Source organism: Papaver somniferum, chromosome 5, assembly GCF_003573695.1.
Source record: "Papaver somniferum cultivar HN1 chromosome 5, ASM357369v1, whole genome shotgun sequence".
NCBI classification, from domain to species: domain Eukaryota; kingdom Viridiplantae; phylum Streptophyta; class Magnoliopsida; order Ranunculales; family Papaveraceae; genus Papaver; species Papaver somniferum.
In genome coordinates, this window is record NC_039362.1 from 173,110,771 (window position 1) to 173,254,949 (window position 144,179).

The 144,179-nt window shown below is 37.0% G+C and overlaps 1 protein-coding gene and 5 long non-coding RNA genes across 6 annotated transcripts; 4 read left to right on the top strand and 2 right to left on the bottom strand.

Moving 5' to 3' along the window:
* Nucleotides 1-29,578: 29,578 nt before the first annotated feature.
* On the top strand, nt 29,579-30,426 carry LOC113283689. The gene is made up of 2 exons (XR_003327580.1): nt 29,579-29,907; nt 30,000-30,426. It is a non-coding gene; the product is annotated as an uncharacterized LOC113283689 (long non-coding RNA).
* Nucleotides 30,427-54,631: 24,205 nt separating this feature from the next.
* Nucleotides 54,632-55,231, bottom strand: LOC113278155. The gene is made up of 2 exons (XR_003325327.1): nt 55,073-55,231; nt 54,632-54,988 (listed from the first exon to the last, which is right to left on the bottom strand). It is a non-coding gene; the product is annotated as an uncharacterized LOC113278155 (long non-coding RNA).
* Nucleotides 55,232-56,849: 1,618 nt separating this feature from the next.
* Nucleotides 56,850-57,493, top strand: LOC113278156. The gene is made up of 2 exons (XR_003325328.1): nt 56,850-57,034; nt 57,126-57,493. It is a non-coding gene; the product is annotated as an uncharacterized LOC113278156 (long non-coding RNA).
* Nucleotides 57,494-68,615: 11,122 nt separating this feature from the next.
* On the top strand, nt 68,616-69,558 carry LOC113278157. Its single transcript, XR_003325329.1, has 2 exons — nt 68,616-69,048; nt 69,179-69,558. It is a non-coding gene; the product is annotated as an uncharacterized LOC113278157 (long non-coding RNA).
* A 9,565-nt stretch (nt 69,559-79,123) lies between these two features.
* LOC113278158 lies at nt 79,124-79,919 on the top strand. Its single transcript, XR_003325330.1, has 2 exons — nt 79,124-79,297; nt 79,392-79,919. It is a non-coding gene; the product is annotated as an uncharacterized LOC113278158 (long non-coding RNA).
* A 1,510-nt stretch (nt 79,920-81,429) lies between these two features.
* Nucleotides 81,430-83,784, bottom strand: LOC113280089 (pentatricopeptide repeat-containing protein At1g12300, mitochondrial-like). The gene is made up of 3 exons (XM_026528738.1): nt 83,278-83,784; nt 82,111-82,530; nt 81,430-82,000 (listed from the first exon to the last, which is right to left on the bottom strand). Exons 1-3 carry the CDS (start codon nt 83,782-83,784, stop codon nt 81,530-81,532), a joined length of 1,398 nt encoding a protein of 465 aa, XP_026384523.1. The 3' UTR covers nt 81,430-81,529.
* Nucleotides 83,785-144,179: the final 60,395 nt, after the last annotated feature.

The window sequence follows — 144,179 nt, forward strand, 5'->3', positions numbered from 1 at the left end:
GTCAACTAATTGTATACCGATCAGGGATGATGCTCGAAGAGATTCTGAAAGTAGGTAATAAGTGCGCCCAGTGCTTCGCACCATGCCGAACGATAGATGTGCGTGAATGCGCAAATGGTTGGACCATGGACCCATGTCGCTGCTTAATTTGCCGGACATAAATTGTTGGAACACTTGCTGAAAATACCCTGCAAAACAATCATAAACTAAACAAATACAAAATTGTTATGGCTGAGTCACGACCAGGTCGCTCTTTTTAAGACGTTTCGCGGCTCTGCCCAAAATTGTGCAAGCAGTTCTTCCATGTCGCGTCGTCCCCAGGATAAAACAGCCAATTAAATTCTCTTTCACAATCGCTCTTGCACTTGAGAGTATGTGATACTTGTACATTTCTATTCTTGCTCATAATCAAATTTGTAGAAAACAAGTGATAATCATACACTAGTTTTCTTTCTCTCAAAATTCTTTTTCTTTTAAACTCAAAAACATATAGAGAAACTCTCCTTTCTGTTTTCCTACCAAAAATTGATTTTTGTACTCAAGAATTTCAATAATTAATGACAAGAATAGAAAACGGTCAATGGATTAATGACAAAATAAATTTCTTTATTAAATACAATTATGATTATTAAAATAATTTTAATAAGAATGGTAAATAAAAATAAATTTTGTTTTAAAGAATATATTTCCAACATAAATCCTTTCGACTGTTACATACAGAGACCTTTGTAACCGTTGTGTGTGGATGTTATTGCTTTTCTCCTCTTATAATTAATTTGATGTAGCTTACTAGATATACCGTATCTTTATGTACCCATGTTTCAATTCTCTTCCATAAATTTGAAGCGGCTTGCGTGTTGTGCTGTTCTAAGTTGTCTAAGATAATATATTACTTAATTTTCCGTGTCACGATAGTACAGTGGTAAAGTTACTAAATAACGATTTGAGTGACATGATTTCGAAACTCGTCATCATCAAATTCTTTACCGATAAAAAAAATGAGTTCGAAAGCCCCCGGAACCAAATTCTTTATCGGTAATAAATAAATAAATAAATAAATAAATAAGAAAACGGATTTACCAATAAAAAAAACAAACGGATAAAATTTCATAGAATTTTAATTTTAGTGGTGAAGCTAATGACAAATTAATTTGGAGATTCAGGAAGTGTTAACTTTCTAGAAAGTGTTAATGGATCAACATGGAGAATATTCAGGATTTAGCGAATCCATCTTTCCATGAAAGATTTTTTGGTCCAATAAGAGTGTTGCCCCTAAAACAAAAATGTTTCTCTAGAGAGCTATTCGTAATGGACTTGGGGAAATGCATAGAATTTACAGGTATGTAGATGAAGTATCCGTAGATTGCAGATTGTGTAAACAGGCTTCTGAAAGTGTTGATCCCAAGCAGTCTGTTCTGCCTCTTCTCGTAGTCTAAGAGGCCAAGACAGACTCTATCTTAAATCCGGTTGAGCAATGGTTCAAATATCAAGAAAATGGATACACTTTTTCTTTGGATGCAACCATTTGATGAGGCATATGGAAATACACAAATTCTTTGGTTTTTGAAGGTAAACAGCTAAATTTCCAAGGAATCCTCAAGATGGTCTTTTTTTTGGTTTAATCTTTTCTACATTTCCAACTTGCAGAGTGAGATTGATACTGAACCCAACTCCAATATCCGGACTGCAGAGCCGCATTCTCAAATTCCAAGTTGGTTACCTCCGCCTCCTTAGTGCACTAAAACCAATGTAGATGCAGCTATAAGAAATGGGCTGTATGCTTGTGATGCGTTTGCTAGAGTTAGTAATGGGACCTATTGTGGTGCTAGCACCAAACTAGGAAATTCATCTTTTCCGGTGGTTGTTAAAGCTGATGGCTTCCTTCTTGCAACTGTGGTTGCTCTATGGTTGGGTCTCACGAATATCATCATTGAAGGTAACTGCCAAATGATAGTGAATATTCACCTGGTTACAACGAGCTCATCCCCATGAAGGATATGGAAGATTATCAGCGACATTAAGGCAAAGTACAGAAGTAGATCTCAAGTGGTTCTCAACTTTGTTCCCAAGCCGTCTAACTCCACTGCTAACAGCCTGGATGCCTTTGCTATTACTAACAAAGTCCAACATAAGTGGATGGAATCTCAATTTCATGTGTGTATTTTTTCTCTTTTTGGTGCTATAACAAGCTAGTGTTGTTTTTTTTCATTTCTGTTTACCAAAAACCAAAAAGAAAATAACTAAAAACTAAAATAAACGATCATAGAGAGCTTACAACATAAGTAGTGCTCTCTAAATAAGCTCTCCTAATTGAATACAAAATCCTCAAACTTGATATTTCTTAATGAAATAACACTTATGGACCAACTGAGTAACAGTGCTTTAATGTGTATAATACGAGATTGATTATGTCATGGCATACTCTGACAATCAAACTTGTTTCTGTTGGACGCTAGCTGAATTCTAGGACACGGTTTTGAGTGAGAGTCCAAAAATTGTGGAACTCCAAAACCGTGTGAGAAAGCAAGGTCGGTGGCCTTTGTGTTTATCTCAACACAGTCGGTCATGAATTCCTAACTTGTAGGAATTGTTTTGTAGTCGGCCAACAAACCGTGTATGCAATACCTAGCTAACTACTATAAATAGGGGTCCTTGGTAGTGCTTGTTATTTATTCTTATAAGAGTTCTTCTAAAGGGTGAAAGTTAGGGTTTTCGGTCTCTTTGTGAGCTTCTTGGTTTCAGTAAAGGGTGAGAGCTGTTTTGAGAAGGTAAGAATTCTCTTTGTAATCACCTTTACGGTTAATTGAATAAATCGGGTTCTTGTCCGTGATTTTTACCCAGTTTGGGGTTTTTCACGTAAATTCTTGTCTTGTGTGATTGTTTATCGTTATCGTTGTTCTCTTGGTAGTTTATTTTCTTCTTCGTTTAATCCAAAAAATCAAAATGCTCTGGTGAAAATCCCAACAGTTTCACATTAAGCTCGAAGTTGTTTTCGAGATATTCAAACTCAAAAAGGTAGAACTTATTTATGAGTTTTCGGAATCTGGCATATTTTTCCGATCCCGACCCTTCATTATCATTAAGGTTCGTATATATATCTTATTGAAATCAATGTTTTGAATTCTTTTAAATTCTAGCGTACTATATATGTAGCGAAGTTAGCTAACGTTACTTGATTATAATCATTCATTCATCCATCCCTAAATCATCTACAAAGGGTACGTAAACAGTATCGAAAAAGAAGAAGCAAAATCATTCTTTTAATCATGGCCAAAACCAATATGTTTCTTGGCTTATTTTTATTTGTATTGATTGCCATGCCAACCTCTTCTTCGAGCAGTAAGTCTACTTTCGTGTAAATAGTTCTAAAACCTCTAAATATTTGTTCTTCATAATGATATACAATCTCGTGATTCGTATACGTATTTATCAAACTAATCCAATTTTAACCAGGGATGATATTCGAGGAGGTTCAGGAAGTGGTTAATAAGTTCCCAGGATTACTTAAGGCTTAGTTTTTTTTTTTTTTTTGATCGATAAAAAAAGAATTTTATTGATCAGAGAAGGGGTATAAGAGGCTTGAACCGTCTAGGGGAAAAGAAAAAAGAGAGAAAAGGAAAAAAAACTTAACACGGCAAGTCAAAAACCAAAAACCCCTAAAACAAATCTAAGGTGGAAAATATACAGTAACCCAATTCTCAACAACTGAGTTAAACGAAATATCTTCAAACTCCTTAAAATCCAAATCTCATTCAAACAGACTGTACTTAACCATGTGAATAACATGTGTCTTATTGTGAGCTTTGTTTGTGAAAGCTCTTGCATTTCTTTCCTTCCAGGTACACCAAAGAATTGCTGCTGCTAGGAGATTCCAAAGTAACTTCTGTTGAACGGTATTAAATTCATTTGCCAAGCTAAAAGAGCTGCTGGCACAGTAGAAGGCATTGTGAAATGAACATTCAATTTTCCCATGAAGTGCTGCCAAATTCCAGCTACAAACTCACACTGTAAAAATAGATGTGAAGCTGTTTCATCATTATTGCAGAAAAGGCAAGTTGAATCAGTTATAATACCTTTGCGAATAAGAGAGTCTCTAGTAGGAAATCTGAATTGACTTAAACACCAGATAAAGAAGGCCACTTTTGGAGGATACTTTTGCTGCCAAAGAAACTGAAAAATATTTTCAATTGGTTGTTCAACTGTTGCCAAAAGCTTGTCATAATAAGATTTAACAGTAAATTTATTTTTTGTTGTTAGAGCCCACTGAAAGATGTCTCCACAGTTTGGATTTAGACTGAAATTTTTCAGACTTTCATTAATAATATCAAATTCAACATTTTCTTCAACTGATAATCTTCTAGGGAGTTTTAAATTCTCAAAAAGGTCAGTCATAGTACCTGAACAAATACTAGCCACATATTGGGATTTGGACCTTGCAACAGCATATAGATGCGGAAAAACATTGCAGAGAGCATCATCCATCAGCCACTTATCTTCCCAGAATCTTGTTTTATGACCATTGTTAACTTTGAATTTAAAATTTTCTAAGAAAAATTCTTTTCTCTGCATAATACCCCTCCAAACAGAGACACCATAAGTACCTTTTGGCTGCTTAGAAATCCAATCCAAACCATCAGTACCATACTTTTCTGCAACTATTTTCCTCCAAAGAGCTTCAGATTCATTTGCAAATCTCCACAACCATTTAACTAAAAGAGCATTATTCATAATTCTCAATTTTTTGACTCCCAAACCTCCATTTTTCCTCCTTCTACAAACTGCATCCCATTTAACCAAGTGTATCTTCATGTGACCTTTGTTATCATTCTACAAAAAATCCTTCATTATCCTTTCCAGTTTGAGCTCCACATACTTTGGCATATCAAACAAAGACACAAAATAAACAGGCAGACTGGAAAGAACACTATTAATAAGAGCAATCTTACCAGCTCTTGTAAGATAAGGTCTTTTCCACCCTGCAAGCTTTGCATTGAACCTGTCAATTATCCTGTCCCATTTGTGAATGTCTTTATACTTATCACCAAGAGGAATGCCGAAATATATGGTAGGAGAGACAAAATTGTAACAGCCTAGTAAAGAAGTAAACTCATTCATGTCACCATTATAACCCCCAACAAACAAATGACTCTTTGCAAAGTTGATTCTTAATCCAGTAAGTAATTCAAAACACATCAAGAGAATTCTTAGAAACTGAACCTGATCCACAGAAGCATCCAAAAAAATTAAGGTGTTATCAGCAAACTGCAGATGACTAACCTTTGTACCTGTATTTGACACTTGAAAACCATTTATAAAACCATCTTCTTGAGCCTTCTTCATCATTGCAGTAAGTGCTTCTCCAACAATTAAAAATAAGAATGGTGACAAAGGGTCACCTTGCCTGATTCCTTTTTTTGTTTTGAAGTACCCCTCAGAAGAACCATTAATAAGCACCAAAAACCTAACATGCTCAACACAACATTGTATCCATCTTCTCCACTTCAGTCCATATCCCATCTTCTGTAAAGCTTTAACAATGAAATTCCAATTAACATGGTCAAATGCCTTTTCAAAATCAATTTTACAAAGCAAACCAGGAACTCCACTCTTAAGCCTTGAGTCAATAAGCTCATTTACAATAAGAACCCCATCCAAAATTTGTCTTTGTTTGATGAAAGCAGACTGTTGCTGACAAATAACATGATGAAGAGACAGTTTGAATCTTTCTGCCAGAACTTTAAATAAAATTTTATAAACACCATTAACAAGACTTATAGGCCTTAGATCCTTTATTTCTTCAATAACATTTTTCTTTGGAATCAGAGCAATAAAAGTGTTTTTCAACCTCCAATCCAAGAAACCTTTCTCCTGCAACTCCTTAAAAACACACAAAACATCAGTTCTTATTATGCTCCAAGTCTTCTGATAAAATTCAACTGGATACCCATCAGGTCCAGGGGCCTTGTTTTTCCCTAGACTCTTAATAGCATTTAAAATTTCCTCTTCCCCAATATCCCTCTCCAGCCAAGTACTCAGATCAGAAGGAATAGAGTTAAAAAATAAATCATCCATTTCAGGTCTTGAATAAGATTGATCTTGAAAAATATTCTTGAAGTAATCAACAATTCCACCTTTGATTTCAGCTTGATCCATTGTCATCTAACCATTCACTTTAATCTTTGATATATGATTTCTCCTCCTCCTATCTGAAGCAATTTTATGAAAATATTTTGTGTTTTTATCCATACCTTTCATAGTCTCAACCTTTGCCCTGCTTCTCCATTTTTCAGCTTCAAGAATGACTAAGTTACAATAGTCTTGTCTTGCCTTTAATCTTTGATTCCATTGAGCTTCTGTTAAGCCATTATTTGCATCTTCTTCTGCATCCAGTTGCGTGAAGGGCTCCTCCAAATCTTCTAACCGCCTGTCCACCTGACCAAATTCTTCCTTACTCCAAATTTTTAGTTTTTCCTTAAGAGACTGTAACTTCTTACAAAGAATGAAACCTGCACTACCATCAAAAGTGAAAGAGTCCCACCAAGTTTGCATTAAAGTTAAAAACATAGGATGAGTTAACTAATATACCTCAAATCGAAAAAGGTCCAGGTCCACCAACAACACCTTCACAAAGCAAAGCAAGTGGGCAGTGATCTGCCATCAACAGGAATCGATAGCTTCAAAAATTCTCTGAACCTATTAGTAGATCGAAAAATATTAACTTTTTGATCATCCTTTCCATGATTCCAAAACCAATCCCCATAAAAACGTTTCTTTGATTCTTTCTTCATAATCGAGAAAAGCCAATCAGCTCTAGCTTTTGTAAGGAAAAAACTAGAATCATTTTTTGAATTCCTTGTAATCTCCTTCACAGTAACACCTCTTCTTCTTTTGTTCCCCTCATTCGTTAAAACAAATGATTTATACTCACAATCAACAATAACAATAACAGGTTTGAAGTTTCTAGATCTGGATACATTGGTCCAATCAGAATCAAAATAAGTATCTGATGACCCTGAAGAATAACCTCGAACAACCTCCACCCATGACTTCTTTCGCAACTTCTCCAATCCACTGCCTTGTCTAACCCTGAACTCTTGATCACTGCTCTTCTGCTCTGCCTCGATCCGCTGCTCCTAGCTTCCACTGTCCCTATTCACTAAAACCCCATTACTAAGAACAATCCCTGAATCAATCCTAAGTTTTCTAATCTGATTAGCATGTGAAGTTTCAGAAAAAACTCCATTAGCATAACTCGAACTTTTTCACACCATTTTTATCGGACACTCTCTCTCTGGCTAATCAATTAAAAGTTTTCGGTGGCTTCTTGCTTAGTTTGGTATTGCTGCGGCTTTTGTAAAAGCACTTTTCTGTTGTGCGTGGCTGTACTGTGCTGTGAGCAAAAAGCAGTTAGACGTTTGGTAAAAGATTAATTAAAGTTAAAGCTGATTAAAAAAGCTATCAAACTGTGTTTGGTAAAATATCAAATTCAACCATTGTTGTTGTAGCAAATGACAAAAACAGGCTTATCTCTGAAAATTGTTTTACTTAATTTTATTAGCTTAAAAATAATTCATTTTTTTATTATTAAATTATAAATATAAATAATATTAAATTTACTAATGGTCACTAATATTATGATTGTTAAAAAAAATTTAGTTTACTTAACCACTTTTTAATATATATATAATTTTCAAACAAAAAATCAAAATCAAAGTTAAATTAATTAATTAATTAATTAAATTTTATTTTTAATAGTGACAAATTAAAGAAATTGTTATATAAAATAATTTGAAAATAAAAAATAATAATTTTTAAAGAATAAAAGACAAGAAATAAAAAATTGATTGTATATAAACTTATGGGCAAGTTTTGTCATTTATAAAATAAACTAGGGATAAAAAATATAAATCAAGCATTAACTTTGGGTGGGACCACAGCTTATGCTTTTGTAACTTTTAAAGCTCCTCCTCCCCTGCTTTTAAAAGTTAAGGAATTTGGCAAGTGCTTTTGATAAAAAGCACTTTAGTTTTTTTTTACCAAACACTAATTTCAGAAATTATTGATATATATAAATTTTGAAAATGCTTTTGGAAAAATAAAAGCATTACCAAACTCAGCCTAAGTCACGCCAACTTTTACCGGAACGGTTTCTTGGGGACTACTCAAAAATGGTGGGGGACTACTCTCCATTTTTTTGGGTGGATATTAGAAGTAATAATGAGTCACCCCTTATCTAACTTTTCTTCTAATACCAAACTTGCCCTTGATAATTAAATTAGTGTAACGATTAGTGAGTTAATTAATGATTAGTAAGATTAAATTAATAATTTGATTTTTTTCAAAAAAAAATTATAGAGAGGGAGAAGAAGAAGATGAAGATGAGGGTTTTGGAAGAAAAAAATTTAGATCTTTTTCTTTAAGAGGCACAACAAGATTATGATGTTTTGGGTACTCACGGATACTTCAAATTTAGTTAATGGTGCTTGAATTGGCCAAAACATTCCTAAAAATGAACAATTTACAAATTGATTTCGGTTTGGTTAACAAAGTTCGGTTACAACATTTGAAGAACAGGTAGCCGAACTCAGCTTCAATGGAGTTTTTTCTTTCAGAGAAAACTTCGGTTAGGAGAAAAAAATTGCGACGTAACCGAACTAAAAGTTCGGCTGGGAAAATAAAATGAAAAAATTTGCAACGTAACCGAACTCAATATATAGGTTTTCAGGGAAAAGTTCGGTTAGGAGAAAAAAATTGCGACGTAACCGAACTAAAAGAGTTCGGTTAGGGAAAAAAAATTTCGACGTAACCAAACTTTTCTATGAAAGAAAAAACCTCCATTAAAGTTGAGTTCGGCTAGTTCGACAAAGTTTTTCAGATAATTCCCAGCCGAACTTTTATCTGCAACTTCCATTTTCAACTCATTTTGAGGATAATTTCTCATTTTTCAAAGGGAAACGAATGAAAAATAATGGGTTTGTTATAATTTTGATTTTGATTTTGTTTTGTTAATGATTTAAATTAAGCTATATAAAGAGGTGACGCTGGTGGTGATTTGAGGTGGTCGGTGGTGGTCGGTGGTGGTAAGTGGTGGTTGGTGGTGGTGAGCGCTGGTGGTGATGGGTAGAGGTGGTTATATATATATAGGTGGTGGTGGTGTTGGAAGGAGGTGATTATATATATAGGTGAAGGGTATGTTAGTCATTTCCACACTTTAGGACACCCCTTATAAGTATAGGATAGACATTCCTATCACAAAGTAGTCCCCCACCATTTTTGAGTAGTCCCCAAAAAAATGGTTCTTTTACCGTGCCCTTGCGAACCTGAATGCCCAATTGGTACTCGGCCCAGGAGGCTGCACTGTTGTGGCTGCCCAGTATATCCTATCATGTTTAATCACCTGTCGGACTCTGACCGTACTGCATTTCCTACATATATATATATATAAATAAGTTATTTTGACGTATGTGTACCTTTGTAATTGTTGTGTTGTTTTTTTTTTCTTGAACGAAGGGGATGTATTCCATTAAACGAAAGCCCTAGAGAGCCGTTACAATACCGATTGGAAATCCATATTATTGGAAATCCCAGAACAAATCATAAGGAGGGACAACTAGCATCCATATTGCAGACAACTAAAGAATCCAAATCGAGACATAAGAAACCGACTCTCTGATAACATATTCCACTGAAAGTAGTGGAGGCAACACAGACAGTTTACAAACAGAAAAACAAAGTAGTAAGCCAACGGAAACAAACGCCACCGAGATCAAACACAAATGAAAACAGTGACCCACTCAACGAACAGCTGCCAAAACGCTGACCGGAAAACTAGTCGTCATCTATACACAGCAGCACCAGAAACTCTAGCTCCCTGCCATCAGCCAACAAAACAGGAACTCCAGAAGCTATCATCACCACCATCAGAAGCTAACACTTCCACCGGAAGTAATCAATAGTATCACCACCAGTAGTCATCACCTCCAACAGTAGCTGAAGTCACCAAACAACCAAGGAGTAAAACAACAACCCCACAAACATATTCCGCCACCACCATCAAAACATGAAGAATCGAGATATTAACCCCAAAAAATCACCATCTATAAGACCTAAACTATAGATTTAAAATAGATCTAAAAAGAGGTGCACCACCAAACGATTATTCATGGAAAAGGCAAAACAACAGTAAAATAAAACCTATTTATAACTAATTACAATAATTATAGATGAATCTTACTCAATTTGATCCATAAAGAACCAAATCAAGCAAGATTCAAAGAGAATAGATGAAAATTATTTGGTCGGTGAAGATAAGGAAAGAGGAAAGAGAAAGAGAGGATAAGAGAGAATTTGATATTGTTGTAATTGTTGTGTGTGGATGGTATTGTATTGTGATTATTTTTTTTTTCTCTTCTCGACTTGATGTAGTTTACTTGTATAACCATGTTTGTAATTATCTTCCACTAGAGTGTTTGCACGTGCATACGCACGTGTTAGACCAATGGTAAAATGTGATCCAGTAAGTGGGAACAAGTTAATTAAGTCGCAGTATAATGTACAGAATAGAACCATCAAAATTTTATTTCCCCTGATCTTTTGAAGAAAATTAATGATTTTTGATTCGAAAGTAATTTTGATTGAATTTTACTGTGAAAATCAAAATCTAGGGTTATCGTCGTTGCCTTCTTCTTTTCTACTTCTTGTTGCACTGTTTTCTTAGATTGATATATGGTTAAATTGATTGAAGCTTTAAATTAAAGAGGAAAATTGAGTAATTTAGAGGAATGGGAGTAGTAGATATGAAATTATTTTAGGGATTGCTCTGAATTTCATTTAAACATTTGTTGGAACCTGAATCTTTATCATGTATGGTAGAATCCGTTTCCATCATATTCAATATCGTTGGTTTCAAAAGAACAGAACTGGTTAATTTCAAGAGTTTTTTTTTCTTTTTTTCTTTTTGTGATGTCGATACAATTATACCCTCAGTGATTTATATGGATATTATTCAAATGTACACATATTTGAGCATGGGCATATTTGGAAATCACAATTTGCAGCTTCACCTTGCTAAAGTAAGGGTAGTTGGCTTTATATAATAGAATAAATTAGAAGTCCGCACGTGCTATGCACGTGCATAACGGTATGTTCTAATATAAAGGCACCTGAATTGGATCCTTCCTAATTTCTAATGTTGTCTGTAATTACTAATATACCCTCATTTTTATTTATAGAGCATTTATTTTTTAAGTAAGATATGGGGATAAAATAGTCATACAAAAATTGCAGCTTCAAAAACACCGTAGCAAGGAGAGTTTGCTTTATATATAGTAATAGATAAATTTGAAGTGGTCTAAGGCGTTGTGTTAATTGGTAATGTTAAATTGTGTTTGATAACATGTTTCTATATGTATATTGCAAGTTTTCCATAAGGCCATCATTTACCTAGTTCCGATTGAATTGAAGACGATCGGATAAAATTTCTTGTTTGACAATTTCCCTTAGGGGGTTAATGGAAAGAGAGATTTCACGAAAGATTAAGAAATGTGGAGTAGATTTGGATCCAGAATTCCGCGGCGGCAGATTTGGAAGAATTGTAAGAAGCTTTTGGGTTCAAGGTATTGGGAAGGGCTTTTCCTTGTTTTTTAAAGAACCATTTTTTAGAGACTATGTTTTTTTTTTCTTTTGGGATGGGAGGAACATGATATAATTAGGCCATCAAGGGGTGTCGGTTCAGGGTTTCTAGTGTAGCACAGATAAGGGTAACAGGGATATGTTTAAGTTTCGTCAGAAACTTAATTAAATCTGATTCAAGGATCAAGATTTAAGAGATAAAAGTTTATAATCAAATCAAAATGATAATAATAATATTGATAATCAGATGTGTCTTGTAAACAAGAGAGTCTCAGCCTTTATATAGACTTACAAGAACTGATTAAAGGAAAGAGTTTGACGTAAACTAGAAAAGGAAATACTTGCGAAGCAAACTAACTTAAACTGACGTTAGGGATCAACAATCATAGTTGATCCAAAAGCATGAGGTCAACTGTTACAGTTGATACAGAAGAAAAGGATCAACAATCATTGTTGATATAGAGAAAGATGTACTACATCAGTCCCCCCCTTCTTGAAAGAAACTCTCCCTCGAGTTAAAGTATAGAAAGAACTTCATTCTCTCCATGGAATTTGAATATTTCTTGCACATTGAAGATATTATAGATGTTCCAAGTCGATGGAAGATCAATAGCATAAGCATTGTCACTGATTTTCTTCAAAATCTTGAATGGTCCATATTTCTTCATCTTGGTCTTGTTATAAGTACCAGTAGGAAATCTTTCTTTTCTGAGATGAATCATAACCAATTCTCCTTCACCAAAAGTTTTAAGTTTTCTATGATGATTGGCATCGTCCTTGTACTTGTTGTTAGAATCTGCAAGCTTTGACTGTACCTCTTGATGTATGAGTGAAGCTTTCTCAACAAAGTTATCTTCCTTAGCATTTGATTTACGCAGCTTGGGAAGTACCACCAAATCTAAAATATGATTAGGCACCTTAGAATAAACAATCTGAAAAGCTGTCTTACCTGTAGATCGATTAACTGAAGTGTTATAAGAAAATTCCATATGTGGAAGGAGATTATCCCATTGCTTCTCTTTTCCTCCAATAACCTTGGCTCTAATCAGATTTCCTAAAGATCGATTGACCACTTCAGTTTGTCCATCTGTTTGAGGGTGAGCAGTTGTACTATATTGAAATTTAGTACCCAAACGCATCCATAAATACTTCCAAAAGTAGCTCAAAAATTTAGTGCCTCGATCAGAAGTAATTATTTTGGGAATTCCATGCAAACGTACTACTTCTTTGAAAAATAAATAAGCAACATTGGATGCATCAGTTGTTTTCTTGCATGCTATGAAGTGAGCCATATTTGAGTAACGATCAACAACTACCATAATAGAATCATTCCCCCTCACAGTACGTGGTAAACCAAGCACGAAATCCATGCTAATATCCACCCAAGGAGCTTCAGAAATTGGTAGAGGAGTATACAATCCAGTGTTTTGAATATTACCTTTAGACTGTTGACAAACCATGCATTTTTGTACGTACTTTTGAACTTCTATTTTAATAGAAGGCCAAAAATAACGTTCTTCAACCAAAGATATTGTTTTATCACGTCCAAAATGTCCACCAAGGCCACTTCCATGTAATTCTTGGATGAGATGAAGACGTAGAGAACATTGTGGAATACATAAACGATTTCCTTTAAAGAGAAACCCTTCTTGAATGAGAAAATCATCAACACTTCCTGTTGAAGAACCACACTTGTCCCAAAGTTGCTTAAATTCTTTGTCTTCACTATATAAATCTTTTAAGAAATCAAAGGCTAAACTCTCATGTTTAAGAGTAACCAGAAGATGAGTCTCCTACTCAAAGCATCAGCAACTTGATTAAGTTTCCCACTTTGATGTTTAATGGAAAAAGTATATTGGTTAGTAGTAGATAACCATCTATCATGCATCCTATTGACCTTTGCTGAAGTTTTCAAAAACTTGAGAGCTTGATTATCAGTATTGACAACAAATTCACTGTGAATAAGATAAGGATGCCAATTCTTAAGAGCTTGAACAAGAGAAATTAATTCCAACTCATAAGTAGACAACTTCTTCCTTGTATCTGAATTCTTTTCACTATAGTATGCAACTGGATGTCCTTCCTGAGATAACACAACACCAATGCCAACAACAGAAGCATCACAATGAATCTCAAAAGATTTATCAAAATTTGGCATGACAAGAACAGGTGCACTGGACAATTTTTCCTTAAGAAGATTAAAGCTCTTATCTGCTTCTTCAGTCCACTCAAAAGTATCACACTTCAAACAATCTGTCAAACCAGCTGCAATGGTACTAAAGTTTCTCACAAATCTTTTATAGCAAGAAGCTAACCCATGAAAACTTCTTACTTCACGTATAGATGTTGGAGTAGGTGATGTGGTTTATAGATAGTGGTAAAAGTGGTTCGATTCTCAGACTTGCGAAGGATAAAATATAGACTTAATTTCTAAAACTAAAATAGAAAACAAATTAAAAATTGTCACAAACTCAACCAAAGATGGTATCAATATTAAAAGAACACTGAGGCTAGGATTCCACTATTTTCCAAGTTCAAAGTGATTTAATCCCAATAATTATATTTATGCAATTTTCTCGTTCAAGTTGATTGTAACTATTGCAACAAGTAGATTCTCAAAATAACAAGTGTAAATCCGAAGCATAGAACATAAAAAAACCTAGGTCCAAGTATGCTCTATCAAAAGAAATAACAATTGCTTAACAAAAATCATTCAAACAATTTTTAACCAAGGCAAATAATCATAAAATAATTGCAAATAAATAAATAAAATAGGATATACCACTTCTTGTTGGAAAAATAGCTTCCTCTATCGCCTCAGCAATGGGGTTTAGCTCCTCATATTAATCACTTGCTCAAAATATTTGTTTATGGTTCAAAAGTTGATTAAAATATGAAAAACTATAACACTGATTACTTGCAACGATGTATTGGTGTTGCAAAACAAAGGACTGACTGTTACAAAGAAGTCACTGTAGCAGCGTTACGAATTTGTGATGCTGTTCTTATTTGCAACGCTTGTTCTTCTTCAGCAGCAGCAGAAACACGGGTTTTCCTGCAACTTGATCTTCTCAGCTCTGTAGTGTTACAATATTCTCTGCGACTGCTCCAATGACTTCGTAACCTTCCCTGGAACTCGAACACACCTTTATACTGCTCAGAAACCTAAAAATAGCGATTAATTCTCTCTTTTTCTTTTCGTGCAAGCCACGACAATAATCTTCTATGCCGATTTCCTTAAGCGTTTCTAAGACTTCCAAATCATCCGAAACTATTCCTTAGATAGAATATCACCTTAGGAAACAATCTCACGCCTTTAGTCTCCCTGAAATTCCTAAAATAATTCCACAAAGTTTCCGTGTTCACTTCAACCTATGTTTCCTTTTTTCGGATTATCTAGCCCAATTTGATCGATTCCAGCGCACATACCAAGCCTGTTATGCTCAATCACGTCCAGCCCAACAAATTTCAGCGATTGAATCTATCTAAAACACCTTCGAAATCAATCCCCAACTCTAGTTCGTCCGCAACATTTTTTCCCGCCAATTTCTGAGTTTAAAAACGATGAAGATGACCGCCCCCTATCCTGTGCTGGTCTCCCTTTAGCAGCTGCCTGGGAAATGGATGCCCCTTAGTAATTGGTTACCCCTTATCCATTTGAGGGGTCCTAATAGCAAGTGTCCTCCGGGGGTGCCCCGCTCAACTTTTCGAGCAGATTTTTCCAAAAATGTTTATTGGCCAAAAATACCTACACACACATAAAACACCATAATAAGTACAAAAATGAGCACTATCAATATATAGAATCGAGATAAATTAGACACAAAAATGTGTCTATCAGTAGGCCAATCCACAATTGCCTTAACTTTAGAATCATCCACAGAAATACCAGTATCCGACACAACATATCCCAAGAAAGTGACCTTGTTTGTAAAGAAAGTGCACTTCTTTAGATTCACATACAAAACATTGTCCTGCAGTGCCTGAAAGACTTGAGATAAATGTGAAATATGCTCTTCTTCATTGTTGCTAAAAATAAGTATGTCATCAAAATATACAATGACAAACTTTCCAAGAAAAGGTTGCATAACTTGATTCATGAGGCGCATAAAAGTACTAGGAGCATTAGATAATCCAAAAGGCATGACTAACCACTCATATAAACCTTCTTTTGTTTTGAAAGTTGTTTTCCATTCATCACCTTCTCGAATACGTATTTGATGATACCAACTACGTAAATCAAGATTTGTAAACACTTTAGCATCTGAAAGCATATCTATCATGTCATCAATTCTTGGTATGGGAAACCTATATGGTATAGTAACTCTGTTTAATGTTCTACAGTCCATACACATACGATGCCCACCATCCTTTTTGTCTACTAAAAAGGCTGGACTAGCACAAGGACTTTTGCTAAGTCTTACCAAACCTTTTTGTAACAAATCATCAACCGGACCTTGTAAAATCTCATGTTCTTTAGGACTTAACCTATAATGAGGTTGATTAGGAATAGAAGTTCCAGGTATAAAGTCTATCTGATGTTCTAGATCTCTTAATGGAGGCAAAACATTGGGTAATTCAGTAGGAAATAAGTCACTGAAAGAAGATAATAAAGGTTGTACCTTGTCTGGAATTTCCACCATTGGTTTATCAGCTTCATGAGAACTCAATGAATGATTTGGTTGTAAAGAATGAACAATGGTAGAAACTAGTGCATTTGTCTTCTTATCTGATGGTTCCTTGACTGAATTAGAAGATTGTAAAGGCCATAGAACTTTAGTAAACCCTTCATGAACAAAGGTATAAGTATTCTCATAGCAGTTATGAATAACACGAATATCATATTGCCATGGTCTTCCCAATAATAAACTTGCTGCAGTCATGTTAATAACATCACACAAAACATAATCTGAATACCCAGGGAAAGAAAAATTCACCAAACATTGATGATTAATTTGCTGAGTGGAAGAGCTGTTTATCCATCCAACTGAATACGGCTTTGGATGAAGAGTAACAGGTAAACCAAGTTTCTCAACTAACTTTGCAGAAACATAGTTTTCTGTACTTCCACTGTCAATGATCATGGTGCAAATCTTCTCTTCAATGAAATAATGAGATCTAAAAATATTATGTCTCTGAGTAGGACATGGTTCAGTGATTAAAACTGGTCGAATCATCCCAAGGAAATCTGCATCATAAGTCTCATGTTCTTGAAGATAAAATAATTCAGCATCTCCTAATGCTTCTTCGTCTGAAGTTTCATTAATGTAAGTATGGAATTTGCGACAATCACTAGAAGTATGTCCAGTTTGGTTGCACTTGTTACATTTATCTCCTCGAAATTTTGAATAAGGGTTAGAGGGTTTAGATAATGGTGGAAAATCTTTTTTAAACTGATTTCCTTTAGTATTGCGAACAAAATTTCGCTGTGGAGGAGGCTGAGGTGGCTTAGCAGATGAGATATGCATTGTAGGAGCAGGTTCTGAAGGAACAGAAGTAGGTTGTTGTTGCTGATATGGTTGGTTTGCACTTCTGTCATGTGGATCAACAAAGACAGTTGATCCCTGTGAGGATGGATCAACAACGACTGTTGATCCCTTTTCACCTTGGTAACCATAAGAATAATTATATGGTCTGGAAGTTTTATAAAAGTGTTGATAACGAGCTTGACGTGGAGTTGCTTGTCTAGAGGTACTGAGTACACGCCTTTCAACTATAATAGCTTGTTGGATGGATTCAACCATTGTAAACACGGACTGCGTCAGTCCCTGTTGAATTAAATTATTCAAACCATCTATAAAACGTGCAACTAATTGCTCTTCAGTTTCATTCAATTGGTTACGAGCAACTAAAGCATAGAACTCAGCAACGTATTCTTCAACTAATCTGGCCCCTTGTCGACAGTTTTGAAGCTTAATAAAAAGTTGTTGCATATAATCTCTAGGTAAGAATTTATCTCTTAATAATGTTCTCATTCTTTGCCATGTACGTATAGGAGGTTTATGAGCGTTGCGTCGATCTTCACCGAGTTTTTCCCACCAAGCTGCAGCTCCACCTTTTAATTTATAAGCTACTAGTTTAACTTGAGAAGATTCAGGAACTTCCATAAAAGTGAAAAAGGAATCGACTTCATAAAACCAATCCAGCAAGTCTTCAATATGTAAAACACCATGAAAACTAGGTATATCATCCTTCAACTTATATTCTGGTAAAGTTCCATAAGGATTCATACCATATTTTAATCGTTTTTCATCAACCCATTGTTGCTCTTTGAGTTCTTCAGCTTTGTCATCTTCATCATAGTTTAGGGGTATGGTAATCTTTTTTTTGTTAACATAACCTTCCAAAGGTTCCCTGTGGTAAAGGTTATGGGAAACATTCTCAGGAATATTATCATTCTGAGTAAAAGAAGGTTTAACTTTTTTGGTTTCATCTTCTTCTTTTTCGCCAGAGCTTTGGTCCCCTTCTGTATCATCGGTTAATTTAGGCATCACCAAGTCACCAAAACCAGCATGTTTCCATAATTTGTCTAAACAATCTCCATGCATAGGAAGTGCATATTTTAGAGAATTTATAGCTGAATCAAGCTTGGTATCAAACTTGGTTTCTAAGGAACTAAAAGACGTTTCAATTTTGTTGCCGAGCTTGGTTTCAAGTGCTGCGCTGAGCTTGGTTTCAAGTGCTGTGACAATGGCATCAATTTCATTTGGTGTTAACTTGTCTCCCATTTTAACGAAAGGTAGGTGGGTGAAAATTTAGGGTTTTGAGTTGTTGCGGAAGCTGTGGAAAGGATCTGTTTCTAGATAAAATATAAAAACTTTGTATCTGATACCAACTAGTGTAGCACATATAAGGGTAACAGGGATAGGTTTAAGTTTCGTCAGAAACTTAATTAAATCTGATTCAAGGATCAAGATTTAAGAGATAAAAGTTTATAATCAAATCAAATTGATAATAATAATATTGATAATCAGATGTGTCTTGTAAACAAGAGTCTCAGCCTTTATATAGACTTACAAGAACTGATTAAAGGAAAGAGTTTGACGTAAACTAGAAAAGGAAATACTTGCGAAGCAAGCTAACTTAAACTGACGTAAGGGATCAACAGTCATAGTTGATCCAAAAGCATGAGGTCAACTGTTACAATTGAGACAGAATAAAAGGATCAAAAATCATTGTTGATACAGAGAAAGATGTACTACATCAATTTCTAAGTGGGCTAGGCTTTCTAAGTAGGTCTTAGGGTTTCTTTGGCCCATTGGGTGTCTAACTTTCTTGTAAGACGTGAGGTTTAATTTGGAAATCTGTTTTGAGGCATACCAAAATGTTTCGAGACATATGTTCGGCTGAAGTTATCAGCCGAACCTAGGAAAAATACTCAAGGTTCGGCTCAAATTGAGTATGCCTCAAAAATTTATGGTATGCCTCAAAACACGTTACTTAATTTGGATATGCATACTCTCACTTTTTATGTGTTGCACTTGTGGCTCCTTGTTATTGGGTGTCAACGATGTTTGTTGGATTTCCTTTGCTTGTTTTTTTTTGCAGCCTTGTAATATGCCTACTTCTTAATACAATTTCATTTACCGATCAAAAGAACCAAAAAAAAAAAATCCGTTAGGGAGCACACTAAAATTTTCTACTAAAATGAAGATGATAATGCTTTTGTAGATTGTAAACATGCGCATGTAAGGATCTTGCAACAATTAACAACACGTTAGATGTATCAAAAAATAATATGTAAAGAACCGAATCGAAACAACTCTACCGAAACAACATGACAAGGGCAGAATCACAGGTTCAACAAGTTGTCCTTAACAAATTAGTTCGCGGGTATACTCGAGATGAGTAATGCTAAATTCTCCAGCGAGGATGTGTCCAGGACAAGACTGCCCGATATAACTTGAGTTAGCACAAAGCAAGTTACCCATTCTTGAACTCAGCAACGATGATGGAAATAAAACGCCGCACAAAACAAAAGCAAGAAGATGAAGAAAAGATGACAGAAAAGTGATTACTTCTTGTGTATATTGGAAACATAATTTCGAGTTGCATTTATTAGAAGATATGCTTACAAATCAAGTTAGGTTTGGTTTTCTTCAAAAACAAGTAAAACACGTAAAAGAAATTTACCCATAAATAAAATTCTTAAGAAAATATTTTTGGAATTAATTTCCTAAAGAAAACTCGCCAAAAATAAATCTGTGTAGAAGAGGGACTTGGTGCATATCATACGCCCACCAACATATCCATAAGAATATGGTTATATAGTGGAACACCTCTTTAATTTTCCACAATGTGGGACTAAGGTTTCCATTTCATTCACCCAAAAAATGAGTGAGTATCTTTTAGACCCTTAGGTCATTAGATCAAGTCATCAAATCACACCAAGACCAAAATCATTTTATTAAAAACTCATTTTACTCCAACAACATATAACGGACAAATTTACCTGGATAAATTGGGGCCTAAGCCACTTAATCGGGGCTTATAGATACATGACAAAATAGGGTCACTAAGAAGTAATTTCTAGAAACCCCTTAACCAACTATTTTTTTAATGGCTAATTTACCCCCGATTAATTAGTGTTAATTCAGGTGATTAGTGGTAAAATATTGTGTTAGATGTGAAATTAATTTGTGTTAATGAATCATGTGAACTTGAAAAAAAATTGAAAATTGAAAATTATTTGAAGAACACCACCTCATAATCGGTTTATGTTGTCATCGGTATCAACCGATTGTAACCTCAGAGATTTTCTGAAACTTGCTTCTACCCAGAATCGGTTTATATGGACATGAAAATCAACCGATTATCCAGAATCGGTTTATATGGGCATGAACATAAACCGATTATGGGTAAATTTTTTCTTTTTTATTTGTGAATTATTTATATGATTTAAAATTAAAATTCATTCTATACCCGAGTTAAGAATGAGTATGACTTCATACTCGATTTTAGATCGTTTAAGAAGTTGTACTCGTTTTCAATTCGAGTATAAAGTTATACTCGTTTTCAGTTCGAGTATAAAGTTATACTCGTTTTCAAATTGGGTAAAATCTATTTTCATTTTCATTTTTAATCGAAATGAAATCGAGTATGATTTCATACTCATTTTATGATTGAGTATCAACTGAAAAAAAAAATTGGTTAACCAGAATCGGTTTACTCGATACATATATAAAAACCGATTCCTGATATTGCACAACAGGAATTGGTTTATAAAAATGCTTATGTAATCCGATTCTAACAAAAAAAGACACAGAACTCTACCATACCAGAATCGGGCAATGTATGCATTAACGTAAACCGATTTTGGTTCAATTTTCTCCAACTAGAATGCCCATCCAGGACAATCGGTCTTTATGGGCATAAACAACAACCATTTCTAAATGAAATCGGTTTACAAGTGCATTGGCGTATACCGATTGTTATAAACCCAAAAAGATTTGATTTAAAAAAATTGGATTCTTTGAGTGATTACATGTTATTGAAACCTATTCTAGGGGATTGGGTTAATAGAAAAGTACATGATTCGAGTTAAAACGAAAAATTACTTATTTTAGTGAATTTGGTGATTATCGATAATGTTTTTGTTTGATTTTGAATTCTTAATTTTGATGGAAATGGAAATGGAAATGATTTTGATTTGATTTAGTTTTTTTTTTTTTGTTATTAGAATTTGATGAGGATAAATTAGTATTATTAAAATTTCATAGAGAATAAAATGGTAATTTCATCAAATTTAGACGCCCCATATCATTCTTTATGGGGTGGATGAAAAAATCCATAGGCCCCAATTAAGTGACATAGACTCCAATTTAGCCAGGCAATTTTATATGAGACGTTTCTTCGGATGGTACACTTTCTAAGGAGCCGTATCTCTTCAATTCTGAGTTGGATTTAAGAAGAGATGATCAAAACAGTGATTTTGACAATTTTTCTAAGGGTCGTTCGTACATTGAAAATGAAAAAAATGGGCTTGCTTTACTTGTAGGTTTATTGACATGATGTGTATTTAAAGATTGGAAGTGTTAGCCATCATTTATCCAGTTGTAGAAGCGATGACAAAAATTGTGATCAGCATATGTGGATTAAATGATTAATTAATGAGAATTGGACCATCACAGGCCGACGGAATGTGACTCTAAACACTTGGTGCACATAAACAAAATTTAAAAATCAAATGGTGAATGGTTTCTTCAAACTTTAGAGTTTGAAACACAAACAACAAACATTTATGGGCTTGGACACTATTAAAAGTAAACACAAAAAACATACGTTACTGCAGTACTGTGGTAAAATTTAAAATTATTGTAATGACATAAGTTCAAATTAGATCAGCTCAGTATCAAATTTTTAATTGATCAAAAAATAAAGCAAAAGATTTCACATTTCATTTTCATCCCTATCTCCTCCTGGAATGGTTTCCTTTGAGATCATAGTTATTTTGGTTTTTGTGGAGTATTCCTGTTTTTGTTTCTATCTTAGATGAGGTGAATTTTGAATTGCATAACTTTCCTGTGCTACAGCTTTGCCAATTTCAGTTGTTATCGTGCCAAGAGCTTGGAGGGACAAGTATTGAATTGAACTCGAACTGATATTGCTGTTTCAGATCCTTTGAAATGATTTTCCTAGCATATCTGAAGAATAGACTATCCCCTAAAAAACAGTAAATTACATTAATATAAACATGAGTATATCAAGTTGACATCAGAGCCTATGAGCTCTCATTTCGGTTTGCATTTCATTTTTTTTTTTTTTTGTATTTTCTTTCAGCTTGCTTAGTCTTTTTCCAAAAAATTTTGTGCTTTTATCTAGCTCACAGAGTGCTGTCTCAGAGTACAATATAAAATTTGTTTCTGAGTGTAAATAAGATTTTGTTCCTTTATTCTTATGACCCTGTTTTTGTAAACCAAATTATTCTCACTTCCCTCCTTTCTTAAAGTGAAAAATCAAGCTTTCTTTACTGCTCTGTTAGTCTGCTTTTTCTCATTTGATCTCTCTAAAAAAAAGTGTCTTTCCCTGGCCTGTTTCTACTCTCTCTCTCTCTATGAAACTGCTTTCTTGGAACGTCCAAGGAATTGGGACACCCATCACTAGGAATTATCTTAATCATCTCTGTCATTCTTATAAACCATATGTTATTTTCTTATCCGGGACAAAAGCCCCATTCGATAGAATGGATTTTCTTTTTAAAAAATCTGATTTTCATGATTGGTTCATAGTCCCGTCGATGGGTATAGCGAAGGGGTTAGCAATAGCCTGGCATAATAATGTAAAGCTAAAATTGCTATCGGCGCATTTAAACGTTTGCCATTTTGAAACAACAATTGGTGAAAAGGAAATAGAAATTACATGTGTTTATGGTGCAGTTGAAGCAAATGAAAAGATAGCACAATGGTCACACATTTTGGAATTGTCGAAACAAGTTAAAAAGCCACGGGTACTAATTGGTGACCTGAATATAATCCTCGACCCGGGAGAAAAATAAGGTGGCAATAATACAAGCTCAAGCAGCAAAACGTTCGTAACTCAGATAATAGACTCTTTGGGACTACAAGATGCGGGCTACGAATGTGCTCCATTCACATGGCCAAACAATAGAAGTGGAGAGGCGAATATATGCGAGAGCATTGAAAGAGCTTTAATATCATATCAATGGATTCAGATGTTCCATAGCACTAACATAAGTCACCTTACAAGAGTTGGCTCTGACCATACTCCTATACTTTTCGACTCTAACCCAGAAACAAAAAGACTAAATAAGCCCTTTAGATGTCTTAGGTCTTGCTCTCTCACCCCACGCTATCAACTTTAGTGGAGGCGTCTTGGAACCTTCATTCCTCTAATTCTTCATCTAGAAATATCAGTTCAAACCTGAAATCCCTTTCCTCGGATCTTGCCCAATGGAATTCAGACGTCTTCGGAAATATTCATAAAAATATCAAAAATCTTAATATCAAAATAGAGAACATTCATAAATACGGAAACATATCGTCCAAAATAGATATTCTGAAAAGCCTTCAAGCTGAACTGGGCAAATGGTACGCAATTAAAAATGACTATATATTATCATCAACTCTCAAGGGATAAATTATTAGAGAATATGATCAAAATACGGAATAATTCCATGCCTCTGCCTCAAATAGGAAGAAAACCAATGCTATACATTCTCTTAGATAACCATCTGGTATCTGGCTCTCGGATCGAGATCAAATCAATTCCCTATTAATCATCCATTTTACCCAAATAGGAACTTCGCAAATGAATAACTACAATGTGGACCTCTCAGAAATCATCCAACCTTGCATCTCAGACTCAGAAAACATAGATTTAACCCAAATTCCTACAAAAGAAGAAATTTGGTCAACTCTTTCTAACATGAATCCTTGAGGTGCTCCAGGCCCGGACGGTTTCCAGCCGGGTTTCTTCAAAGCTAATTGGGGTATATTAGGTCCGGATATAATAAAAGCTACACAAGATTTCTTTAGAACAGGTATTATGGAAAAATATTTCAACCACTCGTTTATTACTCTTATACCAAAAATCTCCACTCCAAAAACCCCAGCAGAGTTTAGACCCATCAACGTCAGCAATACTATTTATAAGCTCATCTCAAAAATTCTGGCGAACAGACTAAAACCCATCTTAAATAGATTTATATCTCCAAATCAATCTGCTTTCTTGCTAGGAAGACAAATAACAGACAATATCATCATAGCTCATGAACTTATTCACTCGATGAAAACGTCCAAGAAAAAAAAGGGATTTCTAGCTCTCAAGATTGATCTATCAAAAGCATTTGATAGATTTATCAAAAAAGCCTTAACTTCCTTTGGGTTTAGCGATTGTTGGGTAAACCTCATCTCTCAATGCATATCCACAACCTCTTATTATATTATCCTAAATGGTTCCCCAGGTCCAAATTTCTCCACCTATAGGGGTTTAAGACAGGGAGACCGTCTATCTCCTTATCTATTTCTAATCTGCATGGAGGTCCTCTCTAGGCTACTTGAAAAAGCCACAGAAGAAAATAAAATCTCGGGGATTAAAATAAACAAAAACGCCCCTTCTATATCCCATCTATTCTTCGCAGATGACTGTTTTCTTTTCACCAAAGCATACTTAGGGGAAGCAAAAAACTTATTGGATATTTTATCTAAATTTTGGGAAATTACGGGGCGGTTGGTAAATTTACAAAAATCTGGAATTTATTTCAGACCTAAAATCCACCCAAACCATGGAAAGATAATCGCAAAAATATTAAAAGTTCCTCTGCTGACAAAAAAGGATAGGTATCTGGGTACTCCTCTTTTCTTAGATAAAAATAGAAAAGAGAATTTTAAACCACTCCTCCAAAGGTACTACAATACACTACAAAGTTGGAAAGAAAAATTGATGTCGCAAGCGGGAAGGACAGTTTTAATCCAATCAATTCTCCAGTCTTACCCAACATATCAAATACAGATGCTAGCCCTTCCAAAAGAAACTCCAGATAAGCTCGACAAAATACAAAGGGATTTTTGGTGGAACAAAGATAGGTCAAAAGGAAAAGGTGGTTATATAAAAGCGTTGAAAGGTATGTGTAAACCAAAAATGCAAGGTGGTTTAGGAATTAAGAACCCCCACAATTTCAATATAGCTCTCTTAACGAAGCTAGCAAGGAGAGTAATGACAAAAAAGGATCAATTGTGGGTAAAAATTTTAGAAGCAAAATATTTTCATGGCTCAAATCCTTTCCAAGCGACAAGAAACTATGAACTCTCGTGGATCTGGACAAGCATTCAGAAAGGTCTCAATATTATAAAAGGAAATTACATATGAAAAGTGAAAGATGGAACAAATACGAATATCTGGGAAGACAACTGGATACCCAATGCAGATATAGTAACTCAACCAAGTGATAGGGCTGACCCACTGCCTCAAAAGGTCCATGAGCTTCTAAATACTAACGGTTCCTTGGACATCGTAAAAATAGATGAGTACTTTACACCAGAAATTAAGAATAAAATTCTAGCAATTACCCCGCATAAAGATAAGAGAGATCAAATTAGACGGAAACATCATATTTCTGGGGCTTTTTCGGCAAAAAATGCTTACAACTACCTCATAAATCAGAATAATAATGATGAGGAGGATATTATTTTTCCATGGAAAAACCTTTGGAATTTGCAGGCAATCCCCCGGATTGGACTGTTTATTTGGAAACTGGTTCAAAAGGCTCAGCAGACTAGCAGCCCACAACTCAGAGATCTCCGCTGAGTGTCCTTTATGTGATAACCAAGTGTCGGAAACAGAAAACCATCTTTTCAGGAAATGTCATTTCGCTAGATCGATCTGGTTTGGATGCGATTTGAACACGGTCAACTCGCAAATTAACACAGACTCAATTGTTAAGTGGGTTGAAATTTGGTTATCGGATCCTAAATACTCAAAAATTTGTGAACAAATTGCAACAATCATTTGGTTCATGTGGAAATATAGATGTGAAGTGATTTTTAGAAAAATCAATCTAGACCCATTTGCTTTGATTCAACAGATTAAGAAATTCTTACAAGCTCAACCGTACAACAAGGAGAAATTGAAGAAAGATACTCCGAAAAAGAAAGCAACTAAAAATGCGTGGAACAATGTCAACGTCGGTTGGATTATTTTTACAGATGATTCGTTTAAGAAAGAGAACTTATCCATGGGCTACACCTTCATTCTATATTCGGTAGAACAAGAAGCTTTTATGCATCTCTTTGCAGGTTCAGATTGGGCGTCCTCAGCTTTACATGCAGAAACAAAATCTCTTTTAAAGGCTTTAAAATGGCTAGAAGACAATATTCTCTTTAGTGTATTTATTGCTACAGATTGTAAAGTTCTGTCAGATTGCATTAACAATAAAGAAACAACAGTTGCTTGGGTGGCGGAGAATACTATAGAAGAAATTACTTCCAGTCTAGACAAGTTACCACAAGCCAAGGTAAAATTTATTAACAGAGATCATAATGCAACATCGGACTCGGTAGCAAAAGAAACAAGAATAAGAAGACTACAACACATGTCGAAATACATGCAACAACAAGTGCAGAAAGAAATTATTCTTTCTAATAATTTCGGAAAAAATGAAATTGTAGAACTTCTGCATTAGAGTGCTTAATTAATATATTCTCGTTTTCTATAAAAAAAAAAAAAAAAAGCAAAAACCGAAATGCAAAGAAGAGAAACAACATCAAAACGTTTAATGATAAAAAAAAGAAAGCTAAAACCAAAACCCGAAAGAGAGAAAACTAAACTAAGATAACTAGGAATTGAAACTGAAAGAAAACTCAACGGAGAACACGTGATATATTATAGTACGCAAGGACTTTCATATACTATTTTTGTTATTATAAATTAATATTTTTAATCAGTATATATTACTATAAATAGAGAGGCTAATTAGCTTTACTCGATCATGATCATTCATCACCACCAAATTCATAGACAAAGGGTACTACATCTTGTTGCCATTATTTAAGCTTAAGAATAAGAAAAATCAATAATTGAATCATGTCCAAAATCAGCATGTTCATCAGCTTCTTTTTTTGCGTCTTGATTGCCATTCCAACCTCTTCTTCCAGCAGTAAGTCTACTTCCCTGCGGTTTAAGATCTTTTAATTGTGTTTCTGTTTGTATATCTAAATATCAACTAAATGAATATATTAGGAGATACGTATATTATTGTATATTTTGTATATATGGTCATTAATAGGTTGGTTAGGAAAGATATTATTTTGTGTAATTATGTTAATCGTGTCTACCTATTTAGTTGGAGCATGAGAATATGTGTCATTCGGAAACTTTACGGAAGAAAACCCTATTTCATGAGTTTTAAACAAAAATTCTTTAGTTCCTGTCATGTGTCGTGAAACCCCTGTATCAAGTATCCATTCACCAGAAAGCTTCGAATCATTATTTGAATTTTTAAGCATTTGCACAATGGTTTCCCATTGGGTATCGGTAAGAATATTATCAAGACCTAGTCGATCTTGACACGATAAAGATCCCCTACTAGAATTGATGGTTGTGATCGCTACATTAGCTACACAAGTCATGGTGCTAATCTTAAGCACAATTTTCTAATTTGATTTTAATTAGGTTAAGTCTTTTCTGGCTCTGATACCATGAAACGACAAGGTAGAAGATGAAGATTTCTTATTATTGAAAAGCTTGAATTACAAATCGTTTCTTCCAAGGCTAAATAGGTAGACACGATTAGCATAATTACACAAAATAATATCTTTCCTAACTAACATATTAATGACCATATATACAATAATATACGTATCTCCTAATAGAATATCATTCAGGGATGATTCTCGAGGAGGTTGAACCAGTAAATAAGTGCCCAACACCTGATTGCTCTTTCGTTAAGTGCAAACCCGCTGTTTGTAGGATCAGAATCTCGGAACGATAATATCTCAGCGAAATTATCAACAACACAACACAACAGCGTCGCAGAACAATTTCAGAAATGATACGATAAACGACGTCAGCTAGGATCACGAGAAAGATATGATAGTCCTGCGAAAATTAGAGAGCTTGCGAAATTAACATCTGTAAGGTTGCGAGAATGTCGCAGACCATACTCGAAATTAAATGACAAATTAGCTTTCATCCACTATGTATTTCCCTATAAATAGTTGTTCAAGTGGTAAAGAATGAGAGATATCTTTTTTGAGTAAGAAACAAGTAAATAGGAGAGAGAAAGTTTAGAGCAGAGATCATTTTTGATTCCTTTATCTTTTCTTGTAAGAACATTCAAAGATTGATCAATAAAATTAAGAGTGTAAATCTAAAAATGAGTTGAGTAATAATGAAATCATATGAGGGGTGCAGTGTAGGATTTCCTGCAACTACACTGTTTGCCTACAAGTTGTGCTTGAATGCCCAAATTACACGCCGTGTTGTGGCTGCCCAACCTGCTGTCCTGCTTAGGTTACCTGTCCAACCCTGATCGTGCGTACTGCATGCAAGCGTATCATATGTATACATATTGCTGTATAAGTGTATTTAATGTTATCAGATTTTTTAATGTTCGAGACTGTAATAAACATACGCATATGTAACCTTCTGAACAACAACAACAATAAAAAGAAGGAATAAAATGCATGCAGTTATTATACTTTGATGTTGTTTCCATTGATGTAAACGCCTTGTATACTGTTGCCAAGTACCAGCAGGTGCACTTATTTGGAACGGAGATATGCTACTACTTAGATACGAATTTTTATCCGTTTTCTTAACACGAAATCACGGATAGCCATCTTCTTTCTTTTTAACGGGAGAGTGATTAATATATACAGATATAATATAGAGCAGAACTCGAGATACAACCAAAGGAGAACATCTCCGGTTATCCAAATTTACCGGGTCATTTTGTGAACACCAAAGAACTACAGAAGATTTAATATCTAGATCTCTTCCGATTGGCCTTGCATTTCTTATTGAAATCTCAACCATTTCTTTTCTATCCATATGATCCAAAAAGATGGCATCTTGAATTAGACTTTTATGCGGCAACTGTTGTTCAACTTTGACTTTAAAAGCTTAATAATTTGTATAAAACTCACTTGCTCAGCATTGCTCAATGCTCATGCATCAAGAGGCATGGATTAATCCTCCTTATTTTGGGGTGAAAGATTCTTTTATGTATTTTTATTTTATGATTAGCTAGCTGGATCAGTTGGTACGAAGCCTCTTAATTAGGATAGAGAAATTTATTTTTTCCATTTTTTATTTCAGAAAAATATTGCCTTTAAATCGATTTTCAAGAGTCAACTTTTATTAATTAATGAAAATTAGACGATCAGATCGATCAAACATTAGATACAGTGATGCGCGCAATCGTTTATGGTACGCGTTTCCACATTAAGATCAAAGTTGTTTTGGACTTGGAGATATTCAAATTCAAGAGAATAGAATTCATATTTTCCCAAGATATATCATAGGGATCTGTCAATCTTTCCAATAATACTAACATTATTTGTCAACTCATTTTGTTCATACAAACCGACCTTCAATTATTTAATATTCGTCCTTGTTATCAAAATTAATGTTTGAAATTTGTAGAGTTACTATATATATACACGCATCCATCGATATCTAAGTCATCGATACAGAGCACATAGTATCAATTGTATAGAAAAAGAAAACTCATTCATTCAACCATGGCCAAGACCACCAATCTGTTGCTTTGCTTCTTTTTATTTGTCTTGATTGCTATGCCGACCTCTTCTGCTACCAGTAAGTATACTTTCCGAAAGTTTCAATATTGATCACCATTTTTTGATTACTGTTCGTATACCTTATATATCAATTAATTGAATATCAATCAGGGATGATGCTTCAGGAGGATGTAAGTGGGTGCCCAAGAAGAGTTAAGTCATGCGCAAGAGTTGCGTGCAACCCACGAATTTTTTGCCCCCTATTTGTGATTAACTGCCCAGATGGTCAGTACGCTTACAAGCCGTGCTGTAGCTGCAGCCAAACATGTTGTCCAATCAGAAAGTACTGATTCTACTGCGTTTCGTACATTGCATTGTGACATTTATGTATCTTTTCTAATTGTTGTTTGTGAACGAATCGTAGTGTTTACTTTTCTCCTCTGAATAATTTGAAGTGGTTTACCATACCATAGTTTTATGTATCTCCATTTTTCTGTCTTCGCTACCATAATTTCGAGTACCGTGAGGTCTTTCGACTTATGTTTTGTTAAATTGCATCTGATAACAGGTAATTTCATGTTTGATTGACATGCGATAATTTTAATGGGTACAATTGTAGGAGTTAAATATCGCACACATTAATAACTACGCGAAGTAAAGAATACAACCTAGGCGTCGCACACAGCAAAGTTGAGATGACACACCAGATGATGTCAGCAAAGTCACGAGTAAAGTGTGAAGAATTATGCGAAGAAGTATGCTATGCGAAGATGAGCGATTGTATATGAGCGAATATGTCGCATAGTGATCCCGAAAATAATGGGATTCTTAGCTGTCATCCAATATGTAAAATCCTATATAAAGGAGAAAGGTCATTGTTTCTAGGAGGATTCTAGGGCAAGTCTTGGTAAAGAAATAGGGAGAGAGAGAAAGTGAGTTTAGGTTTCAAGTAGAATTGTTGTAATACTTGAATCTATTTTGTAAACATTCCCAATCTTCAATTAATAAAACAAGAGTTCATAATGATCACTTAGAAATTGGATCAGTTTTAGTGGAGTGTAGTTGTAACATAATTAAAGTATCAATTTCTGAGGAAGATTTTCAAGCGACAGTAACCGGGAGAATTCATAAAAGAAATTACGAAGGCAAGAAGATGGAAACGGTATAGAAAGAATTACCATTACAAAATTGGGAAAAGGTGAAGATTTCCTTTGCGGCGGATGAAATTCCAGAAGAAAACTTACAGCGAGCAGATCCATTGGTAATTACGGTCACAGTCGAGTGAGAAAACATTATTGCAAAACAGAGGAGATTTTAAGGATGGGTGATTGATAAGACATTGATAGATATAGGAAGTGCAGTTGATATATTATTTTATCGCACATTCAAAGCAATGGGATATGAAGATGCAGAAATGACACCTACACCCTATAATGTTCATGGATTGATAGCATCATTGGGAAGATTCATTGCAAGATCTTCGGACAAATGCAAACACTTTTTCAATATATTAAAGAAGGGAACCAAATTTTAATTGACAATGGAGTGCGACAAAGCATTGCGAAGCATAAAAGATTATTTGGTAAACTTATCCATTATGCAAAAGGAAAAGCAGGGAGAAGAACTGTTATTGTATCTATCAGCAACATCTCATGCACTAAGTGCAGTACTGTTACGATCAGAGGAAGGTGTAGAAAAACCGATATATTACATAAGCAAAACATATAACTCCGCAGAAAAAAATTATTCAAAAATCGAAAAGATGATTCTCGCACTGGTATATGCATCATTCAAGCTTCGCATCTATTTTCAAGCTCACAAAATTAAAGTATTAACAAGAGTACCAATTGAAAATGCAATGAAGAATTCGAAGAGGTCAGGAAGAATAGAGAGGTGGAATGCACAATTAGGAAATTATGAGATTGGTTATGAAATCTTATCTTCACCAAAATCTCAAGTTATCGCAGAGTTTCTTGCAGAATTTCCAATAGAAGAAGATGAATATGTAGAAGAAATGATGGAGGTGGATGAAGAACATGGAAATCCTAATGATTTATTAACTGAGCGAAATCCAAACAGATGGGAGATTTTGGTGGATGGATCCTCCAATGGAGAAGGAAATGGATTGCTATTGTATTCATTTCACCAACGGGAGCGAGAATGGCTTACTCATTCAGATTGGACTTCGCATCCACAAATAATGAAACTGAATACGAAGAAGTCGTCCACGCACTAAGATTAGCAATTGAAATGAAGATTGAGGATGCCCGAATAACTAGTGATTCACAATTGGTAATTCGTCAGATAGAAGGCACATATAGTACTAATGAACCATTTTTGCAAAAATATAGGAGATTGGTTATGGATTTAGCAATGAAAATTCCAAAAATAAGTTGGAGACATATAGGGAGAAAAGATAATAGACTTGCAGATGCATTGGCGTTCATACCATCAATGTTAGTAGATCCGGTCGCAAGGAATATAAAAATACAAACACTATTATTATCATCTATAAAAAAGTGTGAAGAAGTGAAAAAAATGTGATGATCATAGTTGTTATAGTTTTGAAAGTGGTAGTAAAAGTTCGTTGCTCGGACTTGTAAGGATTTAAAAATAAAAATATATACAAATAATATTAACACTGGTGCGAGAAACTGGGGCTTAGGATTCGGCCAAATTCATTTCTTAAATGGTTCAGAAATTAATTCTAGGCAATTATAATTCAAAACAAAATGAATATTAACTCTATTCTTTGCCAAAGTAGATTTTATAAAATATTACTTGTATTTCTTAAGCATGGCATATCAAAAATCCCTAGGACTAAGCATAAACCATCAAATGAAATCACAAATAATTAATTAAAATCTTAATTCAATTAAAATTGGTGAAAAAAGTAAATAAAGAATTAAATAAAATTACCACATGGATGAATTAAGGCTTCCTTCGTCGCCCCAGTGTTGGGGTTTAGCTCCTCATATTGATCATAATCTCAAAATACATGTATAAAGCTCAAAAGTTGATTAAAGGGAGTAAAACAATTGAGCAGAAAAATTGCAACAGAAATAACTGTTGCAAAGGCGCTGTTCAACTGTTACAAGAAGAACGATACAAATGTTATGCTGTTACAAGACCCAAACTACGACCCACTACCCTGCGTCGTAAACACTGTTGGAGAACGACTGTCTATGCAAGTCCGTTCTTCGTGTTCTTGGCCTTCATCAATGGCAGCAGCAGCAGAAACTCAACTCGTGATTTCTACTTCATGCGCTCTCCTCTCTTATCCCAACTCTCGACAAACTTTTCTAAACTCTTTAGCCTTGTATTTATAGTGTTTTAGAACAAAAATACCCGACCATAACTTGCGTATATTCTCCATTTAATCCGATTATTCTCCGCTGTCAATAATAACGATAATTTCCAAAATTAACTCTGTCACACGTTAGAATTGGTTCTGCACACTCCAATTCAGCTCCTCCACGCCTAGTAAGTCGTCGAACGTCCCTTAATCACTTCCATGCATAGCCAAAACACACACAACAGCGTGTATAGGGTGTGCTCAGTCCGTGTAGCTCTGTTTTGAGCTCGAGAATCAAATCGATATTTCCAGCCAATTTCGATCAAATTCGACACCCAAAATATCTTCCTTAGGATAAATCACAACTTCCTACCAAGTTTGAACGATTTAATCGCACTCCAACCCGTTCATTTTGCCGATTGAGAATCTGCCAGAGATGTGTAATTTTTCCCGCCAAAATCTAAATTCAAATGGAGAAGATAACTGCCCCCTAACCAAACTGGGGGTGCGAATAGCAGTTGCCTTGAGGGTGACCTGGGGGTGTCCCTTAGTAATTAGGTTACCCCTTATCCAAAAGCGAGAGTCCCAATAACACTTGTCCTCCGAGTGCCAAAATCAACTTTTCGAGCCGAATTTTCCAAAAATGTTTATTTCCTAAAAATACATAAAAACACAATATTAGTACAAAAAATAGAGTTCCAACAATACGGGCATTGAGGACAAATTAGACACAAAAATGCGTCTATGAGATTCCCCCAAACTTATTATTTGCTAGTCCTCGAGCAAAACAAAAAAATAAAACCGAGTTAATCTCGGGTGGGTTTAACAGAGGTGTACCCACAAAAACCATGACTTCTAATTGGTCACAAGTATCCAAAGAGCTATGAGGACATAAATATTCTCAACCTATCTCCAAGTAACTAGAATGCCAGAGAAATTAAAGGTGTCAGCTCTAAAGCTGACTGAAGAAAAGGGGAGACACATCCGCACGACTGCTAGATAAAGAGATATCCGCTACACATCTAGATAAACATTGTAAGATGCGTCCGCTGCTCCCACAGCTGGATAAGATTAGGAGAGAGATAAAGATGAGAGGGACATCTGATACACAGCTGGACTAATTACGTGTGATGAGTTAAACCAGTGCTAGAAAGATCTTGTGCCAGATTGAAAGCAGACTAACAAAGCAACCAAAATGCATCTTTCTTCGACTCTCTCACAGTGCTCAGTAGAAATAACGTCTTCTTCGGTCTTCAACTGTTGATGATAAACTCTCGAACCTCATAGAACCTTGAAAATTAACTCTTCTCTTCGATTTCTTGCTTATAAATTTCTTCTTCCCTATGGCCTTATTGAACAAAAAGAACGTAATGATGTTTTTTTTTTTTTTTTTCATTTTTCATTTTTCATTTTTTTTTTTTTTTTTTTTTTTTTTTTTTGATAAAAACAAAAATTTACATGGCCATGAGAGAAGGACTTTAGAACTTGGATCTTCATAACTTGTGATGTCTTGGTATCATGAACTTCAACAACTTATATCATTTGCTCTTGTAACTTCTTGTAACTAAGTCTTCAACTTTGATTTTTTAATTATTCTTGTCTATTGTTGCTTCTAAACCTTAAACGTCTTCAATTTTTTCATAAATTTTGATGTCACTCCGCTTGTTGATGATGATAAGTTTCTACTGAGAGAGAGTCGTAATCCAGTAACTAAGACTACATTGTGAGGTTGCTCTGTCTTTCTGGCATTTCCTTCTCACATACTTGCCTTTCCATCATGGATGGTTAGGTCCATCACGGTTACCCTCTAAAAGGAACAAGTTTTCTCCTGAATTTCAAGGATCTCAATGTCTTTTTCTCTAATGTCTCAATAGGTTGTTATCTCTAGCATTCCAATTTCTATCTTTTCGGTGAGAAACAATATGTAAACTTAGCTAACCGGGTACTATGTGACGCTAGAAGTTTCAAAGATGCGATTAAAATGTTTCTCCCATACCCCCAAACTTAAATCTAACATTGTCCTCAATGTTCTAAAGATAAAATCAAAAGCATGAACAAGGAGAAACTGTTACCACTTGAAGAAAAAAAGTTAAGGAAAGATATTACCATGTTGCATGAGATTGGGTTACCTCCCAAGAAGTGCTAAGTTTAAAGTCTTCAGCCAGACTTAGGAAAGGATTAGTCAACTCGAACCATAAAGTAACAGTCGAAATAACTGTGGGTCTTCAAAACGAAATAGAGCTGACCAAAGGAAACTACAATAACCCAAGAAAGTGAACAAGGATAGCATGCCCTTATCTAGTTTCCTGATTAAGATATTTATATCTAATTGTGGTTCAGGTTCAGGTTCTATGAAAGGGTCTAAATAAAATATTTTCCTCGGATGCATTTCCTCATAGGTTGGATCCAAATTATTAGGTCCTAGAGTCTGGAAAAACTCAAATAAGAACTTAGAATCACAAAATAATAATAACCTAAATAACTGAGGATCCTCTAAGTCAATCAGGTTTGACTTACATAATTGACCACAGTGAGAGTAGTGGTCATTCTTAAGCAAATGTGTCGATTCTAATTTCCTAAGCCATTTAGGTCTAGTCTCACAACTTAATATTCGACACATTTGGAATATAAACGTTCCCACAGTTGGAAGAAAACTATTTGGTGGGAAAACAAAATCAATCTTGGTATTATTGCCTGGGTTAACCACATCAACCATAGGATGGATTTATAACAGTTGAGACTCTTGTTGGATATCATTAGGTTCTGGAAAACGAGTATGAAGATAATCTTGTAATATGGTTGAGGCATTGATGTCAAGTCCCAAGTGAGGGACCTTACTAAGAATTAAAGAACATGGAGGATGATACTCACCCCCAAACTTAGAGTTTTCAGTGTCTCCAGATAGACTAGTCACAACTTCCCTAATTTGTAGGTCATCAGATTCTTGAAAATGGGAAATTGATTCTTCTAAGTTGTAATCTTGCGGTGCATCCTCACTCATCTCTACGAGTTCATCTAAGACTATAGTTTCTAAATCGTATGACTCTAAAACAGTATTTTCAGGATAAAACGGTTCCTCTAAACCTTTCTTGGTTTCGTAAACAAGACATACTACATCGTCTGAAACGGGGGTATCTCTAGTCAAATCCTCGTCCTTTTGAATAGGTGAATAATTTTTAAAATTATTAGGATCTGAACCAGAAATAATATAATCATTATAAGGCTCAACTGGGGTAACAAATTCTTGATCACTATTCCCACACATTTCCGATTCTTCATCAGCACTATCTTCATCATCATAATATAATTTTTGACATCTAATAATTCTCAATCTTTGTTCCAAACTAAGCGGTCTATTTTTATAATACTTCTCATAGATCGTTAGAGGTGATTCCTCAATAAAAGTTGGAGTATCCATATATCTCTGCCCACGCATATATTCACCAAGAGTTATTTCCGAAGACGTCTCTTGATAACGAGAATTTCTAGACATATATTCTCGCAACGTCATCTCAGGTGGCGTCTCCTCAAAAGGATTCATCATCGAAGAAATATAAACTACAGAGGGATTCTATATAATCACAAACAAGGCTGACTCGACTCCACCAAAACAAACCTAAAGATTTCTAGCAAACAAAAAGCATGATGGCTCCACTTAGATTGTTTCTAGACCAGCTTCTATCTTTCGAAAGGCAATTCGTTGCAATTTGAGAAAACCCCTCTGGAATCAATCCGAGTCAAAGTAAGTTGAATTGAGGCGAGGGAAGCTCAGTGGAGCTTTGATACCCAAGGCCTCACCGCTATCACAAGGCGGCGCAGTCACGCATTCAACTCACAGAAACCATCATGAACTTTGGAGTGTGCTTAAAGAGCAACCAATATTTTCCGAACGAGTTTCCTATTAAGCTCGTTACCCTATCGGTCTCGTTCTATTCCAAATTTTAAGCTTGGGTTCGCGTTAGGTTTCGTTTTCCTAAGGCGGGCAAGAAGGGAGTGGTGATGAAATCCAAACCCTTATCTTGTATTGGCCAGGCCTTGACCTTTACTAGGAATTTAAAAACAGTCCAAATTCGTCCTCAATCAATGAATCACCTTAAGGAATACAGTAACTCGCTTACAGGAGATTCGCGAGTGTTTCGATGGACTTACCTTCCGTACCAGACGGGGGATGAACCGTTGAAGTCGACTCGGGCCACGACTCCTATGTCATGTACGAACCCGAGGGGCCGAGACGATATAGTAATCGTCGTCCTTCCCTGCACACAGTTTATATAATTTTTTATTTTTTTTTGTTTAATAATACCCTTCCGTAGGGTTAAAAAAAATAAAGTTCAATTGTTTAAAGTCCAAAGTCCAAAATAAATAAATAAAAAATTAAAATTACAGTTTTCCTCACACACTCTAAAAAAATTAAAAATTAAAAATTAAATCCTAAAATTGTCCTTTTTTCTTCTCTTTTCGCTTTTCCCTTTAAGCTTTTTCCTCTCCAAGTCCTTAGTGCTCCACTTCGAACCTGTAAATCAAAGAAAAAAAGACAAAGTAAAAAGGAACAAATAAAAAAAAATAAAAAATAAACCTAAAAAAAAATAAAAATAAATCTATATACAAGTCCGCGTCGGCGGCGCCATTTTGATTAACGATTTTTCTGTGGGTTGTAGTAATGAGGTTCAAACTCTCGGACTTGTGAAGGTGAAGGATTTTTAGATTTATAAAATTATATACAAAAAAATATTAACAATGGTGAGAGGTCCTGGGACTAATGATTCGGCCAATTTTCATAACATAGGGCTCAATGATTTATTCTCAACAATAATCGCTCAAAACATAAATTATATGGACTCTTATTTTGCCAAAGTAGATTTTCAAAACATTGATTGTAAGTCCTAAGCATGATGTATCAAAACACCTAAGCCAAGCATACATCATCAAATTAAATAACAACTAATTAATTCAAATCATATTTCAATTTTAAATTAATGCAAAAGTCATAAAAAAAGAATTAAATGAAATTACCCCAAGTATGAAGTTTGGCCTCCTCCGTCGTCCCAGTGTTGGGTTTTAGCTCATCATAGTAAAAATGCCCTCAAAATAACTATTTATTGCTCAAAAAGTGGTTTACAAATGATGAAAAGGTGTAAAACAATTGAACAGAAAAATCGCAACAGAAATAACTGTTGCAAAGGCGCTGTTCAGCTGTTACAAGAAGAACGATAAATTGTAACTGTTGTTGTACGACGAACTACGACCCTCGGGCGTGCGTCTTAGACACTGTTGAAGAACGACGGTCTTCGGCTGTCTGTTCTTCGTGTTCTTCATCTTCATCAATGGCAGCAGCAGCAGCAGAGAGAAATCATGGTTCTCGATACTGCAGCGTTCCTTCTCTCCTCCCAACTCTCGACGAACTTTTCTAAACTCTTTAGGCTTGTATTTATAGTGTTTTAGAACAAAAATATCCGACCATAACTTGCGTATATTCTCCATTTAATCCGATTATTCTCCGCTGTCAATAATAACGATAATTTCCAAAATTAACTCTGTCACACGTTAGAATTGGTTCTGCACACTCCAATTCAGCTCCTCCACGCCTAGTAAGTCGTCGAACGTCCCTTAATCACTTCCATGCATAGCCAAAACACACACAACAGCGTGTACAGGGTGTGCTCAGTCCGTGTAGCTCTGTTTTGAGCTCGAGAATCAAATCGATATTTCCAGCCAATTTCGATCAAATTCGACACCCAAAATATCTTCCTTAGGATAAATCACAAATTCCTACCAAGTTTGAGCGATTTAATCGCACTCCAACCCGTTCATTTTGCCGATTGAGAATCTGCCAGAGATGTGTAATTTTTCCCGCCAAAATCTAAATTCAAATGGAGAAGATAACTGCCCCCTAACCAAACTGGGGGTGCGAATAGCAGTTTCCTTGAGGGTGACCTGGGGGTGTCCCTTAGTAATTAGGTTACCCCTTATCCAAAAGCGAGAGTCCCAATAACACTTGTCCTCCGGGTGCCAAAATCAACTTTTCGAGCCGAATTTTCCAAAAATGTTTATTTCCTAAAAATACATAAAAATACAATATTAGTACAAAAAATAGAGTTCCAACAATACGGGCATCGAGGACAAATTAGACACAAAAATGCGTCTATCAATAGACGATACACAAACAGAACATGTAAGCGAAGAGAAGGATTGGAGAACTGAGATACACTCTTATCTAGAGAAGGGGGAATTGCCGAAGAAAATATTAGAAGCATACAAATTAAAGATTCGTGCGAAAAATATGAATTAAGTGATGGTGTTCTTTATAGAAGGTCATTTCTTGGACCTTCGCTCAGATGTCTTACGCGAAAGGAAGGAATCGAAATTCTAAAGGCATTACACTATGGCGATGCTTGCAACCATAGTGGAGGAAGATCACTTGGATACAGAGCAAAAATACAGGGCTATTACTGGCCATATATGCATGAAGATGCAAAACAAGTTTTGAGGAGATGCGAAGAATGTCAACGTCATGGCAAGAAGATACATGCACCTGGGGCTATGCTTAATACATCAACAAATGTGTGGCCCTTTGGAAAATGGGGAATAGATATTGTTGGACCATTTATACCAGGAACAGGACAAAAAAGATTCCTAATTGTCGCAATAGACTATTTCACTAAATGGGCAGAAGTAAAAGCAATTCAACATATCCGCGATAAAGACATCTTCACATTCATTTTTGAAAATATTATATGCCGATTTGGCATTCCTGCACAATTGATGTCTGATAGTGGGAAGCAGTTTGAAGGAGAGAATATAACAATGTTGCTCAATGCGTTCAAAATTCAAAGTGGCAAATCTACTCCTTTATATCCTCAGAGTAATGGACAAGTAGAAGCTACAAACAAAACAATCGCAGACAACCTGAAGAAAAAGTTAGAAGGGCACAACAAAGGATGGTGCGAACAAGTACATAATGTAGTATGGGCTTACAAAACTACAAAAAGAGAAGCAACCGGAATGTCGCCCTTCTGTCTGATATATGGAGTAGAGGCAGTGCTACCAACAGAAGTGATCATCCCTACCACAAAAAGAGAAGCTTGGGAAAAGAATTTAAGTACAGACTTGATCTTAAGAAAGTTAGATGATTTGGAGGAAGTAGAAGTCGCTTTGCAGCACATGGAAAATTATCAAAAAAGACTAGCTCGAGAATACAACAAGCGGGTTAAAATAAGAGAATTCCAACCAGGGGAATTAGTTCTATGCAAAATTCCAGTATATCAAAAAGGAAAAGATGGAAAATTGGAGAAAAGATTGGATGGACCTTGTATAATAAAAAGAATAGTTGGAGAAGAAGCATATGAATTAATGGATCATGAAGAACGAAATACAGGTCGTAAACTAGATCGCCCTTGGAATAGGCAATTCTTGAAAAAATATTATCCATAGCCACTTGCGAAGCAATTCGCATGGATAAAAAGTTAATAGCCTGAAAGTTCATATTTTGAAACAAGTTTTAATGCGAATATTTCACTTGAAAGTTATGAAATTCTATAAAAGAAAAGTATGACCTTGATAAATGCTACAAAAAAATGATATTTATTATCAGATTGGCTAGGAATCCGAATGTGGCGTGCATCCTAGTTCGCTCATATGCAAGAGGCAATATAGCAAGACCTATCGCACGTCACAATCGGAAAGACCTAGAAGGCATGACTCAAGGGAAGGCTACACCGACCCCGGAACTTGAGTTGTGGAGATTTGTGGTGACAATTAAACTATAATGCCTATCCGGGAGAGATACCTTAAATTTTCAGTCTAAGATAGAAATCTTAGATTGAGAGCCTAAGGTGAGAAAGGCTCTCCCAAGGAGTGCAGAAACTCGATCAGGGCGCCGAGGTACACGGTTGAGTCAAGAGTGCCCGGGGCGTCTGGAGCGTACCTTGCCACTATTGACAAGTCCTGACTATGATGCACTCGGTCCGAAGATACCCCACTTAAGGTGCGGTCTTGTTGCCATAAACCTTATCGGTAGTGTATGCGAGACTGCGAAATCAACTGGTTGTTGCATAACCGGATGGGAAGATCCATAATCTTAACCAGATAGAGGTAAGCTTCCTTGAAGGGGCAATCAGAGGGGAAGATAAGGACGACACCCTCCATTAGGGAGCTGAATTGTGTCAAAAGACGTAAATACCATAAGGCTTTTACTCATGGGAGTATTAAGACTTGTGATATTTATGCGCCAAACCTGGAGAGGAAATAATACAAGAAAAAAGATAAGACGAGATAAGACCTTTACACAGGAAGGAAAAATAAGATCTCCCAAGTAAATTAAACAAACTACTGATAAATTCGCACGATTGTTTGTTACAAGAAAAATAATAAGAGGCAAGTATGGTAATTAAAACAACAATGTATTATCTTCCTTGCAACAAACAAATATGCGAAGGCTCAAAATATGTCGAAATAAAGAAAGGAAATCAAGAATGCTTAATAGTAGCATCTTATTCAAAATGCTTTTCAGACTTTAGCACTGCATCCAGGATTTTCAATCTCAGTACCGGCCTCATTAGCAGACTTCTCTTCTTCTTGCTGACTTTCTTCATCATCTTGATCTTTTTCATCATCGCTTAAAAAGTCAAAATCACTATCTGGCTCAAGATATTCTTCATATGCACTCACATTGCATATGGGGAGTTTTACTGCTGGAAGAGAGTTGCTTGAGAGAATTCCGTCAATAAAAGATTTGGCACTAGAGTGGCCTTTGCGAATAGCTGCTCTTTCGAGATTTCTAGCATTTATCTCTAGAAAATTCTTCTGAAATGCAAACCTTCTTCGCGCTCTGCTTCGAGGCGCAGAAAGAGAGAGCTCAAGGTTCCCACGAGATATTTTCAGATTTGCATATTCTTTGCGAATCTTGGATAATTCAGAATTCAATTGAGCAACATCAGACTGGTGCGATTTTTCAGAATCTACAAAGAATAATAAATAGCCATAAATAAAAATAAAGAATTAATATTGTGCGAAAAAATGCTAAGAAATCATAATAAGGCAGTCAACTCTAGCTGACTAACTTGGAAGAATTTGGAAAAAGCAAGGGTATTGTCCTTCATACTTTCCATAGCCTTATCAAATCCATCACCAACTGAACCACTGATATGAGAGCGAATTTTCTTTTCTTCAGAAGAAAGAGATTTGTTCTTTTTCTTAAGAATGTCATAGGAATTCTTCAATTGACTGTATTGTTCTTGAAACTGATTTTTCTTCACAGAAAGACTTATATTATTCTGAATTAGTTTCTCATTCCGGGAAATTAAATCTTTAAGTGAAGTCTCGTACTGCTTCTTCAGTACGCGAAGGGTTCGCGCTTGGTTTTCATTTATTTTGTGAAGAATTGAATAATGATGTGAAAACATTGCTTCTTTCTTCACCCTCTTTTATAAAAGAAGGAGAATGAAAGATGAGAAAGATAGTTTTTCCCTAGAAAAGATATGGTTTTCTTCTGATAAAGTTTGATGAAGTAAGTCAGCATCGCGTGACAATCTAGAAAAATAAGATACTTGATTACTACAAAAATCAATTTTTTGAGTGAGATGGTTATTTTCATGGGAAAGATTGTCAATATGATCAAGTGAATATGAATATTGACTATTTAATTGATTTAGTTGAGACTGCAACTTCGTTTTATTCGCTTGAGTATCTTCAGCAAGGAATTGACAGTCATATCTCTCATTCGTTCGCTTCTGGTTTAAATCTTAAAAAATTCACGAAGAAATTTACAAAAATTAACGTATGCGAAGGAATACATGATACGATAAGTGACTCAAATATAATAATAAATACCTCTAAGTTTTTTATTTCCGCTGCGAAGAGTTTCAGCCTCAAAATTTGAAATTTGGAGTTCTCCTCTCAGCTTTTGTATTTTCTTTTCCAAAGGAACATTCTTTTGCGAAAGTTCCAACTGAGAACATCTAGATTCAAAATGCTTTTCAGCAAGCATTACACGACGATGAGAATCCTAAAAAGGAAAAGATGAAGTGAGTATAACTTATAGGTATCATTAAAGAAGATAAAGTTAATATAAGGTGCGAAAGATAATTACCAGAACATCTAGAGAAACATGGAAACTTGGGTCAATTTGGGAAAGTACCTCATCCCTTGAAGCTTTATCAACGGGAAATTCACATAGAAGCTTGCTTAAGGCAGAACAGGAGTGAAGCTTGCAAGGATCATCAGTTAAAGATTGGGCAGAGTTGATGACATCAGATAGAGTTTGAGCAACAAGTTTTACACTATCAAAAGCTTTCTTATTGAAAGGAAAAGAATTTAGTAAGGAAAGAGAAGAAGGAGTAGTAAAATCTATGGGGACGGGAGATTCCTTTTGAGAAAGGTTTGGTTGAGAGCTAGAGTTAATGGGTGAAGGAAAAACTAAATTTGCATGCGATGGAGTCGCAGAGGAAACAAGAGGAGTGCTTTTAATTACTTGACTAAGAGAAAACTCCTTATTCACAGGAGACTCTTTAAAAAGTTCATCATAAGTAACATAGGCATTCTCATCCATAAGAGGATTTGTTGGTGAAGGAGTAGCAGGAACATTCTTATCAGAAGCTCGGGGAGATATATGGGTAACAACAACATTATTTTCAAGAGTTTGACTTATTGTAGGAGTAATATGAGGGCTAGTATGCGAAGGTTGAACTGTGGTTATAGGAACAACATCTGTAGCACTAAAATATAGAACAGAAAGATTTGAAGAGAGTGGTATGGATTTGCGAGATCTTTTAACTTTCTGCTTCTTACCATCAACCATCTCAGCATCGGAAGCCTGCGAAAATAAAGTAGATAAGAAATAGAGGAAACAATCTTGTTTTAAGATAATTGGATATTTCTTACTTCTTTACTGCGCGAAGCCTTCCTCTTGTGAGATTCCTTATTTTGAGATTCATTATCAATGCTTGGTTTCTTCTTCTGTGATTCCTTATTTTCACTCGAAGAAGACTTGGGTTTTTGCATGATTCGAAGAGCGCTAATGGAAGAACTTTTCCTGCGAAAGTATGGGAATTAGATCAGTAAAAAAAAATTAGAATGGTTGAAATCAATAGTCATCATGAGGAAAGGAAACAAACTTCGATTCAGAATTCATGGTGGAAAAACAATAACAGAAGAAATCAGTGACAGCAGCAGAAATGGGTAATAACAGATGAAGATGAATAGAAACAAGAGAGAGAAGATAAATGATGAAGAATGAAGAGATTATTGTTGAAAAACCCTTAAATAGGTGAAAAGAAGTAACCGTTTGAAGACGGTTCAATCGGTAAAAAGGAAGAAAACCCGGAAAACTGTCGACAAAGTAAAATGAAAAAACATAGACATGTGCGATTCGTAAGAGGAGAATTTCTCATACCGCTCACTCTGAAGAATAAGCGATATGAGAAGAGGAAAATGTAGGAGTTAAATATCGCACACATTAATAACTACGCGAAGTAAAGAATACAACCTAAGCGAAGGGTGTCGCACGTAACAAAGTTGAGATGACACACCAGATGATGTCAGCAAAGTCACGAGTAAACTTTGAAGAATTATGCGAAGAAGTATGCTATGCGAAGATGAGCGATTGTATATGAGCGAATATGTCACATAGTGATCCCAAAAATAATGGGATTCTTAGCTGTCATCCACTATGTAAAATCCTATATAAAGGAGAGAGGTCATTGTTTCTAGGAGGATTTTAGGGCAAGTCTTGGTAAAGAAATAGGGAGAGAGAGAAAGTGAGTTTAGGTTTCAAGTAGAATTGTTGTAATACTTGAATCTATTTTGTAAACATTCCCAATCTTCAATTAATAACAAGAGTTCATAATGATCACTTAGAAATTGGATCAGTTTTAGTGGTGTGTAGTTGTAACATTTCTTACAACTACAACAATAGTGACAATTAAGCACCTAGTTGAAAATTACATGTTAGAGCAGTTCCTATGGAATGAAGAAACTATCAAGTGTATTCATTTTGCTCCCATTATGGACTCAACAAAAATGAAAAATGGATGTTCAAACCAACAAATTTGTTGGTTTGTTCATTGACTTGGAGGATGTAACGAGCGTTTGATGATAGGTCGGGCGAGCTTTCCTCAAATGCTAGCGTTTTTCTTTCCAGCGCGCGGTCTTTACTAAAGCGCCAGAGCTTGTCCTTCCAGAGCGCGTTTTTCATAGAAGTGCCAATGGGTGAATATGGACGACTGAAAATTCTTGTGATCTAACGGTTATAATTTTTGATTTCTATAAATACTCTTCATTTCAACTCCATATTCACATTCACACATCTAGTCTTATTTACTCTCCTCTGAGCTTAAAAAAATTCTTCAGCTTCAACAAATTTTTCACTTTCTTGAACATGTCTCTGCCCTCGTTAGTTCGGCGCGCTCCGTATACTAAAGAAGAAGATGAATCCATTTTCAGAAACTATGTTTTTTTTATTTACTCATCTTGCTTCAGCAAACTATCCATGGGTGAATTTCTGGGCGGTTATTCACGACGGGTTCTGCAGTGACACTCGTAATCCGAGTGGTCGTGCTATATGCAATATAAAAAATCGTTTTCGTACAATTAAGAAAGAAGTAAGTGAGTTTGTAGCTTTAACCGTACAAGCCAATCGATATAGACTGAGAGGTGAAACTGATGCTGAGATGGTAACAAGATCTTTGGCTGAATGGCAAAGATGGAAAAATGTGACTTTTCCTTTCGAAAAATGTTTCGAAATCCTTAAGGTGTTGAACGGTTTCAACCCCTTCTTTGAAGCTAATGTAGTCCGTCGTAATTCAGTGAAGCTAATGTAAAAGGCTTAATTTTAAAGCTAATGTAGTCCGCCGTAATTCAATGAAGCTAATGTAAGACGCTTAATTTTAAACATATGTAATTTTATTTAGTAAAAATCGTCGTACTTTTAAAACTAAAATTACATATGTAGCAGAATTAAAAATTACAATCTCTCTAACATCGCTCATCGCTAGCTCCTCCATTGTTATTTTCTGGAGTCCAGAATTCTGCAAAACCTGGGGATAGACCTGGGACATTCCCATTTGCCAACATATTAAATAAATTTTCATATGTTAATAAACCTGGGATAGACCTGATTGACCAACATTAGGCGATTGTTGGAAAGAACTCGGTGCACTCGGTCCTCCAAGCATATAAGATGTTTGTTGTTGTTGTGGTGGTGATGTAACATTGTAGCAGCTATCATTTGGGTTGTAGGGAGAGAATGATGATGAAATGCGCCTAAGATCTAGCCGAAATACTTGAGGCTGAGATACATGCAAAGTTTGTGGTGAAGAAGTATTGTGCCATATGTGTGGTGAATAAGAACTCTATCGTACTTGTGTTTCTCCCACCATTGTATCATCACTTTCGTGCCCTGATCTGTTGCTCTTGGTGGAATCGGAAGGATGTGACCACCGCCCATCATCATTTTCAGTTTGACTCAATCCAAACATTGTGTTCTCGTGCAATTTCCGACACTCATCCAAGTGTGTAGCCATAATTTGCCGGGTCAGCCAATGCAAATCGTTCAGTTGGCTCCTCAACTCTCCCTCAAGGGCATTGACATTGTAGTAAGGATAATCACGTTCCATACCTTGGGAAACAATGGGGATCGTGGTTGTCTCACCTTGTGAAGTAATACTTGGCATCTCCCAACGAATTTCGGGCAAATTTGACGAAGATGATGAAGAACTTGCACCCGTGGTGCATAAGTCATAAAGCATGGCTCTTTTGGAGGTGCCTGGATAAGAACGATATTTGCATCATGGGACAGGCGTGATAACACTGGGAGATCAAACCCATAGATGTGGGTGTTCTGTGTCCCAATTACAGGATGCGAAATCGACGCGTACCATTTGACATACTCTGCTTCCCTAATATTCAATTGTGTATTTATTTCATACCTCACCCAATTGGTTCATCTCAGCCGTTCAAAATCTGATCCAAAGGTTTGCATCTGTTGTGGCCGGTTAATTGCAATTGCATATATACCTTGCATTTGGTACTGCAGTCTTTCTCCCAGGTACCAAACCCCTCTATCCAATGGTGGAGTGTAAAAAACAACTCTACGCGGAGAATAATCAAGAATACTGCGTCCAACATCAGCATCATACTCAAGAAAATCAATGTAAGGGTGAACAACGACGTTGTTGTGGCTCCGAGTCATCTGATGAAACCTCTGAACAAAACTGGAACCCGACATATCGTTGCCAGTGCCCTTCGCTAAGTTTGTCGAGATGTGCATATCCAACATTGGAAATTTTTAAGTATCGTCGTTAAGGATTGGTTTACCAACACGGAAGTAGGTATACCACCAATACTGCAAATTACTCCGTAATCGTAGTATTTTGACTTAATCTACATTTTCTCATAAAAATTATTTAAATTTTAAAATAATAATTTTGATATATACCTCTATGATGCCCCAGAAACTAGTGAAGTTTTCTCCACCTGTAGACGCATCATCTAGCCCACAGTACAATTCTGCTAACGTTGTAGATCCCCAGTCATAATCTGGTGCTTTGTCAAGATCTTCTAACGATTGAAGCCAACCAGCACGAGCAACAGAAGTTGATTTTGGAAATAACGTCTGACCCAGTACCCATAAGATAAACATCCTTTGGAGTTCAGGATAGTCATCTACATGCGCTGGGTTTCTTGGTTGGTTAAGGAAAAACTTCAATGTCAAGATCTTCTAACGCTTGAAGCCAACTAGCACGAGCAACAAAAATTGATTTTGGAAATAACGGCTGACCCAACACCCATAAGATAAACATCCTTTCGAGTTCAGGATAGTCATCTACATGCTCTGGGTTTCTTGGTTGGTTAAGGAAAAACTGCAACACTGAACATTTAATCCCACCTCCTTTCAATCGTTTATAACCTTCAGGTATTCCTGAATCTATAAACGATGGGAAAAGCGTCTCTCATTTGCTATTTGATATCCATTCGTCTTGGTTGAACGATGGAGGATTTCCTATTCCACTTTTGATCCCACAAATGAAATACAAATCAAGGGGCATAATTCCTATTACAAATATAATACCAACTATGATTAATTTTTTTGATTATTTAATAATTATTTAAAAAATATAACTTAATTTAACTTAAACAAGCTTACCAATTACAAAATCATTGAAATGGAATGTGTGAGTCGTCGCCCACCATCTTTCTACCACTGTTCTCGGAATTTTGTTGTTGTGTCTTGTAGGCTTCACATTATAAAGCGCACGCCATGGATATCTGTCAACCGTTTCTCGGACTTGAGGGGGTAAAACGTCATAATTAGCCTTTAAGTTTGAAAATCCACCTCTCATATAAAAAAAAAAACTATCAGACCAATCTTGATGCCCTGACACATGACCTTGGACTAATGATGGACCAACAACGACACTCTGTGCAGCAAAGTTTACTTCCCGATTTTGAGAAAGATCTACACCTGTGGCAGGACGCAGTGCCGATTCATTTCTTCGATCTCTTTTCTTCTTTACACTATGGACCGCTTTTCTTAAAAAGCCGCTCATATTGTATCAATTTTTTTTTGATTTAGACGAGTTTTTAGAAGAAGGAAGTAGTAGTGGTGTGACAGAAATGAAGTGAGTTTAATCCAATTTATAGGTTTTGAAAATATAGACGTTGGAGATTTTGTATCTCACGCCCGGGTTGATAGGACAAACACGCGTTTATAGGTTCAACGCCCGAGTTTATCAGTTCAACGCCCGCGCTTTTTCTTTAAACTGCAGAATTTGTCTCAAATACGCGCGCTTAATTATCTAACAATCAGTGCTTTACCATAGTGATAAAGCCAGTTTGGCCATCCACCTGGCTCAACAAAAGAATGGATTTGAGCACTGCCATAGAAATTGCAAAGAAATTTTTGTTCTCGATTCCTCATTTCTAATTCTTGGTCTGTTATCAATAAAAAAACTGAATTTGTAATCTTTCCAATAATACTGTCCTGTCAAGTGCCGGCTGAAAGGAAGTCCATTATACGGCGACTAAAACGTTTTGTGTGATGAAAGCCAGTTCTCTCCTCCAAATTTATTGTCTCCAGTTTCATCCTAATTATATAATGAGTTAATATTTTCATCAAAAATTTCTAAATTGCTTACATTTATTATTATTGAAGTGTCAAATTTTACTAACCATAACAAGACGGCAACTTATGCTTAAAAAAGCATTTGATCGGAAGGGAAATTTGCTACAAAGAATTTTTTTGTTTGAGGAACCAAATCTTGCACAGACAGAGGCAGTATCCAAGAGTCCCGATGGGTGACACAATGAAGGAGCAAATGGAGGCTAAGATTTTATTACAAGTTGTTGGCCGGGTTCTTCCTCATTCTATAGCTACGGCTCTTTAGTACTTGCATGTCATACCACCAATTAGCCGTGTAAATTTGGATGAGCCAGCACGTTTATGGCACAACACATTACGTTAAAATTCGAGTACAACACGGAACATCACGTAACCAGCTCAGCACGAGCACAACACATTTGATTAATGTGTTGTGCTGTGTTAGATAAATAGGCACATCAGCACGGCATAGCATGCTGCACGTGTTAGCACGCGGCACAATACACGAAGAAAGCACGCCACATCATGCATAAAACACTATACAATACATCACACTTGATCCATATTTCACAAAAGAATATTGTTTTAGCCAATTTTCCGGCATTTTATTTTCGTTATGCTTATTTTTTATGTAATAATACATGTACTAACTAAAATATCTCAAAAATATTTATTTTACAAAACATAAAATAAGTGTGCCAGCACGTTTATTTTTCTGGCACAACACAACATGGTACACCATTTAGCACAGCACAGCACATCACATCATATCTGAATTTCTGGCACATCCCAGCTCAACACGTAGCACGCCAAGCATGTGACTTCGTTGGATAGGCTATTCCGGGCCGACACGTTTTACACCTCTAGGGGTTAGTACATGGAAATTTTCGACTAAACTGAGTGTATATTTTTCTTTTTGCTGAAATGATATGTTTTTAAAGATTGTAAGCTTCCTAAGGCACAAGTATTTCTTCACATCTGAGTTGAATTTAGGAAGAGATGATCAAAACAGTGATTTTGACAATTTTTCTAAGGGGTCGTTAGTACATTGAAGATGAAAAGAAATGGGCTTGCTTTATTTGTAGGTTTATTGAAGAACGATTTTTTGGGGACCATGGTTTTTTTTTTGGGACCATGGTTTTATTTTGGGTAAAGACATTAGAAGTAAATCTAGGTCACCCCTTATTTAGATATTTATATTAATACCTAAATTACCCTCCTGATTAATTTTGGATGATGATTAGTTAGTGTTAATAATAGTTAGTGTAATGATTAGTGAGATGATTAAGTTAAAGATAATTAGTGAGAAAAAAAAATCAGATGTTTTTTTTTAAAGAAGTAGAATTATTGAGAGAGTAAAATTAGAGAAGATGAAGAAGGAAAACATGAAAAACGATGGATTTTACCAACCACAACCGGAGAAAGGGTATTTGGGTACCTAGGTAGGCTTCAAACTTAGATAATGTTGGTTGAATTGCTCCAAACTTTCAAAAAAAATGAATTTTTTTATGTAGATTTGGGCCAGTTCGGTTACCATATGTCAAGAACATGTAACCGAACACACCTGAAAGTGTAGTTCGGTTACGTTTTCCAAACACGCAGGTTACCGAACTCGCTCGTTAATGGAGGTTTTGGTCGTACAGTGTAATGTTCGGTTACCTAGGATAAAATGGTAGGTAATCGAACTTTGAACTTAACAATTTGTTTGGGTACATCTTGTGTATTCGGTTAGTTCACAAACTTCAACGCAACCAAGTTCCCAACTGAATTGTAGGTTAAAAGTAACTTAGTGTTAGAAGTTCGGTTGGTTCGCAAACTTCAACATATTTTGCGAATCAACCGAACTGGACTTATACATGCATATATATGCAATTAGCAAAACGTTCGGTTACTACGAAATTTATTTCTTGGCGAATTAGGCAGAGTTCGGTTACGAAGTTTCAAAGGTAGAGTTCGGTTACAAAGAAAACTTAACATTTTTGCGAACGAACCGAACTTGTGGACTTCTCATTATTTTCGTAGACTAAAGTTCGGTGATATCCTTATTTTGCGAAGGAACCGAACTTATGGACTTGTGTTGTTCTAATACAAGGAGTTCGGTTAAAAGTATTTTTTTGCGAATCAACCGAACTCTGAGTTCGGTTAAGAAAAAAATTAATTCTTGATAACCGAACTTTTCTCTGAAAAAAAACCCTCCATTAAACCTCTCTGCAACTTCCATTTTCAACTCATTTTAATGATTACTTCTCATTTATTCAACCAAAAACGGATGACAAGTAATGGGTTTGTGAGAATATCTTTGTTAATGTTTTAAATTAAGCTATATATATATATATAGTGGTGGTGGTGGTAATCGGAGGTGGTGATGGTAATCGGTGGTTGGTGGTGGTGATAATCGGAGGTGGTGGTGGTGGTAATCGGCGGTGGTGGGCGGCGGTGGAGGTGGTAATCGGTGGTGGTGATAATCAGAGATGGTGGTGGTGGTAATCGGTGATGGTGGGAGGTGTTGGTGGGAGGAGGTGGTGGTTATATATATATAGGTGGTTATTGGGTTGGTTTAAGTTAAATTAGGTTAAGGGTAGATTAGTCATTTCAATGACTTAGGACACCCCTTGTAACTATAGGGAAGGTGGTCTAATAAAACCATGATCCCCTCAAAAAAAAATCATGGTCTCTAAAAAATCGTTCTTATTAAGATGATGTGCAGCAAAGATTGTAAGTTTTTAGCCATCACTTATCCAGTTGTAGAGGAGACGACCAAAATTTGGATCAGCATAGAAGATTAATTAATGAAAGTTTGACCATCAAATTGAGTCCAACATAATTAATTCATTAGATACAGCAGGAAAACCCGCAAGTACGTGTTTTCACATTAAGGTCAAAGTTGTTTTAGGGATTATTCAAACTCAAAACGGTACCATTTGTATTTTGATAATTGTTGATGTAAGCTGCAACAAATATTCCATAGGATGCTAGCAATTTTTTTTGATAATGTTTACCAACATTATTTGTCAAACCATTTTGTTCAATAGGACTGCACAAGAACCGGTTGAGAGGACTTGGACCGCAGTGGAACCGGAATTACCGGACCGGAACCGGTCTAGCCGGTACAGACACCGGTACTGGAAGTTGAGAACCGATCTAGACCGGTACAGACACCGGTTCTTGGGGAGGACCGGACTTGAACCGGACCATATGTACCGGTGATTATTAGCCGTTAAGATCAAGCTAGGTTTTTAATCGTAGTCGTCCATACTAGGTATAAACTACCGACTATCGAGAGAAGAATCAGTTCACTCTCATTTTCTTCTTCTTTTTTTCTCTCTGAAAAAGCAGCGACAACCCTCTTTTCTTCTGTGTTCTTCAGGGTATCATCGATTCACCATCTGTATCAGGTAATTCAACAGTAGACGATAAGAATCAGTTCGATTTGTTCTTCTTTTTCTTCACCATCTCTGGTTTGTTCTTCTTCTTCACCATCATTTCGATTTAGGGTTTGTTAGTTTGAGTTAGGGTTTGATTGTAGATTGATTTAGGGTTTTTTCGATTTGGTGGAGAAATTGAATATGACGATTTGATTTGGTGTTTTACAAGATTTGGAACCTTGGGTTGGAGTCGGATTTGGAGATAGGGGGGTATGTAATTAAGAAAGGAGATCTGGTGGTGGTTGGAGATTAAAGAGGATAAACCTTCTTCTTCACTTCTTTTTCTTCTTCTTTTGTTTTTTTAAGAAACTAATTGCATGTATGATTTAAGATTTTACGAATTGGGTTTTCTGTTGAAATCAAACAACAAGATTTTGTAATTAAATCTTTGTAATGAAATAATAGATGGGTTTTGTAATTAGAGTATGAGAATAGTTTTGGCTACAACTCAATTTGGTTTTGGGCGATTTGTGGGGTTTTATGATCTGAGAATGAATATATCTGATGCTTAGATTGAAATCGATTGATGGTGAATGGGTTCTGCTTGAAGTTCTGATGCTGGTGGTGTAGATGGATTATGATTTAAATTCTTATTCTATTGTATGAATTGTTACAGATTAACAATGGTAGTGCATTGCTAGGTGTTGTATTGTATGAGTTGAGATGATATTTACAATGAATATTGAATAAACATAGCTAGATGCATGCTAGGTTGGGTACATGATGTAATTGTGGTACAGTTGAGCTTTGCTCATCCTACAGTAATGATGATTTTGCAGGTAAAAACCCGGTAGCGGACTTGTAACGGACCGGTACCGGAGGACCGCTACAACACCTGGTACAGGTACAGGTACCGGTCCTCAAAAGGAGATACCGGTCAACACCAGGTACAGACACCGGTTCCATAAGAAAACCGGGCCATACCCGAGTATGTGCAGCCCTATTGTTCAACGATCCCGACATTCATTTAAATTAAAATTAGTATTAATGTTTTAAATTTGTAGAGTTACTATATAGAGAGAGAAGTTAGTCGGCATTTCTTGATCATAATAATTCGTTTAATCCTTGCTCCATAACTGGCCGACCTAACGTAACTCGGAGTACTTGGTGCATTTAAACGCAAGTTCAACATCAAATGATGAATGGATTCTTAAGACTTCTGAGTTCGAAACACAAACAACAAACATTTAATCAAGGGATCTAGTCAGAGTTTGAAAAAGAAAATGGCAAAATTTAGATGAGTTTTGTGTTATCCCAGATTTAGTCACTCACCCGTGTACACATGTTATCGATGGACTGGTAACTCGTATGTAGGTCCACGTGTGAGGCCCAGTGACTGGCCTTACACGTGGAGGGCGTGTGAAAGGACAATAGTCCCACATCGCTATAATCCGCTTAATTAATTTAAAATATAATATGGAAGGGCCGATCTACTCATTGCCAATTGATTTTGAGTTAGATGCCCGCAGACTTTAACAAAAACTCTTAATCATGATAACTTTCCTTACCTCCATAGACTAAAATTGGGGAAGGTCTCAAAGTCCTCAATTGTGGGAGCCTGGGAGGCAACTTCACTTAATTGGGGAAGGTCTCAAAGTCCTCAATTGTCGGAGCCTGGAAGGCAACTTCACTTTCCATCTTTTTGTTAGTAAACTCCTTTCTTCTCTCTAAAAGAAACAAAATTAAATCTTCTATAATTCTATGGTGTTCACAAAGTGACGCATTCAATCATGTTACTACGAATGATCTTCTCGGGATTTGGAGATCAGGTAATTTAGATATAACGCGAGTTGTTCTCTCGAGCTCTTCCCTTTATTTTTATCTACAATCATCTTCTCGTCAAAAAGAAGAAGATGCTAACCGTGATTCTGTGACAAGAAAAAGGGTAGAGAAATCCTTATCCAAACTAAAATACTAAATAGTAGGCATCCAATTTGGACAAAAATAGAAAGAAAGCCTGTTTTCTTTAGATAAGTGGAAACAACATAAATAAGTACAACTGAAAGCATTTTATTCCATTCTTTTTTTGTAGTTCAGAAGGTTACATATACGTACGGTTTCCTACACACACGTACGGTTTATTACATCAGATGAACATCCAAAACCTGATAACATTAAAGACACTTATGCAACACTACGTTTTCGGTACATGTATATATGACGTAAGATCAGTGCCGGATATGTATCTAATGATAAACAGGGCAGCAGGTTGGGCAGCCACAACACGGCGTGTAATTTGGGCATTCAAGCACCACCTGTAGGCAAAAAGCTGGTTCTTTGCACTTAACGAAAGAGCAGTCAGGTGTTGGGCACTTATTTACTGGTTCAGTCTCTTCGAGAATCATCCCTGAATGATTTTCATTTAGTTGATATTAGATATATGAAGGAAAACACAATTAAAAGACCTTTAACTATAGTAAAGTAGACTTACTGCCAGAAGAAGATGTTGGCATGGCAATCAAGACGAATAAAAGGAAGCTAAAGAACATGCTGATCTTTGCCATGATCGAATGATTGATTTTTCTTCTGTTTTTTCTTTGATAATGATAATACTATATAGTACCCTTGGTCGATGAATTAGGTGTTGATGAATGATGATGATCGAGTAATGCTAACTAACGTATATTTATAGTAATATACAGATTAAAAATATTAATTAATTCATATAATATCAAAAATAGTATATGGGAAACACAAAATTGGTTAAAAAGACCAAAATCAACAATTCCTCGGTGAAATTGACAGTTAGATTTTGATACTGTTTAAATGGACAAAAATGTAAAAATAGGCAGGATGTAACCAGTTTCATCGTGCCAATTTTCAAATATTTTTTCTTATTTTTAATTCACACAGGATGTATCCAGTTTCATCCTTGCTATTTTTTAAATTTAAGTTATGATGAAACCAGTTTCATCCTTACTATTTTCTTTTGGCCATTTCGCCAAAACTATTTTTTACTCGTCCATTTGAACCGTGATTTAAAAATATTTGGACAAATGATCCATTTTCCGTATATGAAAGTCCTTGCATACATGCATGCTATTTATTATGTGTTCTCCATTAAGTTTTTTTTTTTAGTCTGAATTCCTAGTTATCTCAGTTTAGTTTCTCTCCTTCGCATTTTCGTTTGATCAATAAAAGATTTGATGTTGTTTCACTTGTCTGCGTTTTGGGATTCGCTTTCTATTTTGATGGATAAAAAATTTGATGCAGCTGATGTGTTTTTACGTTGAGTATTATAGAAGATTTAATAATAATATTCAACGTAAGTTGAAGATTTAATAATACTATTACGTTGAGTATTATAGCTTTAGTGAATTATAGAAGATTAAATATCTAGAATCCGGGTGTGGAAAGTCCTGCATTTCGTATTGAAATCTCATTCATTTAATAAGATTTAATAATACTATTACGTTGAGTATTATAGCTTTAGTGAATTATAGAAGATTTAATATCTAGAATCCGGGTGTGGAAAGTCCTACATTTCGTATTGAAATCTCATTCATTTAATCTCTCCCTATCAGTAAGACTTATAGTACAACAAGCCCACTAGAGAGTTCCATACTTCCATCTTGTCCATCTTTGACTTTAGTGCTTAATAAGTTGTATAAATTCCACTTGCTCAGCATTGCTCATGCATCAAGTGGCATGGGTCTGATTAATCGTAATTATATGTTATTCGGGGTGAAAGGATATCTTTTGATGAGCTACCTGGATTTGTAGGGAGGACTTAAGGCCTCTTCTGATAAATAAAGTGGTTTTTTCAAATAATATTTTCACTAAAAAAAAACATCTCTCATACATCGTTTTTTCATGAACAAGATCGATCAACATAGATTAACTAATGAAAATTAGACCGTCAAATCGAATCAAACATAATAAATTGGATACAGTGATGCGTGCGATTGTTTATGTTAAGGCATGATTTGGAATGTATGTGTTTACACCTCAAGGTCAAAGTTGTTATAGAGATATTCAAACTCAAAAAGATAGAATTCATATTTCATAATATGTTGAGGTAAGCTAGTACTGGTATTTCAAGAGGATATATACTATAGGATTCCGTCAATTTTTCCAATAATACTAACATTTGTCAAGTGTCAACCAATTTTGTTCATACATACCAACCTTTAATTATCATTAAAACAAGTATGTGTCGTCAAAATTAATTTTTTAAATTTGTGGAGTTATTATATATGGAGAAGTTAGTGAGCATTATGTGGTCATAAAACACACTCATCTATACCTAAATCATCGATACAGAGAGCCCTTGCATAGAATTAATAGTACCGAAAAAGGAAAGCTACTCATTCAATCATGGCTAAGATCACCAGTCTGTTCCTTTGCTTCTTCTTATTTGTCTTGATTGCCATGCCAACCTCTTCTGCTACCAGTAAGTGTACTTTCCAAAAGTTCTAATATTGATCACCATTTCTTAATTTCTGTTCGTATATCTAAGTATCAATTAATTGAATATCAACCAGGGATGATACTTCAGGAGGGTGTAAGTGGGTGCCCAAGAAGAGCTCCGTCATGCGCAGGAGTTGTGTGCGACCCAGTAGTTTTTTGCCCACTTTTTGTGCTTAACTGTCCAGATGGTCAGTACGCCTACAAGCCGTGCTGTAGCTGCGGCCAAACATGCTGTCCTATCAGAAAGTACTGATTGTACTGCTTGTATTGTGACATATATGTATCTTTTATAATTGTTGTTTGTGAGTGAATGGTATTGTGTTTACTTTTCTCCTCTGAATAATTTGATGTAGTTTACCACATCATAGTTTTATGTAACTCCATGTTTGTATTCTCCACCGTAATTTGAAGTGTGACGTCTTTCCTTTTGTGTTGTGTTAAATTGCGTCTGATAACAGGTAATTTCATAGAATTTAATGTTTGATTGCCATGCAATAATTTTAATGGATAGGGATTGAACATCATCAGCAATCTGTACTTACTTGATACAATGGTGATGAGCACCGAGTTGAAGTACAAGTTATCAGGAATTTTTGTTCCTCATTTCTAATTTTGGTGTAGTTACCAAAGTATAAGCTGACACGTGGCCATAGGAGGGTGCGGGAATCTGGTGAAAAGATCTCACCCCACGTCCCGAGATTCGTCGTCAGGGACTTGTCAAATCAAGTCAGAATTAACCTTATCCACACGGCAACGAAGTAGAGATGAGGACGAGGTAACTCGCCAAAAGGGACGTAGAGCGCGAGAGGAATTAGATGTCCATTGCAAAATGATCGCGAAATAATGTGACTTGGCTTGGAAGAAAAGCTACCCCACGAAGTAGATGAATTATTGAGCAAGAAAAGGACAGGTGTCCCGACAAGACCACGTGAAGACAGCGAAAGGTGGGGGAAAACTTTATGGAATATGCTCCAGGCGAAGCATAAAGTAACCTCGGCGAGATGATATGAGTTGTATACCACTATGGTTGTTGAGGCCTATAAATAGAGACCTTTGAGTAATGCAAAGGGGGGATTCTGGTGGTAGAGAGGAAAGAGGGAGAGTGAGGGTTTCCTTGTAATCCATAGAATTGGAAAGGGGATTAGGGTTTCTCGATAATCCACGAGTATAACTTGTATTTCACTGGAAATTAATAAATAGTCCTTTGTACTTGCGTTTATCATGTGTTAGATCTTATTTACTTTCCATTTGGGTGTGTTGCTGGATTTCCAGTAATCACATTTTGGCGCTAGAAACAGGCATTGAACCTGTGATTGTACCAAGGAGGCGGAAACCAGAAATCCGAGGATTAAGCGGAAGATTAGCAAAGAGGTGGATACAAGGACGGATTTCAGAGCAAAGTAAACGATGAAGAGGAAGGTGAGGCAAAAGAAATCACGAACGGTGTTGAGAAGGAGTAAACGATTGGAGGCTCGGGACCAGGAGGTGAAGGACGATATATTAGTAAAGGACGAAATACGAAGGACCATGATACAGGGGAAATGGAGAGTGAAAGCCGGAACTGTGGAGAAACCTGGTCGGAAAGTGAAAGTCGGGACTACCACGGAGAAGAAAATGAACCAAGAAAAGGCGGAGGCAAACGATAGCGAGGAGGATGAGGTATCGGCAGAACTGGGTGAAACCCCTAATCAGGAGGAAGATGACCAGATGATGCATGAGAAACGTGAACGAGAGATAACTGATGAGGTCATGTGGGAAGGAAACGATGAAGCGGAGGAAATCACGGCGTCATCTCAAAGACATACCCAGGAAGAAAGAAATCAGGAGATACATGAACAGGGGATGATGGAGTTGCTAGAAGGGTATCATAGAGAAAGAGACTTAAGAAGACTGTTAAAAGAGGCAGGACGGAAAAACCGCGAACTAAGGTATGAGGAGGAAAGCAAACGAGTCAAAACAGAAGTAAACATTGATAAAATAAGAAGAAGAACCATAGATCACGAGATCTTATGCGAGCTACGAAGCTTAAAAATGCAGGTCGAAAGTTCACAAAAGGGCGACGAGGAAAGGGGAAGATCCAGGCGAAAAGATCCACGAGAAGATGGAAGAGAGAGGCATAAGCTGAAAAACAAGGAGCAAGTCGGACAAGAGTCGACGGCCTGGATGGAGGTAAAACTTCCAGAACTTAACACAACTTTGGAAAAGATATGTGAGGAGGTAATATTGACTGAAGAGATATCAGCACCACCAAATATGGGGAGAGAACCAGTCCCGGGAAGCAAGAGTCATGAATTTTGTAGGTATCATCATCTTCACGGACACCATACCAACAGCTGCAGGAGTATTAGGAAGATCATACTCCGGCTTATCAAACAATGTAAACTCGCGCACTACATTGACCGAAAGGAGACATCGATGATTGCTTGTCACAACAGGCAGGAAAAAGAAAACCGAGAAAGGAGACGACTAGGCTGTAATTTCACAGCGCATTCCAAGGGAAGTTTTCAAGATTTTGAAGATAATGTACTCTCAAGAGTGTACAAGGTGGATCACGAAGGTAATGAGTTAATGGATTCTCCGAAGGAAGAACCATTGAAAGACTGGCAAAAGAGAGAAATATCCTTTTTGGCGAAGGACATACCAGAAGGAGAAGCTCAACATATGAATTCACTAGTCATTAGCCTAGCTATGGCCAGGATTGCATCCCAGGAAGAGGGTCAGCAAAATAAGGAGGTGACTTGGGCGATGGACAAAATCTTGATAGACATGGGGAGCTCAGTAGATGTCCTCTTTTACCATACCTTTAGAGCTTTGGGGTATGAGGATTCTGACTTGTTACCATATGCATATACGCTGTATGGATTCAATGGAGTGGCGACAAGGCCAAAAGGAGAGGTATGCTTGAAAATATTGGCGGGATAGTTGGAAGCAAAGGTTACTCTATGTGTGGTAGATGTGGAGTCTCCATATAACTCCCTTATAGAAAGACCATGGATACATGGGATAAAAGGAGTTGCGTCCACTTATCACCAAATGATACGGTTCCCAATGCCAAGTGGAATCGGCGAAATACGAGGAAGCGGCGAAAAAGCCGAGAACTGCAACAAGAAAGATGTTGATATTTACGAGAGTAAAGTAAAAAGGAAGAAGGCACGGAAGAGGAAGGTGTTGGAGCTGAGGAAGGATGATGAATTACGAGTATACCTGACAAAGGCTAAAGAAGGGTGGGAAATACCTAGCGAGGTATCAGAAAAGGAGGGAAAACCCGCGAAGCCCATAAAAGAACCAACCCCGTTGGGAGAGCCAACATTGAATTTCGCCGCAGTCGAAACGACGAAAGATGTAAACCTAGGAACGGAAGATGAACCAAAAATCATAAAAATTGGGACGAAAATGGAGGAGGAAGAAGAAAGAAGGTTGGTGGAACTATTAACGAAATATGGAGACATATTTGCGTAGAACTTGGAGGAAATTCCAGGCATTGATCTGCATGTTGCGTGCCATCGGTTGAAATTAGACCCAGCGGTCAAGCCAGTAAGACAACGGATAAGGAAGATAACGACGACCTATCATGATCAAATTGACAAGGAACTTCAGAAGACAATGAAGGCAGGCATCATAAATCCGGAGAAATACCCAGATTAGATTGCGAATATGGTAATTGTGCCGAAGAAGAACAATGGCGTAAGAATCTGTATTGATTTTAGTGATTGAAATACTGCTTGTCCCAAGGATAGTTTCCCTTTACCAAATATCCCTCAGATGGTGGAAGCAGCGTCCGGATACAAAAGGTTATCATCCCTAGATGGATATTGTGGATACAATCAAATACCTTTGGCCGAGGAAGACCAGGAGCACACGGCTTTCTTCGCTCCTAGGGGATTTTATTGCTACACTAGAATTCCATTTGGACTGAAAAATGCGGGGGTTACATACCAACGAATGGTGGAGAAGGTATTCGCAAAATGGGTACACACGACGTTGGAAGTCTATGTAGACGACGTGTTAGTCAAAACCAAAGACCCTGGATATCATGTGGAAGACCTGAAATAGATCTTCGATCAGATGAGGAGATACAAGATGAAGGTCAATCCATTAAAATGCATTTTCGTGGTGGAATCAGCAAAGTTCTTAGGACACATAGTTTCTCGAAAAGGCATAGAAGTGGACCCTGCAAAGGTACATGCGATACTAGAAATGCCATCACCAGCCACTGTAAAAGATGTGCAAAAGTTAAATGGGAAGATCGCGGCACTGGGAAGATTATCTCGCGGTCATCCGATAAATGTAAACACTTCTTTGACATTTTAAAGAAAGGAGCAAAATTCGCATGGACACAAGAATGTGAAGAAGCTCTGAGGGGCATAAAATAACACTTAATCAAGTTGTCAATCCTGCAAAAACCGGAACCAGGGGAGGAGTTGTTGCTTTGTCTCGCATCCACACCCAATGCTATTAGTGCAGTCCTACTCAGGAACGATGGAAGAGTAGAAAAACCCATATTCTACGTGAGTAAAACCTTGAATTACGCAGAAAGAAATTACCCTAAGATCGAAAAATTGATATTGGCACTATTATATGCATCACGAAAATTGAGGACTTATTTCCAAACCCACAAAATCAAAGTCCTCACAAGGATACCAATAGAAACAGTCTTGAAGCATTCCCAAAGGGTCGGGAGAGTATAGAGGTGGAACTCTCACATCAACCATTTCGGGATGAAGTACGAAGTGCATACTTCGACGAAATCGCACATAATAGCAGAATTTCTCGCGGAATTTCTTTAGGAAGAGGATGGGAGTACAGAGGACATGATGGAAACAGATGAAAGCGAACCGGACCCAAAGGATATGCTAAAGAAAAGTCATCCCAGGAGATGGGAAATCTTTGTTGATGGGTCGTCTAATAGCTGTGGAGGAGGTGTAGGAATAATATTCACCTCGCCTACAGGTGAGCGAATAGTATCTTGTTTTCGCGTGGAATACAAAGCCACGAATAATGAAACCGAGTATGAGGCAGTAATACAGGCTCTGAGAATTGCAATAGAAATGGAATTGGACGAAGTACGAATTACTAGTGACTCACAATTGGTAGTTCGTCAAATTGAAGGAGTGTATAATACGGTCGATCCCGTGATGAAAAAATATCAGCAGCTCGTGCAAGACTATTCGGGCGAAAATACGAAGTATCTTATGGAGAAACATAAATAGAGATAACAATCGACATGCAGATGCATTATCCTTCATAGCTTCCATGATTGAGAATCCAAAGATCGGGCACATTGTGATCCAGCGACTGATGCAGCCGTCAGTAAGCAGAGAAGAAAGAGAACTTCAGATAATGGCGGTAGAAGGGAGGAACTCAGTAATGATCAAGGAGGATTGGAGAACACCAATCTACAATTACTTGATGAAAGGAGACTTGCCATGAGATAGACAAGAGGCAAATAAAATCAAAAGAAAATCCACGAATTACGAGGTACGAGAAGGGATCCTTTATGGGCGATCATTCTTGGGTCCACTGATGAGGTGCTTGTCGCAGGAGGAATGGATTGAAATTATGAAATCAATTCATTATGGGGACGCTAGAAACCACAGCGAAACCAGATCACTAGCTTACAAGACCCGAACACAGGGTTACTTTTGGCCCTACATGCATAAAGACGCAAAAGACATTTCCACGAGGTGTGAGGCGTGTCAAAGGTTCGGAAAAAGGATACATGCACCAGCCACAAGCTTGAACTCAGTATTGAGCGTGTGACCATTCTCCATGTGGGGAATAGATATCGTGGGGCCCTTTGTCGCGGGGACGAAGCAAAGAAGGTACTTGATTGTAGCAACTGACTACTTCAAAAATTTGGTGGAGGCAAAGGATGTGCAACATACAAAATACGGGGACATATACGATTTTATCCTTGAACACATCATTTGTAGATTTGGCATGCCCGTCCTGATTGTTTCAGACAATGGAAAGCAGTTCGAAGGAGAGAATGTGAAGATGCTGTTCAACGCCATTAAGATTCAATCTGGGAAATCTACGCCATTATATCCCAGAGTAATGGGAAGGCAGAGGCTACAAATAAAACGGTGGCCTCCACGCTGAAAAAGAAGCTGGAAGGGCATCACAAAGGATGGTGCGAGCAGATCCCGAACGTGTTGTGGTCATATAGAACCACAAGGCGAGAAGCAACAGGAGTATCCCCATTCTGTTTAAAGTACAGAGCAGATCCAGTGCTACCAGCCGAAGCCATCATGCCCACAACAAGGAGGGAGGCATGGGAAAAAAGGATAAAACACGGACTTAATTCTTGAAAAATTGGACGATCTCGAGGAAAATAGAGAAATTGCGTTACAACATATGACGAACTACCACCAGAGGTTGTCAAGAGAATATAATAAAAGGGTAAAACCAAGAAGCTTCGTCCCGGAAGAACTGGTGCTAAGAGAGATACCACCTTATCAGCGAGGATCGGGAGGGAAGCTAGAACCCATTTGGGAGGGTCCATACATCGTAAATAGGGTCGTTGGAAATGGGGCATATGAATTGGCAGACTGCGAAGGGAAGGATACCGATGAAGAAGGGAAGATAATTTACGGCGAAATAGAACGACAAGATAGAAGGCTAGATCATCTTTGGAATCATGTTTACATTAAAAAATATTATCCCTGAATGTAAGAAGAGAACAAAATTTATCAATAAAATATTTCTACAATTTTATATGAATGGATCCATTTACACGAGCAGATAAGACCTCACATTAGGAGGAAAACGATAACGACGAAATAAAAGTTTCTAGGGAAACTCAAAACCTTCGCTTTAGAAGGCTGGGAACCCACGGCATGCACCCTAGTTCGCATAAAAATGCAAGAGGCAAAGACCTAACGCATGTCGTGGACAACTCTCGGACAGAAAGCTAAGGGCAATGATAAGACCTATCCGCTGGGGACCCCTATTATGATGGCCTTCGGTAGGGAGTGCAGAAATATGACCAAGGCGCCGACGTATTTGGTTGATATGCGGGTGCTTAGGACATCTGGAGCGTTACCGGCCATGTCCGTCTGGCAAGTCTTGGCTACGATGCACTCGATCCCAAAGAAACCCCACTTAGGGTGTGACTTAGTAACTCCAAGCCTTATCAGCGAAGAGGATAAGAAGTCGCGAAAACAACTGAATGTCGTAATAAACGGATGGGAGGAGACCAACATGCATGTTAGGGTTAACCTCCTTGAAGGGGCACTCAGGAGGAATATAAAGGGATGTCACCCTCCAGATTAGGGAGCTGTGTGACCAAAAAAGACGGCAATGTCATGGGGCTGCTATTCATAGGAATAGATAGGCCTGTCATATTGTCGCGAAAAGAAAACTTAGAAAAGATGTTAAGGCGAGGTTCATGGATTGCTATTCGCAAAAATAGCAAGCGCCTGAGACTTTGCCGAATGAATACCCTTAAAAGCAGGGTGAGGCGCAATAAGACCTTAATAAGGAGGCGCATTAAGACCTCATAAAAGGAAACAAAAGGTAAACAAAGATAGGCGTACACGCCGAAATAGCGTACTTATGAAGAGCCTCACCAGAATACTCTTGTCTTGATCGGACAAAGCTCAATAAGAACAAGAGGCAAGTATATGCTTTTATATTTTTTGTTCTTTTTTAGCATTCTCCTCTCAAGACTACGAAGTGCTTAAGGCATAATTTAAAAGCTGAGAGACACGACATCATAGAAAGGAGCACGAAGGAAAAAAGCGAAGTCGAAGGCATATTTTAACTTAGAAGCAAGTATATACTTGATGAGAAAAGATTAAAGGCAGGAACAACAGTTCTGATTGATAAAATAGTAATATCATAATATACATATGGGATTGAAGCTTATATACATGGGAAAAGAATACAAGGGTAAAATATCGTATTATTCTCTAATCGTCATCCCCATCAGCCCCATCATCTTCATCAGACCCTGTGCCTTCGTCGGAACAAAGGATTGGTTCGTGGATGGTAGGCTCCGATTCGGGTTCGTCATCAGAGAATACCTCAAGCTCCAAGGGAACACGAGGAATATTCTCCGAGTCGCAGAATTCGTTAAAGAGCCTGACCTTTTCGTCTTGGGCATTTCGGCGAAGTTTCTTTGCAAGTAAAACTGCGTCCTTCAATATCTTGTCAAGATCCTCGTTTAAGCCACGGAAATCCTCTTGAAGATGAAAGACTTGATCCTTAAGCTTTTGCTCAGAATCTAAGATGGAAAAGGGTAAGTAAGTAGGCAATCTGGAAATCTAAGGCAAAGTCAAATGGATAGCAAATGAAAACTTACGACGAAGAGCGGACGAGATGTTTTTATCCTCATTAAGTTGCGATTCTAACTGAGCGATACGAGCACTCTGACGACCAATAAGGTCCCGACCTTCGTGAAGTTCCACGAGATGGGACATGTTGTGATTATGTCCCTGAGGAGGCGAATAAGAAAGAAATGAGTAAGGAAATGTTATTAAGGAAAATAAGAAAGGAGTCGTCTGTTCCACTTACCAAACACAGCAGGGAGACATGTTGTTGAATGGAGAGATTCAAAGAAGCATTCTGGATAAATCCTTGATCGGCATCTAGAAAGGAATCAGAGCTCATGGAAGTGAGGGATTCAGTAGCCACGGATCTCAAGGAGGATTTCGAATGAGTTGCCACAAAAATATCCCTAAGAAATTTCATATCAGGAAGATATGTTGGGTCTTTAGAATCGTCAACATGAGGGCGAGAGGAGCTAGGAGGAGGACGGACGAATCCCGAAGGACGAATTTGAGATAGCCTGTCTACATCCAATGTGCGAGAATGAAGTTGAGAAGGCCCCCGAGCACGAGGAGAGGTTGAAGAGTCATCCTAAAAAGACCACAAAATTAGTAGATGAACCAAAGAGGAAAAGGCAAGCCGTGAAATAGAGACGGACCTGAGCGGAGGAGGAGTATACCTTAGAGCGAGCACGCTTTCTTGTGTTTGCAGAAGGTCCCGCTGCAACTTGAGATTCCTCCCTCTGCGAAGTAAGAAATTAGGAGTTGGATTAAGAAATTAAGAAGATATGACTCGCGAGTTACAAACCTGAGCTGGAGGTGGCTTCTTGGAACCGGCCTTTATCATGTCAGGAGGTGGGCGGGAATACTATGGCAAAAGGCAAGAGCATTAGAGGGGTATACACTAAATAAAAGGAAAATTGAATGAAAAATCAAACTCACCCCAAGGGGCATCTTGGGCCAATTAAACCGACTCGGTTCATATTCGGCGAGGTGGATATGCTTCGGAAGAGGACCGGTACGAGGCACACCATTCTCGTCTAAGCCCCACAAGAAAGGGCCTTCGATCACCAGAGGATACATCATCCAATTTTCATCGTTGGATAAATGAAGATACATGTTCCTCTTTTCACTAGTAGGATCGACATCCAAAAGTAGTGCCTTGGATGGGTCAGACAAGATCTTACGGGTAAACTTCACACCCTACTACTGGTACGATCTTGTGGACAAGTATTGAATGAGGTAATTTTCCATAAAATATTCGACGTTATAATCGGCTGAAGGAAAGTCCGACCCTAATTCGGGAATCTGAGTAGGAAGGCCATTTGATCTTCGAAAAAATTCGTTAGCCAAGCGAATAGCGTTCCCACTTAGCTGATAAACACTAGGGCGAAGAAGAGCTAAAATATCAAGGAATAGAGGGTTCTTGGGATAGGGTGATTCCAGGTTTCACCCTATCCCAATCATCCTCCATGAAGTCCAGGTTTCAGCTCGTATCCACCGGTAGTTTAATTCCATCGAATCAGTAGCAGTAACGGGAGGAGTAATAGAGGAATCAATTGCGGGAGATAGGGTGATTCCTACTGCATTAAGATCGGTCTTAAACTCTTCATAGGTCCAGGATGTGGTTGGAGGAGGAATCTTTCTGGGAGACATTAGAATTGAAGAACAGATCTTACTGGAGATAAGAGGGAAAAGGAGGAGAAGACTAAAGTCTTAGATAGATGAGAAGGGGAGGTATTTATACCAGATGACTGGTCAAAACGACCCACGATTGAAGAATATGGAACGGTAATTGACGGTTACCTCGTTCAGACGGTTTTTATTCTCCTCTCTTTATGATCGAGCAGAATAAGAAAAGGAAAAATGTAGTTACCAAAGTATAAGCTGACACGTAGCCATAGGAGGGCGCGACAATCTGGTGAAAAGATCTCACCTCACTCCCCGAGATTCGTCGTCAGGGCTTGTCAAATCAAGTCAGAATTAACCTTATCCACACGACAGCGAAGTAGAGATGAGGATGAGGTAACTCGCCAAAAGGGATGTAGAGCGCGAGAAGAATTAGATGTCCGTTGCAAAATGATCGCGAAATATTGTGACTTGGCTTGGAAGAAAAGCTACCCCCACGAAGTAGATGAATTATCGAGCAAGAAAAGGACAGGTGTCCCGACAAGACCACGTGAAGACAACGAAAGGTGGGGGAAAACTTTATGGAATATGCTCCAGGCGAAGCATAAAGTAACCTCGGCGAGATGATATAAGCTGTATACCACTATGGTTGTTGAGGCCTACAAATAGAGACCTTTTGAGCAATGCAAAGAGGGGGATTCTGTCGGTAGAGAGGAGAGAGGGAGAGTGAGGGTTTCCTTGTAATCCATAAACTTGGAAAGGGGATTAGGGTTTTTCGATAATCCACAAGTATAACTTGTATTTCGCTGGAAATTAATAAATAGTCCTTTATTCTTGCATTTATCATGTCTTAGATCTTATTTACATTCCATTTGGGTGTATTGCTGGATTTCCAGTAATCACCTTTGGTATCAAATTTTAACAATAATGCTTCAACCACCTAAGATAAACGGACAGTTCCCATCAAATGAAAAAAGTTCATAGCAAGACGGCCACTGATGCTTAAAAAGCATTTTTATCGGAAGAGAAATTTATTTAAGGGAAAAATTTTGTTTCTGCGTTTTTCAATAAATAAACTAATTAATTTACCGAGCAAAACAAAGACATACATGAGCTGGAGTTTTAGATACCTAAAACATAAGAGTTATCCTAATCCTAAGAATTAGTCCATAAAAATGGCATCCTGAATTAGACTTGTCCGGCGATTAAGCCACCAGACTATTTGTCCAACTATGACTTTAGACCTTCAATTATATAAGCTGCCTTGCTAATGCATCAAGTGGCATGAGTTCGGATCCTACTAATATCGAGATGGCGGAATTCTTTTTTCCTTTCTTTTAATTAGCTAGCTTATATTTGAAAAAGTGGCTAGCGTATTGAATCAAGTTAGGTTCGATAAGACGATAACAACCATGATTATGATATGTTTTTGTAGATTGTAAGTAACCTATAAAGCCATCATCTATTCAGTTCCCACTTGTACAAGTATCTTAAAGATCGTTTTTATGAGCAAAATTTCTTTTCTTCTAAGTTAGTCATTTCCTAAACATTAGGATGCCCTTGATCCCACCTAATGGGTTATATCCCAGCGCAATCCCCAACGAAGGAGGCTGATGGAGGCTAACAATCTACAAATTATGAGTTTGAGCTTATAATCCTGACTCCTTTACAAGCAGTTTGTGCATAAAATTGCAATTCAACATCAACTGTTGAATGGATTCTTCGGAGTTTGAAAATAAACATCAAGCATTACAATGTTCAGAAATCTTGAGAACATATTTGATAATAAAAACGTAAAAAGTCAAAGTTATGTTGCGAGCCAAGAGTTGGAACATTTATACGTTATCATAACGTGTGCACGGATAGACGAAACAATTGAACAAAGACTATTCCATTTCCATAGTTGAATTTGCTGTTGGAAGTTGTTTTTAAAATCAGTATATTGATACTGTGCGTTACCTATATATAAAGAGGGGTTAGTTCGCAGTACCTAATCATCATCGTCTTCATTATTTAATTTACCTCGAGAAAAACGGTATGTTCCTCAGCTTCATCTTATTTGTCTTGATTGCCATGCCAACCTCCTCTTCTTCGACCGGTAAGTTTACTTTCCATTAGTCCAAAATCTTTCGGTTTTTATTACACAGGAATGTTTTTTTATAATTAATTAATCAATTCAACTTCTGTTTGTATATCTAATTCTCAACTAAATTAATAATATCATTCAGAAGTGATACTCAAGGGGGATTATAGAGTAGTAGATGTGTGCCCGGATATGCAAGACCTTGCTTGCATTCAGTTCCAAGAATGCACAGAACAACAGGTTGTGCTTGAATGCCCAAGTGGTTCTTACCAGGTGTTCCATCCGTCCTGCGGTGGTTGCCCAAGATGCTGCCCTGTTTAAATTACCTATCGGACACTGATTGTACTGTGTTTCATACGTTTATACGTCTATGTTATGTAAGCCCTTGTAATTGTTGTGTGTGGATGGTATTTTGTGTACATTTCTGCTCTTAATTTGATGCAGCTGCTTACTGTATCATATATTTATGTACCAATGCTTGTCATCTCTTTCGTAAATTTAATAAAGATTGTGTCAGTTTGATAATAACGGTGCAAAATAATATTTATGTTTAATGCTCCACATATTCTTGAAATTGTACGGTAAAACCTTCATATATTAATATTCTATATAGTAATAACCTCTACGTATTGATATAAATCATAGTCCTGATTTGTGAAATTTTACTTTAATCAACCTCTATATATTAATAACCTCTGTATATTAATAATTTTGTGCTTTGTCCAAAAGTATTAATATACGAAAGTGTTACTCTAACTCTATCTTTGGCTTTTCATGTACGAGCATTTCCCTTGCTTCCACTCGTAAAGAGACTTCCTTCCTTGGAAGTCACTTAACTTGATAAAAAGGTTTTTGGTTTGGGGAAGTCCCCACTTTCTCAGCAATCGATTTTTTCTTGCCTTTATCTTCAACCGAATCCCCATCCGACTTTCCTGCACCTCTAAAAGCCTTAGTCTCCCAATCTGTTTCAGCAACAATGATCGTTGTTATTGGGATCCCTTCAACAACCAAGTTATCTTTGCCCTCATTTCCAGGACCACTCCTATTTGTAACCCTAACAACTGTTGTAGTTAGACCACCCCCATTCACTTCATATGCAGTTTGGGTTGCACGTGGATTAAAGGTTGAAAAAGAAGCAAAAATAATTTACTCAGGCTTATATATATATGTGTAGGGGGTGATAAGGCAATCAAATCACTAGGATACTGTTTTATCCATCTACCATAGTTACTATATATCAATACTACTTCTTTGTATAAAGGGGAATACTTATGCTGACGTGTTGCATCCACATTAATTCTGAATAAATAGAACCCCATGTCAGATGGCAAGTCATACCAATGTGGGAAATTCAGTTACTGTTTTTCAAAGGATACATTAACTGTCGTTGTTACCAAAAGCATAAATTTGATACATGAAAGGATACGTCTTTGCAATATACACCAGAAAATAGTTAGGAGTAGATATATGTTCTCGCAAACTCGCAGCTAGAAGTGTATATTTGGTGAATATCTTCCACAAGAGTTGTGGAGATCTTGGAGTCTTATTTATACTGCTAATGGAAAACAAGATATGTTACAGACTCTAACTGAATCAAAAGACTCAAAACAAATTCAGAACATCAATGACTCAGCTGACCGTAAGTATAGCCATACGACTCTCACTGTGTACTCATTCAGCTGACTAAGTTACACAGCTGCATTCTTATCTCTAACACCCTCCCTCAAGTTGAACCGGAGTTGACGGACGTTCAACTTGTCTCGGAGTAGTTGGAACCTTGGAGATGATAGGCCTTTGGTAAAGATATCTGCCAGCTGATCCTTGCTGCTGATAAACTTCACATGCAGTTGTCTGCGTGAAACTCTTTCCCTCACAAAGTGATAGTCTATTTCTATGTGTTTGTGCGAGCATGGAATATGGGATTAGCTGTGAGATACGTTGCCCCTAGATTGTCACACCACAGAGTTGGTGATGCACACTGAATTCCCTGCTCCTGAAGCAACGACTGAATCCATATAAGCTCAGAAGTTGCAATGGCCACACCCCGATACTCAGCCTCTGTGCTTGATTTGGAGACGGTTTTTTGTTTTCTTGCACTCCAAGAGATGAGATTACCTCCAAAGAATATACAGTAACCACTTGTGGATCACCGATCATCTAGACTACCTGCCCAGTCTGAATCAGAATAAGCATACAGAGTATAATCTTGACTAGGTTTAATGAAGACACCATAGTCTATTGTATGCTTCAAATATCGCAGGATTCGTTTAACAAGCTCCCAGTGTTCCACATAAGGTTCATGCATAAACTGACAGGCTTTGTTCACTGCCATAGATATATCTGGCCGAGTGATATGCAAGTACTGAAGAGCTCCAACAACACTCCTATACAGAGTGGAATCTTCAAACTTAGTAGAACCCACCTTGTGCAGCTTTGCATTGACAGCCATTGGTGTGAAAACTGTCTTGATGCCATCCAGTTTAGTTCATCTTAACAAATCTGAGATATATTTTCTTTGAGAAAGCACTAGAGACCGTCCTTGTTGCAAAACCTCAACGCCTAAGAAGTAAGACAATATCCCCATATCTTTGATTGCAAACTCATTACCCAAATCTTGAATTAAGTTAGCAACCATGTGTGAGTCGGAACCTGTGAAAATTATGTCGTCCACATAAACCAGTACATATACTACTGAGTTACCTCTATGTTGAACAAATAATGAAGAATCTGCAATGGAGGCTGTGAATCCTAGTCTTAAGAGATGATTGCTGAGGCGGGAGAACCAAGCACAAGGAGCCTGTTTAAGGCCATATAGCGATTTGTGTAACCTGCAAACATGATTTGGATAGTTAGGGTCTATATATCCAGCAGGTTGCTTCATGTAGACCTCCTCCTCTAAGACCCCATGGAGAAATGCATTCTCCACATCTAGATGACGAAGAGACCATCCTCTCATTACTACAAGTGTCAGAACCAGCCTTATTGTACACGGCTTAATAACATGCGAAAAGGTTTCTTCATAATCTATACCTTGTTGTTGGGTAAAACCTTTCGCTACCAAACGATCCTTGTAACGTTGTATTGTGCCATCTGGATTTCTTTTAATACGAAAAACCCATTTAGATCCAACAATATTCATCCCTTCTTTGTACTCAACCAAGGTGTAAGTGCCATTTTGAATCAAAGCATTTATCTGCACGTCCATTGCATCACGCCATTCTGGTATTTGACAAGCCTTAGAGTAACAGGTAGGTTCCATGAAGTCTTGATCAAGAAGTGGGTGTTTGGTGGCAGTCAGACAGAGTTTCTGTATTGGCTTTGAAATCCCGGCTTTGGCTCTTGTGATCATTGTATGTACTGGAGCATCTACAACTTGAGCTGACTCATTGCCATTCTGGTTTTGGGATTCTTGAGGTGATAGTAACACATGTGATGTTGCAGGAGTCTGCTGAGGGGTGACATCGTGTATTACTGTTGGTGAGATTGGCTGGACAATAGCCGGCTGTACATTATGCTGAGGTTGCACTGTCACTGTTTGATTGTGAGGGAATAGAAGACCCAAAAATATCAGTACTGGTTGCATGAGTGTCAGACTTTACCTCGGGAGTACGCTCCAGGGAAGAAGAGAATGGGAATATGTTTTCTTCAAAGCGAACATGCCGTGATATATATTGCCGATTGGTTGGTAGATGAAGACAAGTGTAACCCTTATGAGATGAACTATATCCTAGGAATATGCAGGGGAGAGACCTATGTTCTAGTTTGTTGGCATTATATGGTCTTAAGCATGGATATGCTAAGAAACCAAAAACACGCAGGAATTGGTAGTCTGGTTGTTTTCCAAAGAGTAACTCAAGGGGTGTTTTGTGATTAGACGACTTGTTTGGTGTCCTGTTAATGAGATAGCAGGCTGTGGTAAAAGCCTCTGGCCAAAAATCTTCTGGAAGATGTGCTTGATACAATAGAGCTAGACCACTCTCTGTGATGTATTTGATCCTTCGTTCTGCTAATCTATTTTGAGCCGATGTATGAGGGAAGGAGAAACGATGCTGTATGCCAGAGTTTCTTAGATATGTAGTTAGTTTCTTGTATTCCAATGCGTTATCTGATTGAAAGATTTTTATTTTGTGTCCTGTCAGGTTTTCTACTTGTTTTTGAAACTTAGAGAAGATATCGAAAACAGCAGATTGTTGCACCAATGGATAAATCCATGTATAATGAGAATAAGCATCAATGAATATTAGAAAATAACGAAAACCATTACGAGATGTTTTTGGTGAAACCCAAATATCAGACAAAATAAGACTTAAAGGAGTAGCATAAGTTGTAGTACTAGGAGTAAAAGGAAGGCGCCTACTCTTGCTAATATGACAAGAGTGACAGAAGCCAAAGATCTTATTTTGAACTGGAAGGGAAAACTTTTTGACAATACTAGAAACTGTGCTCAGCATTGGATTCCCGAGCCGCTGGTGCCATATTGGAATGCTTGCAGAAAGAAAGGTTGAAGGAGATTGAGATGATTGCACTCCACCATCAGTATCCAGCACATATAGCCCATTCTCATTCCTTCCTGATAGCAGCGTTGCCACCGTGATTTTGTCCTTCACAACAAACAAATTAGTGTGAAACACAAAGGATACATTGTTATCCTTGCAAAACTGATGAACAGATAGCAGATTCTTTTTGATCTGAGGCACATGATATACATTATTTAAAGCAAAATTTCGATATTAGAATTGAACTCAGTGTTACCAATGTGTGCTATTTGTAGAGCATTGCCATTACCAACTCTCACTTGATCAGGTGCATCATATTCATGTGGTATACACAAATTCTGAGCATTAGCAGTCATATGATTTGTCGCACCCGTATCCGTGACCCACTGAGTATTAGTTGCGTCAGGAAAAGCAACATAAGCCTCTGCAGGCCTTTGGCGATTGTCATTGCTCCTATCATAACGAAACCAACAACGATCTGCAGTGTGATTTCTTTTCTTGCATATCTGACAGTATACATCCCATTGAGGAGAACCACGTTGCTGGTTAGGTGGACGACGATTGTTATTGTTTGGTGGTGAGTTTCGTCTGGGCTGATTGTTGTGCATCCTTGGTTGATTTCTGCTGGAAGATGCTGCACTCGCAGTTACAGGATTTGCTATGGGTTGGGATTCCTGAGACAGTTGATTCTCTTGACGCATCTCGTAGGTAAGGAGATGAGACTTAAAAGTCTGGATATCCATATTATCAGCAGTACCCAACACAGTAACTATTGGATCATAAGACTGATTCAATCCATTACAGATGGATTGCTTCATTTCATTAGCAGGAACTGTGTAACCAGTTGCTGCAAGTTCATCAAACAAATGTTTAGCTTCATTTAAATAATCTTTCAAAGACTTGTTACCTTTGGACAAGTTATGCAACTTCTTCTTGAGATTCATCTGGTGAGCAAACGTCTTAGGCGCAAACTCAGCTTCCAGTGCATCCCATATTGCTTTCGAAGTATCTAGCTTTGCAACAACGCTGAGAACTTCTGGTGTAAGGGTTGAGTTTAACCAACCAATGATTAACGCATCTTGTGCTTCATATGCAGTGAAGGCAGGGTTGATTTCATCACTGTCCGGCAGAGTGCGTTCTGGTATCTCTTTGGATCCATCAATGAATCCAGTTAGTCCATGACCCTTCAAGATAGGTTTGAACTGAGCTTTCCATAGTATGTGGTTTGTTTCAGTGTGCTTCAAAGTGACAAGATGATGTATTTGAACTTGTCTAAGAGCGTTTGTTGTATCTGCCATATCTGTTTCTGTGACAGTGGTGTTTTTTTTTTCTTCACTGTTTTTTTTTTTTTTTTGGATATTTGCGGAAGGTGAACTTGGATCTTAGAGCCTGATACCAAGCTAGAAGTGTATATATGGTGAATATCTTCCACAAGAGTTGTGGAGATCTTGGAGTCTTATTTATACTGCTAATGGAAAACAAGATATGTTACAGACTCTAACTGAATCAAAAGACTCAAAACAAATTCAGAACATCAATGACTCATCTGACCATAAATATAGCCATACGACTCTCACTGTGTACTCATTCAGCTGACTAAGTTACACAGCTGCATTCTTATCTCTAACACTCGCAAAGAAAATAGCATACGTCTTCTGAAGACTATCGATCGGTGGTTGGTCATACTTACCATACAACAAACATGAGAGATAAATTCGGGAAATTTTCACAGATTTTTTTACATTAACCCAATTTTCTTAAAGATATCTATAACTGTCCATCTCCGTCAATCGGCACAAGAAAAATCTTAACTGCTTTCCTTTGTGGACACGACCTTTTAAGACACAACAGACTTATAGAAAACGTTGGACCAACCGATGCGTTGTTACTTAACGTCCTTTCAGGATCCAGCATGATTCTATAATATAAGATACATGTTTTGGTTAACTGTTTCATCGAAAGTTTGGGTCAAGCCACTTCATCGTAAACCTTTTCTCCAAAGCCTTCTGCTCTCCTTCACATCATTCACTTCCATAGTTAGATCACTCATGATGTCGAAGAATAGTCATCCATATTCATATTGGTTTCTTATTTCTGGGTTTACTTCTTCTGGAGAAAAATCATAGATATGTTGCTAAGATGTTTATGTAAAAGTTACCAAGAAGAAGAATTTGGAAGGAAAACTCAAGCGATCTCTGAAGAGGTGCAAACCCTACCGGTTAATGTTATAGGGTGGAAACGACATGGTGAGAACTTGCCAAGTTCACTCACTAATAGTATGACTTCTTCTTACATGAAATGTTCTAGCTTCATGCTTGGAGAAGGCTATAACTGTAAGCAAAGATGGTTTATGTTTTAAACCAATCGGGAAGCAGGTATGGTAAATAATGATACGCCGGAGAGAATAGTGAACATTTGATTACGAATTATATTCTTCTACCGTTGATTAAGTTATGGAATCTGTAGAATGAATGAGTACAAGAAAAATATGAAGATATGCGTGGATTAATTTTATCGCCGTGTGTTTACTTATATCAATTCTTTCGGATTCGGACATTTATCGTGTTTACGGATGTTTGTGAACTTGCTTATCAATGAGTTTTCTATGCTCTCTTTGGTTCATTACCATTTAAGTCATTGATTTTTTGTGTTTGTTAACTTATTTATATATTTATGGACCCGTAATAGTTTCTCGATTATATGTTTCGTTTTCATAAAATTGGTTAAAAAGACCAAAATCAACAATTCTTGGGTGAAAAGGACAGTTAGATTTTGATATTGTTTAAATGGACAAAAATGTAAAAATAGCCAGGATGTAAACAGTTTCATCCTGCCCATTTTCAAATATTTTTTCTTATTTTTAATTTACACAGGATGCATCCAGTTTCATCTTTGCTATTTTTTAAGTTTAAATCAGGATGAATCCAGTTTCATCCTTGTTATTTTTTTTGTGTCCATTTCACCCAAACTATTTTTTACTCGTCCATTTGAAACGTGTTTTAAAAATATTTGGACAAATGACCCATTTTCCGTTTGGTTTTCGGTGCCTCAAAAATTGGAATCATTTTTGTGAAATTAAAATTTTAATTGAATGCGCGCACGGTCTGAATAAGAACCGACCATGGATTCAGATGGCGGGATTCAGATGTAGTAGTATTCGAGTCTCAAGAATGGGAAACTAAATTTTATTTGAATGCGCGCATGGTCGGAATAAAATAGTAGACAAAAATGGTGACTGACGGAGTATGTTCCAATCTGTAAGAACGGCTCTTGAAGAGACCAAAAGGAGGTAAGGATTGGACCATTAACTGTATTCTTCCTCTTTCTTTCCCTTTCGTGGTGGTAGAAGCTAGCTATTGATCGTCCATTTTCCGAACGTTGAGCTCTCAACTCTCTTCTCTCAACAGAAGCATTGAGGATGGAAGGCAATCTCAATATGTGATTAATTAAGGTAATTATTATTTTACTATGTATATGTGCAGAATTTTTTCATATTTTATAGATAGCTTTTATCTTAATGGGTTGAAGTCATTGTTGATTTGATCTCAAACCCTCAGCAGAAAAAAAGAAGAAAAACTAACCTCAAAGCCTGGCGGTAGTATTTTGTTTCTTTTTGAGAAAAAAGCATGACAGTAGTTTTTGTAACCTTCTAGAGAGTCATTGGCGCATTGTGTTTTAAGCTGAATGATGACATGCATACCGAATTACTTCCTTCTGATTATTGCCTATGTATTACATTTCGATTATGGTCTCATTTCAGGCTTTCACAAGTCTCATTATAAAGGCAGCAAGAAGAAGAAGAGGCTCCATATCAATCTATGAACGACATAAAGAAAGGCTTTTTAGCAAGTCAAGACGCTGAGGTGATTCACCTCTATTGACTTCATGAATATATGGGAAACATGTCACAAGCAACACATAATTTTTAACATCTTTTAGCAATCGCCTTTCTGTTTCCCCGTATCATCATTTTTATTCCCCTTTTCATCATTTTTTGGGTGTCACAGTTGTCTTATATGCTTCAGGGGGTTTACCGTTTTTTAAGAAATATTTTTTATTTAGTTATTTTGTGTTTTTTTTTTCTTTCTTTTTTTTGAAAATGATTATTTTTTGTTTTGCTTAACTAATTTCGTTTCGTATTCACAAGATCCATTAAAGGAATGACTAACTTGGGTTTGCTTCATTAACTTTATACTACTAGCACAAACATTCGACGTAGAATGGCATTTATTCATATGTATTTTATATTTACTAATTTTTTGCTCTTTTTGTTTAAGCCTTAATTTTGAGAAATTCTCTCCTTATATAATTTTGTAGATAATATAATGTTTTAGATTGCGACATGTATTTCTTAGGCACAAGTAACCAACATGTATCTGATTCAGGCCCAAGTAACTAACATGTATCTTATTCGTAAGCTGCTAAAACTATACAGCTAGCTTTGTTATATGAGAACACCCTTACGTACATTACCATGCATGAAGTTAACAAAGGTTTGTGGGCATCTATGGATGAAAAAGTTTATGCAAGAGCGGAAATAATTAAGTGTGCATTCGTCAAGTTTTCGTTAGCATAATATTTTAATGTCACAAGCAACACATAATTTGTATTTTTCATATATTATATATGTTCGATGTTCTGAACATTTGTTGTGAAATGTGCTCTTCACGAATTTTTGTTGGCATAATATTTTATGTCCATTAAAGAAGTTACATGCATAAATGGTCAACCACCATGAATTAGATTTATCCCTCCTTTCGGTTCAGTTAATGAGCTAGCCCGTCCATTTGGACGGGTTTACAGAACTTATATATATATATATATATATATATATATATATATGCTTGAACCTCTTTTTTTTTAATCGACAAAAATTTGGACCATTTCTTGATTGGTGCATGTTATCCTCGCATCTTCGCTGCACCATTCAAATTTTATCGGTTGTGCATGTTATCCCCGTAGCGGGACCATATCCTCCAGCCTAAAAAGAAAAAGAACAAGAAATAAAAATAGAAAATGGGCAGTCCCCAAAAATGGGTTCAAAGTGGGAAACTTACTGCATTGGTCCAATATTGACAGCACAAGGTTTTCAGCCGCCTAAGAGATACAATACAAAATTAGTACGTATTTTGGAAGAAACCCCAACAACCACTATAAATTTTAAAATACAGAATTTTGTTCCGATAAGTATAAAAAAAATTGCAGCCAATATCTTATCTTTTTTGTAACACCTATCCCATCGAAAACACTTGGTCAGGGGGCTAATGTCCATGATATGCCGACGGTCAAAAATCCTTATTTGTTCTCTTTTAATGGTCAAGAATCCTTATTTGTAACAAATCCTTATTCCTAAAACTTGTTTGTTAACTTTGTGATATTTGTTCTCTTTTAATGGTCAAAAAAATCCGCCTAAGTTCATTTATGAACCGACGGTCTATTGATAACTCACCATACGTAATCACAACGTGCTGAAAGAATAAAAATGTAATAGACGAAACAGTTGAACAAAGACTTTCTTATTATACTGTCTAATTGTTTTTAAAAGAAATATATACTGAATTTGTATATTGCTATATATAGAGAGGTCAGTTAGCATTACTTGATCATCATCATCAACATTCGTCAATCAATATACCTAAATCATCTCCGGACCTTACATACAGCAATATTCAGAAATATCATTCACTCAACCATGGCCAAGAACATCAGCATGTTCCTCAGTTTCTTTTTATTCGTTTTGATTGCCATCCCAACCTCCTCTTCGACCAGTAAGTCTACTTTACTACAAATAGATAGATTTATAATTCACTAATGATACAAATTTTGTTAGTTTATCTTATTAATTAACTGAATATCATTCAGGGATGCTACTCCAGGAGGTTCAGGAACTAGCACCTTTCTGCACAGAATATAACCCAGCATTGCGATGCGCTACTCCCTGGGACCCAGAATTTACATGCCCAGAAGGTCAGCATCCATGCAGGAGCAACTGTGGAATTTCAAGATGCCTGGCACCTTTCTGCCCAGAATATAAACCAGCGTTACGATGCGCTACCCCCTGGGACACAGATTTTACATGCCCAGAAGGCCAGCATCCATGCAGGAGCAACTGTGGACGTTCAAGATGCCTCACAAATTAAGCACTTCAAGCTAATCGTACCGCGGTTCATACATAAGTACCTTAGCAACCGATCACAAAAAATAAGTACCTTAGTAATTGTGTGGGTTGTATTGTGATTTGTCCGCTTAATATTTTGATATAGATTACTATATCATATTCTTATGTACCTATGTTTGTATTTTATTCCCTACATTTGAAGTGGACTGCGTGTTGTGCTTAATAAAAGTTGTGCCAACTTTATAAATAAAATTTATGCTTAAGTTCGGGTACAAAACTGGTCAAGCCCACCCCCATACAACCTTTCTAATTCTACTATCCAGATGGTTATTATGAACATATAAATTCTGGCTCCATATGCATGTGGCCGAGTTCTTTTCGAACCACGATATTTGGCGTTTCTTATCTTGATTGCCGTTATCTTACCCATATGCTTTGCAGGATCCTTCAAAACACAAGTAGGGGGTTTTGTCTTAGGTTCACATTGACGTAACATTATGTCAATTCAACCTCCTTCAGAGGTAGCAGTGCCAGGTTACGTTTTAACGCTATAAGAATGCATTATTTGAATTTCACGCCAACAAAGTTCTAGGTAATTAGATTTCCCCAAAATCCAGTGTATCCTTTAAAGGTGTTTTTACTAAAGAAATGATGTTTTTACAAAACAATACTTGGAAAAGGTGCCTTGCGTTGTTCAAATCGCTATGGGTGTCTGGTTTCCTACTTTAACTCATATGGATAATATTTGGTCTATTCCGTTTCCTAGTACATGCTGTATTTCATTGTATGATGCATACAAGCATTATCAGAAAAAGAAGACGATCTATCCATCATCGCCAAAATAATGAGCAAGATTAGTTTTTAGTTTTTACTTAGCTTCTTACTGTTTCTCTTCATTGTCATGTTGGCTTTCTCCAGCGGTACGTCTACGTACTTTCCTGTTCACGTCGAAAAACAATCCCAGAGTATGTTAATATTGATCATTAGTATCATCCGTACATATATAATCAATGTAAAATTGAACTAATTTAATACATATTCATGGATCTTTCAGAATGTCATTAGATGCAGAGAGTGATTATGCGGCGAGCAATCTCAGCTATACCAAGTAGTTACACGGCACATTAGAAAATAATGATAAGGCTGAAGCAATTTCTTCCTGTACGAGAGTTATAAACTCATGTGCACAATGAGCTATGACAAGTGTTCCCAAGTTGGATCTACATTTATGAATAGTCTATATTTATGACAGGTCTAAATGTGTTTAAGAATTCTATATAACTGCAAAATGGAAAATACATAAAAACTAAGTAAAAAAACCAGCTGGAAGTCATGATGACCTTACCCTTCCTTAACCGTACAAGAGACCTCAATCTTATCTAGGTTTCAGGAGAATCCAAGTTTTGGAGTTGTTCTGCAGACAAGCAACTGATCAATAGAGATTTAGTGGCATAGTTCAGTGATAATTTCCTTCCGTGCATTTCTTTAAGAAACTCCAATGCTCTTGTACAATCATGTTCCAAAGGATAACTCCTAATAATGGTATCATACGTAGTTGCATTTGGTATGCAACCTTTATTTTTCATTTCAATGATCAACTTTTCGGCCTCAATAAACATCCCTTCTTTGAACATACCATTGATTATAGTGGTATATGTTTTGATGTTCACAACTAATCCTTTGTTAGGAATTTCAGAAAACAATTGTCTTGCCTTCTCAATGTTTCCAGCTTTGCACAACCCGTTCACAAGTGCATTATATGTAACTATATTTGGAGATACCCAGTCAGATTGCATCTCAATTAACATGCTCTGTGCCGTTTTAACTTTTCCGGTCTTGCACAGTCCAGCTATTAGTGTATTAGAGGTAACTCGGTCCGGTTTTAATCCCTTCTTTTTTCCATTTCCTTAAAGAGTGGAATGGCTTCATCCACCCCAGAACTCTTGCAGTATCCATTAATTAGCAGATTGAAGCTGTAAAGATCATATTGGAGGCCCTTATCCGTAACGGAGCCAAACAATCTGTGTGCCTCCTCTAGCTTACCTGTTGAACACAGACCAAATATCATGGAATTATAAGTATACACATCAGGTTCTTTGCGCAGCTTAATCATCGCATCAAATATCTTGGAAGCTTCTTCCATCCTCCCTTCTTTACTCAGGGAATCTATCAATACGTTAAAAGTAACTATAGTTGGCGAAATACCCCTCCCCACCATTTCATCAAAATATCTTATTGTTTCCTTCCATAAACCACGCATGCATAGTCCATGAATTAGAGAATTGTAAGTATATGAATCTGCAGAAACTCCACGGTTAGACATGTTATCGAAGACTTTAACTGCTTCGCTTAACTGTCAGAATTGCAGAGCCCATGAATCAGAGAATTGTAAGTATATGAATCCGCAGAAACTCCTCTACTAGGCATGCTATCGAAGAGTCTGATCGCTTCACTTAACCTGACATTTTTGCAAAACCCGTTAATCAGAGAATTGTAAACAATGACATTTGTTACAATACTGGAATCATCTATCATTTCCCAAAACAGATGCAGAGCCTCGTCAACCAATCCTCTTTTTCCTAAAGCATCCATAATCACACCATAAGAAACAATACTAGCTTCGCAATTCCATTTAGCCATGTTCCTCAGCAAGTGAAGAGCATTCTCTAATTCACCAACTCTACAAAGCCCAGTTATTATGGTATTACATGTGATTGTATTCGGTTGAACTCCCCTATCAATCATTTTGTCAAACAGTTCAACGGCAACCTGAATCTTTCCCTGCAAACACAACCCCTTGATCAAATTAGTATATGTGATGATGTTAGGATCGTAACCCATCTTCAGAATACCACCAAAAAGGCTGAACCCATAATCAGTTTCCTTCAATTGACAACAACAATTAATCAAAATGTTCAAGGTCAAGAAACAAGGTTGAATTCCAATATCATTCATCTTCTTATACACTTAGAACACTGAATATAGGTGAATATCTTCCACAAAAAAAGTGTGGAGATGAGTTTCTTATTTATATTGATAGTTCATCGGAACTATTTCAGAAACTGTTAGAAACTGTTACAGATGCTACATAGATGGTAACAAACAAAGAACAAGTTTTTGCTAACTATAAGTCCTAGTTACAAGGCTGTAAACCGGTTGCTGTTGTACACTGGCTCAGTTGAGAGTCATGAGAAAGTCTCGCAACAGTATGGCTAACACCTCCCCTCAAGTTGTACCGCAGTTGACGAATGTGCAACTTGTTCCGAATGTAGTGAAACCTAGGAGAAGAGAGCCCCTTCGTGAATATATCAACCAGTTGGTCTTTAGAACATATGAACCGCACCTGTAACTTCTTGTCGCTACCCTTTCTCGCACAAAATGATAGTCGATCTCTATGTGTTTAGTATGTGCATGGAAAACAGGGTTTTCAGTAAGATAAGTCGCACCAAGATTATCACACCACAACGTTGGAGTTGTTGTAGCAATACCAAGTTCTTTAAGTCACGACTGAATCCAAATTACTTCAGAGGTGGCAATGGCAACTCCCCTATACTCAACTTTCGTGCTAGATTTAGAGACAGTCTTCTGTTTTCTGGCACTCCAAGAAATTAAGTTTCCACCAAACTATACACAATATCCACTTGTAGACCTGCGATCATCTAGGCTGCCAGCACAGTCCGCATCAGAGTATGCGTGTAATGAGAAGTCCCTTGATGATTTTAGATGTAAACCATAGTCGACGGTATGCTTCAGATAACGAATGATCCTCTTCACCAGCTCCCAATGCTCCACATACGGCTCATGCATGTATTGACACACTTTATTAACTGCCACTGAAATGTCTGGCCGCGTCAGATGTAAATATTGAAGTGCACCAACAACACTACGATACAATGTTGGGTCTGCAAACTTTTCTGAGCCAAGTTTCTGAATCTTGACATTTGAAGCTAATGGTGTAGTCCCCGGTTTAACGCCATCCAACTTGGTACGTCGTAGAAGATCCGTGACATATTTGCGCTGAGTTAAAACAATTTCTGATCCTTGCCTGAGAACTTCGACACCCAAAAAGAAAGACAAATCACCCAAGTCTTTTATAGCAAAGGCTTTACCAAGATCTGCAATGATATTGGTAATCATAGCTGGATCCGAATCTGATGACTATTATATCATCGACATACACCAAGACATATATAGTGTAAGAATCTGACAACAGTACAAACAATGAACTGTCAGCAATTGAGGCTTTAAACCCAAGATGCAACAAGTAACTGCTGAGTTTCGAAAACCAAGCTCGGGGAGCTTGTTTAAGTCCATAAAGCGACTTGTGCAGCTTACAAACATGATTGGGAAAATTTGGGTCTACATATCCCGGCGGTTGCTTCATGAAGACATCTTCTTCCAAAGGCCATGTAAAAAGGCATTCTCAACATCCAATTGTTTCACGATGCAAACACATGTAACCCTTATGAGCACTGTGATAGACACATTTTTATGTCTAATTTGTCTCGATTCTATATATTGATAGTGCTCATTTTTGTACTTATTATGGTGTTTTATGTGTGTGTAGGTATTTTTGGCCAATAAACATTTTTGGAAAAATCGGCTCGAAAAGTTGCGCGGGGCACCCCGGAGGACACTTGCTATTCGGACCCCTCAAATGGATAAGGGGTAACCAATTACTAAAGGGTAACCTAATTACTAAGGGGCATCCATTTCCAGGCATATACTATTCGCACACCACTGTTGGATAACGGACAGTCATCTTCTCCATTTGAATTTTGAATTTTGGAGGGAAAAACAAGAACAAATTAGGATTGAAGAATTGAAGCTGTTTTAGGGAGATTCAATGGCTGAAATCAAATGGGTTTATTCCTAAAGCCTAAACAGGGATGGTAATGGTCTTAGTTTTGCTCAGAATTGGCTGGATAATCCGCAAGAGGGGAATCAGAGAAAAGAAAATTGGCGGGAAAAAAATGGCAGCAACGAGCGAAACTTGGTTCGAATTTCTCGGCTGTTTCAGAGAGATTCAATCGCTGGAACTTGTTGGTCTGGACGTGATTAAGCATAACGGGCTTGGTATGGGCGCTGGAATGGATTGAATTGGGCTAGAAATCGATTTGGAGCAAAACAGAGGTGGAGTTATACACGGGTCTCTGTAGGAATTATTTTAGGAATTTCAGGGAGACTAAAGGCGTGATATTGTCTCCTAAAATGAGATTCTATATAAGGAAGAGTTTCGGATGATTTGGAAGTCTTAGAAACGCGTAAGGAAGTTGGCAGAGAAGATTATTGTCGTGGCTTGCACGAAAAGAAAAAGAGGAATTTAATCGATATTTTTAGGTTTTTGAGGAGTATAAAAGGTGTGTTCGAGTCCCAGGGAAGGGGACGAAGTTATTGGAACATTTTTGGGGAAGTTTAGAATACCACATAGATCAATAGGAGGAGTTGCAGGAAATCGAGTTTTGCTGGTGTAGAAGGAAGAACATGGAGAACATTAGACTCCTCAGGACAGTCTTTTATTCTACAACATACGCCTTCTGTCGTTTCCTGTAACAGTTTATTGCAACAGTTCTCTGTAACAGTCAGTTTGTAACGCCCATAAACCGTTGCAGACTGTCGGCTAAACTAGTTTTCTTTTGTTTTTCACCCTTTTGAGCTATGAAAACCTATTTCGAGCACCTGAATAGTATGAGGAGCTAAACCCCATTGCTGAGGCGACGGAGGAAGCCATTTTTCCAATTATTATGTGGTAAATTCTATTTAATTTAATTTTTGCAATTCTTTTATGATTATTTGCACTGAACTGAAATTGAATATATGGTTCTGATTAAGTGGTTGTGTTCTCAATTGATGGGTCATGCTTAGGTTAAGTATTTTGATGGTCCATGCTTTCAATTTACAACTATTGTTTTGAGAATCTATTTGTCTAGGCGAAAATATTAGAATCACTTTAAACATAAAGAGTTGCATAAATATTGACTAGATTAAATCACATAAAAATTGGAGATTGGTGGAATCTATTTACAACTATTGTTTTGAGAATCTATTTGTATCAGTGCTTTTTATAATCTTGAATACAATTTCTTTTTAAGTTTTCTATTTTAATTTGAGTCTAAAATCGAGTCTACACAATCCGTGTTGAACGAACTTTACCACCACTTAAAAATTACATCACACTGCTATAGCCTATAAAAACACACAGAAGAGATCGTAGCTCTAGTATATGTTTATTGTATTGGCGAAGACAAGGGTTGGCTAAGCAGCCAAAAACTCTCAGAAAAGTGTAATTTGGTTGCTTATTAAATAGGAGTTCAAGAGGAGTCTCAGATTTGAATTTAGGGAGCCTGTTGATGAGATAGAAAGTTGTAGAGAATGCATCAGCCCAAAAGGACTGTGGCATGTGTGCGTGAAACAAAAGAGCCAAACCAAACTCAGTTACATGGCGAATACGACGTTCTGCAATTCCATTCTGAGGTGATGTATGTGGGCAAGAAAACCTATGTTGGATTCCAGAGTCATTCAGATAAGATGTGAATTTTTTGTATTCAAGTGCATTGTCAGATTGAAAAACCTTAATTTTATGATCTGTAAGATTTTCAATTTGTTTACGGAAGAGAATGAATGTATTTAATGCATCAGAACGTTGGACAAGAGGAAAAATCCATGTAAAATGTGAATAAACATCCATAAGAAGAATATAATATCGAAAACCAAGTCTAGATAGCTGGGGTGAAACCCAAATATCAGAGACTATCAAGCTTAACGTCTTGTCATAAACAGTTTCGCTAAGAGAGAAAGGTAGTTTCCTGCTTTTACTAACATGACAGGAGTGACAGAAATCAAAGCTATTACTTAAGACTGGAATTGAATTTTGATGAAAATTTTTGGATACCGTACGCAACACTGGATGACCCAAACGTTGGTGCCACAGTGGTAGAGTAGAAGATACACGAGCTTGCGACTTTATTGAAGGCGCTAGCATGTCTATTCCCGAAAAGACGTAGAGACCATTCCTATTCGTCCCTCGCAGCAGTGTTTCCCCCGTTTGCTTGTCCTTTACAACAAAGTAAGATGTGTGAAATTCAAAAAATACATCATTGTCTTTGCAGAATTGAGAAAGTGACAACAAGTTTGTTTTAATTTGCGGAACATGATAAATATTGTTCAAAAAAAAAGATCTTGACTTATAAAGGAATGAGGCATTACCAACATTGGCAATGTTGAGTGCATTACCATTACCAACGTGTACTTGCTCAGTACCATCATACTCATGAGGAATAGTGAGATTCCTCAAATCTGCAGTAAGATGGTGAGTAGCTCCAGTGTATGTTACCCAACCATTATCATTCTGTCCACCTGGTAATGTTATGTAAGATGCAGGCTGACGTTGATTGACGTTGCTTTTCTCGTATCGAAACCAGCACCGATTTGCCGTGTGATTCCTCTTCTTACAAATTTGACAGATTTGATCTCCCTGATTTCCTCTTTGTTGCTGCTGAGAATTGTTGTTGTTTCTTGGATTATTGTTGTTGTTCGTCATGTTGTTATGATTATTGTTGTTTGGATATTAATTCCAATGATTGTTGAAACTCCTCTGATCAGGCTTTCTACTCACAACAGCTACATTAGCCAAAGGTTGCTGCAAAGACTGTAACTGTTGTTCTAACCGCATATCAAAGGTTAGTAAATGAGTATAGAAGCTATCTATAGTCATATTTTCAGCAGTGCTCAATGAAGTTACAATTGAGTCATAAGCTTGGTTTAGACCATTACTAATGGCATGTTTCTTCTCATCATCTGAAACCGTGCATCCAGATGCAGTAAGCTGCTCAAATAAACTCTTAGCTTCTTGCAAAAATTGTTTAAGAGTTTTGTTACTTTTCTGTAGTGAATGAAATTGCCTTTTCAGATTCACCTGATGTGCAAGGGTTTTTGATGTAAAATAGCTTTCTAGCTTATCCCAGACCTGCTTTTCCGTATCCAGTCCACCAACTTCAGCGAGCACTTCAGGTGTAAGAGTGGAGTTTAGCCATCCAACCAACATTGAATCACATGCCTCATGTTCTGTAAAATCTGGGTTGAAATCATCACTATCAGGTAGGGTTCTAGCAGGTTTTACCTTGGTTCCATCAATAAAACCCGTGAGACCATATCCCTTTAGGATAGGTTTGAATTGTGTCTTCCAAAGAAGATGATTGGTTTCTGTGTGTTTGAGAGTTACCAGGTGATGAATCTGGATTTGTCAAAGGCTAGATGTTGTAGCCATTAGTGGTGTTTTAGGATTTTTTTTTTGTATTTTTGCGGAAGCCTTGGATCGACAAGCTGATACCAACTTAGAACACTGAATATAGGTGAATATCTTCCACAACAAAAGTGTGGAGATGAGTTTCTTATTTATATTGATAGTTCATCAGAACTATTTCAGAAACTGTTACAGATGATATAGATGGTAACAAACAAAGAACAAGTTTTTGCTAACTATAAATCCTAGTTACAAGGCTGTAGACCGGTTGCTGTTGTAGACTGGCTCAGTTGAGAGTCATGAGAAAGTCTCGCAACAGTATGGCTAACATATACAAGTGATGACATCGAAATAACATCCAATTTTGGATAGTGTACTAAATAGATACGAAAATGTAACAATTGATGGCAAATGATATTGCAACCAACTTATCAAAATAACCAAAAGCATCATCTACTTTCTTAATTTTCCCAGACTTACATTCATTAATCACTTCATTTCCAAAACGAGATAGGTCAGAAACATAACTTCTATTACTACTTAGAAGAAATAAATGAGGAAGTCGTAACAAAGGATGGTAATTAGAGATTATCTTTCTTAGAGGAATCATTATCCTGGTTAGAAGGAGGACGAAGAAGATTGGTTTCAGCTCTGATTTTGAATATCAGGGAGGAACTCCAAATAGACAGATTTGGTGTTCGAATTCCACTAGGACCGGGGTGAGTTCTTTTATCATTCTTTTCCTTGTATCCAGAGGTGTAAATTGGGTTGTGCCAGCGCGAGCACATCCCAGCCCAGCACCCTAAAACCTGAGTCCAGCCTAGCCCAGCACGGCCCAACACGTTAGTTTCATGGGCCGTGCTGGGTTAGCCTAATTGGCACAGTAGCACAACACAACACGCGGCACGGATAAGCACGTGGCCCAGCCCAGCACAACACTTTAAGAAAGCACGTCATAGCATGCACAAGAGAACCATATAACAAGACATAATACATCACATTTTGTGTATATTTCACAAAAGAGTCACTATTCTAGCTTAGTTTTTGACATTCTAGCTACTTAAATATTTGGAAAATATATTTCAATATCGTTGTTATAATGTCGTTACCTATATTTGATTACAGCATTAGTTTACATGACAATGATCCAATTTTATATTTGATGGGATATTTCTTTTTATTGAATAAACATATTAATTTTACTTGAAACAATTTCAAATGATATGTTGTCTATTTAGATTCTCATGATAATGTCCGAATTAATGTATACCATTAAGTGACTTCAAATTGTTTGTAACATGTGTGCTAGCACGGCACAGCACGACACGACACGTTTATTCGTGTGTTGTGCCCGTGGTCTGTGTTGTGCGTAGCTTTTGACTGGTAAAGCACAGCATGGCATGACACGTTTAAGTCGTTAGCACAGCACAGCACGGCACATGGCACGTGAAGCATGCTGCTTCGTGTACCGGGTTGTGCCGGGCCGGTACATTTTACACCTCCAGCTACTTGTACCTGATGGGCACGATTTGTAAAGGGAATACCAAACCTTTGAGGGGATGCCAATATAGAAATCACGTGATCAAGATAATTTTTCTTTAGTATGGAATGGTATCTCCTTACGGATTTGGTACCCCCTTTATCATGTTAGACGGGAGGCTAATTGAAATTAAACTGGAAAAACAACCTTGACTATTAATTTGAATCTCAAGTCCAAAGATCAACCATTAGGGAAATTCCTATGGTTATTACCAGATAGAAAATTTTGGTGAATCAGGTGGATGAACAATCGTGATTAAAGCAAAATGAACAAATTTGATTTTTTAGGGTCTATTACTCTTTCTTTTTTTTAAATAAAATACTTTGTAAAATAAAATCTAAATATAAAATACTATATTCACTACACCAAATTTCAAGATCAGTAATTAAAATTCGTAACGGCTTACTGGCCGTTACGCAATACCCATTACAAATGACCGTTACGAATAAGTTGTATAACATGGTGTAGTCGTTGCGAATCTTTCAATAATTCCTAACAGAGGCCAGCCGTTACAAAAAAAAATTTAGGCGTGTCGTTCACACGCTTGGTCACACTTGGATTGTAACACATGAGTTTTTACTTGGGCCCACTCTTTCTAGCCATCCATCTACACCGTGTATACCTAAGCTAATATCTCTACCCTTAGTATGTTTCTCGAGATGCACTTAAAACCCTAGATTATATTCCCTCCATCTTTCATTTCTTTTCTCATTTAACATTCTGCCGCATCGTCTCAACCTCTTCTTCTATGTTCCCCTCTCTCAATCTCTCTACCCAAAACCGAAAGGAACTTCCTTCAATTCTGATTTTCCATACATATCCTCCTCCATTTTCCATTTCACTGTATGAACTTCATAACCTAATATGTTGTTAAGGGTGCTTGATGTTGTATAAAATTCTTAAGAAGATTGAAATATGTTGGTAAGGGTGATTGATTACTGAAAGAAGCATGTCGAGAATCATATTGAGATGATTGTTCTACTAATGCTGAATTTGTTAAAACTGATTAGCCTACCTTGTTCCATCTTATCTGGTAAGGTTTTTTTCCTTAGGTTTTCTAGATCTCATTTTTTATTTTGGTTTCTTTATCAAGAATATTATCTCTGAGTATGGATTGGCTTCGATTGTGTATATGTCGGTGACTTAGGGGGTTTTGAGATTATGTAGCGATTTAGGGTTTTTTGTTTCTTTGATTCCTGTCAATGAAACAACTTTAGCTTCAAAATCCTAATGATTTAGCCATCATACATAATATCAACGCTGAATTGGGGGCCTCACCAAATTTATACCCACACCAGAAAAGATAAGGGGCTTCCAAAATGATGGTGAAAATACCATTTTACCCTTCTCAGAAAATAACCCTAAAATCCTATTAAGACTTAAGTTAGGCCCCCATTTCAATCTAACACAAAACCTTTCTTCTTATCCTCTCCCCCTCTCTCTATCAGTTCCTCATCCTCCATTAACGACCGTGGAGAAAATTTTTTTCATCTGATTCATCGTCGATGCGAAAACTTTAATCGACGATTAACTTCTTCTACAAACATGGCACGTACGAAGAGGATTGCGAGACTAGCCAATCAAATCCCCACTCTCGTGGATACCATTAAAGTGGCGAAGGAGTATTCGAGAACAGGTAAGAAATCAAAACCTCCGGACAAACAAATGGCTCCAATTAGAAGGTATGTCCTTTAAAACCCCCAACTCTAACTTGGGTTTCAGTTTAATTTGATGTTCTGCTAAAAATTAGGGTTTTAATCGGAGAAATTGATTTCTCAAAATGGTAGTCGTTAATCACTAAGCTTGAATTCTAACGATTTTTCATCTTTGCTTGATGATGTTTCATGTTTGGTTAACGATTTTTGATATGCATGTTGGACTTTGGAGAAATCGTCAACCATTAGGGTGGCGGAGAAAACGATTCCTTCTGTAGTATTTTTTTTTAGGTTAGAATCGTTAACCAATTGTTTTTTCTTAACGATTTTTGACATGCATGTTGAAATCATCAAGAAATCGTTAACCAATTGTTTAGGTGAAAATGACCCATGTGTGATTTTTTCTGACGACCATTTTTATTAATCAACGACTCCGTGATTTTCCAAACCACCACTTTGTCCCAAATAATGAAAAAGTTGTCCACATAATTGGAATAAGTTAACGATTTTTGTGGACGACCAATTTTAGAAGTAAACGACTCTGCACCATACATATTTGGTCTTCTGTCAAAGAAATAGGAAGAATCGTTAATAAAAATCGCTTGAATCGTTAAGCATTAACTGAAAATCGTTAATTATTTACATGTGGTCGTTAGGTTTTGTAAGAGCCGTTTCTTTTAGGAATTTTTTCTGATGACTCTTAAATATTTTTGTTATTGGCCTTTTAGTAACAGGAATACAAAGGATAAGAATGTCTTGGTAACTCCTCCATCCGGACCTCCCCGCAACCAAAAATACCTAAATGCGGGTCTATTACGAGGAAAAACACCGAGTGAGGTAGCGTTAATTATCCGCGAACCCAGAGAACCATGTGTTGATTCCTCTGAATCGTCGTCTTCATCATCTGTTGTTATATCTACAACCCCAAGCGATGAAGAAGAAGTCGCGGAACATGAAGAAATTCCTTTAGGAGGTGAATATGTTGCTTATGATGATGAGGAGGATGGGGATCAAGGTAACGGTGGTGATGGAGGGAATGGTGGTGATGGAGGGAATGGCGGTAATCGTGGTAATGAGGTGGTAGAGATTGAGTAAGAGGGGGATCAAGGTAATGATGAGGATGGGGATGGAAATGGTAGTGGTAGCGGTGATGTAGAGGGGGAGGAGGAGAATGGTAATGAAAGAAATGATGGTGGTGGTAGTGAGGAGGAGGAGGGTGAAATTCAGGAGCAGGAGGAGGATGCGGCGCAACCACAGGCAAGGCCAAAGAGTACAACTCCAATTGCACCCACCACGCGACACATTCCACCTATTCATTTGTAGCTTAAGCGTCTTAGCAATGGGAAATCCAGAGGTGAACCTAAATACGGCGGCAAAGTTCTATTTGGATATGCTAGCTCGTGGACCCGTACCATCTATGAGACAATTGTAACATGCTCAACTTTGCTCTTTGCTTTTCGTATGACATGTTGAAAATCAACTTTTTTTTTGTTTAATTAGTATTGTTTTTTCTTTGGTAGGATCATAAGAATGCATGGCGTCTTTTTAGACACAAATCATGTTATGCAAAAATGAAAAAATGGCCGCTAGAAGGTGAATGTGTAAAAGTCAAAGAAATTGTTGAAAACTCAGGTTTGTATCTGCGGTGGAGAACTCTGTGATTGCGTATGACAAGGTTGTAGTATCGTGCTTTTGTGAGAGGTATTATGGTGAAACCGATACATTCCAGTTCCCTTTGGCGAGATGACATTGATCCCCGAAGATGCAGAACAGATTCTAGGATTGCATGTTGAAGGAAAATCCACTGGTGACAAGTTCTCCAAAAGGCTAGGTTGGGATAAAATTTATGGATTGACGATGAAGTTGTTTGGGTGGGATAAAGATACAGCGATTGGTCTTTTCGTCAAGGGAAAAAAGAACCTAAAGAGAGAGTTTAAACTGAAAACTATGAAAGATACGTATGCTGGGTCACTTGAGAGATACGGAGAAAATCAACTATTATCTGATTCGGAATTTCATGCTACGGCAGCCGCATACTTGTTATATGTCCTTGGTTCGGTCATATTTCCCGATATCAAAGGAATCATAGTAAGTGCCAACCTTCTACAACTTTTAGACCCTTTGGAGGAGGTGAGTATTTATTCGTGGGGGACTACGGTAGTAGCACATTTGAACGCTGAGCTAGCAAAGGCATCGCAGGAACGAACTTCTCCAATGAACGGGAATTTGGCTCTACTTCAGGTAATTTGAGTTATCAAATTAGTTCATTCTTTAAATCATTTTTTAGCTATAATTTAAATTTTTTAATGTGTTTTAGATGTCGATTTACGAGCATTTCCCTTCATTGATCAAAGACGATGAAGACGTCCAATTGGAGCCAACCTGGGACAATACTAAACCAAGAGGTACATGGGGAGTCAGGATAAGGAGGAAACGAAGAAGTTGAAGTTGTTATCCATGCGCCAATCCTTGGACAACATCACCGCGAAAGAGGTAAATGATGGTATTTTTCAATGATGTTGTAGTAAGATGATTCGTTCACTCAGATTTATTGAGAATTTGTTTTTAGACTTAATACAGAAAACAAGGAGAAATATATATACACAATTTGTCACAAGATGAAGAGACGCTGAGACGCGGGATTCCACTACTTTTCATATTGTTATGGTTCAGTCATTAACTCTAGACAATATAGCTCAAACAAAAGAAGTTGTGATTCTATTTCTTTGCCAAAAATAGATTTCGTAAAATTATTTGTAAGTTAAAAGCATGACGCATCTAAAGTATTTAGAACTAAGCATGCGGCATCTAACAAAATAACAAATAATTAATAGAAATCATAAAGCAATTAAATCTATGCAAAAAGTCAATAAAAGAATTAATTCATTTACCACAATCATGAAAAGTTGCTTCCTCTGTTGTCCCAGTGTTGGGGTTTAGCTTCTCATGATAAATACACACTCAAAAATATAATTTATAGGTCAAATGGTGTTTTTATTAAAGAAAACTAATAATACAATGAATCTGCAACGCTGTCTCTCTATTTTCTTCCCCAGACTCTCGATGTCCCCTCTCTGGCTCCCAGGAATCATTTATATACCCAACAGTCAAGAAATATTTTGAATAAATGCTCAAAATCTCCTAAGTAATGACATTAAACTCGAGAATATTTTCTTTATTCTCACGTGATTCTGAGTTGGCAAAGAAATCTCTTTTAATCAATATAATATAATCCAGAGAATAAAATCTTCTTGTTTTAGTCAAGTATCTCCCATAATAAACACAACATATACGTACTTCCCATTCTTGTTTTGTCGACAATAAATGGAGATTTTCCTTTTTATCCGAATCTGAATATGTTACCCTTCCTGTTTTAGTCAAACAGGGTAATGCCAACTCATTCCCATGCAAAACTCTCCAAATCAGCACGTATATTCATGAACAATACCTTGAAAATATCTTCACAACTGTTTTCTTCAAACCAAGAATATATCCTTCCTTTTACGAATCAAAGGAAATTATTGCCCCTGTTTTACTGTTAAAGCTCATCACCAACCAATCCGTGCCACAAATCTCCAAAAAAAAGTCTCATAAAATTATAACCAAAAATACGATGTTGAAGCCAAAACTTTCCCGCCAAATTCTGTTCATTCCGTGGAGAAGAAGATGGTTGTTCCCCTAACAGAAATTGGGTGCGAATATCCATGGGGTGTTCATAGTACTTAGGGTGCCCCTTAGTAACTTAGGTGCCCCTTAACCAACACTGAGAGTTCGAATAACACGTGTCCTCTGGGTGCAAAAACCACTTTTCGAGCACCTTTTTCCACATAACTGTTTATTGGCCAAAAATACCTACAAGGACATAAAATACCATAAGTAATACATAATCGAGCACTAACAGTACAGAACATTGAGAACAAAATAGACACAAAAATGCGTCTATCAGTAAACTTTGATCCATACAAGGAAGCTAGAGGACAGGAAATCCCAGATCTTTCATATTACCAGGGCCCTCTCTTTTACCCTTATGGATATTCAATGTACAATCCGAATAGAGTAATGCGTCAGCTTGGGTATGTTCAAGATTCATCCGATGAGGATTATGTTCCACTGTACAATTATAAACTAAAGAAATGCAAGGCGGAGGATGAAAGAAAGGTAAACATCTCTTGGTGGGAGTTTGTTAATGAAGGTCACGAGGTAACAGAAGATTACATGCCATGGTACGAAAGATTATCCCACGGTCGGGTGATAAGGATTGATCAGATTACGGGTAGAAGGAGCAACAAAGCATCTTCCTATGCTTCTACAACCGACACTAGAGATGATTCCACCATTCTTAAACTTTTGGTAAGTACTTATCTTTTGAATTCTGTTATTTCATTACATAAAATTTTAATAATTTTAATCTTAAATGGTATTTGAATGTAAATAGCGGGAACGGGTGAAGATCTTTATGAAGTCATTTTGTTGCAAAGCCTACAAGGGAGAAGTGATAGAACCTGAGCAAAGCCGTATGTACGCTGACTACTGAAATCACATTGAAAATCCCCAAGCGAAGAAAATGTTTGTCGTTGATTTGGAAAAACAATGTAAGAGGACAAGGACAATGGCTATCCAACTAAAACAAGAACGTGCTAAACAAGGTGAAGGAAGCAAAGATTATGAACAAGGTGGAGAAGATGATAGTCCTCCAAGTGGCAGTCCTGTACAGGTTCCTTCAAAGAAAAGTCGGAAATCATCAAGTCAGGGAAGTCAAAGAGGTCGAGGTGGTGGTGGAGGTCGAGGTAGAGGTGGTGAGTGAGGAGATGTTTTAAAGTTTGAATAGACCTAGTAGAACTTATGTCTTTTGGTATTGTCGACTTGAACTTATGTGTTCCTTGGATACAACTCTTATCTTTAGTTGATACTATCAGTTTGGTTTGAATGGTTTGTTTATTAAAACTATTTTGTGTTAAAAATTTAGCATAATATTTACCAGTTGTTTTGTCTATATGATTGTTCAAATGACGATGACCATCGCATTGAAAAGCTGGAAAATATGTTAATGTGAAGTGAGAGTCGCACACTTTCGTTTATGTTCCCTTAACGACCATTTATATTCATCAACGACTCTTTCTTTTTTGAAAACCACCTCTCTGCTTGGAAAATTCCAAGAATCGTTAGGTAAAATGACAACCATTAACGATTCCAAACTAACAACCATTTTATTAAACCAACGACTCTTCCGTTTTGAAAACCACCTCTCTGCTTGGAAAATTCCAAGAATCGTTAGGTAAAATGACAACCATTAACGATTCCAAACTAACGACCATTTTATTAAACCAACGACTCTTCCGTTTTGAAAACCACCTGTCTGCTTGGACAATTCCAAGAATCGTTAGGTAACATAATAACCATTAACGATTCCAAACTAACGACCAATTTATTAACCCAACGACTTTATATTGTACAAAAAAACATTTAGAGTCGTCATTCTTGTCTTTGCATTAGTTAGTATGGATAGTCTAGAATTTGAGGATTCAAGTGTTCTTCGATGAACCTCCTTGCACGCCGGTACAAAGTCGTATATTCTTTGTGGTGAATAAACTTTCTCTCCCCATTCCGAATTCTCCACAGGCCATTGAAACGTTCCATCTAGAATTGAAATAATGAAATGTATTAATATGTGAATTTGTAACGGTGATATAGGTATAAAAATGATCGGATAACTCACTTTTTTCCCTTAGAGGAGCTTGTGGATGATAGTCGTAAACCATATTTCTCACTTTAACATACTCTCGCATTGCGCCTTTTATGTAGTTGAACCTAAATGTCAAGTCTCTCCATTTACGGTTATTGGGATTCCCGGTACGTCCGTAAAAGAACTCTTTAGCTCTCTTCCAAAACATTGAATAAATATCATTCGGACGTTCGCGGAACGTATTAGCAAACGATTTAATGAGACATAAATCTTCAAAAGATTCCCATTCCGGCATTGCCATTGAAAGTTTATGTAGTTTGATAGGAAATGAATTGTTTGGGACAATTTTCTCAAAAGGTGTGGTGTTATATAGAGTAAAATCCCAACGGTAGGATAATTTTGAAATTCAAATAATAAAACCAGATAACGGTCGTAGGTTACTACATATATGTTAACGACCACAACCTTGTTCTCAACAACATCCGAAATAGTAACATACGAGTTAAAGTTGATCCAAATAAAATCTTCTTAACACACTACATGTAATTCCTTTTCCCGGTGCGAGATTCAACTATTAATGCGGCTTCGAAGTGATAAAACCGCTCTTTTCTCCATTTGATATATGTTTCTTGTGCCGCAAACCTATCACCTCGGTGCCTAGCAAGGAACTCGTTGTATTTAACGCATAATTTCATACCATGAGTAAGTAATTCTATCCCCAATGTGAGCTGCAGTATAATCATGGCTTTCTTTTCTGTAGTTTTCCATCTTTCCAACAAAAGGACCTGACGAAACCAAGTTCCAAAACATAGTGTCACCGGGTTGTTCTTTGCCGATATCCAAGACTATGTAGTAATTTTTAATCCACTTAGTCTCTTCCTCAACTTGCTTCATTCTTTCCCTGAGTTGGAATTGTTCTTGACCTATTTTATTTTGCCGCGAGCCTTCGTTCTTCTTCCACCGAAGCCGATGATGATGATGTTGATCCATTACGATTTTTTTTTCTGCGGATTCTTCCAAAGCTGCAAAGTATTTTCCAAGTGGTGGTGATGTTGATGATTTTATAGTAAGTTGATTGCTTCTTTTGGTTATCTCTTCTTCCATTGCCGCAATTGATTTCGTTGTTCGTTTGCATTTTCTTAAAAAAATTTCAATAGATGATGGACTTGCCATTGAAAGAAAAGATTTACTCTGATTATTATGGGGCTGAGATCTTTCATAACGGCTCTTTTTTTTGGGAAAAGGAACGTGTAGAAATAGCCGTTGAGGTCTGGTATATTTGAAGTCATTGGTTTGTTAATATGGGCGTTAACGACCTCATATTGGTATGCCTATAGTCGTTAGGTTACTAATAGAACAATAGCGACTCTGAAAATGCAAAAACATCCAGGATTCAATTATGAAGTAGTAGAGTCGTTAGGATACTTATAAATTCCTTCACGACCAAAGAGATTTATGTTTGTAGTCGGTAGGATACTAATATCACAATAACGACCCTATTTCGAAAAAAAATCTAGGAGACCATTAATAATGGAGTAATAGAGTCGTTAGGATACTAATAAAAATCTTAACGACCGTAGAGATTTATACTTAGAGTCGTTAGGGTACCATTAACGACCCTAAAGTTGCAAAAACATCCAGGAGACCATCAAAGAAGGTATACTTAGAGTCGTTAGGAAACTGATAGAGTCCTTTACGACCAATGAAAGGTATAGTTAGACTCGTTTTCTTAATAATAGAAAATGAACGACCCTGATTTTCCCAGACCATATTACAGGGATCGTTAACTTTTATGAATACAATATTAACGACCCTTGTTGATAAACTAAGAGTCATTAGGTTAAATAGAATAGCATTTTAACGACCCAATTTCAAAAGAATAGAATTATAATCATGAGTTCATAACACAAGATAAAACACGTTGTATTCGTTAAGGATAAGTGACATACAAACATCCAAGTTGTAGATACAACCATATTCCAAAAGCATACTTCAAAATAGAAAGCTCCCAAAAAAACATATCCTTCCATATTTAGTCACACAAGCTAACGTGTTCATGCATTGTACTTGGAGTCTTCAAAGCATTCCACAAGTTCATTCCATACTCATATTGGTTTGTCCAGTCCTTGTCGTAGTCTCCCCAATCACCATAGGCCACTGATTAATATTTTTGAATGATGTTGCAGTAATGAGGTTCAAACTCTCGTACCTGTGAAGATTAAATTTAAAGATTTAATAAAATTATATACAAAAAATATTAACAAAGTGGGCGAGAGGTATGAGAAAATAACCAAGACACTGATTCCACTATTACACATGAATTAATGATGGTAAATAATCCAAACTCTAATTATCTTTTAAGTCCTTTATATCTTAACTCACTAATAATCAAGCAAATTCTCAAACATCAATTGTATCCCTTAAGCATAGATTATCTAAAAAAAGCATAACCTATCTAATTGAATCACAACTGATTAGGAAAATTACGCAAACAATTTAAAACTATGCAAAAACAGTGATTGAGTGAATTATAATTAAATATTAGAGAAAATAAAATAGTTACCAATTATTCATGCGTAAATATATTCCTCATTGCCTTGGTTGTGGGAGAATTAGCCGCTCATCATGTTGGAAACACGCTCAAAAATCATTATTATTGCTCAAAGGGTGTTTACAAATGATGAAAATGGAGAAATAATTCAAAACCGGGTTTTGTAACAATTATATTTGTTACAAACCAAAAAAACCATACAGAGGATTGTCACTGTTATTGTTGCTCTAAGACCCACGGCTCTGTGTCGCAAACGCTGGCAAATAAGTCTGCCTCTGATGTACGACCCATGGCTGTAAGTCGTTGTTACTGTTGGAAAACGACGGTCTTGGATGGTCCGTTCTTCGTGTTCTTCATGTTCATCAGCAGCAACAGCAGCAGAAACCGAGTTTTGGAAAAATCGAATTTCTTCTTCTCTGGCTCTCCTCAGCCCCCAGACTCTCGACCCCCCTTCTCTGTGGTGCTAGCAGCCTATATATACCCATTCTGACCGAGAATATGTTCTCATAACTCCAAATAATTCCCGGAAGTTAATAAAAAATATTCCCATGCAAGATACGGAGATTTCTTCCCTGTTTTGAATCTTCACGCATCTTTGCACATCTGACACACTCCAATTAGTCTGAAACACGTCCCAGAAGTAGTTAAACATACATCCATCTTACGCCATGCACAGAAAACACGTACAATCCCGTGAAAAACTCTTCTCAAGTACGCACTCCCCAGTTTTATTCTCACCGAGAATCTAGCCAAATATAGCTGACGAAATCGACCATACCACGCCTGTTACCACCATTCAAGTCATCCCAACAATTCCCAGTCGTTGAGTCTCCTTCATTCTCGTCCAAACTGCCAACCCTCATTCTGGTTCTTTGAAACCAGATTTTCCCGCCAAAAAAAGATTTGAAAGGTAGAAGATGGTGTCCCCCTAACCAAACTGGGGGTGCGAATAGCAGGTTCCCAACTGAGGTCCCCCTTATCCAAATTGAGGGTTCCTTTAGTACTTTTCTTTCCTTCTTACCCGCTCTCTCGCATACCATTTCCATATTGTTACGATTGACGTGTCTACTTTGAAAAACCACACACATCTTCTCTTTTTCTTTAGGGATAATCCATTCCTTGATGTCATCCCTGGTTTCCCATGTCTACATTGAGCAAACAATTAAATTAGAAAACCATGAGATCACTAATAAAATTATTTGAATATATAAATATATCGATTTGGTTAAGGTAAACGTACCAAATCAGTCATATAGTGTTGGGAGGTATCCGGACCCAATGTAGATACGGGTTCTAGCTGGGAGCTTTGTCGTACTACCAACTAAAAACCAAAACACAAAACCATCATTAAAGAGTCGTCCAGATCTGATATGTACAAATGATGACTCTTAACACATGAACGGTAAGTTTGACTTAGACGAGCAGTTACTAAACTCACTAAAGGGTCTTCAGGTTATATATATAACACATGCCCACTCTACATGCATTTAATGCAGAATTTCAAAATCAAAGATATGTTTGATTCCTAGGAGCAGTTATTGTTTTTTTTTTGAAAAAAAGAAATGGTTTTATTCAAAAAAAAACTAGTCGTTGATTACATTTTTGCTATACCAATGGGAAGCGATTCTGAAGAAGGAAGAAATGGAAACTTTATCTTTTGTAACTCCTCTATCGGAGTCTAGCCTTGAATGCTATTAATGAAAGACCCATCTCTTCCAAATTTATTCACCCATCACTTTCAATCAACCTAAATTAGTCACCCATCACTTTCAAACACTAAAAATGGATCCAACTCCGTTCAATACTCTACAAGATGTTGCTATTGTTAGAGCACACACCACTCTCACAAAGCACTCCGTTGAGGAAGCACAATGGGTGACCAGTAACGAAGACCCAACAAGAGGGCCTTACCTTGGGTATGATCAAACCACCAATGCTTGGTGGAAACGTGTGTTTAAGGTTCTTAAAGCACTAAACGGAAATCGTTATAGGAGGACGCTCCCGCAGATAAGGGAAAGGTACACTTATTTATACAATGAATGCGTATTGCTGAGAAACGAATTGAAATCTCGTAAGGACGCTATGCCAAACGAAGACCGCATGAGTAGAATAAGTTTGTGAGTCAATAGGTCATTCATCAAAAATTATTTATTTGGTTATGATTATTCAACAACACTAACTTATTAAAACCCTTGTTTTTCCAGTGTTCTTTGGGTCGGACCCAATACGAATTAAGGTACGGCCATGAGTTTTTGCACGAGGACTGTTACACTCTCTTGGAGGAAGTTGAATGGCAATTCGGCCAATATAATTAATCTCGTATACAATTTTTAGCGCAATGTATTGAACTATTTTATGTTTTTTCCTTATATTTTATTTCATAGTACAGGTATGTATTTTTCCAATTCAATAATACTAGTTCAACTATCTTTTAAGTAAATATTTCAAACGAGGGTCGTCATGGACATAAATAAAAAATGACGACTCTTCACAAATTTGGTTTTCGACCCTAAGAGTCGTCAACCAGTATTTTGCAGATTGACATCATCTAGAATCGTCAACCAATATTTTGCAGATTAACGACTTTTATGACAGAATTATGAGCATTACACAAGTGTCTTCAATCTGCTAAAATGATAATTTCCGACACTTTAAGATTACTTGAAGACTCTCAACATAAACTAACGACTCCGGGCTAACATATATACACTGTTCTGCTAAGTTTTCTTCTAAAGTCGTTTGGTTCTATATGTCCCACCTGACGACGAAATATACAGACTCTAAGATTCGTTTAGTTGTAAATGTAACATATTTTAACGACTCAAGATACTACTAGAATTTATTGGGGAATTGAACTCTGCAAATGTGGTTGAGGCAGTTGGCTCGTTCAATTCTATAAATACAGACCCATATCTCACCGCTTCCTTACCAACACCATAATTATCAACCTTCTCTTATCTTTCTCATTTATTCATCATCCAAGAGGGAAAAAAGAGAAACGCCATGACTCCCTACACTTCCGAAGAGAATTTTGCCATTACGGGAGCTTGGTTGACAGTCACAAACCACCTTCAAAGTCTAGACAAAGACATTGATGAAACATCAGATGCTTGGTGGAACCGCGTATTCATCGTTTTTGTGGCTTTCGACGGAAATCACAACTCAAGGTCTTTGAAACAAGTCAAGGAACGCTTCAAGGAGATAAAATTCGAGTGTGATGTTTTGAAAAGAGAATTTACGGCCGTAAGGGAAGCCTTTCCGGATATGCTGAGTACTTTAAGGGTAAGTATTTAAACAAGAGGTAAAATTTATCCAAATCTTTGATCGATACTAACTAAGTATGTTTGTGTTTGCGTTTTCAGATGAAGAAGGCGTATGGATACTACGAGGTGCTTCGTGGGAAAACGTTTGAGTTACACGATTGCTACTTTATCTTTAATGGAACCACGTGTAATTACATGCTTTATGATTGAGTGTATAAGTGCATCGTTATCATGTATTGTATTTAACCCAATGAAAGATGTATGACTTTTACGATTCAATGAAATGGTTCTATGAAATCAGAAATTATTAAGGAAAAAAAAAACTGAGTCGTCAATATTAGAGACGTATGGAACAACGACTCTCATTTAATATAAAAGGGTCGTCCGTATATAGTAATGCTAAACTGACGACCCTTAGTGTAAAAACTACAGAGAGTACAAAGTTTTCGAGTCGTTGGGTTCTAAAGATTTTTGGTTTAACGATAGTAGATGACCTAAAAGTTGGAATCATCAATTTACTCAAACTTGGTTAACGATTTTTCAAACTTGGTTAACGATTTGTGTGCTAAGTCAATGACGACTCATAAGAGTCGTCAGTTTATTATACTCCCGACCTAACGACCCTCACACTGAGTTGTTGCATAGTGACCATGAATCGACCACTTGGAGCACCATTCATACAATTACAAGAGTATAGGAAGTTTACCTGATTGTTTTGACCTTCGGGTTCTTCATTTTGAGGGTTGGTTCCTTCATTTTGAGCAATAGGATCTTCATTTCCACCATTATTCAGGGATTCCTCTATTAACATCTCTTCATCAAACATCCAATCCATAGGATTAGTTGAGACAATCTCACCATCAACACAATCATGTATGTTCTTTGAATCTTCACCTACATCATTTCCTCCACTAGAATCACTCATTTCAAATAACCCTAAATTTTCCCCCAAAACTCACTTTCTTCCTCTCTCCAACACAAAAACACAATTTTTCTATTATCAAAATTTAATCCTTAAATATGATTTTAATCTAACTAAATTAATTACCAATTAATTAACTTAACTTAATTACTAATTACCACTAATGATTTGGGGTAGTTTAGCCATTTAAAAAAGTTGGGGATAAGGGATAACTCCCAATTACTATTTCATGACCTTTTTTTTCCCTGTAGCTAGGGGTCCCCAATTACTTTTCCAGGCCCCCCAATTCAACCTTGCATAATCTGTGTGCTTTTGGTTGTATAGACTTTGGGGTTTTTATGATTTTGTAGAAACTAGTGTTGCGTTTTTTGTTTATCATTTTGTTTTGATTTTCTGCCAAATTGTTTATCTTCCCGGTTTGCTTACTGCTCCATTTTTTGTCAATTGTACTTGATAATCTGTGATTATCTTTGATAAATGATTGATTTCATTCTTCTATTAAATGAGGGCTCTGAAGTAAACAATGAGGTGAAGTCGTTGTTGGTTTCAACTTCGATGAACTGAGAAATTATAAATGTCATGTAGCTGAGAATGATACAAATTTGTGATGTTTTTGGCTGATTCTTGAGCTAAAAATTCAGAAAAGAAAGAGGATGATCCTGGTAAAATTAAGCTCACTATGTTTTTTGGTACATAGACTGGTACTGCTGAAGGATTTGCTAAGGTAAAGTACAATTAGTTTTTGGTTGATTCTTGAGTTGAATCCGCACTTACTTTTCATACTTTACTGTAAACCTTGTAATGCCTTAAAAGTGCATATTTCTTTTCGTTTGGTTTTAAGGTGCTTGAATTTTTTGTTGTGTTCGGCTCAAGGTTGTTTTTGTTGTAGGCATTGGAAGAAGAAATTAAGGCAAATAACAAGAAAGCAGTTGTTAAAGTAGTTGACCTGGTAAGTGTTGCATGAATAATTTATGAAATGCCTGCTGATTTTAGTTGTTTGATTGGTGTTTATGTCTCTCTAATTTCTGTATCTTCTCTAGGATGACTATGCAGCTGAGGATGGTCAATACGAAGAGAAATTAAAGAAAGAGTCTCTGGTGTTTTTTATGACAAAAATCTCTTTTCTGAATTTTTAACATGATTTTGTTATAAACTCTCGACTAATGAGAGGTTGATCAGTTATATAATGAAATTACGGTGATGTCGAGCCAACTGACAAAATCTTTAATGGTTTAGTCGGGTGATTCTTGTGCATATAACTAGTTTTTCAACTGCTAAGTTTTCCATTATGGATTTTTTTGTAACAAGGCTGGATATTGCTACCAGGAACATGAAGGGGGAGACTGGCTTCAGCAACCAACTTATGGTGATTTTGGTTTGGGTAACTGTCAATACGTGCATTTCAACAAGGTAATTATTTTTGCTTTTCAAGGTCTTCACTTTTAAATTATCTGTACAAGGCATTCACTAAACTAGGAATTACTAGGTAGTCCAGGAAACCCAGTACTGGTTACTCTCTAATCCACCCCTAGAATAAAATTATCCGCTGGTCCAAAAACATGTTTTTGGACCAGAATATTTATTCCCTAGTCCAAAACGTGCGAGTCACACAAGACAAGTTTTTGAAAAGTACCAAAAATACCCTTTCTGCAACTCCACGAACAAATCAAAATCAGTTTCTTTCTCTTTTTTTTTTCATCTCAGATTGTTTTCTCTTTTGGTTTTCTGCGTTTTGGTTCATCACAGTATTTTATCTCGTTAATCACAGCTATTATCTCGTAAATCATCTGTGCTTCGAAATCAGATTCGAACAAGGTATTTATCTCGTAAATCATCTTCCTCTGCTGTTGTTCTTGGAATGTTGATGAATAATTAGGTTTATTCTGATCCGATTTCTATCAGAATAGTTGTCTACGATGTACATTGTTATCTTTCTTTTATGATTTCAGTTTTGTGATGATTTATATTGTTCAATTCAGTTTCCGTTCGATTTACATTGTGATTTTTGTGTGTTTCAATTAGGTATCTTAAAATCGAATTAGGTTAATCTCAGATTCGAACAATGTATATTACAATAATCACCTTTTCTCTGCTGCTGTTCTGTTTTAGTTTCTTTGTAATCTGATATAGGTTTGTTTTACTGTATTTTTTGATATAGGTTTGTTTTGTTAGATAGATCGTGTAGTAATTTTGTATTCTCTTTTTGATATAGCTGCAGTTCTTCTATTTATAGAAGATGAAACTCAAAACATATTGATATGTTGTAAAATATATTCTACATGTTACTCAAAACATATTGATATTAGTTATTATACATGTTACATACCAATACGTACTACATATAGCCTGCGCTTTTAGTATGTATCGTGCAATACAGTAGATGCCAATACATATCAATATGTATAACTTATATCCATTCAGATACTTAGTTAATTTTTGGATCATTTACAGGGTTAACATGTCTGACGTTGGTCCAAAACCAGACTTCTCCATATATTCTCATGTATACCATAAGCAATATCATTTTGCATATGAGGTTACATCGTTTTCAACTTTAGAGGATTTGAAATTTTGCATCTGTAATATGTGGAGCTGGTTGACTCCATCAACTATTCTGGTTAACTATTTCCAGAATCAAGCGATAGTTCCTATTCTTGCTGATGTAACACTCCAGGGCATCTCTGCATTACATTCTTCAAAGCAATCAGCTTTCTTTGATTTGCACGTGGATGTAATTTCAAATGGCGCGTCTAGGCGTATGGAAGTTGACAGTAATGCAGACTTAGTTGTCAGTGCAAAGAATAGTTATTTGAAAGAAGGTAAAGAAGCCCCAAGAGTGTTTTTTTCAGATGGTTGGGATAAGATTTTTGATGATACATATCAATTATTCTATGGTGGTGTTGATGACGTACGTATAGCATGCCAAAAATACTGCATGAGAACTGGATATGAGGTAATTTAGAAGAAGAATGACCTTGAGAGATTCACCGCCGTATGTAGTGTGAACGGTTGTTTATGGAAGCTTCACGCAACTGCCATTGGTAGTTCTATTGATGTTTTTAAGATAAAGGAATATGTGGGAAGGCACACCTGTGGTGGTGGTTATATGTTGAAGAATCCAAGAGTTACAAAAAAACTCATGAACAGTCTAATTCATGAGATGGTCAGGCACAACCCTCGCATAACACCAGCAGAGATCATAGATTATCTTAAAGTTAGTGGTGGAATTGAAATCCAGTATCACCACGCATATCATGCAATTGAGTTGTCGCATAAACAGATTTTTGGTAATGATGTTAAGTCGTACACTGATCTTGCTTGGTGGGTGAATGCTGTTAGGGAAACAAACCCTGGGTCATTTATTGATTTCGATTTCAATGATGCTACAAAAAGATTCAATAGACTTTTTGTTTGCTTTAGAGCTTGTATTAGAGGGATATAAACTATGTCATCCCATGATTTTCTGTGACTGTACATTTCTCACTGGAACTTTTAAAGGAGGTCTCATGGCAGCAACATGTCTTAATGGTAATCAAGGTAACTGGTTCTTTTTTTTTTTTTTTTTTGATATGTAGTGTCTGGTAGTTAGATCACTCATATTGATCTTACTTCACTATCTGACAATGAGTATTGACCATACTACATATTCACCTTACTGAGTATGAGATAAACCATACTGCATGTGAAAATGTAGTGTCAATCAGTTGCTTAACATGTTATTATGTAGTGTCAGGTTTTCACATATCAACAAAGAGGTAAACCAACTGCATGTCAATATGTAGTGTCAATATTAGTTGCTTAACATAACTAGTAATTCCTTTTTGCAGGATTTTATCCGCTTGCGTTTGCTTTAGTACCTGGTGAAGACAATATCAGCTGGGAATGGTTTTTCAAGAAACTGAAGGAGGCTTTGAATGATGATCGCCCAATCACTTTTATGACTGACCGAGGTGAAGGGTTGGTTAAATATATTCCCAAAGAGTTCCCTGATTCTTATCAAAGATATTGTTACTTCCATTTGGACAAAAACTTACCTATCGCAAAGTCTGACGAAAAGTATAAGGAAGTGACTGATGCTTTCCGAAAGGAGACATATGCTCTTTCTCCTGCAACATACGAGGAAGGTCTTCAAGAAATGGTTAATTTGGGAAGACCTTGGGTTGCTGACTACTGCCGCAACATTCCAAAAGAAAAGTGGTCCAATGCTTTCTTCAAGGGTTGTAGTTATGGTTACACTTCATCTAGCGTTGCTGAATCGTTCAATAGCTGGATTAACAAAGAGAAGAAATTACCTGCGTGTGCGTTCGTTGACTCGATCAGGTTTGTATCAGTTTCCTTAGTCACAGTACAAGCTTATATTAGTTTTCTTTTTGTAACAGTATTAGCATATATGTTCTGTTAATCTACGTATATTTTTAGTATAACAGACTTTGCTATCCCCTTGTCGTGTAGGATACATATGATGGAAATGATGTCAGAACGTCGTGAAGAGAGTCTCTTGATGGACCCAGAACTGCTAACCCCTACGTATCAAGCCTTGCTTGAACTACACATCCAAATTGGCCGTCCCTGGAAAGTTAGCCAGTCAGATGCTAATCGTTATGGAGTGCATTCTCCAAGGTTAGCGTTTACCCCTAATCTCTATCATCTGAATGTTATTTACTTTCTCTTTCTTTTTTTTAAGTACCATGTTTCTGTGAGAACATATAAATATGTACTGTGTATATTAGGTGTACTGAAAAATAACACATGAATATGTACTGTGCAGATCTCATATGGTAGATCTAGAGAGAAAAACTTGTACTTGCCAACGATGGCGCGTTTATGGTTTTCCATGCTCGCACGCTACTGCAGCTATTACTAGATCTGGAGGAAGAATTCTTGATTACGTTGAAGATTATTTCAAAGTTACCACTTTTCGTAAGCTATATTCAATAGCTATTAGACCCGTTCCTAACCACGACAGGTATGTGTCTTTAATCAGTACATTTTGCATAACAATATGTAATGGTAGATACCACTTACACATGTAATAGCAATTGAAACTATCAACATAAACCTACTTACATATGGATGTTACATACTGATATGTAATGTTAGATACCACTACATTTTTTTATATTTGTTTTTCAGGAACAATATACCGTGTACATATTCATATGTAGTTGTGGTTCATTCCATTTATATGATACTGTTTTTTTCTCACAGGCCCGATGAGTATCACGTAGATGATATCGTTATCCCAGCAGAAGTAATTAGGTCTCCACCAGGCAGGAAAAAGGGGAAACGTTTTAAGTCTGCATTTGAGACTAGTAGAAAATCTGTCAAGTGTTCAAACTGTAATTTGAAGACTCATCACAACAAGGCAACATGCAATCTTATCCGACAATATGAACTTTCTGAAGAATGATTTTGTGTCAGGTATGTATTTCAGTCAGATACATATTAATGTCTTAATTAAGTAAGTTTGATACAATACAATGTACTTTTAAGCAAGTAGTGTTCTGATTTCTCTTTTTCTTTTATCACAGGCTTGAACGTGCAGCAGAATGTTATATCGATGATGTTGCCAGATTCCTTTTCCACAATTCTTTCCTCTAGCCCTTGTTCTATTCTGCCGTTTTTCTTTTTGATTTTGTCAGTACCAACTGAATTTGGTTAATAAGTGTTTCATTTACAGTACATACATTACAAGTGTACTGAAAATACTGTTTTTGTTGTTTCTTAGAACATCTTTTGGTTTTTGAAACATTATAAGTCTATCAAAATGTAGTTTTTGTAGTTATTTTCGAATAATGAAATATGTTTTTAAGTCTATCAAAATGTCATTATCTATCAGCAGTAGTGAATTATTTACATACTGAAATTACATGTCAGTATTGTAGTGTTAGTATCTACCACTACATACTGATATGTAGTGGTTGTAGTGTAACCATACTAGATGTTTGTAACAAGAAAACAATTAAATATGTACTGGTTTGTGGTTTAACCATCTTCCACTAAGATTATTTAGAACATCTTTTGGTTTTCCAGCTGATTCACCATCTTCACGGGGGTCGAGGGGGCAGCGCCCCCTCGTATCAACAACACAAAATCATGTTTAAGTAACACAATTGAAATATCACTACATTAAAGTTAAACCCAAATTCAAATTAAAAATCACTACATATTAGATATATGTTTTTGAACATTCTTGAACTCATGAAATGAAATGAAACCAAGAATAAAAAGAAAAGAAAATAGTTAAATAGTGATATGTACTGTCAGATTACTTTTAGCAAGTAAGACTATTTTTATGTCATCTGCCAACTGATTTCCGGTGGAGATGCTTTCAGCAATTTGCATGCTAACGGGACCCTTTTGTTACGAATCTTCGCTTGCACTTCTTCATCATCTCCCAAAGGCACTCCCACATATTTTCTTTTTGACATCATCTTCATAAAATGCATCACAAACAGTAGACAGTCTGGCGAACCCCCTTGTTGAGGTGCTTCACATTCATTCACTATTACATTCTTCATTGTTACTTTGTCCTTCTCCATCAAGTACACGTTGATAGGTACGTACATGTAATCTGCCATTTTGCAGGCGTGTGGATAACAAATACCTCCCCATTCAGCCTTAGAAGAATTGTAGTGGTTGAACACCATTTTTTCGCAGTCATACTCAAGTAGCGTCCAATGAAGATTGTGGTGGCACATTGGTACAAGAATCTTCTTGATACTTTCATCCATCGCCAATATTGGTTTGTAAACAGAATCATGTGCAGCTCCTTTGAGGTTATCCGGGAACTCGACATTGTACTGAAAACATGGATGTACTTGAAATAGTTTATATCTAATTTTGTTTTATGCAATATTGATATGTAGTATACCTACCCCTACATACTTTTTTAATTTTTGAATATGTGTTGTAGTAAATATGCATGTAAGATAACAACTTACCCAAGCGGATGGATCCAGATGCAACACAGGCAAGTATTTCCTGTATACTTCGTGCATCGGTTGCTCATTCTGAAATTTGGTGTTAAGCTTGTATTGTGCGTAGTTGAGAAGATCTTGTTCTAATAAATCGTTCTGCACCAAGTCATCAACTGTAGTTCCACTTACACAAAGACCACCTTCTCCCACTCTCCAAGCAATTGAGCTAGAAAATAAACGACGTAAAGGTTAGTATTCTTTGTGTAACAGTACATACTGATATGTCTTTCTCAGTATTTTTTATACAAATATGTATGTATATCAAAAGTACATACACAAACTAATAGTACATATCAATATAAAAGTGTCAACTGAGAACTCACCTAAGATTTTTTGCATTATTGATGTATGTGGAAAGAGTACTCTTTTGTTCATCGTTCATGTCATTATAGAATGGTGATTTAGTCAGTTTCCGGAAATACTTGCGCAATTTAAGCTTTCTCTTTTTGTTTAGTGGTAGTGCTTCTGCAGCTGCAGCTTTCGGTCCTTTATATGATGGTGAGAACTTACTTCCACTCTCATATATATCATCTACCTTCTTTGCAGGATGGGAACGAGTAACAGGTCTGGTGGGTGTTGTTACCTGCTGCTTTTCGGGCTTTGTAGCACGCTTTTTGTTCACTTTTACCATTTTTTGTTTCTGGCTTCTTGTGCTAAACTGTTCCTGCATTTTTAATCAATATAAAAAAATATGTAAATATCTATATTGCATAAAACATAGTTACATCACCTAATCATTTTTGAAAGCATGTAGTGGTATAGTGATTTCTAGTGCTATCATACTGATATACATATCAGTATGTAGTGATTTGTAGCGTAATATTAACTACACAAAATGAGATTTTTAGTACATATCATTCACCTGTGATGGAACCTCCAAAATATCTTGCGAGGGGACATCCAGAACATCTTGTGATGAAACATCCAGAACATCTTGTGATGAAACATCCAAAGGATCTTGTGATGCAACCTCCAAATGACTTTTTGAACTGGTTGTAGGTATGTATTCTTGTTGCTTACCTGTAACTTCACCTGCATCTTTCGGTTCAATGGGTTCTTGTGGAATTTGTAAAGGCCGCAAATCTCTTCCAAACAGATTATCAAATTGTTCTCGTAAGTTAATACCAAAAAGACCTTCGTTGTTATCTGGAAGGAGGTCTGCAAACTCTTCGACATAAACACCAATGCCAGAGTTTGCCATTTCTATAAAGTCTGGCATAGACAGCTTTTCAATGTGTTCCAAACTCGACATCATAGTAAACAAAGGTACATCCAGCAAATGAAACTCTTCCGCCGCTAATCCGGCGTTATACTCTGGAAATTTCTGCGAATTAACTACAACTGAAGACTTCGTTTCTAGCATAGTTGTAAGCAACTCTTTTGCTGCTTCCTGCCTAACTTCAAGTTGATCAACCTGCAAAAATCAATTGAAACTATCAACAAAAACCTACTTAGCTTGAGTTTTTTCTATGTATACCACCACAAGAATGTACTGTTACATATAAATATGTTCCACTACAAGAATGTACTGTTACATATCAATATGTAATGGTAGATACCACTACATATTGATAAGTAACAGATAGATATTGATATGTAACAGATAGATAGTGGTATACAAGAATGTACTGTTATATATCAATATGTAATGGTAGATACCACTACATATTGATATGTCACAGATAGATATTAATATGCTACTTACCTGTGTGTTTTCTTTTCCCTTTTTCTCTTGTATCTCTTTGACTTTTTTCTCCAAATTAGATTTAGCCCAATATTTAACCTCAGAACGCGGAACTTCAACATCATGGAACTTCAATACTGAAGTTGTTGACAATTCAACCTCAGAGGTGGCATTAACATGAGTTTGATCTTTCGGTGTTGACAAACCAACTTCAGGAATGTTGACATTAGCATCTGTTTGATCTTCCGGAGAACCTTGCATTTCGTTCTCAACTATTTGGTCCACATTCAACTCTTCATTGGGGTTTCTTGGAGTAGGTGTACATCCCAAGCTAACATAATCTTCCTGGCTGGCTTCTCTCTGCAAAGGGAAAGCTTTCCGGTAAATATCATGCAACATGAACTCAAGCTTTGAAGCGTCAACCGGTTCGCCCTCTTGCTGCATTGTGTTGAATTCACTCCATTTGGAAGATATTGTATTCCTCAAATCATCGTATTTAATCTTCCAATCTTCTCCCCCCAATACTGAGTCCTCTTCTTATTTATCTTCTTCCTTCTCTTCTTCCTCTTCTTCTTTCTCTTCTTCCGATTCGGAATTCTCATCTAAACAAAAAGCATCATCATTTGCTTCCTGTTGAATCCTTCTTGAAATACGATTAAGGATTTGTCTTTCTTCGTGTGTTATCTCATCTTTGAAATCAACATGGAACTGGTACAAATCAAATAAATGTAAAGAAGCAACTACATATTAGATATTACCAGGGAGAACTACATATTGATATGCTAATAACTACATATCAATATGTATCACCACAAATTGATATGCTAATAACTAATAATCTATGTATCTCTCAGAGATTACATTCTTATTTGAGTAAAAAAAAATCATGGGTTTTCTTATAAGCATGATTTAGGTAGAGCGAACTTGATGTAGTTTTGGTTTTATTTTTTCTAGGAGCCATTTCTATGTAGTATGATGAAGATGAATAGTAAATGTAAAATGAAAACAGATAATATGATCAAAACAGAGCAAATTTAATTGTTTGTATTTAGAAGATTACCTGGATGGCTAGATTAAGATCAGTCGTATGAGGAAACACATATGGAGAAGAGAAGAAAAGGAACTAGGGTTTGTGAGAAGAAAGTAGAAGCCCTAGTTGATCATGATTCATGAAATTGAAATGAAGAAAAGAAATGGGAAATTGAAGTTTCTACACTGTACCTAAGCAGCATTGATATGCTAATAACTACTACATATTGATATGCTAATTATTACATATCAATATGTCGAACTACGTGTACTTATCAATATATATTTTTATTATGACAAAATATGTAAGGAAAGTTTACCTGATACTCAGAAAGATCAATATCCTTTAGGAACTCAGCACATATCTTTGTATGATTCCACCTAGACACTCTTGGCACATACATTCCTGCAGGTTCTGTCACTATATCCTCGGGCGCCACCAAATGGGTATGCTCCACAAACCATGGCTGCAAAATATTGATATGCAGTATTAGATATACTATCAAAATGTAGAAAACACATAAAACAAAAACATTTTGAAGTAGAATAAACAAATAAATAGATTCTTACCAACAAATAAATAGCACAACCATTTGTGCGTTCTACGGATTCCACGTTTTCATTCAGCTCTTTCTCTAAATGAGAATGGATGAGGTCAGGCCATGAAATATTCTTAGCCTTCTCAAGATCAAGAACGAAACCAATATATTTTTCAGTCAAAGTGTTTGCATCACTTGTAGCGAAAAATAATGAAGTGCACATATACAAGCAGATAAGCCTAACAAGATCTTCGGCATCTTCCTCGTCTTCCTCGTCTTCTTCAGAATCTTCATTTGATTGATCACCCACGCTTTGCAGAGACTCTTCATCAGACTTCTTCATTTTCAGATTAATTGGTGTTCGTTTAAGGATATTCAAGATGGCCTTCACAATCATTGGCCTAGTCACTTTATCACCAGCTTTCATATCAGTAGGTAAAGTCCTTTTGAAAAATTCTGTTTCACGCCATCCACTCTTTTTATTGACTTGGTAAGCCTATAATCAAGATATTCCCTATTTGGAATTCTCGGCATCCCATAAATAAGTGCCATTTCTTCTGGTGTGGATACTAGCTCATTCGATTGGCCATGCCTTTTAAAGACAAATCTAAGCTTGTTTGGATCTTGACCCCTAACGTAACAGCGTAACATTTTCGTCATTGCATCTTCAATCTTCAACCAATGTTCCAACTCAAATCTTGTGTACCAGAACATTAGGAACAGGTTACCGAATGATGCTTCAGAAATCATCTTCAGCTGCAACTCACTCAACTCAAGGTTTTCAGTGGACTTCGCAATAGCCTTCTTAGTGGTCCTAATAGTCTTCGCAAGTCCCCACAAGCCCCTGAAACCGCCACGGTATAAACTTCGTGGTTTTCCATCTCCTTTCTTACGCTTATTAGCACCTACACAATAACAAGAACCAAAAACTAATACAGTACATATCAATATGGTATATCAAATATGTAGTTACATCATCAATATGTAGTTGTAATATCTACCAAGTATTGAAACTACATATTATTAGCAGTACATACGAGAATATAAGTATCTACCTCTACATATTTATATGTAATATGTTATGAGAGTATAAGTATTTACCTCTACATATTAATAAGTAATATATTATGAGAGTACAAGTATTTACCTCTACATATTGATATATAATAGTAGATACCACTACGTATTATTTTAACTATATATCGATTTGTAATAGTACGTATCGCATATGTATCTGCTTTGATACAATAAAAATGTAAAAACACTTAATACCAAAAACAAGCACAACAATGCATCATTACATACTCATAAACATATGTTATTAAGGATACATATTATTCATACGCTTTGTTTTTATATGTAGTTGTACTACATACCTTCTACATTTGCTTTCCCCCCTTTTGCTTTTGGTGAAGGAGTAGCAGCTCTGAAGGCAACTGCTTTCTTCCCCTTCTCTTCCCCGACACCATATCAAATACGTAGTTAATATATCTACCATGAACATGAAACAACTACATATCAAATACCACAACATACTGGTAATTTTATAACTACATACTGATAACTACATATGAACCACAATTTTATAACTACATACTGGTAATTTTAAGATTGAATTATCTTCAGTTTTAACATTACAAACCTTCTTTCAGGAGCGCTTTTGCTTTCCCTCTTTTTTCTTTTCCCTTTCCTTTTGGAGAAGGAGTAGCAGCTCTCAGGACAAGTGCTTTGTTCCCCTTTGCTGGTGGTGAAGGAGTAGCATCCTTTGTCGTTGTTTTTCCTTTTGCTTTAATAGTTGCCGCTGCTGTTTTTCTTTTGCTTTTTGCTTCAGGAGCAGCAGCTGCTTTCTTTCCTTTGGTTTTTGCTGTTTTTGTAAACCAAAAGTTTTGTACACATTACATATTACAGGCAGATAATAATATGTAGCACACATATCAATTTGAATCATTACATATCAATAACTACAAATTGCAGACAACATATTGATATGTAGTACAGATACAAAACATATGAATCACACACTGCGTGTCAATATGTTGTGTCAAATTACATACACAACAGATGAAAAACATGTAAAACATATGACTCACAGAGATGTTGTGTTTCTATTGAACAAAAAACATATGAATCACACACTGCATGTCAATATGTTGTGTCAAATTACATACACAACAGATGAAAAACATGTAAAACATATGACTCACAGAGATGTTGTGTTTCTATTGAACAAAAAACATATGAATCACACACTGCATGTCAATATGTTGTCTCAAAATACATATACAACATATGAAAATATGTATATCAGACACTACATACAAATATCTAGTGATTCCATTGAGCATAGAAATGAAAAAGAAAAACGACAACAACTTACCTATTTTCTGATCGATATGTTTCTTTCTCTTTGTTGGTGAAGGAGTAACAACTTTACTCCTACTTCTTGTTATTGGTGAAGGAGTAACATCATGGGGTGTTTCTTCGGGGTTTGTTGTTGGTGAGTCATCATCGTTTTTTCTTCTTCTTTTTGCTGGAGAAGTGTTTTCTTCGGTAATTTCTTCTGTAATTGTCCTCTTAATTTTTCTATTCAATACCATTTCTCTCTTCAATTGAATGAAATGAAAATTATGTCTGAAAATTAGGTTTTCTGTAACTGTTGTTGATAGATTTTCGATTTCAAATTTCGTTAATTGTTGTTGATGACCTTTATAGATTTCGTTTTCCTATAATTGATTTCAAATTTCGGTAACTGAATTTGAAAGAAGGGAGAGAACTGAGAGAGAAGAAACTGAAAACTGAGAAGAAGAAAAAAGAAAAAGGAACTGAAATAATCCCGTGTTATGGGTATAAAGGTAATTGCCACTGTTTTTAAACATTTTTGGACCAGTGGATAATTTGTTTATCCCGCTGGACTACACAGTAATCCCGGGTCGGGTTCTAGGACTAAACATAAAATTTCTCTTCACTAAATCATCCTTTTGAAACAGATTGCGATAGATGTGGATGAGCTACTCGGTCGTATGTGTCAAATTGTATGCTTTTTTTATAAGATGATCCTTGTTTATGACATTTATCCAGCATTCATAGGTTCTTGTAGATGATTTTGGTGGTATTGTGAGTGAAATATGGGGTTTGTTCATCCGCAGAAACAATGGGTTGAGTTGAATTCCTAATCTAGCATCAGAATGGATGATCCGGAAGAATGTGGTAACGTATTATGAAATGAAGTCTGGTTACTTTGTTTTGTTAGCTTAACTTTTAATTTTCACTGCAGAGTCATGCTGGTTTGTTCAATCTATGTATTGTTGTGCTAGTCGCGTCAATAACAGGCTAATTATTGAAAATTTAATGAAGGTTTGTCCTTTCTTCTCAGTATGCTATGCAGTTAAGTTGAAGCTCTCTATTTTTCTCAGTTTTAAATTCAGGTTTCTATTGGCATACAACAGTTTAGTTGATTGAGTTTTTTCTGATGCTTATTATTGCAGTGCGACTTAGTAATTGGATCTGGGTTTTGGTTCAGCTCTACATCACTCAGAGACTTGCCACTTTTCATGTGCTGGTATGTGTTTATTCTTTTACAAAATTCACTGGCTTCCTTGTATAGAACATGGAAATGAAATCTTGAGTCTGAAGTAACTATATTTGTGGAATATCCTGACATGAAATAATTTTGCTTTATGTTTCTTTCAATTTCAATCTCATCCTTCCTTTATTTGTGGTTGCTGCTTATATGGTTGAAAAGCTAGATCAAAATAAGCTTGTTTCAGAACCAGTATATGTAATAACAAGGTTATTTTCACTTTATCCTTACATTCGCCATATACATTTTTTGGTTTAATTATTTTGATTTTTTTCCCGTTGTTATGTAAGAAAGCATGGTTTAAGTTATTTAGCTTTTGTGTAGGTTTAACACTAATGCTTTTTGCTAGTGTTGTGTGGTTGAAGCTGGTGTCATATGCACATACAAACTACGATGTGCGAGAGTTTTCCAAGTCTAGGGACAGGGTAATTTTAGCACTTCTCCTCTCAGATTTGTATTATGGAATAGGGATATTTCGTCTCACTCAGAACTTTTCTCTCTCTGGTGTAGTATATCAATCCAAGTGTCCAAAACTCTCAACATCTGAAGGGGGATCTTGTATATGCTGTAGAGAGGGTGTTGAAGCTATCAGTTCCTGAAAAAGCGGGGTCTAACAACACCACCCAATATTTCGCTTAGCAATCTGTATGGACAAACTCCAATATACTTTTTATGAGAATTAACTAGACAGTTAGACTCAATCAATAAAAAGATATATCAAAGAGTTTATATCTCAATTTCTCGATTTGATCTTTACTCAAGCAAATGGAAATCTGCGAGTCTTTATCAAAGTGAGATAATTTGGACGGTACCAAAGACCAATGTCCAAGGATCAATCAATATCAATCAACAACCATAGGTTGGATTTCCAATTGATGATCTTTAACACACAACCTTTATTATTTCAATTATATAAAAAATATAATGCGGAAAAGAAATAACACAGACACCATAAGTTTTGTTAACGAGGAAACCGCAAATGCAGAAAACCGCGGGACCTAGTCCAAATTCAAAACACACTGTATTAAGCCGCTACAGACACTAGCCTAATCCAAGCTAACTTCGGACTGGACTATAGTTGAACCCCAATCAGTCTCCCACTAATTCAAGGTACAGTTGTACTCCTACGCCTATGATCCCAGCAGGATATTACGCACTTGATTCCTTTAGTTGATCTCACCCACAACCAAGAGTTGCTGCAACCCAAAATCGCAGACTTGATAATAAACAAATCTGTCTCACACAGAAAATTCTATCAAAGGATAAATCTGTCTCCCACAGAAAAACCCTAGGTTTTTGTTCCGTCTTAAGATATGAAATCAAGGTGAACAAGAACCAATTGATAATCCGGTCTTATATTCCCGAAGAACAGCCTAGATTAATCAATCACCTCTCAACGATCTTTCTTGACTACACAAGCAGATGTTGAGGAATCAAAAACAGTGAGACAAAGATGTTTGTGACTTCTTTATCTTGCCTATCGGAGAACTCTCACGATCTCAAGCCAATCAAAGATTGTACTCGTACGATAGAAGATACAAGATCAGATCACACAACTAAGATAAAAGTAGTATCGGTCTGGCTTCACAATCCAAATGAAGTCTTTAAGTCGTTATCCTGGTTTTAGAGAAGAAAACCAAAGGTTAGAGGAGAATCGACTCTAGCGAGCCCACTAGTATCACATAGACGTGTGGGGATTAGTTTTGCCCAATGCTAGATGTCTCCTATATATAGTCTTCAAATCAGAGTTTTCCCTTAGTTACAAAGCAATCAATATTCACCGTTAGATGAAAACCTGATTTAGATTCAAGCTAATATTTCTCAACCGTTAGATCAAAAACTTAGCTTGTCACACACACTTGAGGTATACGTTTACTAGGTTTGTGAAAACCGTGCCCAAACGTGTACGTGTATGTTGGTTCAACATAGTAACCCAAAAGGTCAACCATATGAGCATTTCATATAAACCTTGTTCTTATTCACCATAACTAGTTCAATTGACTCAAATGAACGAGTTAGAGAGTTGTTCAATTGCTATGAGATCTTATGTAACTACACAAGACACAATTGAAACAAAGATGATTCGATTCAATTGAATCGGCTCATGAACTTTATAGCCACGGTTTGCATATTGCATTCCTTAGTAATTTAAGTTTCATGTTCAGAGCACATCTTTAGATCATAACCCACTCAAGTACGCAAGCAAGTTAGCGGACTTAAGACAACCGACAAAGTTTTCTAAACTCAGCAGAAAATCTCGCAAGGAGACTTCCGCCAGTTTGCGGACTAGGTTCGCGGACTAAACACGCAAACGAGTTTTTTGGAAAATCCCAGCAAAAATTCTCGGCAAGAGAACTTCCGTCAGTTCGTGGACTGAGTTCGCGGACTTGGCAAAGCCAATTCCTCTGATATCTCTAAATCAACAAAGTTCGCAAACTTCGGATTAAGGAATAATACTTATGCACATATGTGTTTCCACACAATGCTTATATCCATTATTGGTTATATAGACCTAAACTCTCATTCCAACCATTGAAACATTCTTAGAGGACGTTATATAGTTGTTACACTATTTCTCGTCAAAGCGGTTTTCAAAGTGATTGAAGCATTATGACTTTCGTCATTAGGTGAAGATAAACCTGATCAAAGAGAAACGCTTTACCAACACATGATTCCGAGATATAGATAGGCGAGATATACTCGGCTCAAAATATCAAATGTGTATGATCCAGTCTATATAGCATACGACTTTTGTCTCATAAGAAGTAGGAGATAGAAGAGATAGACTTTTGAGTGATAGATAAGTTAAAGTCTCCACATACCTTTTTGTTGATGAAATTCCACGGTTACTTGAGTAGATCTTCTTCGTTGTATGATGAATCTCCATGAAGTCCTTGAGCTCAAATACACTTTTCTATCCTAGTCCGAAACTTAGCTATGTAGACTAGAAATCAAGACTCATAGTTTTGATCACTAACATTGACAAACATGCTTGAGATAGCAACACATGCGAGGTCGACCGAGCTATGATCTAACAGTTCCGACTTTATATGCGTGGCTCTGCGTGTTCTACCGTTTCTTCCACTTGTGGTATGACCTCTTCATCTAATCTTGCATCTTATTCTCCGTTTCTTGTTTGTGCATATCCTTGCGTCCTCCATGCTTAACTTGATATCCATAGTTTCTTCAAACTGATGCTCTATCAGAATCTCGTATATAATATTTAGTCAAAAATCTATTCTCTAACCTTGTTAAATATACTCTGAGAACAACCTTTGCATCTGAATAATTCTCTAATTCCTATTTAGCAGTTATCTAATACAGTCATCTGTTTTGGGTATGTAGGTTTAACTTACTCTATTGCTTGCTTCCAACATCTAAAGTATACAATTTTTGTGTTCGCAGGTTATTTGAATGATGCTGTTTTTGATCAGAAAGGCTAGGGTTAGGTCCCTTAGCAGCTGAAAGTTTTGTAAGTTAGTTTCTATGAATTTGGAACTTAGTATGTTTCTATGTATTCCGTTAGAAATTTTGATAATTTGATTCTTAACAAAAAAAAATTGGTACTTGGAAAAATTCAGTTCTGTTTTGATACGAATTGATTGAAGAAATTATTGTTGAGTGTGGATGATAAATGGATTGAAAGGTCTATGCAGGATGTTTGGAATTCAGACTTATTTCAGGCAGAAAATGTACTGCCATCAACGCTGACCAGTTTTGACCAGGTCAATGTTGACTGGCAGTAATTTTTTTGCTGTTACAAAAAAATTCATAACGGTTTGAAGCTGTTTCAACGTGACACGTAGTAACGACTTTGGATTCGTAACGTCTTTCATCTGTTACTACGTGGCATTTCGTAACGGCTTATCTCTGTTACAAAAGCCGTTACAACCCAAAATTCGTAACGGCAACATTGTGCGAAAAATTTGTAATACACACTTTCATAACAGGCAGAAAGCGTTACAACCGCGATAACGATTTAATTCTGTTTCTAATCCCGAAATTCGGTGTAGTGATTTTGGTGAGACAAAATATGATAATGTGAGATAACGTAGGATAAAGAATAATAAAATAATATTTGGGAAACTGAAATTGTACTTGGTGGTTGTGGAAGACCCGCAGGGCAGTTGAAGAAGACGCGCGTCTCATGTAGGTCCACAGTGAACAGACCACCAAATTTATTGGTTTGGACACCTGTTTTTCATGTTTCTTGAGTCCATAGTGGGAGCAAAAAAAACAAAGAAATTGCTCTTAGTAGTACCGGCGGAAACCGCGAAACCGGGTAATAATTGTGGTGGGTGGGGTGGGGGGTGGGGTGCTAAAAAAAACAATATTCATAGACATGTGGACTACAGTGGACTAAATGCAAATTATTAATTGGGCTAAATAGTAAACTTAGGACTTAATTATAGGTATTTTGATTGTTTTGCTGATTTTTGAGGGTGCTACGTCTGGCATTAATCACCCTTTGGCACCACCCGCACCAGAGGGTGAATGTCATATGCATTGGAAAAGCATACAGATGGCAGTCAGGCTCAGACTCTAGGCGATACACTGCAGACTGCACCCGTCTCACGAATATGAGGACAGACGATGAGGAGTTCTTTTTATCATGTATGAAAACGTGGGGTATCAAAATACGCCACCAATTGTTTCTTAGGCAACCTGTATATGGAGAAACTTAAATACAATTCCGAGATTTCAATCTAATGAGTCTCGATCAAGGAATGATATTTAGAGTTATATGTCTTTCTCTCACAATTAGAATGTCTACAGAACCAAGTCCGTGGACCTAATTATGTGTGAGAGTTCTTGGAAGATCTCAAAAATCAATATCCAAGAATCAATCAAGTTGTATCCAACAAACATGGATGAATATATCTACTTTGATTGATTTACGTACAACCTATGATATTTCAATCATAAATATAAGCAATATAATGCGGAAAAGAAATAACACGGACACCAGAAATTTTGTTAACAGAGGAAATCTTAAATGCAGAAAACTCCCGAGACCTAGTCCAGATTTGAACACCAAATTGTATTATATGTTTTCTCTCCATATCATTTTGATCTGTGGTGGTCAATTGATCATCTGACCTTTGTGTGGTGACGTAATTTCAGTCTCTTGATTACTCTGATCCCGCCAAAGTGTGGTTTGCAGTAGCATAGCAGTAGGAAGGAAGGAAGGAAGGAAGATGACGAGATAGGTCTTGGTTACCCATATTAGTTAGGTGGACAATTTTTGGAAAAAGTTGTATTTGACTAAAGTTGAGGTTTTAATTAGTCACTATCTTTTTCAATTATGATTAAAATAATCAATTATTATAAATTTTTACAAACAACAATGTAATGGATTATGGCCAAGATAATGGATTATGGCCTTATGATCCATTATAATAATTGTTATGGCCCTTTTTGTGGAACTAGTAACTAGGTTGCATCTAATTTATTTTTTGCTGTGCACATTATTTTATCACTCGTGCTTGTACTTCAGATTTTGTGTTTAAACCTCTAAATTTTACCGTGTAATTTTAAGTCGGCATATTTCTTACATTTATTTTTGAGTATGAGATCAAGTAAATTGTTTGATGCTTAACGTTTTTATGAAGGGTTAATTGGTGTTTGGTACTCATATTTTGTCCAACTTTAGTGTTTGGTCTAACATTTGTCCAACTTAGTGGTTGGTACATGGAATTTACGTTACTGTCTCTGACTGTTTTTGACCAGACAATAAACATTTTTATTTTAGAAATTTACTAAATTTGCAAATATATCCTGAAATAACCCCAGGATCCAACGTCTTTGGTGAAACCACTAACGTACGATTAGAGATCATATATAATTAACCCTAACTCTTTAATCTTCCTCCACGTCTAAAACAATTGTTCTTTTGCCTCAACTACAAACTGGTTTCAACTTCTTCTTGCCCTTTACATGAAACACAGTTGCTCGGTGGATTTTTTTAAATATTTTCTTCTTAAAATAAAATCTCAACAACAACACAATCACACTGAATCAAACCAAAACCCCTGAATCCCCAATTTCTTAATCAAACAGATCCTAACTTTTAAAACTAAATCCAAACCCCAATTCCAAGATCTGAGTCAAACAAAAACCTCATTTACTTCTTCAAATCAAAACCCCAATTTATGAACCGAAACCCCAATTTCAGAATCAAAACCCTAATTTCACTATTTAGAAAACCCAATTTCTGTCGTAAATTTATTTTTTGAACTAGTGGTGTTGGTTATGATGGAGCGGCGTCGATGCTATTGAAGAAAATGACGATGAAGAATTTGAACATAATTTGAATGGAGAAATATTTTTGTCTGATTGATATTCTTGTTTTTTCATTAAAGGGTTTCTTTGTTTTGATTAAGATGTGTTGATTACTGAACGGGATTAACATTCCTGATCATGTTCTTCAAAATTGCTCTCGTCGAAGTTCTATTACATATCCCCAAGTTGTATTTTTTTACTATTTTTAATTTTTTAATAGTTGTTTTATTGGATGAATGGATTGAATTGGAATTAATCAATTTGCATGAAGTTTTAATCTTTGAATGAACTAAGCAATTGTTCTAGCTGCATATTTTCTGACTACTACACCCAAGTAAGATTAAAGACTAAAAGTACTTAAACATACAAGATTCATCATGAAGACCTACGTCCACGGAGAAGAAGATGTTTTCTTATTGATTATAAGGTCTTACCCTTGAAAGTGTTACAGATCTCTTCTAGATTTCTCACTTTCTCTTTATCTAAATCTCTCTCATGAATTCTCTGTAGAAAAACCATCTAAGATTATATAAGTTGTCCATCTCCTGGTACATGGACTGGTATTTATAGATAGAATAAACTCGTGGTCGCTTGATCGTCCGATTTGGGTGAGCTGTCATCCTTCGTCCTGGCTCCCTCAGACTCGCTCTATACCATCCCTCATATGGCATACTTGGTTCTCCCTCCGAGTTGTCTCGCTCTCCTTTGGATCGTTCTTCCCTTCTCTGGAGAACCTCGTGCTCAGATAGACGCATTTTTGTGTCTATTTTGTTCTCAATGTTCTGTACTGTTAGTGCTCGATTATGTATTAATTATGGTATTTTATGTCCTTGTAGGCATTTTTGTCCAATAAACACTTATGTGGAAAAAGTTGCTCGAAAAGTGGTTTTTTCACCCCGGAGGACACGTGTTATTTGAACCCTCATTTTGGATAAGGGCATCCCCCGGGCGCCCCAGTTGTTAAAGACGCTCATATTTTGGATAAGGGATAACCATCTTCTACATTTCAAAACTGATTTTTGGCGGGAAAAATGGCAGCAACAAGGGAAGATTTTTGATCGGATTTTTGGGCGTGAAAGAGTGAGACGCAATGGCTCAGATTAATTGGCTTTGTTCCTATGAGTGAAACAGGCATGGTATGGGATTTGGATACAAATAAAATTGGCTGGATAATCCATTCGAAGCAAGACAGGGAGTGTGATATTCACGAGATATTTGGTCAGATTTTCAGCATTAAATTTCAATAAGCTTTGGACGGATTCAATGGGATATGTGGATTGGATATACCCTGTTTCGACTAAACGGGGCTGGTATATGAGTTGGAATCGAGAAAAGATGGATGGTTACGTGGATTGGAGAAAACAGAGCATAAGAGTTTTATGGGGTTCTGTTAAAAAGATTAGGTGAATATTCCATGTGTGCACGAGTTTTACTCCGTCTTGGAGTTGTATTTAGCGTGTAAGAAGTGTGATGAGATAAAACAGACCCATGAGAAGAAAAATCAGGGAAGAAAACATTCCCGAGAATATTTTTCTTCACTGCCGTATAATGGGAGATTTCGTGGAGTAATGAGGAGTTATTATTAGACCTGTTGAGTATAAATAAGTCTCTGGGGTAGCATAGAGGGGTGATGGAGAGTTTGGGAGGAGTTTAGAGCAGCACAGAGGCGTGAAATCAAAGTTGCAGCGACGAGTTTTTTGCTGGTGCTGTGAAGAACACGAAGAACAACGACCCACCGAAAACTGTCGTTCATGCTACAGTAACATCGACACTTTGTAGGAAGACTTATTTGCTACAGTAAAAACGACAGTTCATCTTTATCGTTCTCTGTAACAGTGTAATTGCAACACTTATAACTGTTGCGAATCTCTGTATTAGCTCTTTTCACCTCTTTTTATACACTTTTGAGCTATGAACCAATATTTTGAGCGAGTGAATAATATGAGGAGATAAACCCAACCTTCGGGGCGATGGAGGAATCCATTCTTCCAATAATTATGTGGTAAAATTTATTTAAAATTATTTACGCAATTCTTTTATGATTATTTGCACCGAATGAAAATTGAGTAAATGATTTTTATTAATTAGTTGTGTTTTCTCTTGATGAAGTATGCTTAGTTTAGGACTTTTGATACTTCATGCTTGCGATTAACAATTAATGTTTTGAAAATCTAGTTAAGGCAATGATTAGAATCACAAGTTCTTTTAAATTGGAGTAATATTGTCTAGAATTGCATGATAAAAATTAACATTGAATCACACGAATATTGGTGAATGGTGAAATCCTGAACCCCGGTTTCTCTAATTTAATCTTTACATCAACTTTTACTTGCTTTATTTTCTTTATTCTTAAAATTTACATCTAAAATCACAACCTTCACAAGTCTTAACCAACCACTTTCTTACCACTTCTACAACCACTGTAAAAATACCATCAATTTTTGGCGCCGCCGACGCGGACTTGTCTTTAGGATAAAGTTTTTAGATTTATTTTTTAGGTTTTTATTTTTATTAATTTTATTTGTTCTATTTTACGTTTTTGGCTTTTTGTCTTTTCATTACAGATTTTGGAATTCGGAGAGAAAGAAGAAGTTGCCAAAGCTGTTGGTGATTACTTGAAGATTTGGAGTCAAAAGACAAACCGAAAAGAACGAAGAAAAAAAAAAAGAGAGAATTTTATTTTATTAGATTGTATTAGGAATTTTTTATTTTGTATTTTTTCTTTTCTTTTTGCACTTTATTTTTGGACTCTCTTTTGGACTTTGGACACTTGGACTTTCTTTTATTTTTAAACCCTACGGAAGGGTAGTATTAAATATTAAATTGTTTGCAGAGAAGGACGGCGATTACGATATCGCCTCGGCCCCTTGGGTTCGTACATGACATATGAGTCGTGGCCCGAGTCGACTTCAGTGGTTCATCCCCCGTCTGGAACGGGAGGTAAGTTTGTCGAAACACTCGCGAATCCCCTGCTAGCTAGTTAATGTATTCCTTCGTTTGCATATTTTCTGAGGAACTGAAAACGGATGCTTTATTTTCCTAGTAAAGGAGAGGACTGGCCATACAAGATAAGGGTTCGGATTTCATCACCGTTCTCTTCTTGCGCGCCTTAGGAAAACGAAACCAAACGCGAACCTAAGCTTTAAAATTTGGAATAGAATGAGACCTATAAGGTAACGATCTTAGTAGGAAAGTCGTTCGAAAAATATTGGTTACTATTTTAAGCGTACTTCGAAGTTCATGATGGTTTCTGTGAGTTGAATGCGTGACTGCGCCGCCTTGTAATAGCGGTGAGGCCTTGGGTATCAAAGCTCCACTGAGCTTCCCTCGCCTCAATTCAACTTACTTTGACTCGGATTGATTCCAGAGGGGTTTTCCTAAATTGTAACGAATTCCCTTTCGAAGAATTAGAAGCTGGTCTAGAAAAAATCTAAGTGGAGCCATCATGCTTTTTGTTTGCTAGAATTCAGTAGGTTTGCTGTGGTGGAGTCAGCCTTGTTTTTTTTTGCATAGAACTTCCCTTCCTTTTAGGGCTTTTTTTTTTTTTTTAATTTTGTTTTTCTAGTGTATGCCCGAGGTCATTAAAGAACGGGCCTGGAAAAGAAATACTCTAGGTCGTTTGATTAGTAACAAACCTAGTAGTTCTTCTTGTGAAGGCGGGGAGCTCGAAGATTCTTCTTTTGAGTGCCCTGTCTTTGGAAATTTCAACTTTGGAAACTTGACATTGAGTGAAGAAAGTACTCCTAGTCCTTTGGTAGTGCCAGAAATGGCAACTCTGAAAGCTTTATTAAACCCAACTAGGACCTCTCGTCCGTCTTGTATCAAGTTAGCCGAAACCGAGGCAAATTATAAAATCAAACCTGGGACTTTACAGATGCTCCCAATCTTTTTAGGAAAAGAGAATGAGAACCCCTATTTTCATGTAAGGGAATTTGAGGAAGTTTGTAGTACTCTGAAAATTAAAAACCTTAGTGATGATGAGTTGAAACTTAGGTTATTCCCCTTTTCCTTAAAAGATAAAGCTAAATCTTGGTTGTATAGTTTGGATTCTGAGTCAATTGAAACCTATGACCAACTTACATCTGCCTTTATACATAAGTTTTTCCCAAGGCACAAAACATCGTCTATTAGGACACAAATCTGTACTTTTTCTCAACAAGAGAGAGAATCTCTATATAGGTATCTGAAAAGGTTCAATAACTTGTTATCTGAATGTCCTCATCATGGTTTAGAGAAAGTTACGCTAGTTCATATCCTCTACGAGGGTTTAGATTATTCAACAACAACCATCGTTGAGTCCTTATGCACTGGTGGGTTTGAGAATAAAACTGTTGATGAGGCGATGAAATTTTTGAATGAAATCGCCGACAAGACCCAACAATGGCAAAATAGTAGGGAACCCTAGAAAATAGTTCTTCTAAGTAGAGGAAATGTCAATAGGATAGAAGGATATTATGAGTCAGATGCTAAAATAGCTGCCATAGCCAAAAGGTTAGAAGCCTTATAATTAGGTCATTCTGGTGGTAGTAGTGGTAAAATGGAGCCTTTTTGGGAGGGCCAGATGGTTGAACAGCAATCGAATGATCTTTATAATAACACTAGATTTGAAAACCGGCAGAAGTTTGATCAATATTCAGAAACCTATAACCCTGGTTGGAGAAACCACCCAAACCTTTCTTGGTCCAAGGGCCATAATCAAGGTCAGTCTAGTAACTCTCAGGTTCACCCAGGTTTTGGCTATCATAAGAATCCTTCAGAACTAGCAAAAACTCAGAATCCTTCAGATAAAAAGATCTTGAGTTTATAAGAAACTCTCGCCTCGTTTATTAAAAGCTCTGAAAAGATCAACCATCTGGTTGCACCAGGGATAGAAGAAAGTAAAAACATAGGTTATGCTAACTCCCAGGACATTTCCGAGTTAAAAAATCAGGTTAGTCAGATAAATGAGACTTTAAGAGAAAAAGGAAAGTTTCCTAGTCAACCACAACCTAATCCTAGAGGGGTCCATCAAATATCTTTAGTTGGTGAGGAATCATCAAACCATGTGAAATCGATAAAAACCCTTAGGAGCGGTAAAATAGTAGACAATAAGGTAGGCATGACTAGTGACCATACTGTAGATCCACCTTCTACTTCCCAAGAGGAGGAACATGTAGCTGAGGAAACTGAAACAGTCTCTAAGGATTCCCAAGAAATTCCTGATAGGTCTACCTATGTGCCTAGAGCCCCATATCCACATTTGTTAGCCCTAACAAAGAAGGAGACGACTTTCAACGAGATAATGGAAATATTTAAGCAGGTGAACATCAACATTCCGTTATTAGAAGCAATTAGGAAGATGCCCGCTTATGCCAAGTTCCTTAAAGATATTTGTACACGAAAGCGTAAGCTGGATGTCCATAAGAAAGCCTTTTTAGCTGCTCAAGTAAGTTCAATTCTTCTGAACCAAACACCCCCTAAGTATAAGTACCCTGGGTGCCCCACCATATCTTGTGAAATTGGTAATCACATGGTAGATAAGGCATTACTTGACTTAGGAGCTAGTGTTAACTTACTCCCGTATCATGTATACACCCAGCTAGGTCTTGGTAAGTTGAAACCGACTAAAATGACACTACAGTTAGCTGATAGGTCTGTCAAAGTCCCTCGTGGTGTGATAAAGGATGTTCTGATTGAGGTTGATAAGTTTATTTATCCGTTGGATTTTGTTGTTTTAGACACCCAGCCAGTTCAGGACCCAAGTACTCAAATCCCAGTGATTTTAGGTTGCCCATTTTTAGCCACCGCTAACGCTGTCATCAACTGTAGGACCGGGCTTATGAACATATCCTTTGGTAATATGACCACTGAACTAAATGTCTTTAATGTTACTAGAAAACCTTCTGAGAATGATGAATTAGAAGAAGTGAATATGATCAACACTTTAGTTCAGGATAATTGGCATGATACTCTATTGGGAGATTCTTTAGATGAATTTGAGGAAACCATTCTCTTAGACCAGATATTTGATCAATCTTTAGAAGAAGCCCTTGAGTATTTTAAAGACTTTACGGACCCAGAAATTCAAGAATAGTTAGATGTTTGTCTGTGAGTAGTGAAAACCATAAGTTTGGGGGTAGTGATGGTTCTTGTGATCGTCAAGTTTCGCTAATTGGAGTCCCTAATTTGGGACTCGATCTTTGTGTGTCTGAGATATTACTTGAGTCTATTCAGACTCCGCAACCCGATCCTCCTGATACTGTCCAGGAGGTGGCCCGGTTATTAAATACCAGTATTTCAGATGAATCTCTTTACCGAGACACACATATGAAGCTCTCTTTTGTCCCCCGGATAAACCCATTTGTCTTAACAGAAACCTTAGATGAGGATGTGCTCCTTATATTCATTTTTCTAAACCAGTGCAGTTGTCTCATTTTTATGTTAGCCCTATTTGATCTTATGGACCCACAATTATTTCGACTATTGGTATACGACTTTGGAAGGTGACAATTCATTTTGAGGTATTTTATGTCTAGCTAAAGACTTTAAATTTAGCATTTTCTGGGAGGCACCTACGCTCATGCTTCCGGTAATATCCTTCTTTATTTATTTTCCCTCAAGTGGTAACAGTTTCTCCTTGTTCATGTTTTTAATTTCATCTTTAGAACATTGAGGACAATTTTAGATTTAAGTTTGGGGGTAAGGGAGAAACTTCTAGCGTCACATGGTATCCGGTTAGCTAAGTTTACACTCAGGTTCACCGAAAAGATAGAAATTAGAATGCTAGGGATAACAACCCATTGAGACATTAGAGAAAAAGACATTGATATCCTTGAAATTCAGGAGAGAACTTGTTCCTTTTAGAGGGTAACCGTGATGGACCTAACCATACATGATGGAAAGGCAAGTAGGTTAGGAAATGCCAGAAAGACAAAGCAACCTCAAAATGTAGTCTTAATTACTTGATTGCGACTCTCTCTCAGTAGAAACTTATCATCATCAACAAGCGGAGCGACATAAAAATCTGTGAAGAAAGTTGAAGACATTTTAGGTTTAGAAGCAACAATAGAAAAAAATAATTCAAAAATCAAAGTTGAAGTTATAACAGAAAATGATATAAGTTGTTAGAATCCATGATACCAAGACATCACAAGTTGCGAAGATCCAAGTTTTGAAAGTCCTTCTCTCATGGCCATGTAAATTGTTGTCTTGTAATTTTTGTTTCAAAAAAAAAATGAAAAAAAAAAAAAACAAATGAGAAAAAAAAAACAAATGAAAAAAAAATGAAAAAAGAAAAAAATCATCGTTACGTTTTGTTCAATAAGGCCAAAGGGAAATAGAAATTAAAAGTCAAGCAAGAAATCGAAGAGAAGAGTTAATTGTCAAGGTTCTATGAGGTTCGATAGTTTATCATCAACAGTTAAAGACCGAATAAGACGTTGTTTCTAATGAGCATTATGAAAGAGTCGAAGAAAGATACATTTGGTTTCTTTGATAGTCCGCTTTCAATCTGGCACAAGACCTTTCTAGCACTGGTTTAACTCATCACACGTAATTAGTCCAGTTGTGTAGCAGATGTCCCTCTCATCTTTATCTCTCTCCTAATCTTATCCAGCTGTAAAGAAGTTGACGCATCTTAAAATGTTTATCTAGCTGTGTAGCGGATATCTCTTTATCTAGCAGTGTTGCGGATGTGTCTCCCCTTTTCTTCAGTCAGCTTTAGAGCTGACACATTTAATTTCCCTGGCATTCTAGTTACTTGGAGATAGGTTGAGAATATGTATGTCCTCTTAGCTCTTTGGATACTTGTGACCAATTAGAAGTCATGGTTTTTGTGGGTACACCTCTGATAAACCCACCCGAGATTAACTCGGTTTTATTTTTTAGTTTTGCTCGAGGACTAGCAAATAATAAGTTTGGGGGTATTTGATAGACGCATTTTTGTGTCTATTTTGTTCTCAATGTTCTGTACTGTTAGTGCTCGATTATGTATTAATTATGGTATTTTATGTCCTTGTAGGTATTTTTGGCCAATAAACACTTATGTGGAAAAAGTTGCTCGAAAAGTGGTTTTTGCACCCCGGAGGACACGTGTTATTCGAACCCTCATTTTGGATAATGGCACCCCCGGGCGCCCTAGCTGTTAAAGGTGCCCATATTTTGGATAAGGGATAACCATCTTCTACCTTTCAAAACTGATTTTTGGCGGGAAAAATGGCAGCAACAAAGGAAGATTTTTGATCGGATTTTTGGGCGTGAAAGAGTGAGACTCAATGGCTCATATTAATTAGGTTTGTTCCTATGAGTGAAACAGGCATGGTATGGGCTTTGGATACAAAAAAAATTGGATGGATAATCCATTCGAAGCAAGACAGGGAGTGTGATATTCACGGGATATTTGGTCAGATTTTCAGCATTAAATTTCAATAAGCTTTGGCCGGATTCAATGGGATATGTGGATTGGATATACCCTGTTTCGACTAAACAGGGCTGGTATATGAGTTGGAATCGAGAAAAGTGGGATGGTTACGTGGATTGGAGAAAACAGAGCATGAGAGTTTCATGGGGTTCTGTTAAAAAGATTACGTGAATATTCCATGCGTGCACGAGTTTTACTCTGTCTTGGAGTTGTATTTAGCGTGTAAGGAGTGTGCTGAGATAAAACAGACGCATGAGAAGAAAAATCAGGGAAGAAAATAATCCCGAGAATATTTTTTTTCACTGCCGTATAATGGGAGATTTCGTGGAGTAATGAGGAGTTATTCTTAGAACTGTTGAGTATAAATAAGGCTCTGGGGTAGCATAGAGGGCTGATGGAGAGTTTGTGCGGAGTTTAGAGCATCACAGAGGCGTGAAATCAGAGTTGCAACGACAAGTTTTTTGCTGGTGCTGTGAAGAACACGAAGAACAACGACCCACCAAAAACTGTCGTTCATGCTACAGTAAAAACGACACTTTGTAGGCAGACTTATTTGCTACAGTAAAAACGACAGTTCATCTTTATCGTTCTCTGTAACAGTGTAATTGCAACACTTATAACTGTTGCGAATCTCTGTATTAGCTCTTTTCACCTCTTTTTATACACTTTTGAGCTATGAACCAATATTTTGAGCGAGTGAATAATATGAGGAGCTAAACCCAACCTTGGGGGCGATGGAGGAAGCCATTCTTCCAATAATTATGTGGTAAAATTTATTGAAAATTATTTACGCAAATCTTTTATGATTATTTGCACCGAATGAAAATTGAGTAAATGATTTTTATTAATTAGTTGTGTTTTCTCTTGATGAAGTATGCTTAGTTTAGGACTTTTGATACTTCATGCTTGCGATTAACAATTAATGTTTTGAAAATCTAGTTAAGGCAATGATCAGAATCACAAGTTCTTTTAAATTGGAGTAATATTGTCTAGAATTGCATGATAAAAATTAACATTGAATCACATGAATATTGGTGAATGGTGAAATCCTGAACCTCGGTTTCTCTAATTTAATCTTTACATCAACTTTTACTTGCTTTATTTTCTTTATTCTTAAAATTTACATCTAAAATCACAACCTTCACAAGTCTTAACGAACCACTTTCTTACCACTTCTACAACCACTGTAAAAATACCATCATGCTCCATCGCCTCTGGGTCGTAGTATAGATCATCTGAGTCTTCTGTCATGATGCCAAACTACCCAAGTCATGTTCTTATCCTTCATTAAATGCGGTCTTGCTTTTTAGACTTGACCATCTGAGCAGATTAGACCTTTACACACACGCGTCATTCATGTGGTGTTTGTGCAGTTTCCTCGACTAAGACAAATCCTTCTCTCAACGGATGATTCGGTGTTCCAACCTCATCATCTCATCATATATTCACCCTTTGGGATGTTTACACGTGGCCATCGAGTATTTTAACTACACATTTTGCACCTTTTATTTGCAACTTCCCGAGGGCATGATGGGAAAAAAACTATGTCACCGTCGCAACTTTTCCGCCACGTCCCTGGTTTACGCCACTTCTCCATTTTTAATGCGCTTTTACCCGTTGGACTTGAGGCGCCGGTTGGTGGTCCTTTGGTTTCTTATAAAATCTATTGGGAGGAGAGAATGTCGCCTTTAATATCTCTTTTCAGAGTTTAGAGCTTTTTCATTCTTTCTCTCCTTTGTTTCTTGTTGTTTCTTCTTAACTGCTTGTCTCCTATAAAGAGATTTATAATGTCTGGGAGGAACTCCCCATATCGCTCCTCAAGACGGTATGGTCCCTTTTCTTTACCCTTTCTTTTGTTTTCTCCGATGATTATCATCGTTCTCTTTTTGTATGTAATCATTTGGGTTTGTTAGAACCAATGATTCCTGTCATTGTTCCTTTCCTTTTTTTGGGTTATGTGGTTATTACAGTCATTTTGACCGGTAACTTCCTTCTTTTGCTCCGGCTGTGAAGCTTTTCCGCCATTGTTTCCGGAAGTTCTTGCCGGTGTATGTTCGTTTTATTCTAGTTTTTCATTTCCATGTTAGCCACTGTTCTCACTTCTTTTCTTTTGTTTGTTTCTTATCAGTCCCGGAAAAGCTCTGATGAGAGCCCCCAGTTCTGAGTGTTTCTCCGGCCTGTCTGATGAGGCGTTTTTGGAATCGGTGATGGTTAGGCACCGTTTCAAGTGGTTCAATTTTTCTTTTGCCACTCCTGAGGGGCAGTTTGGTGTTCTTTCTAAGGATCTCTTCGAGAAGAACCCCCGTGGTCCTAACGAGATCACAGTTTCGGTGGGTCAACTTGACGTCGGCCTTCGTATTCCTCTGTACTGTCCGTTGAATCCCTTCCAGTACGAGGTACTATGTAAGCTTGAACCCCAACGAGCCATTTATCATCCCAATCCGATACTTATGATGGCTTTGGAGTTGGGATTTATAGGTCTCGGAAGAGCGCCCAAGATTCTCAGTATCTGTCCGATTTGGATCTTCTTGTTGCTACTCAGCGTACTATTCGCAAGACTCACGATCCCAAGTGGCTTTTTGATCCTATCTGAATTGTGGGACCTTATATTTATGGTTGGGATGAGATTGGTAATGTTCTTCCTAGTATTCCAGAGACGCACGACCATCTGCCTTCCCTATAGGCCATGAGAGCTTAAGTGGGTTATCCCTCGTAGGCGTTTATCTCAGTCAGCCCGAGCTGGTGAGGATGCTAAGGTAAAAAAATACTTGTCCTGATTTTTTGACGTATATATATACCTTGCGCCTGTTTTTTTCCTTAGTAGCCAATGTATTTGTGTGGTTTGGAAGAGGAGAAGATTAGCTGATGGTGCTGGGCCATCGAATGCTCCTGCTGCTACTATTGAACATGCCATGGAAGTGGATGTGGATGCTTTGTTTGGTGATAATGAAATGTTGGATGTCTCTGATTCATTCTTCGAGGACCTTGATCAAACTCTGTTGGCTGATCCTTCCGATCCTGGTGCTTCCTTTGGATCGGAGATAACTCTGCCCCAGACGAGGGATATCGCTGGCAGGGATGCAAGTGTTGGTGACGAGGTAGGCGATGGTCTTATTGTGACTCCGATTGTTGGTGGTGGTACCCCGAGTGTACCAAGCAACTTTGATAGTGGTTTTCCTTCTGCTCTAGCGGGTCCGTCTGGTGCTTCTTCTTCTAGGCCCTGGTTTAGTGGCGGATCCGAGTCGATGAAGATCATATACTCGGATAGGTATGCTCATCTGAGCGATGACGAGCAAGCTCGTATCCTGGAATCTTTGGACAGGTATGGACGGCAACAACTGGTGCTATCAATATGTAGTGTTTAACTTGTTTCAGTTTTTCATCATTGTATGCTTTATCGCTTTTTTTTTTTTGCCCCAGTGTTGACTGGTAATGTTGCATTTTTAGAGCAACAATTTGAGGATTGGTATGCTAGCCGAGGCTCATGTTGCTATGAGGAAGGCCAAAGCTGCTCAGAAAGAGGTTCAACTACTTCGTACTATATTGGCATTGGCGAGGGATGAAGCATCAGCATTTCATCGGGATAAGAAGAAGTTAGAAGGTATTTACCCGTTCCATATCCTTAATATTGCACCTTATTGATAGGGATGAGACTTCTGAAATAGTCCATGTATTGGTAGTTATGGTCAAACGATTGGAGGAGCAATTAGATAATGTTGGTCATAGACATGCTAGAGAGCGCAGTGGTCTTAGACTCGACGTCAGCGCGAGTATAAGATTGACTCCTTAGAGAAAGAGAATGTGAAGTTGTGTGAGGATGTTGAGGTACATCGGAGACGCACTGTGGAGCTACGGGACTTGCTTGAGAAAGCTAAGAGAACAGTTGTGGAGCGTTGATGAGTGTCAAATATTGTATATATTTATCCCTTTTTGTTGGCATTTTAACTCATCTTTTGTGCATTAATTCTACATTTTATCCCATATTCTGTATTTTCATTGTTTTCAAGAATAAATATTTTTATTAATTAATTTTGCATTTTTAGGTAATAAATAAAGTTCGGATGAGTCGCGGAGCGAAAAGAGCAGAAAAGTAGTGAAAAGCCGGGAGAAATCACGCAAGGAAGCCGCGAAGAATGGTGCGCACAACCTCATTTTCTACACTCAAAAACGCCTCCGTTCTCAGCCATCAGATCAGTTCTCAGAAGCATCCGATGGTCGATCCTTCATAGAGCATCAAAATCTGAAGTCTCTGCCAAGCACCACAGCGCTGAAATTCCAAGCCTTCAGATTAGATGGTAGTTGAATCCAACGGTTTCTCCCTTGCTGTTCATCAAAGTTTGATATCTCCGCCTTACACTACAGCACCTAACCTAATCTAGCACCGTTCGTTTCGTTGTATCCCTTCATCCGACGGTCGCTCCCCGCTTGCCTCCGCATCACCGTCCGATCTACCTACCAGCTCCACATCTCACGGCTTAGTCTCGCTGAACATCAAAAATCGATGCACTCGCCTCACACCCAAGTGCCGAACACCCTAGACCTCAAACAAACGCACCCTTCCCCTTTCTCCATCGAACCCATCTTCTCCACAGCAGAGCCTTCCCCTTCCACCTGCTCCACCAACTCGCTGCCACCACCACCAGCTCCGCCACCTGCTCCACCAACCCTGACACCACCATACCACCTCCGTCATCATCCTACACGTGATTGAAAGCTTCCCCCATCATTCTAGCCCTTTATCCCATCAACTTATTACCTAACCTAAACCCTAGGTTATGGGTTGATGGATTAACGTGTGCTAGAGAAGCAATTGATGCATGGAGGTGATACATGAGAACAAGTGGAAGCATGGGTCGAAGATGGAATGGTCTCATCACATCAAATCAGGTTACAAAATCGATCCCTAGGTCACTGTTGAAAATTAGGGTTTCGTAAATTAGGGTTCTTCATTTTTGGGTATAAATAGAGGGGGTGTTGTATGTGTAGAAGGTGTTCTTGGGCTAGCCGAGATTCCCCCAAAATTGGGTTAGTTTAGGTTTAATTTCAATTTCAATTTCAACTGTTTAATTTTAGGGTTTCTTATAATTTGATGTTCTAATTTCTCATTCAGTTTAAAGTTAATGTTAATGTTTAAATTTGTTGTTTTCTTTAATTTCATGTCATGTTTAATGTTTGTTGTTTTGATTAATCCATGCTGTTATAGTCCAATTCTAGGTTTATGTTAGTTTTAATTTCATGTTAATTTCATTTTAAATTTTATGTTACATTCTGTTTTGTGAGTCCCTGTTAGTGTTAGTTTATCATGTTAGGTTAATGTTGTTCACTGTTAATGTGCTTGGTTTCATATCCTGTTAATTTGTTATGTTCCTGTTGATGTTTGTGTAATGTTAATGTTTAGTTCACTGCTGTTAGTTTGATGGAATGCTAAGCTAGTTATCTTTGAAGCATTGAACTGATTGTGCAATGGAAGAAATCAGTGCTCATAGCAAGCTGATTATCTTGCCATTCCTTTTGTATGCTTAGGTTGCACTGATTTGATTGAGTAGTGGGGAGAAACTAGTGCTCACTAGTGACAATGAGCAAGCTAGTTCTCTTCCCACTCTAGAAGAATGCCTTAGTTTTGCTCCATTTCAGTTTCACTATCATCCCTGCCCTTGGCTTAGGCCTTGGTTCATCTTGCATTGTTCTTTGCTTTTGCCCTGTGTTGCCCTGTGTTGCTTCCATGTTTATTTTGTTTGCTATTTTCTCCTGCTGTGCCTCTGCCCTGCAGTACTGCTGCTGCTTCCATCTTTTCCTTGTGCATTGCACTGTTTTCTTCCCCTGCACTGCACTGTGCACTTGCAGTGCTGCTGCTTTCATTCCTCTTTGCAGTGCTGCTGCTGTGCAAGGCAGCAATTCTTGTTCTCCTTGTTCCTGCTGCATTCACTGCCTTGTGCTTCTGCTCCACTGCTGCTGCCTGTTCCCTGTTTGCTGATGCTCCAAAGCTCATAAGTTACAAAGCCCAAGTTCAATTCAGTGAAACCAAAGGCTAAAAGCCCAGGTTTAATCCCAAGGCCCATCCAACTGAGCCCAAAGCTCAGCTCATTCCAAAAAGCTAAGGCCCAAATCACTGTGAAAGCCCAGTGCCTTCAAGGCTAATTTCAGTTCACTGAGCCCAAGCCTAAGTTTAAGGCCAAAGCCCATTTACACTTCAAAGACCAACTGAGCCCAAGCTCAGTTCATTTCATTGTTAAAAAAAAACCCATTAAGCCCAATTTACTCAAAGGGTATTCAAAGCCCAACAGCAATTTAGGAACCCAATTAGCTAGAAACTTCAAAAACACTCCCAATCTCTGTGGATCGACCCGTACTTGCACGAGCTACAACTGACGACCGTGCACTTGCGGTATTACTGTAGGCCCCCGTTTTTATTGCGCTTAATTTTATACATATCTCCGGGCCCACCAAGTTTTTGGCCGGGGATCATTTTTAGGACCTTTTAGAAGCCTATCAAGTTTTTGGCGCCGCTGCCGGGGATTGGTGCTGTGTTTTATCCGTGTTTTTCTTAGCTATTTTTGTATTTCATTTCATAGCATTTGCATCTGCATCTGCTTCACTTCATTTGTTGTTGGACCTGCTGTTCTGAACCTGTTTTTCCTCTGCTGGGACGCCACCAAGGAAAAGAACCAAAGCCCAACTGGGTTTTTGCAACAATATCAGAGCAGCTGGGCTGTGCTTAAAAGGTAACCCATTTAAGAGAACCCGAATTGTGGGCTTCCAATTTTTAATTATGGGCTTGTAATATTAAAGCCAATTTTTGGGCTTCTCTTATTTTCTGTTGGGTTTGTAATAATTTATTTGTGGGCTTGTTTGTTTAATTTGTGGGCTTGTTTAAATTCTTTCATTGGACTTGTATTTTGGACTCTGGGTTTAAACCCAGCTGAGCTTGTAACCGATTGTGGGCTTGTTTCCACTCAAGAGTGGACCTCGAAACCAAAGTTTTAAAACAAACGTCGGGCCTTAACCAACTGGGCCAAATTAAACTTTCAAAATTAAAACTTAGTGTTTCGTGGGCCGCAGCCTTCCTTCCATTCCATTAGAGGACAAACAGTGGGCTTGCTCCCATTCAAAAACGAAATTTTATTTTCTTTTTAAAAAAAAAAAAAAAAAAAAAAAAATTATTTTCTTTTAAAATAAATATTTTCTCTCCAATTTCAAAAACCAAAAATTTCTCCCATCAAAACCAAAGTTTTCCAAATGTTTCCCTAAAAAAACCAAAAATTTTCTTTCCCATCAAAGCCAAATGTCTCCCGACAAAACCAAATTTTTCCCAAAAAGTCCAATCCCATTAAAAACCAAATTTTCTTAGTTAGAATTCCTTTTGTATATATTTTGTGCTCATCCATTGTGACTCCGAATATGTTGGAGTTTTGCCTTGGATAACGGAGTTTTAATTCTGCTTTCGCCGAAATCGGGTATTCTCTCTCCTTTTACTCTACTCAGCATGTCCCTTTCCATATGTTGCATCTTAATTTTTTCCATATTTTGAAACATTAAGGACAATGTTTAGTTTAGGTTTGGGGGTATAGAGTAGATGCCACGATAATATGCTATAATTAAAAACGAACTCCTTCTTCTTTTTGAAAAAATTGAAAAATTCCAAAAAAATTGAAAAATCAAAATTCAAAAAACAATTAAAAAAATGAAAAAATCATAAAAATGGAGCTCATTTACCTTGAAATGTTGACTCTTGTGCAAATATGTATTTTTATTAGGAGTCTTAGTCTAGATATTTAGGCACCCTGATTCTAGCACAATTCACATAGTGATAAGAAATTTGCACGCGCACGATCTACCAATACATGTATGGCCTCGATCTTCAAGGTGTTTGATAGGAAGTTACGATTGCCAATCACTTTAGAATACTGAACGAAACTTGACTAGCTTGTTCTTTGGTTGGTTGGGATAGAAGGTGGAGGTTACATTAAGAAAGACAACCATCGAATTTAACTGGGTGCATCAAAAAGGGCTACCTCTTGCAAAGTGTCATGTAATTTTTGTTTCCTTTTGTATTTGTATCAAAAGTGTTTCCTTGTTCAAAAAAAAAAAAAAAAAAAAAAAAAAAAAAAAAAGAAAAAAAATCAGAAAAATACAAAAATCAAAAGTATTTATCAATTCCATCCTCTCTTGTTCCAAAAATAAAAAGAGTAGTCAATGTAAATAAGAGTCATGTAAAGTCATCTTTTGTGTTTTATTGTAATAAGCAAGGAGGGTGTATGCCATTGATGTACAACGCGAGTAATTGTGAAATACCTCCAACTCATTCACAATTCTCGTAAAGTCCGGACAGCTAGCTAGATTTCGACCTCAGTTCTTAGCCTGAGAAACTATCTCTTGGTGATTAGTAGTCATGACTTCAGATCTTTCTTTACACATGTGTAGATACACTTTACACTCTTATCACATGTCTTTTTTTTGTTATCAGTGCTAGGATTGTGCCTTCGATAGCTAGATTGACATCTCCATTTTGCTGTGAGCTTAAACTGTTTTGCACATGTCACATTTGATGGAATCTGAGCTTATATTTTGACCTAGAACTTTGTAGGTACGTTCTAAGCAAACCTTCACGAGACTTCAACTCGTCCACTAGGGACACTTAGTGGTTTAAAAGGCTTAGTGCATACGCTAAATGCATTCGAGAGACCAGCGACAGTGGTATAGTTAGGATTTCCTTAGTTTTGTTTTACTTGAGGACAAGTAAAATTCAGGTTTGGGGGTATTTGATGAGTGCCAAATATTGTATATATTATCCCTTTTTGTTGGCATTTAACTCATCTTTGTGCATTAATTCTACATTTTATCCCATATTCTGTATTTTCATTGTTTTCAAGAATAAATATTTTTATTAATTAATTTTGCATTTTTAGGTAATAAATAAAGTTGGATGATCGCGGAGCAAAAAGCAGAAAAGTAGTGAAAAGCCGGGAGAAATCACGCAAGGAAGCCGCGAAGAATGGTGCGCACAACCTCATTTTCTACACACAAAAGCCTCCGTTCTCAGCCATCAGATCAGTTCTCAGAAGCATCCGATGGTCGCTCCTTCATAGAGCATCAAAATCTGAAGTCTCTGCCAAGCACCACAACGCTGAAATTCCAAGCCTTCAGATTAGATGGTAGTTGAATCCAACGGTTTCTCCCTTGCTGTTCATCAAAGTTTGATATCTCCGCCTTACACTACAGCACCTAACCTAATCTAGCACCGTTCGTTTCGTTGTATCCCTTCATCCGACGGTCTCCTCCCGCTTGCCTCCGCATCACCGTCCGATCTACCTACCAGCTCCACATCCACGGCTTAGTCTCGCTGAACATCAAAATCGATGCACTCGCCTCACACCCAAGTGCCGAACACCCTAGACCTCAAACAAACGCACCCTTCCCCTTTCTCCATCGAACCCATCTTCTCCACAGCAGAGCCTTCCCCTTCCACCTGCTCCACCAACTCGCTGCCACCACCACCAGCTCCGCCACCTGCTCCACCAACCCTGACACCACCATACCACCTCCGTCATCATCCTACACGTGATTGAAAGCTTCCCCCATCATTCTAGCCCTTTATCCCATCAACTTATTACCTAACCTAAACCCTAGGTTATGGGTTGATGGATTAACGTGTGCTAGAGAAGCAATTGATGCATGGAGGTGATACAGAAAAGTGGAAGCATGGGTCGAAGATGGAATGGTCTCATCACATCAAATCAGGTTACAAAATCGATCCCTAGGTCACTGTTGAAAATTAGGGTTTCGTAAATTAGGGTTCTTCATTTTTGGGTATAAATAGAGGGGGTGTTGTATGTGTAGAAGGTGTTCTTGGGCTAGCCGAGATTCCCCCAAAATTGGGTTAGTTTAGGTTTAATTTCAATTTCAATTTCAACTGTTTAATTTTAGGGTTTCTTATAATTTGATGTTCTAATTTCTCATTCAGTTTAAAGTTAATGTTAATGTTTAAATTTGCAGTTTTCTTTAATTTCATGTCATGTTTAATGTTTGTTGTTTTGATTAATCCATGCTGTTATAGTCCAATTCTAGGTTTATGTTAGTTTTAATTTCATGTTAATTTCATTTTCAATTTTATGTTACATTCTGTTTTGTGAGTCCCTGTTAGTGTTAGTTTATCATGTTAGGTTAATGTTGTTCACTGTTAATGTGCTTGGTTTCATATCCTGTTAATTTGTTATGTTCCTGTTGATGTTTGTGTAATGTTAATGTTTAGTTCACTGCTGTTAGTTTGATGGAATGATAAGCTAGTTATCTTTGAAGCATTGAACTGATTGTGCAATGGAAGAAATCAGTGCTCATAGCAAGCTGATTATCTTGCCATTCCTTTTGTATGCTTAGGTTGCACTGATTTGATTGAGTAGTGGGGAGAAACTAGTGCTCACTAGTGACAATGAGCAAGCTAGTTCTCTTCCCACTCTAGAAGAATGCCTTAGTTTTGCTCCATTTCAGTTTCACTATCATCCCTGCCCTTGGCTTAGGCCTTGGTTCATCTTGCATTGTTCTTTGCTTTTGCCCTGTGTTGCCCTGTGTTGCTTCCATGTTTATTTTGTTTGCTATTTTCTCCTGCTGTGCCTCTGCCCTGCAGTACTGCTGCTGCTTCCATCTTTGCCTTGTGCATTGCACTGTTTTCTTCCCCTGCACTGCACTGTGCACTTGCAGTGCTGCTGCTTTCATTCCTCTTTGCAGTGCTGCTGCTGTGCAAGGCAGCAATTCTTGTTCTCCTTGTTCCTGCTGCATTCACTGCCTTGTGCTTCTGCTCCACTGCTGCTGCCTGTTCCCTGTCTGCTGATGCTCCAAAGCTCATAAGTTACAAAGCCCAAGTTCAATTCAGTGAAACCAAAGGCTAAAAGCCCAGGTTTAATCCCAAGGCCCATCCAACTGAGCCCAAAGCTCAGCTCATTCCAAAAAGCTAAGGCCCAAATCACTGTGAAAGCCCAGTGCCTTCAAGGCTAATTTCAGTTCACTGAGCCCAAGCCTAAGTTTAAGGCCAAAGCCCATTTACACTTCAAAGACCAACTGAGCCCAAGCTCAGTTCATTTCATTGTTAAAAACAAACCCATTAAGCCCAATTTACTCAAAGGGTATTCAAAGCCCAACAGCAATTTAGGAACCCAATTAGCTAGAAACTTCAAAAACACTCCCAATCTCTGTGGATCGACCCGTACTTGCACGAGCTACAACTGACGACCGTGCACTTGCGGTATTACTGTAGGCCCCCGTTTTTATTGCGCTTAATTTTATACATATCTCCGGGCCCACCAAGTTTTTGGCCGGGGATCATTTTTAGGACCTTTTAGAAGCCTACCAAGCGTTCAGATGAAATCAAGGTGCTTCGAGCGCAGAAAGATGGGCTTATTCATTGGCAATAAGATCATCTGCCCATCATAGCACAAGATGAAGTTGATAGGGAAGCACTGAGAAGGCTTAAGCGGGATTATGTCGCCCTGGAGAAGGAGCGTGATGGGCATATGCGATCGTGTCCTCATGGTGACATGGCCGTAACTCCTGTAGAAGCCCGACTTAGTGCTCTAGATACAGAAAAGATTCGATTAAAATAGAATTTAGCCGCCGTTTTGCTTGAAAACGAAGGTCACTTATACATCAATTTGTGTATTGTTTCGCCATGATAGTTGGCATGAGTTAATATTTTTGCTTTTTTCTTGCAGAGGTTTGTAAGAAAAAGGCTGAGTTGGAGAGTAAATTGGAGGAAGCGAGGGTGGCTAGGAGAGGCCTTGATCAGGAGCTTAATGAGTTGGTGAGAAGTCATGAGGAATAATTAGCTGCTGCTCAAGCGGAGAAGAATGAGAAGTTGAATAACCTTCATGCTGAGTACAAGGTGCTGATGACAAAAGCTTGTAAGGTTGTTGTCCTTCGAGAGCGTCAACGAGCCGCCGCTGCTGCGAACATCGTGGTCCCTCCCCCGGTTGTCGAGTCCGAGCCTATGCAGATTGTCACTGACGTCGAGGAGGAAGGGGACGACGATCAAGGAGCTCCTGATAGTGAACAGACTTAAGCTTGCTCATTTTAGCCTCTTTCTCCTAGTTTCTCATGTTGAACATAAGTCTGTAGGTTCATATGCACCTTTGTGGAAACATTTTCGTCTTTATTGGAAAGTCCTCAGTTTTGGGAGGAACCTTTAATATTGTTA

Coding starts and splice junctions, on each gene's coding strand:
- LOC113280089 (XM_026528738.1), bottom strand. CDS start 83,784: ATGATTACCAATATCATTGCAGATCTTGGTAAAGCCTTTGCTATAAAA. Junction 82,531..83,277: donor GGTCTACAAGTGGATATTGT/GTATAGTTTGGT, acceptor TGTCAATTGAAG/GAAACTGATTATGGGTTCAG. Junction 82,001..82,110: donor TTAACGGGTTTTGCAAAAAT/GTCAGGTTAAGT, acceptor CAATTCTGACAG/TTAAGCGAAGCAGTTAAAGT.